Source organism: Xenopus laevis, chromosome 7L, assembly GCF_017654675.1.
Source record: "Xenopus laevis strain J_2021 chromosome 7L, Xenopus_laevis_v10.1, whole genome shotgun sequence".
Taxonomy (NCBI): Eukaryota; Metazoa; Chordata; class Amphibia; order Anura; family Pipidae; genus Xenopus; species Xenopus laevis.
The window spans coordinates 24,491,388-24,609,800 of NC_054383.1; the positions used below are offsets into that span (position 1 = coordinate 24,491,388).

General features: G+C 40.0%; 2 protein-coding genes, 2 long non-coding RNA genes and 1 pseudogene across 10 annotated transcripts; 1 reads left to right on the top strand and 4 right to left on the bottom strand.

Annotated features, from left to right (window-relative positions):
* Positions 1-1,105: 1,105 nt before the first annotated feature.
* Positions 1,106-97,328, bottom strand: wbp1l.L (WW domain binding protein 1 like L homeolog). 6 transcript variants are annotated; one of them, XM_018241691.2, is made up of 5 exons: positions 47,707-47,847; positions 45,813-46,687; positions 19,776-19,878; positions 2,947-3,108; positions 1,106-2,209 (listed from the first exon to the last, which is right to left on the bottom strand). In XM_018241691.2, exons 2-5 carry the CDS (start codon positions 45,870-45,872, stop codon positions 1,488-1,490), a joined length of 1,047 nt encoding a protein of 348 aa, XP_018097180.1. In that variant the 5' UTR covers positions 45,873-46,687; positions 47,707-47,847; the 3' UTR covers positions 1,106-1,487. The 6 variants fall into 6 exon arrangements, with proteins under 6 accessions (XP_018097180.1, XP_041424616.1, XP_041424614.1 ...); XM_041568682.1 differs by lacking the exon at positions 47,707-47,847 and adding an exon at positions 47,040-47,322; XM_041568680.1 differs by lacking the exon at positions 47,707-47,847 and adding an exon at positions 46,799-47,013.
* On the top strand, positions 48,255-58,718 carry LOC121395352. 2 transcript variants are annotated; one of them, XR_005962418.1, is made up of 3 exons: positions 48,255-48,629; positions 57,954-58,017; positions 58,457-58,718. It is a non-coding gene; the product is annotated as an uncharacterized LOC121395352 (long non-coding RNA). The 2 variants fall into 2 exon arrangements; XR_005962419.1 differs by lacking the exon at positions 48,255-48,629 and adding an exon at positions 54,622-57,189 and having other exon boundaries at positions 57,948-58,017.
* LOC121395349 (sideroflexin-1-3-like) lies at positions 81,666-90,148 on the bottom strand. The gene is made up of 5 exons (XM_041568691.1): positions 89,658-90,148; positions 87,130-87,190; positions 85,446-85,512; positions 84,246-84,295; positions 81,666-83,534 (listed from the first exon to the last, which is right to left on the bottom strand). The coding sequence occupies exons 1-5, from the start codon at positions 89,669-89,671 to the stop codon at positions 83,319-83,321; spliced, it is 408 nt and encodes a 135-aa protein (XP_041424625.1). The 5' UTR covers positions 89,672-90,148; the 3' UTR covers positions 81,666-83,318.
* On the bottom strand, positions 90,495-95,098 carry LOC121395348 (annotated as a pseudogene).
* A 9,212-nt stretch (positions 97,329-106,540) lies between the features above and the next one.
* LOC121395351 lies at positions 106,541-108,977 on the bottom strand. The gene is made up of 3 exons (XR_005962417.1): positions 108,574-108,977; positions 108,306-108,362; positions 106,541-108,202 (listed from the first exon to the last, which is right to left on the bottom strand). It is a non-coding gene; the product is annotated as an uncharacterized LOC121395351 (long non-coding RNA).
* Positions 108,978-118,413: the final 9,436 nt, after the last annotated feature.

A 118,413-nucleotide genomic window follows, 5' to 3' on the forward strand; every position in this document is an offset into this window, starting at 1 on the left:
TATACCTTATTTAGGGGTTATCATAAAGATGAATACAATGTCAAAACACATCTAGGCAGGGATCTACAACTTCTTCTCATCAGCCAGAACAGTCAATATTATGTAAAAAAAACCCAATGACTGTAGAGGGGAGAGGCTGGGAACTGAAGTAAAACGAGAGTCGGTAGATGTAGAATCTACAGTATAATTTGTACTTGTCTGTCTACATACACTTGTCTTCATTGAATGTAAGAATCCCATGATTAAAATGCTTGTGCGTCTCCATTTGTTTAGGCACATTTCACATAGGGTCTTCTCATTTATTGTTACTTACAGCCCCCCCCACATTAACACAATAAAAAAAAAGAGCTCAAAGGAGAACTAAACCCGTAGATTTAAACCCCCCCAGCCTACTATCCCCCCAGGTAAATGCCCCTAATTTTTTTTACTTACCCCTCCGTGCAGATTCTGGCCTCCGAGTTAATGGCAGCCATCTTCTTCTTCTCCGGTAATCTTTGTGTATTGACGGCATTTTCGGCACATGCACAGTTGGAGTAAATTTCCGGTCCCGAACAACTGCGCTTGCGCTGAAAGTCACAGGAATTTCCGAAAAATTTTAGTGACTTCCTGTGCATGCGCAGTGGTTCAGGACTGGAAATTTACTCCAACTGCGCATGCGCTGAAACTTCCGAAAAAGACAGAAGAATGAAGATGGCTGCCATGAACTCCGAGGCCAGAATCTGCATGGAGGGGTGAGTAAAAAATTAGGGGCATTTGCCCGGGGGGGCAGGTAGGCTGGCCGGGAGGAGAGAGGGTGGTCTACCCAGGTTAGGGTTTTTTTTATTACAGGTTGAATTCTCCTTTAATCACATAAAGGAGGTGACAGATACGAGGCCAATGAGCCATTAGCTTGGAGGACTGTGAAGCTCAGTGCGTAAACGCAACTGGTTTCGGATTTGTTCATGGCCGTCCACCGGAACAGGTGGATAATGCTTATGTGTCCTTCGCTATCTACTTTTAACAAGCATATAACAAAGCTTCTTTTTATCGTAATGCTTCTCCTAGCATTCAGGTGCCACGTGAACACCAACTAGTCACGTCATAACAACAAGTTTTGTCAAAATGTCTTTAGCACAGTATAGGTTTATTAAGGGATTTAAGAGCACCAGGAGAGAATCTGTTGCTGACCTAAACCCAATATCAAGGCTCATTAGAGCCTTCTTCAACTAAGACGTCCTTTCGCGCCTGCCTAAAGCTCAGGACTTTGTTTATTCTCTTAATAAACCATCACCAAAATCATCAGTACCAAAGACCTGTTAAAAAAAAAAGGCATTTGTTGAAGCACTGGGCACCTGACTCTGGACAGGTCATTATCTTCTCCTTCAGGCTTTGGTAAAGCGATTCCAAGTTTTTGTATTCTTAAATGTACAGAACAAAAGGAAAAAAAAATAATGTAGACAGGCTAAACACAGTCACTCAGGTTTTTCATTCTGTGACGTAGTAGTCAGTTAGCCACGGGAACTGCCGCTATTATGAGAATTTGGAGAGTCTTGTTCATTGATTGTGTTGAGTAAGGTTACAGGCTGACTGGGCATAGGGTTATGATCCAGATCTCTAGATCCTAAGGAATGCGCAAATATCCCTTCTTCCTCTTCATGGGGCTGCGCATCACAGGAAGTGCAGCTGTCACAGAAACCATCCACTTCATCATCCATAAAGCCATCAAGTTCTTTGAAGTCATCATGGTGACCCCTGCTGCACACACAAACTTCAATACCCGAATCTCCGGTGAACCTTCGATGTCGTCCAGGAGTTTTGTCCTTGCCATCATAGAAGCTACTATGGTCTAGGCTTTCAGAACTATACTGCTTCAAAAGTTTTTTGGAGTCCTTGTCTAGAAAAGAGACTTGATCCGCCATCTCCTCCAACTCTGCTCCACCAGCTGGATCACTGGAGTCCACACTACTGTTCTTTGGTGCTGCTCGTTGTAGGCAGGTGGTGGAAGGCTCACAGTCGGCAATGCTCGGAGGCCTCGTTCCACTTCCGCTAGCTGAGGCTGCTGGGGAGTTTGTTTGGCTATGAGGAGCAAGATTATGTACAGAATCTGGTGCTGGTGTCCAATCGCAGGCTGAGATACATTGCTGATGCAAGACTGCATATGGTGGAGGAGGAGTTGGTGGGCGATTCACCACTTCCTCATAAGGAGGTAGCAGATAGTTTGGCAAAAATCCTAACAACAAAGGAAGAAAGCAGGATGTTTATATGGAGGAAAAATGTAACTTTTCTATTGTGATCAGTGCAGTAATGGTGCCCATATATGTTAGCAATAGTCCCTTAGAGTAGGGGTCCCCTACCTTTTTTTTTTTCATTGAGCTACATTCAAATGTAAAAAAAAAAACAAGTTAGAGAGCAACATAATTATGCAAAAATTCCTGGGTGGTGCCAAATAAGGGCCACGATTGGCTACTGGTAGCCCCTATATGGACTGGCAATCTAAAGTAGGTCCGTTTGGCAGTACACCTGGTTTTTATGCAACTAAAACTAAGCACTTGCTTTGAGGCCACCCCATCTAAGGGGTCGGAGAGCAATCTGTTGCTTACAAACCACTGGTTGGGGATCACTGCCTTAGCGGGACAGGGTTATCTGTCCTACCTTTGGGAAAGCACAGACAGCTGACTGCCATATAAACTATTCTGCCACTAGGGCCCAAGTCACACAAGTATTTTTTATGGGCTCAGCCATCTCATGGAGAACTGCAGCAGTCAAAACACCCTTTGCTACCATAATGGCTGCTTCCTATTCACTACAATGTGAAATGCGTTGCTTACAGAAGACATTAACCCTGTCATTGGTTATAGGAAGCGGGTGAACAAAAACACCCAAGCCTCAAGGTGATGTATCTAGAAAACATGGGCAGAAAAAGGGGAAGTAAAACAGTGAGCATGATTATTATTGAGGAATACATACTGAAATAGAATGGCACAGATGAATAACTGTGTGCTTCACGGTAAGCTATCAGGTTAATCTCATGCTGCCTCTGTTGTGCTTGGAGACGGTGCTTGGCTCTTCGGTGATGACATACGCAGCAGCAGCTAAGGATTATGATAATTGTCCACACAAGCCAGAACCCTGTGAAAACAGCAGAGAGCAATGCCCATTAGACTATAACAAGAAAATCACTTCAAACCCATAGGGCACACAACAGAAGGCATGGTAACAAGTAATGCAATCAGCAGGATGTTTATAAGTAGCTCCTACATGCTGTTATAACAGATTAAAAGGAACACTGTCAAATTAAACTTAAGTTGTATGTCCTTTATCCTAATGTTGATTGCAATGTAATATCATGATGATAAAAATGGCAGAATCATTTCTGTATTGAAGCTGGCCATAAATTTAATGATTCGCTGGTCTGGAGGAGTTGCCAAATGAGCGGATTGTTCCCGGATATGCCCACCAAGTGTCCAACGATCGGATCACAACGATGGGAGTGCAGGTAGTCTTAGCGAGGACTGCATCAACGGATTGATGCAACCCTTGCTTTGACGGGATTTTTAAATATGTCCAATCTATATCTAGCTGAATCAATCAAGAAAGCTCTTCAAAGGGCCCTACACACTGGGAAAATATCGGTGTATGGCCACCTTAAGGGCAGAGACACACATGGAGATTCGGGAAGGTCAGTCGCCTGGTGACAAATTAGCTCTCCTTCGGTCGACTAATCTCCCCGAACTGCCTTCCCGCTGACTAGATTCTAAATCGGCGGCGGGATGGCACTCGGAGCGCTTTGTTTTCCGAAGTCACCCAAAGTTTCCTCGTGAGGCAACTTCGGGCTATTTCAGAAAACGAAGCACTCGGAGTGCCATCCCAGCGGCCATTTACATTCTAGCTGGCAGGAGGCAGTTCGGGGAGATTAGTCACTCGTAGAAGAGGCAATTTGTCGCCGGGGGACTAAATTTCCCCAAATCTCCACGTATTTCTCTCCCCTGTATGAGTCAACTATTAGTATGATGTAGAATGTGATATTCTGAGACAATTTGCAATTGCTTTTCCTTTTTTACTATTTATGGTTTTTGAGTTATTAAGCATTTTATTCAGCAGCTCTCTTGTTTGTAATTTCATCAATCTGGTTGCTAGGGTCTAATTTTTTCCCAGCAACCATGCACTGATTTGAATAAGAGACTGGAATATGAATAGGAGAGGCCTGAATAGAAAGATGATTAATAAAAAGTGGCAACAAAAATAAATGTGTAGCCTTACAGAGCATTTGCTTTTTTTAAATGGGGTCAGTGGCCTCCATTTGAAAGCTAGAATGAGTCAGAAGAAAAAGGCAAATCATTCAAAAACTATATAATAAAAAATAAATAAATAAATAATAAAAACCAACTGAAAAGTTGCTTGAAATTGTTCATTCTATAACATACTAAAATTTTACTTTAAGGTCAACAACCCTTTAAGGTAATAGTTTGATGCCTGACACAATATTGTTCCCTAAACTTTGGGTCTCCCGTCTTTTTTTACTGGAGTCTCCTGGTAGAAAGCAATACTTGCACAAATAGAGAAAACAAATGCAATTGGCAGAGAAGGATGCATTTGATTTGAAAGCAGAAACATGAATGAAATAAAGCCGGCCTGCAAGTACAAGTGGATAGAGGGGTTATTCTTGATACCCCATTAACTTCTCAAGTGCTGCCGTCATTCAGTTGCCGTGTAGATTTTGTTTGGTATTCGGGAAAATCTTTTCTAGAGGATCCTGACAAATTCAATATGGATTTAGTGCCTCCCTCCCCATGGCAAAAAACTTCCAATCTGAATTTCATTTTCCATACTACAAAAACAACCAGACAAGAATTTGGCCAATGAAAGGACTTGTAACAGTGGCCACACCTTGTTTGTGGCTCACATCTCCACCCTGGAAACCGTGTGTTTATCTCACTATCCCCCCCCTGGTTACATGACTATTTCCCCAAGTTAATCTTTTTTACATCATTGACACACAGCAGGCATTAATACTCCTATAATCCTTTAGATCTTAGTGACCAAAGGCAAAAACAAATATTTTTAGATTTTGTTGCTAATGAACCGAACAGCCAAGGCTTCTGTGTTCCTTAACCAAACATACTTTATTTGTACAAACAGCCAGGGGATTGTACTTGCTTCTTAAGCTTATTGAACTATCTGCCTAACAAGACTCAATCAATAGATCTGAAAATAGGCTTGGAATGGAGCAATACACGGTTTCCTCGGCAGACTGACCAGCCTGTTCCAATTATCACAGGATTACAACAAATAAGTAAAAGAAAATATTCAGGAAAAAAAAAAAAAAACAACTTACTGTCGTGGGTTATCATCCTCTTATTGTGCTTATCTGTGTATGGGGGGACTGCCATAATGAATACTAGGAAATAGTGACGTACAGGACAGCCCAAAGCCCAACAGTTTTCCTGCAAATAAGGCGGGTTCAGGCCGACTCCGCATGATTTCCTCTAGCCGTGGGCTGAACTTTAGCCTCTGTCCCTCCCGAGACCGTCTAGTACCCCACTTCCACGTCCGTGCGCTAGTGATGTGCGCACCTAACCCACCCTCCCTCCGTCAGCCTGCCCGCGCCCAACTTCTGGGTTCCTTTTATAGACCCGTGCCCGCCCGCCAATGATGTCACAAAAGGGGCGGGGCAAGCAGGTGCAGCATCTATAAAAGAAGAACCCAGAAGTTGGAACTGCAACTTAGCGGGCTGGGTGAGCGGGTCAGTGCGAGGTCAGCCCGAACCCGCACGACCTGCGAGTATCGGGCCGGCCCACACATAACTACCATGCGCACCTTTTTATATACTTGTGCCAGCGTGCCCAACTCCTTCCATAATGTAACAGTGGAGAGGACGCGGTTATATAAAGAAGGAAGGAATGCCCCAATGCTTGCTCAGATGCAATAGTCTTAGGCTAGCGTCAAACAATGGCAGATCTTGGCCTGTGGAGAAACTCCCGCTGCTCTTCTGCAGCCAGAAGCACTGTTTCCACTTGGGTGCAGGCAGACACGGCGGATTTCTACCGCCGAAAAGCAACATTTGGGTTTAGATGCTGCCACTTGCCCCACACTGCTTTCCAGTCAGTTGAATGAGAAGCACAGGGGTCTTCCATCACCCACTTCTAGTACTTGTAAACAAGACTTCCTGCCTGGTTTTCCAAATAAGTCTGATGAGTCTGATGTCACGGCCTGCTGATGTCACAGCCCTGCCCCTCTGCCTGGTCTCCACCGGTTGAAAAGGTGGCAACCCTATGTTATCCCCTCTTAAAAGCATACTGCATCTCCCTCTAAATCCCTCCCACTCACAGAATTGTGCTCACCCACAGCTTTTGTTTCTACCAGTGTGGCTGTGGAAGCAAGCTGACCGTTAATTTGTGCAGCCCTAGGCCCAGGTCTTTATGACCTTGCAGCAAATCTGGGCCTGATTAATAGAGTCAGCCTTCACAACTTCACCCGGCAGGGCATTCCAGAACCTCACTGTCCTCATTGTTAAGAACCACCCACACTGCTTTAAATAAAAGTGTGTTTAACCTTTTTGTGAGAAAAAAAAATATCCCCCGCTATCTGTCTATAATACACAAAAGCCATGAATATCCTGTAAATTATATCCTTATAAATGGTGACTAGTGATGTCATCAGTTATAAACGGTGAGTAGCGATGTCATTTTTGTCACATGACACACTAAAACTTGTGTATTATAATAAATAAAGTACCCCTTGTTGGAAAATATGAGGATATTAGAAGTAACCTCGGAGTTCCATGACCTGTATGGTCATGGAACTCCTCTGTGACTTATAAAATCCTTATTTTTTCCAATAAGGGGTACTTTATTCACTATAAATTGCCTTCTATTGTACTTGTAAAGAGTAATTATATCCCCTCACAAATGCCTTTACTCCACAGAAAACAACCCCCAGTCTAGCCTCTTCGTATACTAATTCCTTTTATCAGTTTAGTTGCACGTCTGCATTCTCTCCAGCTCATTTATATCCCTCTTAAGGACTGGGCCTAAAACTGCACTGCATACTCACAGTAAGGCCTTACCAGGGACCTATAAAGAGACAAAATTTTGTTGTATATTTGTGTGTATGCCCTTTTATATGCCAGACAGTAGAATGCGTGGGCTGACCCGAAACCTGCAGTGCCAGTGACCTGCGGGTTGACCACCGGTTGGGTTTGGGTGCGGGTCAGACTTGGGAAGTATACTCCTAAACTGCTCCCTAAGATTCTGTATCACGGAACCAGAGGTATGCAAAGTAGCAGCGTACAAAGAGGGAAGATACAGGTCCTACAATGGAAAGATTTTGTGGGTTAGGGTCAGATTTGGGTTAAGTTCAGGTGCTGTTGAGTTTTTCCTGACCCACACATCACTACCTGATAGTAATTGAATTGCTTTAATAGCCACTAACTGACATTGCCTATAGTTAGTTATACAGCTTGTTAACCACAAAAATCCCCCAAATCCTTTTCAATTGAGGATGCCCAAGGAACACCCATCATTATACACCATTTGTGTATAACTCAAATTGATGTAAATTTTACTGAAATGCACAACCTTACACTTATCAACACTGAACCCGATTTGTCAAATTATTGTCCACTTCTCCAATTTAGTCCAATCTCTCTGCAGAGTGGCAGAAATCTGTATTGTACTTATTGGCACAAAACACAGACAGTACTTACAATGCCCACCTCCAGGTCATTGATAAACAAGTTAAATATGTTAAAATATGCTCCAGTGTGACTTTCTGATAAAGTGTAACTGAACCTGCCTTATGCCTTGGCAGTCACTCACCTTTAAAAGCTAATGGTGGGGGTGGATTAAGCCCTGTGAGTCCAGTCCCTTGGTCAGGGGACACTTATCCCAAGACATGCTATCATGCAGGGAGGTGCCAGCCTATGGAAAGTGACCAGAGGTAAATAATTCGACCACCTTATGGGGTTTACCTTGATGTAGTATGGTGGCTTGTCAATTTTATAATCTAAAAACCCAATTTTGATAGTATACGCACTTGCATAGATACTAAATTATTAGTGAAAAAGAGGACCAGGGAATGTGCATTGATCCATCACCACTATTTTGTTTGTTTGAACCTTGTGTTTTGAGTGCTATTTGCAGTGATCTCAAAAGCATAATCTGTGCAATAAAGCAAGACAACACTGCTAGCTTTTATGTTTACCGGACTGTAGACATATGGACCAAAATATTAATTTCCTCAGGCAAGCACAAATACAATTCCTTTAACGAAAGCCCCAGATCAAACTATGTTTATTCAGATAATAAAACAAGACAGAGCATGAACAGTCTGATCTTTTCCAGCTTGTTAGGCACTGGGCTGAGCAGCTGGGCCCAACAGGTTTTCTGCAGTCAAATGGCGGTGTGAGATTTTAATCATTGTTTCCAGTGCAAGAAAGAGAGAAGTCCCTGCAGGGCTGTAATGAGAGCTTTGGGAGCCAGGCTTAATGGGCTGATCAGCATTCCTTATTCCCTAAAGTTTCCCATTCCATACATCCTTACCCAGGGCATGGCGGCACATCATCATTCCCGCCACTTCCTATCTAATGCAGGTTAAGGGAAGATTTATAGGTGCTGAGTATGTACATTGCCTTCTATGGAACATATAATCCAGGCATTTTCCAGTTGATTTCTACCAACTGAAGCCAGTCAATAACTAGTATATTAACTATAATCTGTTAGAGTTCCTTTTAATGGGGGCATTGGTGGGGCAGTTACTCCGTTAGCCCCATTCTTTTGCTTTGGAGGGAGAAAAGTAAAGCAACTCTTCTGCCAACACAAATTTGGGTCTTTTAAAGGGGACCCAAAAAAATTATTCCAAATCCTATTTTATCACTCAAGCAAAAATTATTTGAATCTTGTTTCCATCAGTCTGGGAACTATATATAATTATAACAAGCAGGCAGGAGCCATTTTGTGCACACTGTTATTAAGGCCTTGCATCATCTCAGAATCTTGTTTGTGCACCAGAATGTGGGACCTGATGTCCATCCCCATGCCCTGGCTGCACAATTAAATTGTTAAGAGAACTGGGGTAATGTGGGGAGAGCAGTGACATCTAGGAAGTGCTAAATGGTAAGTGAAAGTAATTGCTTGCCCCGCTTCTATGCCTATGGCCAGGGCCGCCATCAGAAATCGCAGGGCCCCATACGACAAAATTTCCTGGGCCCACCGCAAGCCTCACCTACAGGTCCACTCCCCACCACACAGTAAAAAAAAAAACCAAAACATTGGTGGCTAGGGTTCCCACATGTTTGTGGTCAGGGCCCCCCATTAAAAAATATATTTGTGGACAGGGCCCCCCATTAAAAAATTATTTGTGATCAGGGCCCCCCATAGAAAAGCATTTGTGGTCAGGGCCCCCCATAGAAAAACATTTGTGGTCAGGGCCCCCAACAGGGACCACAAAAGGTTACCTTTAAGGGGGCCCGGCCATGTTGCACTTCATTAGTGTAGCCCACCTGCTGTAAGTGAGCTGCCAACTACAGAAGGGAGGAGGGGAGCACAGGTGGCTGCATCTTCTTCCATTATTGGTCACAAAATTTCAAGTCCGGGTAAAGCTGCATGGTGATTGGATGAGCTCAGCTATCCAATCCCTGAGCAGCTCAACCGGGACTTAAACTCTGTGACCAATCTCAGAAAGCGGGGGGGGGCGGTTAATCAAGTGTGGCATGGCGGGGCCTCCCCTTACCCTCGGGGCCCCCTACAACTCTCCCCCCTGTACCCCCCTGATGGCTGCCCTGCCTATGGCATAGAGGAGGGTCAGGCAATATTTGATTGACAGCTGAGATTTTTTAAATGAGTTTACAACAGCTACGAATGCTTTAATGAAAAAATTATTTGGATTTCATGTTTAATTTTAAAAGGACTTTTATTATACAGCTGTTTATGTCTGTGTGACAGGTCCACTTTAAGTGGAGGGGATGCAGCTTTGGAATACTGTATGCTGTAAGGCAGGGATGAAGAGTGGAAATATCAAGCTGGAAAGCAGGTGATACTATCAATTTATGACAAAGGCACAAGATATATAAACCAGGCCTTGTTGGCATAGGCTTGGTGGGACAATACATTGCAGACTTCTTCACCTTATACCTAAACTGGCATCTTTTTCATGCTAATCTATACCATGCTTATCTATCATACTCACCTGTATCACGCTTATCTATCAGGTTTATCGTCACATAGGGTATTTGTTCATATAAGCCACATGACATTTCACCTAAATCAGTAACATTCCTCCTGGGTATCATGTCCTTAGGACTTTGTATTCCAGCTGGGGGGTAGGACACATTTCTTCCACATTAAGCACTGCTTCTACTTATACACCCAAGGCTGCCCCACCTGCTGGCATATCATATTCTTTAATCCCCAGCAGCATGAATGCAATCTGGATAGTAACCGATCACATTGAAGAGGAATAATATAAACAACGTGTTTATTGGTGCCTGGGATAGTTTGCTGATCAGGGAGGCTTCCTAAACTGTCAAGCCTTGTTTACCATAACTGAGCATCCAAATAGATTCTCCACCCAGTTAGTATTAGGAATGCACCGAATCCAGGATTCTGCCTTTTTCAGCAGGATTCGGATTCCTGCCCGGCCAAACCGAATCCAATTTTGCATATGCAAATTAGGGGAGGGGAGGGAAATCGCATGACTCTTTGTCACAAAACAAGGAAGTAAAAAAATGTTAAAATTTGTATATGCAAATTAGGATTCTGTTCGGTATTCGGCCAAATCTTTCATGAAGGATTCGGGGGTTCGGCCAAATCCAAAATAGTGGATTTGGTGCATCCCTAGTCAGTATAAAGGAAGGGGAATACACTGAAGGCATGTCCTACCCATCCTGGGCCACCTCCACCCTCCTTGACCATTCCAACGAGCAGCAAAAAAAACCCCAGACCCCCCTTACCCTCAAATGTTAATGCTGTAAATTATTCAGTACAATAATTATGATTAAAGGGCTGAAAGCAACTATTTAAATTGTTGCCTTGCAATAAAGGGGACCTGTCACCTTTAAAAATAATTCAAATTCAAACTGGAACAAAGAAGAAAAGGCAACACAGCACAAAACAGATAAGCCCTGTCCAATACAATGGTGTTTTATCTGTTATGTGCTATGTAACCTGTGCCTTTTCTTTTTTGCCACCATGGTTACACAGCAGCTTGTTTATATAAACTATAGTAGTATTTCTGAAGCAAACACACAGCTTTTATCAGTGCAAGGCAACACTAAATTATACTTTTTTTTATTACTTTGAGTTGGTGGAGTCAGAGACAAAGGGTTTGGGTACCGACTACACAATTAGATGGTGACAGGGTCGAACTGGGGGGACCGGGGCCCACCGGGACTGCTGTCCAGGGCCCCCCTAATGTGACGCGTGGCTCAGCGCGCATGCATGATGGGGTGCTCGGTGCGCATGTGTGAACGGAGCATGCTCGGCGAGCGTGCCCAGATGGCGCTGTAGAATTGGAATAGCGGAAGAGGGGGCCCGGCCCGGTGGTGCCCTGTGAGGGTCGGGGCCCACCAGGTTTTTTCCCGGTGTCCTGCCGGGCCAGTCCGACCCTGGATGGTGAGGAGGGAGGGGAACATAGGGAGTGCAGTGAAATCTAGAAGTTCAGAATAGAAAGTGAAAGTAATTGCCTGCCCTGCCTCTATGCCCTTGGTACTGAGGAGGGGCAGTCAATACATGATTGACAAGTGAGACTTTTAAACAAGTTATGGATGTTTGCATAGATGTATGTTTGTTTGTTTGTTTGTTTTTTTGAAAAAGGCAATTTCAGAATTTTACTATACAGCTTTTTATGTCTGGATGACAGGTCCCCATTAACAGTGTTCTTATGCCTGTAAAAATTACTGTTGGTCTGGACACTATCTCCTCTTTAAAATCCACAAGCAGAATTCCTAATCTTCTGGCTCTTTCAGTTGAAATTTCCTAGTTTGGACCTAAAGACACAGAAGGGATAAGGCATTCTGGGCAACATTTAACTAAAGGAGATGAAACGCATTACCAATAACAATCAGTTAATGGGTTTTTGCCCACAAGCCACGTTTAAAATAATTAAGACATGGCAAAAAAAAAATTAAACATAATCGGCCTAATTCGACCCATGATTGGTCAGTATTTCAAGTTGATTGGTTAATAATTCAAGAATAAAAAGGCACCAAGTTTGCCCAGGTCCAGTAACCCATAGCAACCCAGGAGATGGTTGTTGTAAACAGGTGACCAGGAAATGCCACCTTGCTGATTGGTTGCCATAGGTGACTAGGCCCGTAGAAACTCTCAACTGTAAGTGTCCTGTATAATGCAGCATCAAATGGCCATTCATATAGAATATTCTTTATTGTAATTATATAAATACCTAACAATCAGTGACAATTCAAATAAGCACACTGCTAGTCATGAGTAGGATAGGAACGGGCTTTACATCAGATGGGCTCAGCACAGGGCACATGGACGGCTGGTGGTCCTACGATAACTAGAGCTCTACTGTATCAGGGTCACGTTATCTCTATTGAACAGTTATTTCACTGCCATAAGCACACTCAGACGGTCAGTAATGGACCAAGTGTTGCCCTATAACAGCACAGCCTATTATAGAACGGTCACCTCCTTCTCTCTTGCCCCTTGGCACTCTCTCTCGTTCGCTCTCTCTTGCTCGCTCTCAACAATAAGCACATGATTAGCCTACTTTTATATAACTGTAGCCTCCTTCTCTCTCGTTCTTTAGCTCTGTCTCTATCTCGCTCTGTCTCTCTCTCTGTCTCTATCTCGCTCGTTCTGTCTTTCTCGCTCGTTTTGTCTGTCTCTCTCTGTCTCTATCTCGCTCGTTCTGTCTGTCTCGCTCGTTCTGTGTGTCTCTCTCTGTCTCTCTCTCTCTCTGTCTCTCTCTCGCTCTCTCTGTCTCTCTCTCGCTCTCTCTGTCTCTCTCTCTTGCTCTGTCTGTCTCGCTCTGTCTCTCGCTCTGTCTGTCTCGCTCTGTCTCTGTCTCGCTCTGTTGCTCTCTCTCTCTCGCTCTGTCTCTCTCTCTGTCTCTCTCTCTCTCTGTCTCTCTCTCTCTCTGTCTCTCTCTCGCTCTGTCTCTCTCTCGCTCTGTCTCTCTCTCGCTCTGTCTCTCTCTCGCTCTGTCTCTCTCTCGCTCTGTCTCTCTCTCGCTCTGTCTCTCTCTCGCTCTGTCTCTCTCTCGCTCTGTCTCTCTCTTGCTCTGTCTCGCTCTCTTGCTCTGTCTCGCTCTCTTGCTCTGTCTCGCTCACTTGCTCTCTCTTGCTCTCTCTCGCTCTCTTGCTCTGTCTCTCTCGCTCTGTCTCTCTCGCTCTCTTGCTCTGTCTCTCTCGCTCTCTTGCTCTGTCTCTCTCGCTCTCTTGCTCTGTCTCTCTCGCTCTCTTGCTCTGTCTCTCTCCCTCTGTCTCTCTCTCTTGCTCTGTCTCTCTCGCTCTGTCTCTCTTGCTCTCTCGCTCTCTTGCTCTCTCTCTCGCTCTCTTGCTCTGTCTCTCTCGCTCTCTTGCTCTGTCTCTCTCGCTCTGTCTCTCTCGCTCTCTTGCTCTGTCTCTCTCGCTCAATAATAAGCACATGATTTAGCCTACGGAAAGGAGTTGGCTGCAAAAACAACAGTACTAGAACACTATAATTAACTATAGCAGGGAGCAGTCAAAACTCCCATATGATGTCACAAATCACCCGGTGTTACACAGAGGTCAGACACTGCATAATATAATGTAATTTATAAGGGATGGATTCTGGCAAGAATGGTCACCTGATGGGGCCCCAAGAGCCAATAAATGTGAATCTGACCATACCATGGGCTACAAGTTTTATAATCAGTTACACTTTACCTACAGGCTGTTAACTTAAGAAGGGGTCGGCTAGTCTTTAACTAAAATATAATACAAAATGCACATTGTGTAAAAATCATTTGATGTTTTCAGAATATGCAACAAGTATATCAACCTACTGCCTTCAGTCTGCAGTTTAACTTTAACTCCCAGCATCCACTGGCAACCGGGGGGGTTTCTGGGATCTGTAGTTCAGCAACAGGCTCCTTTTCTTAGATTGAGCCCCATAATTGCTGCTAGTGATTGATCAAAACACACAATGATGAAACAGATTTACAGAAATAATAAGCTTCAGATTTATCTACCATAGGACATCACTGTGCTGCATATCTGCTGTAGGGGAGCTGCCTTGTTGCTTTCCTTGGCAACAAATCCATCGTGCCATCGAGTCTATATAAACTTTATCTAGGGCATCTGAACCCCAAAATGTAATTGATATATATGTACTCAGAGTGCTTCTTCTCTGAGCACTTTGGTATTTACATACTTATTCTATTTTTAGTTAGGGATGCACCGAATCCACTATTTTGGTGTCAGCCGAATCCCCGAATCCTTTGTGAAAGATTTGGCTGAATACCGAACCCTAATTTGCATATGCAAATTAGAGGCTGTAAAGGAAAAAGTGGGGAAACATTTTTTTACTTCCTTATTTTCTGGCGAAAAGTCACATGAGTTCCCTTCCCGCCCCTAATTTACAAATTAGGATTTGTTTTGGCCACGCACAAGGATTCGGCCGAATCCGAATCCTGCTGAAAACGGCGATTCCTGAACCGAATTCTGGATTCGGTGCATCTTTTTTTTTTAGTGGTTTGAGAAATTAGCAGTTTTAGACGGCTAATGTCAGGCTAAACTGCCATCTCTAAACGTCAAAATCAGCAACCATAGAATAACGGACTATATAGGAACTGCACGAACCAGTGTTGCCCTGCATAGTACCAGTTTAACAACAGAGAAAAACAGAATAAATCGTTTTTCTAACGATCAATTGTATTTTATAAATCTATCTCATTGGCTGAAAGTGATTTTCTCTCTGCCCAACTGCTGGGTGCAACTTTCCAGGCTACATATATGTCACTGCCTTGTGGTTACTGGAATTCCCCAGAGAGGCCCAGTGGCCCCATGGAATGTCGGCTGGAACTAATCAGCAAATGTGTTTTTATTCCACATTTCTAATTGTGGCTTGACATCCTATCACATGATGACCCACAGGTGTAAAGTAAGACCATAGGAAATATTTCTAAAGCACCAAATACTTCAATTGTGCAATGTATATAAAGACACATGGAACTTGTAAACAACAACAATAAAGGGTTCTATTCATAAGACAAAATTACAAATGCCTATAAGTGTCTGTAAAGGAGAACTAAGTCAGACAAATCTGGAAATGCTAGACAAGCTGTACCTCTTATTGCAGAACTACTACAGGTATGGGATCTATTATCCGAAAACCCTTTGTCCAGAAAGTGCTGAATTATGGGATGGCCATCTACCCAATTTAATACAACTAATACAAATTTTTAAAATTGATTTCCTTTTTCTCTGTAATAAAACTGTATCTTCTACTTGATCCAAACTAAGATATAATTAATCCTTATTGGAGACAAAACCAGCCTATTGGGTTTACTTAATGATTACATGATGTTAAGTTTTTCAGGGGGACAAGAAAAAATTGTGTAAAATCCAGGAAATACAAAAAGCATTTATATATATATATATATATATATATATATATATATATATATAGCCACAATAAATGGTGTTAAAGGGGAACTCCACAAACACATAAGCTTTTTGAAAAGTAAACATAATTTCAAGCAACTTTGCAATATATATGTATATATATACAAATATGCAGACTTTTCCTGTTTTTTTATGGTTTCTGACATTTCCCTAAGCCTAGCCCCCTGCTCTCCTGCTGATCTGTCTGACTACTTTGCTGAGCTGGCTGACTACTGTTACTTTGTATCAACAGCCAACTGTCCTCAGCCTGCATCCTCCAAACTCCACAATTCCCTGCAAACGTGATTTCAATAAGGAACAGAACATCACAGTGCAATGCATTGTGGGTTATGTAGTTCCTGCATGCTGTCTGTAAACTGTGGAGAAGTTGTTACAATTTGTAACATCAGTGTTTAGTCCCTCCTTCCCTGCCAGGATTTCAAATGATGCAGAAAGAGAAGAACTGTTAAACAGCTGGATTTCAGCATAGAAAATGGCAATTATTAATACTTTTTGAAGAAACAGGTAACTGTGATGGGTATATTAGGGGTTTCTGTGCTATGTGGGTCTCTTTATCAAATTTTGGTTTGGAAGTCGGAGTTTCCTTTTAAATGTGGGAAAACTTAAAATCAGAGTATGTAAAATTGTAATTCAGGGAAACTTACCCAGGCGATTAGGCTTTCTACTTTACTCCTTCAACACTGGAGACTTATTAAAACTGCACACTGTATAGCTGTTTAGTAAGCAATTTAGATGCATTCTGCAGACTGCACTGTTCCCTGTGCAGCCAAGCAGAATGCATTAAATGTTTAATTAGCCATTCAGTATCTAGATTTTATAGGAGTCAGTAAAATATTAACTGAAAGATATTAACTTACAGGCAATTAGCTCAGATGCATGCTGTATGGCTACTTAAAAGGTAGTTCTGTCTGCAGCATGCATCCATGCGGATTACTAATTAACTATGAAGTGGCATGCAACATGCAGTCTGTGGGTTTTATTACAGGGTCTGTTTTTGTGCAGCTCCTGTGCATTTTTGTGTGGAACGCAAGTGGCAGCACAGAGGAAAGAAAAAACGCCTGGGTTTAAAATAGGGATGCGCCAAATCTGCTATTTTAGGATTCGGCTGAATCACGAATCCTTTGTGAAAGATACAGCTGAACAACTAACCAAATCGGAACCCTAATTTGCATATGTAAATTAGGGAAATGAGGGTGAAACAGAGTAAAAAAAAAATGTTTTTAAATTCCTTGATATGATATCTTGGCTTCGGTTTGCCCAGGTACTTGGATTCGTCAGAATCCGAATCCTGCTGTAAAAAGCTGAATCCCAAACCAAATCGTGGATTATGTGCATCCTTAGTTTATAAGGACTTATTCTGAATGCAGGGTATTGAACTCCACAACGATTTTTGTACACGTCATTCTGAATTGAGAAAGCCAGTCAGATGACTAGTGAAACGTCTTCAAGAGCAAATATATATTATATATATATATATATATATATATATATATATATATATATATATATATATATATAATAAATAAATAAAAAGTCCAGCCAATTTGACGGAGTAATATAGATAATGCAAAAATGCACCAAAAATTTTCGCAGGGCTGCACAATAGACCGGTATGCATCAGCCATACTAATACTAATTGAGGTAAAGAGAGCCCTGCTCAATAGAGCTTACAATCTAAAAATGCTCATGCTATTCATCTTCCTTACTCCATTTTAGTTGGTTCCACCTCTATTTATAATCCCCAAGTGCTATAATATTTTTTTTTAAAAAACTTTAAGGAATTTTCTTTAGGGTTAGCAGCATATATGATTACATATTAATAAAGTGACAACATATTCTGCACCTCTGAACAATAAATAGGGTATATAAACGGAACATATAGATTTACATACAAAGCAACCAACAACCGATGCAAGAGATCAAGAGGGCCCTGCTCAGTAGAGTTTACAATCTAAAAATACTAATTTCTCTTCCCTGCTCCATTGTTAGTTGCTTCACCTCGGTGAAAACCCCAAGTGCTAAAACAATTGAATTAAACCACGTAGGACATAAAAGGAACAATAAATGGGTTTATGCATTGAACTAGGGATCCAGGATTCGGTTCGGGATTTGGATTCGATCAAATCCTCATGCCTGTCTGAACAGAATCTGAATCCAAATTTGCAAAGCAAATTAGGGGCAGGAAGAGAAATCACGTGACTTTTTGTCACAAAACAAGGAAGTAAAAAAAAAAATCCTACTTTTTCCCTTCCTGCCCCTAATTTGCATATGCAAATTGGGATTTGGTTCGTTATTCAGCCAAATCTTTCATGAGGGATTCTGGGATTTGGCCTAATCTCAAATAGTGGATTCAGTGCATGCCTACATTGAACATAAAAAGGTCAGTTTCACTATATAGTGTCAATTTTAAAGAAAACCCATGAGGCTGAACTTGGGCACACCTGACTTTTTCACAATTATTAATGCCTCTTGTAGGGCAGCAGTGATTCAGGAATGCAGGCAGTGCCAACTTTTAGAGGCCCATTTTTCAAAGGTTGAACTTCGAATTCATGTGAATTTTTTTTTTGTAAATTCAAATGTACTCCCAATTCCACTGGGAGGTTATTTAATAAAAAATTTGTCTAATATTCGATGGAATGATTCCGACCCGAAAATTAGAATCGTATTTGATTCATATTCGATTTGTATGCGATTCGTACTAGGGATGCACCAAACCCACTATTTTGGATTCGGCCAAACCCCCGAATCCTTTGCGAAAGATTCGCTCGAATACCGAACTAAATCCGAATTTGCATAAAGCAAATTAGGGGTGGGAAGGGGAAAACATTTTTACTTCCTTGTTTTGTGAAAAAAAGTCACACAATTTCCCTCCCGCCCCTCATTTGTATATGCAAATTAGAATTCGGATTTGGTTCAGCCGGGCAGAAGGATTCGGCCGAATCCTGCTGAAAAAGGCAGAATCCTGGCCAAATCCCAAACCGAATCCTGGATTAGGTGCATCCCTAATTCATTCGAATCGTGTTTTTTTTTTTACCTTGAATGTCAGGAAGGCTATTAACATCTCCAAATGGCTCAACGGACCTCTTCCACTGACTTGTACATGAACTCGGCAGGTTTTAGGTGGCGAATATTTAAATTAGGATGGTTTCCATGGTCGAGGTGTGATAAATCATTTCGAATAGGAGGATTAAAATTCGAATGTATGAGTTTTTAAACTGCCCCTTACTGTTTCATCAGTTTAGGTTTAACAGGATTTAAACCCGAACTGGTTTATTTTGTTGTCTGAAAGTGTTCCAACTTGGGCACCAGAGGCATTGTGTCATTTGTGCTAAATTGCCAGTGACAAAACAAATGGAAATTGCCTTGTGGAACAAAGCATCAGAATTGGCAGAAAAATCTCAGTAAAAGGAGCAATTGCCGCTGCCTGGTCCTGTGATTACACACTTTTACCGCACCTTTTCCAATGCCCTGCTACAGAAAGGTAGCCCCTGTGTGCAACTGCCCTCAAAGGGATACTCAGGTCAGCTTATTTTAATGGAGTGAAATCGTACAGGTATGGGATACATTATCCAGAAACCTATTATCCAGAAAGCTCAGAATTACAGAAAGGCAGTCTGCCATAGACTCCATTTTATCCAAATAATCCGAATTGTTAAAAAGGATTTCCTTTTTCTTTGTAATAATAAAACTGTACCTTGTACCTTATCGGAGGCAGAACCAGCCTATTGGGTTTAGCTAATGTTTATATTAGGGACGCACTTAATCCACTATTTTGGATTCGGCCGAACCCCTGAATCCTTTGCAAAAGATTCAGGCGAATCTGAATTTGCATATGCAAATTAGGGGTGGGAAGGGGAAAACAGTTTTTACTTCCTTTTTTGTGACCAAAAAGTCACACGATTTCCCTCCTGCCCCTAATTTTCATATGAAAATTCAGATTTGGTTCGGCCAGGCAGAAGGATTCGGCCAAATCTGAATCCAGCTGAAAAAGGCCGAATACTGGCTGAATTCTGGATCCTGGATTCGGTGCATCCCTAGTTTATATGATTTTCTAGTAGACTTAAGGTATTAGCATTCTGGATAACAGGTCCCATACCTGTACTAAGATATTGTGATTGATAGAAGTAAAGATCAGATTGAGCATGCGCCATGCCTCAGCAGAAAAGAAAGATGAGGCGCTACTTACACCACAGTTCATAGTAGTAATTACAGCACTGGGATTGTCCACAGCAATGACCGGTTTCACATATGTAACTTTGATTGTTGATCCCGATGCAGGTTTCCTTATCCTAAAATGGAATTGAATGAAAAACATATACGTATTAATACAAATCTGAAACCAGCCATTTTCAGCTAAACACAACTCACAGCTTTTCTAGTCATATAATAATGCTACAAGTTTTATGCAGTGTGCGTGGCTTGGTACTCTAGTAATCTAATCTAGTGCCAGGTCCCTACTTGCAGAAAGATAAAATGACCTGGCTAAGGAGCTGACACGAACCAAACAGCCTCCCTGCTAAGTTACATTTCAGACTCGCAGACCGGGAATCATATTTGGGTTTGGCACAAAGGGTTTTCGGCCAGGTCCTCCAGCATGAAGGAAAATATAGGAAAATAGACGCATCCCACCTTCCTATAATAAACAAATGTATCTTCCATATCACTTTTTTTTTTTGCTTTGAACCAAACATCAGTGGAGTGATGATCAAGCATGAGGTCTTCTGCTCTAAAAAAAAAAAAAAGCTAAAAATCAAAGGGATATATGGAATTGTGTAGGTTTAATTAGATATTGTGCTAATGCGAGCTTTAAATACCACATTTTTTAAATATACTCAAGATTTTCAGTAGGATTCTCATTTATACTACTACACGTACTGTTATTATTTCCTGTTGTGTTTGTGTATAAAGCTGAAAAGTCACCACCCTTGCACACCCTTGGCTCTCCGATTTACAACTCCCTGGTGCTCAGTGAAGGAGGCCTCGGCAAGTGGAAAAAATCCTTCTTTTGTGACAAAAATCACCTCATTTCCCTACCCGCCCCTAATTTACATATGCAAGTTAGGATTCGGTTCAGCCAGGAACAAGGATTTGGCCGAATCCGAATCCTGCTGAAAAAGGCCGACTCCTGGTCGAATCCCGAACCGAATCCTGGATTCGTTGCATCCCTAGTTATTAGTCATATGACCATTCCAATTAATTGTCCCTTACCTATATAGATCATGTACATACATACAGTATATGTATAAACTGTTTATTTCAGGGGGATGCTGGGACTTCAAGACGGAAAGCAGCAGAATGGAAATCCCTGATTTATGCATTTTTTCCCACTTTTAAAGTGGCCACAGACATTACAATTACGATCTTTCCTGGAAAAGATGTTTCCAAGAAAGATTAATAATACACACGTGTAGAGATGAATTGTCAGATATACAGGTAGAAACAATAGAATTCTACTTGTATCTGACGATTCAACACTAACAATGGCCGATGTTTGGGTGCCTTCAAAGTCGCCCGATCAAAAATTTCTGGCCGGCCCAATCAATAAACCGACCGATATCCACATTTATGCTGATAAGCTTATCTCCTGCCATAAACACACCAAATATCTTACTAAAATTTGTTTTGTACGTTAATATTGGAGCGTCTATGGCCACCTTAAAATGCACCCGCCACTCATCTTAACTCAAACCCAACAAGACATTACCCTTCTGCACCCAATTCACCAAGGCTGAGGCAAATGCAGATCCATCTTTAGCAAGTGGTTGGACACTGCATACAGATAGGACTAAATCTAAATAAATTATCAAGGCTCCCCCTAATAAATCCCAAAAGTCAGCTACAAGATGTTTGGAGTATGGTCTTAGAACAGCTGGATAGTCACAGTTTGAACACCCCAAGACAGTCTCTTATCTGCTGCACTTAAGAAAATATATGCTATAGATAATATGTATTTACCCAGCACATTTTTAAAAGCAGACGCATGTCCCGCAGCACTGCAGATAAGGCTAGTGAATGACAAGTAGCATACCAAGTCAATAGCCTCTGCACGCAAGAGAATGCAAATACAGACCCATTAACACTGGGAAAAAGGAGACACATTCGAATGCCTGCAATCAGCAACAGCGCAGAGTAATGTTTTCAGAGCAGGAAATGGGAGTTGTAGCCATTGCTGATGTGCAGCTTCCATCATCGACCTGCTCTGCTGTCTGCCAGATACCAGCGCTCAAGACAAAAGCCGTCATCACATAGAACCTTTCATCACATGGAATCATAGAAAGGGGGGTCTTAAAGGAGAATTTGCTTCTGCACAATGAAATGAAGCAACATGATTTGAAGCAACTTTCCAATATAGAATAATCACAGATGGTCAATGATTTTAGAGTTAATATAAGTATTATTGAAAGCAGCATCTGCCCCTTTCTGCTCTCTGCGCTACTAGTCTGGACTACTGAAACTATTTTAGTGCCTAATTTTCTTTTTTTAAAATAGAAATTTACCTCAGCTGCACTCTAGGAACTAGCAATGCGGCCCACTCCCCTTTAAGAACAAGGAAACCCCAACATTTTAGGCACCCGCCAGTGAACAGAATTACTAAGCTTGCTTCCCAGGCTGGTAAGGGGGAAAAAAAGTTAAGCGGCCCAGGGGAAAAAAATTACGCCACACTGCTTATAAGGGCCTAGGACAACACATGCAGAATATTGTAAAATGTTACAAACCTCCCAACTGTGCCGTTTTCCACTGTAATAACACATGAAATCTGACCCTAAAACCCCCAGAAATGTGTTCAAACTTTCCATAACCTGCCAAATTTTGTAAAATGGAAATCATAATTAGAGGGGTGTGGCCATAAAACAGGAATGGTAAAAAATTTTTGCCCTCTTTTGGTTTTCAAAATGTTGGACGGTATAGTGCAGTGGTCCCCAACCATGTTGCTCTCCAACCCCTTGGATGTTGCTCCCAGTGGCCTCAAAGCAGGAGATTATTTTTGAATTCCCGGCTTAGAGGCAAGTTTTGGTTATATAAATACCAGGTGTACTGTCAAACTGAGCCTCAAAGTAGGTTGACAATCAACATAGGGCTACCAAATGGCCAATCACAGCACTTTGGCACCCCAAGAACATTTTTCATGCTTGTGTTGCTCCCCAACTCCTTTTACTTCTGAATGTTGCTCACAGGTCCAAAAGGTTGGGGATCCATGGTATAGTGCATGCACAAATGGCAATCTAAGCTAGGGATGCTGGGAAAAGTTAAGTTAAGTGCTGGTGCCATACTCTATACACAATTTTTTTTTTTTATAAGAAGCCCTGCAAAAACCTGCGGTACCCTGCGAGTTGCGGGTAGAAGTTCCGGGTGCAGGTATAGACGCGGGTTGACGCTTCTGCGGGTTGAACTGCGGGTCTTCTCAATAGAGTTTTTTTCTACTTGTTTTCTGATCACACCTACTTCCAATGATGTCACTTCCGGTTTACAATAACAGCACTTCCTGATTCTTGATGGTCAGCGGGTCCAAGCGGGTAAGAATGCGGGTTGCGGATTTCAGGTCGGGTACGGGTTCCAAAAAATGGACCCGTGCAGGACTCTACCCTGTGTTGTTCACCATGGTCATCATGGATAAACATCCAACAATAGGGCTACTTTTTCCCCCTGCAATTTATTCTTAGGATTGACATTCACTTTAAAAATGAACTTTTACAATCAGGTGTTCTATTACAGACTGCAGAGGGTCATATGGGTAACAACAGAGGTAGCAATCTATGGTGCAGCAAGCAGCAATGGATGCTCGGCAAGCCAGACAGCATTAAGATTCTTTGGTACTTATCTTTATTTAATCCATTGGCACAGAATAGCACAACTCACACACAGTAAGCAGGCTTTCTTGGCCTTTTATCAAACTTGACAATGGGACTTGAAATATTGCCATGTGTCATGGTCTAGACGAGTGGTATAAATAAAAGTGATTTTAAGTGCTTTCTATTTTGCTAAGGGTTAAACAACTGGCCTGCTACTGGGGTGCAGTGACACATATGGCCCCAGTGCTAGGCAATTTGTGGTTCATATAGAGAGATACCGACACCAGAAATTAAATCTTTTTTTTTTTTTTTAACAAAGAAGGCTGCCATATTTGAGCTGCATTAATCTGTTAAAGGGGCCATACAAAGGCCAATAAAAGTTGCTGTCAGACCAAGTCGGCAGCTTATTGGCCTGTGTATGGGGTGCTCCGACCGGCTTCCCCAATGGATATCTGGCTAAAAAATGTAATTTAATTAAAAGTAGGGATGGGTGTATGTATGGATGCTGGGGTTTCATTTGGAGGGGTTGAACTTGATGGACTTTGTCTTTTTTCAACCCAATTTAACTATGTAACTATGTAAAAAAGGTTTAAAAGTACCGCATCGGTTCATTGATGGTTGGGCCCCACTCAAGGTGGGCATATTGGGGTAAGATCGGCTCGTTTGGCCACCTCTCCAAAAAAGAGTGGATCTGCCCATGTATGGTCACCTTTAGTGTTAAGGGACAGTCAGGTTGGCAAAATAGTCAATTTAAAAGACATTGACATCCAAAAAATGATCAACATATCCTATAGGTAATTTTTAAAGGGCAAGTCATCTGAATTCAGGTGACGTAATTGGAGACTTTAATAAATTCCTGTAATCCCTCCAAACAGACAAATGGATATGCAGAGAGCCAAGGCCAGCTTTACACAGCGGGCACCCCTAGAATCACTGCAGCTGGTTGCTTCTGTCCCCTCCCTTTCATTCATGCGCATACGGTGCACATCTTCATCACTGGTTCAGAGCACTGGGGTTTGATGCACGGGAAATGGAAAAAAAATATTGTATCATTTATGCGTCCCTATTGCTTCTGAACCAATGTGGATGCGGCCAGGAGGCATGCTGCCCCTAAAATCCTCCTACCTTAGGCCCAGGCCTTTGTGGCCTTCCCACAAATCCGGGCTTGCTTGGGGCTTTAGTTTAGTTTAATCAGTTAATAGTGCTGCTCCAGCAGAATTCTGCACTGAAATCCATTTTGCAAACGAGCAAAGAGATTTTTTTTCAATTTTGAAATCTGACATGGGGCTATTGTCAGTTTCCCAGCTGCCCCAGTCATGTGACTTGTGCTCTGATAAACTTCAGTCACTCTTTACTGCTGTACTGCAAGTTGGAGTGATATCACCCTCCCCCCCCCCAGCTGCCCATCAACAGAACAATGGGAAGGTAACCAGATAGCAGCTCCCTGACACAAGATAACAGCTCCCTGGTTAGGGTTGCCACCTGGTCGGTATTTTACCGGCCTGGTCGGTAAAAATGATGGTTGATCCCAATGTTATTCATAGGGAAAAAAGAAATATATAGGAAGGCTGGTATTTTTTTCCAGAAAAGGTGGCAACCCTAACCCTGGTAGATCAGCACTCAATAGTAAAATCCAAGTCCCACATTCAGTTACATTGAGTAGGAGAAACAACAGCTTGCCAGAAAGCAGTTCCATCCTAAAGTGCTGTCTCTTTCTGAAAGCACATGACCAGGCAAAATGACCTGAGCTGGAGCCTACAAACCAATATTAAAACAAACAAAACACACACTTGCTGGTTCAGAAATGAAATTTTATTTGGTAGAGTGAATTATTTGCAGTGTAAACAGTGTAATTTAGAAATAAAAATTACATAATAAAAATCAGCCAGACACTTTAAGTGAACTTTACATTTATCCCAGGCAGCTGCAGGGTGAGGGGAACACTAGCCCAGTAAGAGAGACGACGGGAAGCAGCAGCAGATCAGAAAGGGAGGTTTCAAGCCATTCCCCTGATACCCGGTCAGTTGAGAGAAGGTTCAGAACAAATACTTGGCAGTGCTTCTACTCCAAACTGGGAGACAGCGAGCTTGTTTGCTACTGCTGAGGTCTTGCTCAGGCTACTGCTGATGCTTCAGCTGCTCAGTTATTGACTTATTCTCTGTGACGCTGTCGATGTGATTGAATTCACACAGGGCAAGGTCTTTTAGGGTGAGGGAAGAAGTGCCATTTGCTCATATGGTGCATTAACCTATTTACAACCAAAGGCATTCGAAAAGTGTTATATTTTTCAGGAACTCAGTTACAGTACTGTACAGGTATTAAAAAAAATGCAATGAATTGTATTTCTGATACTAAGCACAGACAGACATACATACATACATATACATATATATACACACACACACACACACACAAAAGCCATGAATATCTTGTAAACTATATCCTTATAAACGGTGAGTTCTGATGTCATCAGTTATAAACGGTGCGTTCTGATGTCATTTCGGTCACATGACTCACTGTAATTTGTGTATTATAATAAATAAAGTACCCCCAGTTGTAAGATATGAGGATATTAGAAGTTACCTCGGAGTTCCATGACCTGTATAAAAACACTCGGCCTTCGGCCTCGTGTTTTTATATGGTCATAAAACTACTCAGTAACCTATAAATTACCTTATAATTTACAAGAGGGGGTGCTTTATTCACTTTATAAACGGTGAGTACTGATGTCATCAGTTATAATCGGCGAGTAGTGATGTCATATCTGTCACATGACTCACTGAATCCTCAAAATATGAGGCTATTATAAGTTACCTCGGAGTTCCATGACCTGTATAAAAATACTCGGCCTTCGGGCCTCGTGTTTTTATGGTCATGAAACTCCTCTGTAACCTATAAATATCCTTATAATTTACAAGAGGGGGTACTTTATTCACTATATATTAGAAGTTACAGAGGAGTTCCATGACCATACATACTGTTTTTATACAGGCCATGGAACTCCAAGGTAAATTCTAATATTTGCAGCAGGTGGTAATTTATTTATTATAATACACAAGTTTCAGTGAGTGTGACAGAAATGACATCACTAAGCTCCGATTATAACCAATGACATCACTAAGCACGGTTTATATAGTGAATAAAGTACCCCCTCTGGTAAAATATAAGGATATTATAAGTAACCGAGGAGTTTCATGACCATATAAAAACACGAGGCCGAAGGCCGAGTGTTTTTATACAGGTCATGGAACTCCGAGGTAACTTATAATATCCTCATATTTTACCAGAGGGGGTACTTTATTAATTATAATACACAAATTTCAATGAGTCATGTGACAGAAATGACATCAGAACTCACCGTTTATAACTGATGACATCAGAACTCACCGTTTATAAGGATATAATTTACAGGATATTCATGGCTTTTGTGTATTATAAGGATATCATTTACAGGATATTAATGGTTCTTGTGTATTTTATATTTGCTTATCTTCTCGATCTTCTCTATCGAATGATATATAAATAAAACCACAGAACTTCTGAGGCTGCAACAGCCACTGTAAACTGCAACACTTACACAAGTTACCTACTTTACAGGACAGGCATCTCTTAGCACTTTATACTTGACTCCTGTTTGTTTAATGAATTGTTCTACTGTACAGCACTGTATGTACATATATAACATTTTAAAAAGAACCCTGTTCAAGGGTAAAGTTTACTTATGGATACACCATATCTGCTGAATAAAGGCAACAGGTCCACATACATACATTGACCAATCGAATTTTGTTGTTTTGGACAAAACCTGGACCCAGGCATGCTATGGTTTTGTTTTGGGATTGCTCTCCTCCATGTTCAGACATGCCAATATTGAAAATAAAGGTGATGTAAAAACTAAAAATACAATTCTGCCTTTAAAACTTTTTAGTCTAAGCTACTTTCAAATGTACATTAAATATGATCAGCACTTTTTAAGTTGTTTAAAAATGTAATTGCAAATGAAACCACTGTTTTGGTTTAATGATGAATACTGCAAAGTTGCTTAGAATGACATTTTCTTTCATTAGGCAAAATGCTATTTTTGGGGTTGACATCCCTTTAAACGGTCACTCTTCACAGTTCAGTTTCGATTGCAAACCACAGGCCTCCTGTGTGAAACTTATATAACAAAACAATGTACAATCCTTTGTTTCCTCCATACAAAGTTATTATGAACAAAGGAGGAGAAATTCACCAACAGATAAACAAAGCAGAATTGAAAGCACAACTATATCCTGATGGCCTTAGAATACACAGGAATAGAACATTTAGAGAAAAGCTGAACAAGGTTATTGCGCAAATTTATTTTACTTCAATGGCAGTTTAATTTCTATTAACATCAATAGGTATCAAAGTATAAACTCATATATTTTACGAAATACTATGGATACTGAAAGGCAAGGGCAGAACTGAAAATACCCAAGTCCAACTGAATTTAAAGGGGTTGTTTTAGTATGACATATAGAGGGATATTCTGAGACAATTTGCAATTTGTTTTAATTTTTTATTATTTGTGGTTTTTGAGTTATTTAGCTATTTATTCAGCAGCTCTTCAATTTGCATCTTGGTCACTAGGGTCCAAATTACCCTTGCAACCATGAATTGATTTGAATAAGAAACTGGAATATGAAAGGGCCTGAATAGAAGGATCAGTAATAAAAAGTAACAATAACAATATATTTGTAGCTTTACAGAGCATTTGTTTTTTTAGAAGGGAGTCAGCAACGTCCAATTAAAAGCTGCAAAGAGTAAGATAAAAAATAACTATAAAAAATAAATAATGAAAGCCAATTGAAAAGTCGCTTAGAATTGGCCGTTCTGTAACATAATAAAAGTAACCTTAAAGGTGAACCACCCTTTAATTCTAATTTCAAACTAATATAATTTCAGCATGCGAGTTTCCCTGCAGAAATCAAAGCATACATCAGAAATATAAAATTCGCCACTGATAGTGTAAAGGATGATCTTGGAGGAGGAATACCCCGGTCCCCTTAATGATCTGCCCTAGACAGGAGCTTTGGGTTGAACCGTAGCTCCCAGCAAGTTAATGGCTTCCCAACCAGAACTGTTATACAGTATCTAAGCGGAAGTAACATGCAAGCCATGCTGCACGTAGAGTTTGAGGGAATATTTCTAAGCCTTGAGTGCTTCCAGATAAGAAACGGGTAGATTCTTTGCGTTGGAAAATAAATCTCCATAGAGATGTTACCTGTCTCAGCCCTAGGAGAAAAGGCATTGTGCAGTATCATTCTCCCCACCAGCCTTTCATCTGACAAAGAGCGTCGGCTGGTGCTGCTTTCCTCGTCTGCACTGGGAAGTCCCGATGTAGTCCTATTTAAACCAGGCCTTTATTGGCAGGCATATTAAGTAAACAGGGTCCTGGGACACAGCATGCTCTGGCTGCACTCCTTCCTTCTCAGCAACGTCTCCCTCCCTAACATGACAAATCCGAGATGCCTGCCAAGCTGGAGATGACATCACGTCAGACTTAGCAAAAACTCCTAAACAGCTGTTCTTTAACTGCTACTGGGTCAGAGCAATGCAACGCCACCGCCATCTAACGCTACCCTTGTGCTATATGTGCATGCTTCCCTTGCGCTCTAACAATAGCACCTGCTGCCATTATAGGAATATGTGTATGAGCTTAATAACAACCCTAGGTGTTATTACGTTCTACAGACAAAGAAAAACTATACCACCCGAACAATGTAGGTCTCTATAAAAAGATATTACAAAAAACAGCTCTTATGTAAAACCCTGCTTCATGTAAAGAAACCATTTTTATAATAATGCACTTTTTAGCAGTATGTGGGTAATACGAAATAGAAAATTGCCATTTTAAAAAATGAGGGCCTCCCCCTGGGATCGTAGGATTCACGGTGCACACAAACAAACCAAGCATGTTAGGTCACATGAGCCAATTAACAGACATTCAGAGTTCTGTCTTTTGCTTCCATACTGGAGTATTTCTGATCAGATGAGGCAGCACACAGATCACAGACCATCACAAAATGGTGGTTCAAGGCAAGAGATGTAAAAGGGCAATATTTACTTAAATATATATTCCAGTTTGGCAAGATTCTTTAATATGTCACTTAATATGATATAAACTGTCCTTTAAGCACATCAAGTGGTTTAAAGGAATAGTTCAGTGTGAAAATAAAAACTGTGTAGATAGGCTGTGCAAAATATAAAATGTTTCTAATATAGTTAGTTAGCCAAAAATGTAATGTATAAAGGCTGGAGTGAACAGATGTCTAATAAAACAGCCAGAATCCAACTTCCTGCTTTTCAGCTCTATAACTCTGAGTTAGTCAGCGACTTGAAGGGGGGCCACATGGTACATTTCTGTTCAGTGAGTTTGTAATTGATCCTCCGCATTCAGCTCAGATTCAAAAGCAACAGATATGACCCATGTGCCCCCCCCTCAAGTCTCCGATTGGTCACTGCCTGGTAACCAGGGTAACCAGTCAGTGTAAACCAAGAGAGCTGAAAAGCAGGAAGTAGTGTTCTGACTGACATGTTATACATCAAATCACTCTAGCCTTTATACATTACATTTTTGACTAAAACTAACTATATTAGAAACATTTTTTATTTTGCACAGCCTATCTATTTACCCAGTTTTTATTTTTACACTGAACAATTCCTTTAATTGCTGCTGGGCTCAGTTGGAAGATTTCAGCCATCGCAACATCCATATTGTCCTGTCACACACCACCTCCTCAAGCCACAGAGAAAGGCCCGGGTCATATCTTTAATGCAAGAATATGTTCCATAATTGTGAGATTCTTCTGTGTGTCAGGCACCACCAAGACAACACAAGCCATACACGGGCAGATAAAAGCTGGAGACAGATTGAGTTGGCAGCTTATTAGTCCGTGTATGGGGCCCTCTGATGGGTTGCCAAATATTGTGCAGATATCGGACATGCTTAAAAATTCCCGACAGCATTGGCTTATTGATGTGGCCCTCACTCCTACTGCCTGGATCTCCTTTGTTTTAACCCGATGCTGTGCTTTACACACAGACCTTTTTTAAGCTCAAAAAAAATGCAATTCATGCATTTTTACAAGCTTAACATGTGTTTTTTTAATCACAGCTAAGTGAGTGCAACCACTTTGTCAGAAAAACTGACTTTGAAACAGGGTGGGTAAGCAGGAGAAGATGGTGCGAGCCTCCATTCTGAAAATGATCCAGAGCCAGTGTTTTTTTCCAGAAAAAAAAGAGCAATTGCCCAGTGTAAAAGCAAGGATGTAACTAAAGAGGACCCCACGGGTGCTGGGGGGGGGGCAGAAGGTACAGGGTCCCCGATGAGGCCCCAATTAATGAGCAATTTCAACATACATTAGTAAACCTCTGGATATGCTGGGAGGCCTAAAATTAATTTGCGGTGGGGCCCAGTAACATCTAGTTATGGCACTGGTACAAGCTCTAGTTTTCCTTGTCCTTTAAACTTGTTTATTATATCTAAATCCTAGTCTGTCTTGACACAAGCTACAATAGTGCAAAATGTATTTAACTTCACTTTTACGTAATAATTACAATGGCTTTTAGATCCCGAGCAGATGTTAGCCATCATTTATTTTTCCATTCGCTTTCTGTACAGTTTAAAGAAGCAAATGGCAGATGTCACATCTTTAAATGAATGTTGGCAAACGCTACAGTTTCACATCATCTTTTCCAATACAGCCCCTTTATTGCACGGGGGGCTCATTTGTTGTAGTGCTCTCCGAGATCAAGCAACTGCATTTGACCGCCCCAGTTAAATACCACAGGAAATTAACAAAGAAAATTCCCAAATTAAGTTTATGGTTATGATGCGAGTTGCAAAAAAGATCTAAAGAATGTAAATGTAACGCTATCTTTGGCTCACTGTTTCCTAGATGAGGCTTGTTGTAATACAACAGCATCCCCACACCATGTTAAAAAACTTGACATATTGTGTTGTTGAGGAACAAAGTAAAACAAAAAAAATACTCGAAAACCCCCCAGGATTATTAAACTAAAGGAAAACATTTAGATGGCAGACGTTCGGCTGGTATCCTGCTATTTATAAGCTGCATCAAGTTTTAAGGCATAAATTGACATATTTTACATGGCAAAAATTTAAGTGAGAGGGAAAAATCCCCACAAATTAGGAGAATGATTGCAGTAGTGATGTGTAGTAGTGAGTAGTCAAGACGCCTAATCAGTCAATTCCCTACCTCAAGAGAGCCCATACTTTACTAATGTGAGATCTACTTTTAGTGATGTTGTCCCATTATGATCTACATCTATAAAAGCATTGTTACTATTCTGTTCCATTGAAAATATTACTTAAATACAGATTTATGAGAAAATATATAGTTATATTTAAACATCTATTTCTCATGTAACCTTAACAAAATAAATATCGGAATAAAAAGCATGAAACAGGAAGGTGATTTAGACAAGCTCTTTGTTGACAGTCTCTTGAGATCTATTGATCACCCGATCTACCTTTTGGACACCCCTGCCCTAACTGAATCAAATCCGACCCACCATGATTAATAAACCTGCTCTCAACTTGCCTATCGTTTATATCTCTATGCAAGTTCCATGTGAGTTGGACAGTCACCAGAGGAGGTTGGGACAGATGGAGGAACTGCTAGTGAAGGCTGGGCCTGGCGAGAGTCAACTACTAGCTGATGAACCAATGAAAATGTAATATGTCAACCTGCGGCTTTTGGAACAGACTGTCTACACAACATAAGGGTCTACCACAGTATCTCCAAGTGGGCCCCAGTGAGTCCCACTGTAGGAGAATTATCATAATCCCATACTATACCATCTGCCACTATCAATACCTAATTGACGTGGAAGTGGGCCCTACAAGTCCAAGTCTGATGGAAAAGTTCCTTGTCTTTACTGTTCCTATAGCTATTCATCAAAAAAAGAAAGTAATTGGTCTTCAGATTACGCATGTGATGCAGAAGATGCCTGGTTAAGGCATGGATACCCAAGTTTGTCATTAATGGCGGTAAAAAACATGTCTGATCATCAGTTTTAAGCATTTTGATTGGATGGCAGCTCATTTATAGGCAACCACACAAATGCCGCCCAGTATGGAGAAACCTTGCTAATGTTATCTAGTCATTTGTACCCACCATAAGACTGGCATTAGGGGGACAGTATGAAACATACTAATTAAACACACAAACTTTACACAGTCTACTTCTAATTTATGGTGATAAAAAACTTTGAGCAAAAAAAGTGTCTACAAAACAATATAGCTAACCGAAGTCTAGAGAGAAAAACAGCTATTTTCCCCTAATCACCCTTTATAAGAGATAATTTGTTCAGACAGCATTCACTCCCTAGTCATTTTCCTTAAGTTCTGTAGTCACAATAAAGATGTCTAGAATAACTCCTCCAAGTCTCTTACAGAGAAACTATTTCCAGAATCTGTGAGATTTGGTATACATTATTTAAAAAAAAAAAAAAGCAGTTCCCAACAAAACAGAATGTAGCAAGAACCTTTAACAAAAAAGAATCTTGTAATTTCTCATGGGAAGGGTTTATGTATTTATATCTATTTATACAGCCCTATTTGTATACACAGCACTATTCAATGTAGCAATACATTTATAATAAGTATGGGAAGTGCAATAGGAGGAAGTGCTCAGGCCTGTGGAGCTTACAATCGAATAGAGCTACAGGTAAGCAAGACACAGAAAAAGCATTTACAAACAAGGAACCCTCCACACTGTAAAATAGAAAGAAATATCTAGAAGTAACAGAAGTGTCATGACCATACAAAGCAGAAGTTTATGATCTTTTTCAGGTCTAAGGGGGTCAAAGACAAATTAATATGGATTTAAATTTCCTGGGTGGGAAAGGCAGGCTCTGCATGCAGAATAGCAACAGGCAGAAACCACAGGAGACAGAAAAAGGCACAAAAGCGTAGGGGGTATACATTTAGATCTGTCAAGTCCAATTTTGTTGAACCACACTGAATACTTGTTTATATCTCTCTCTCTAAAATGGGATCGTACAATAACCTCTCTAATGCTTTATTTACCAGCTGACAAGAGGGCACCCATTCTGATTAGGAGAAAAGAAGTTCCGCCTAAATATTCTGAAAGGGTTTTTACAGTGACAGCTGTGAAATTCTCTCCCTGAATCAGTTGTACAGGCTGATACATTGGATAGCTTTAAGAAGGGATTGGGTGGCTTTTTAGTAAGTGAGGGAATACAGGGTTATGGAAGCTCATAGTACACATTGATCCATTGGAGAGGCTTCAAATTGCGTTTTTGCCTTTGTCTGGATCAACTAGCAGTTAGGCAGGTTATATATAGACATAAAAGGTTGAACTTAATGGATGTGTCTTTTTTCAACCTAACTTACTATGTTACTATGTATATACGCACAATTCAAAAAGTTAATTTTGTATTAATATTTAAAGGAGAAGGAAAGGTTAAAACTAAGTAAGCCTTATAAGAAAGGTCCATCTAAGTATACCAGTAAACCCACAAAGTAGTGCTGCTCTGAGTCCCCTGTCAAAAGAAACACTGCATTTCTTTCCTTCTGTTGTGTTCATATGGGCTCCTGTATCAGACTTCCTGCCTTCAGCTTAAACCTCACTGCCCTGGGCAAGAGCATGCTCAGTTTGCTCCTCTCCCCCCCCCCCCCTTCTCTGCTGTAATCTGAGCCCAGAGCAGAGAGAGACTCAGGCAGGAAGTGATGTCATACCATGTTAATACTGCAGCTTCTATCCTAGACAAAGAGTTTCTAGAGCTTTTTAGGTATGGTAAAACATTCTACAGAATAAATATAGCATTCTAGCTTGCACTATTGCAGCTAATCTATTGGCAATAAAAATGCCTCCGTAGCTTTCCTTCTCCTTTAAAAGGGGTTCTCTACCCAAAAACGATTTCTTGCTTAAAGGGAAAATATTCCCAGAATATATTCTGTGATTCTTAGATCAGTTGTCAGGACTTTCAACCATCCTATTAGTGAATGTGTTGATATTGCTGCAGTATTGCCTCATTCACAGAGAGGGAGGAGAACACACTAGCATGGAGCACAAGGCAGCTGACAGCCAAGCCAAACTGCCATATGGTGATGTACAAGCTTATCACTAAAGAACATTACACAACACAGTGCATGCTCACAGGGAAAGTCACCAATGTGATAACATACTGTTCCCAAATGCCTAAACAATGATGAAAGAATTGAAAAGAATTGTGTAAAACTGGCAAAGGCACATTGATGACTGATTGTCTGCCAATGCTGTGAGCAGCTAAACACATTCCCAACCAGTATTGCTGCCCACACACAGGCAAATTGGTGTGTATGGGGATGGACGACTGATTGGATTAGCCTGATTTGTGCCAAAACAGATTTGTGTGTATATGGCCAGCTTCAGATCAACGTCCAATCACACACACAAGTGACCTAGCCAGGCTACTGCCCATGTTGCAATAGATGACCTTCACCCAAGAATATGCTGAGGGGAGCTCTACCTGTTCCGATATGGGGCTTCCTACTGAATAACCATTGAATCCAAGGGGGAGCAATTCGGCCTTATTCAGTACATTAATTAGTAGTATTTGCAGACACTGAGCCTCATTATCCAGCGCAGGATTCTCCATTATCAGGGCAGTTACTTGGAATGCATTGGGGCACAATATTCTATGGCTAGATACTTATGAGCAAGCTCACGTCACAGGTCATTATAAGTGAAGAGCTGCAGTGTTATTATACAATGGATTATATTTGTTCCAATTTGCAGACCCAGTAAACCACACAAAGACCAATGGTCTCTAAAAAAATATACAGACACACGCAGATCCAAACATGCTGTCCTTGCACGATGACATGTAGATCTGAACACACATTCACTCTTAAACATATACAGACACCTGCAGGCCTCACCAGCTACGAGGAAGGAAAAAATATACTGGACTGAGAAAAAAGGGACCTAAAGGCTTTCAATTAATTTGTATTTTTTTTCAGTATTTCATTTTGATTAATTTTATTTAAAGCAGGCATGTCCAAGGTGCGGCCCAGGGGCCAATTGCGGGCCTTTTTCAAATTTACACCGGCCCTCAGCCTCCGTCATGAAATTAATAATAATGAGGCCCCCCAGCACAGTGAGATCAGGAATCCCATAGCAGTAATATTAAGGCACATTAGTGAAATGATCTGCCACTTGTCTATACTGCTGCCTGTGTGCTGAAGGTGTTAGCAATAGACACACACTGGCACACGCTGTTTTCGTATACTTCTTTAGGGCTGAAGTTGTCAATAGACATACTGACGTGCCAGTACAGTGAACTAAAGAAGTATGGCGTCACTATGTTCCAGTACATGTCTATTGCTAACACCTTCAGCACACAGGCAGCAGTATAGACAAGTGGCAGATAATTTCACTAATGTGCCCAAATATTACTGCTACGATTACTCTATTCCTGTAATTTAATGTTAATGGTTCATAGAATGTCGGGCTGAATGGTCCGCCCCCACACATTTTCACCTCACCAAATCTGGCCCTTGTTGCAAAAAGTTTGGGCACCCCTGATTTAAAGAAATGCTTCTGCAGTCAAATATCTCATTTGTTACAAATTGTATCTGAATACAGATGTATGAATGAAAAGCTTGTTACCAACGGGCAACATACACAAGAGCCAGATATGCGGCTGAAAATTAAATGCACACTATCAGAACAACAAAGAAGTGATTCTTTATGAGGAATCCAACACTGCGATTCATGAATGAATGAATCTGGGCGATTTTTGTCCATACCAATCCCCTTGCTCTTCCCCTCCCAGGGGTATAAATAAATGCCCTCCCCTTTAAACCGGGATGGATTGTCCATATTTTGTAATATATTCAACCTGGTTAAAGGAGAACTAAACTCTAAAAATGAATATGGCTAAAAATGCCATATATTATTTACTGCACTGCCTGGACTGGACCAGCCTAAAGTTTCAGCTTGTCAATAGCAGCAATGATCCAGGACTTCAAACTTGTCACAGGGGGTCACCATCTTGGAAAGTGTCTGTGACACTCACATGTTCAGTGGGCTCTGAGCAACTGTTGAGAAGCTAAGTTTAGGGGTCGTCACTAATTATCAAGCAGAAAATGAGGTTGGCCTGTAATATAAGCTGATGCTAAAGGACTGATTATTAAACTTCGATGCTAGTTGCACTGGTGTATGTGCTGCCATGTAGTAATTATCCATACTAATTACTAATCAGCCTTATATTGTGACATTTAAATTGTACTGTATATTGTGAGTTGGTCCCTAAGCTCAGTAAGTGACAGCAGCACAGAGCATGTGCAGTGAATCAGTAGAAAACAAGATGGGGAGCTACTGGGGCATCTTTGGAGACACAGATCATTACTGCTAAAACCTGTGGTTGCCTTGGGCTTGTACAGAAACCCAAAACATAATGTATAGCATTTCTAGCTACTTCTTTACACACTGTATTGCACATATACACAGACATATTGTATCTGCAACTATCATGCTATTATTTGCCATTGGAAGATATCCCATGACAATCTAGATTTAAAGCAGATCTAGTATCTGGCATTACTCAACATTACATATACAAGGTCATTCTTGCATAACAGATTCCCATCTTTCTCTCCCAGGCCACAGAAGACTGATTGCTCATTAAGTGCAGGCAGAGCACATTAGGCACCTCACTTCTAAAATTTCCCAACATTAATTTAAGAGGAGTGTGTATAACATCTACAACTATATAAATGGCACCTGGAAAACTAAAATCCGGTAACAAGTCCTGTAGCTGTAGTGGTGATTTTAATAAAAATCATGTATAAATACATGATATATAGATCTATCTATAATATATTGCAACCCATCCTACAGTAAAGTCCATTCTAGCATTAAAAAGCTAATTGGAATGGAAATACATAGTATAAAAACTGCTCTAATTTCCCTTTTTCGACTCCAACCCTTTTGGCCAAGCCATGCATGGGACAGGCTTATCACAATGTAAATAAAAAGGTCAGGGAAAAGCAATCTTCATCATTCCTGCTGCCACAATCCTGCCCTCCACTGGGTTAAAATTTTCTTCCATGTACAACTCTGCCATAACACTTGCACTTTCTCTACATACAATATCCAATAATTAAAAGCTGATGGTAAAAAGTAAATATAGAACACAGGATACTGCAACAAAGTAGAGGAGAATGATGTTTGCGTGCAAGGACTCAAAATGATATTTGGCAGGTTTCAAATATTCCACTTAATCAATTCCAGGAGTGGCTTGTCAGCACTCCCTTACAAACACTGTGCAAAGGGGCACTGGAAGGAAACTTTTTCTGATTTATCATACTCTGGCCCTTTAAAAACTCGAATTCCACTATTCGCCACCTAAAACCTGGCAAATTGCTGTTTAAGTCCCTGGGATAGGTCCAGGGATCAATTCTGAGTCGTTTGCAGGCTTCCTGAGATTCAAGTCCTTTACGTAGAAAAAAAACTTGATTCGAGTTTTCAAGTCGATCCTATTCACCTAGAGTTTAAAACATTTGCTTTTAATAATAAATTTCAATTGGTCGAATTTTGGTTTCATAGGCGTTTATGGGAGTTTTAAAAAAAAACCTCACACGAATTCGAAATTCGACCCTTGATATATCTGCCCCTTAAAGAACATGTTTCTTGCAAGAGAAGGAACATACATAAGAAGCACAAGAGTAGAACAAGATACATCTTCTTGTACTTAAAGGGATGGTTCACCTTTAACATAACTTTTAGGGTAGGAATACATGGACGTTTTCGGCGCGATCCGAAGTGCTGCAACAAAAATAAGGTAAGTGAATGCATTGTCGCATGGTGACACATCGTTGATCCGATGCAGACACTGCACGCTGACAGCCGTGCCGCGTCGGATCAACTCTTCACTTACCTTATTTTTGTCGCATGCGACTTGTCACAGGCGTTTTGTCGGATAAATATGCCCCTTAATATGTTTTAGAATGGCCAATTCTAAGCAACTTTTCACTTGGTCTTCATTATTTATTTTGTATAGTTATTTGCCGTCTTCTGAAGCTTTCCAGCTTTCAAATAGGGGTCACTGAACCCACCTAAAAAACAAATGCTCTGTAAGGCTACACATTTATTATTATCGCTGCTTTTTTATTACTCATGTTTCTATTCAGGCCTCTGCTATTCATATTCCAGTATCTTTTTCAAATCACCACATGGTTGCTAGGGCAGTTTGCAAACTGGTGAGCTGCTGAATAAAAAGCTAAATAACTCAAAAACCACAAATAATAAAAACCAATAGAAAATTGTCTCAGAATATCACTGTCTACATCATACTAAACATTAACTCAAAGGTGACCAACCCCTTTAAAATTTAGTGTTTTGATCCTATGGGTGCTGAATGTAAAAAAGTCATGTCCCACCACACTGTGGCACAACTGGACCTAGTATACTTGACTATGCATGCCCTACAATTAGTCGTTAGTAATGCACAACCACAATCCCATTCCCTTCCAGACTTCAAGAAATGCAAAAGTTGAAGCATTTTGCAACTCAGACTACACTTGAGTTGTTTTAGCAGCCATATATATGCATGTTACTTAAAGGAAAACTATACCCCCCAAACAATGTAGGTCTATATAAAAAGATATCGCATTACAGATTATATGTAAAACCCTGCTTCATGTAAATAAACCATTTTCCTAATAATATACTTTTCTAGTAGTATGTGCCATTGGGTAATCATAAATAGAAATTTGGCATTTTAAAAAATAAGGGCCGCCCCCTGGGATCGTACGATTCACTTCTTCCTGTTACAGTTAGAGTTGTAGTATTTCTGGTCAGTTGATCTCTGAGGCAGCACACAGACCATCACAAAATGGTGGTCCAAGGCAAGAGATGTAAAAGGGCAAGATTTACTTAAATATATATTCCAGTTTGGTAAGATTCTTTAATATGCCACTTAAAGGAATAGTTCAGTGTGAAAATAAAAACTTTATAAATAGATAGGCTGTGCAAAATAAAAAATGTTTCTAATATAGTTAAGTCAGCCAAAAATGTAATATATAAAGGCTGAAGTGAACAGATGTCTAATAAAACAGCCAGAATCCAACTTCCTGCTTTTCAGCTCTATAACTCTGAGTTGCATTTCTGTTCAGTGAGTTTGTAATTGACCCTCAGCATTCAGCTCAGATTCAAAAGCAACAGATATGACCCATGTGGCCCTCCCTCAAGTCTCTGATTGGTTACTGCCTGGTAACCAGGGTAACCAGTCGGTGTAAACCAAGAGAGCTGAAAAAGCAGGAAGTAGTGTTCAGACTGACATGTTATACATCAAATCACTCCAGCCTTTATACATTACATTTTTGGCTAACTAACTATATTAGAAACATTTTTTATTTTGCACAGCCTATCTATTTACACAGTTTTTATTTTTACACTGAACAATTCCTTTAATATGATGTAAACTTTCTGTTGCTTAAGTGTTCATTTTGGGGGTATAGTTTTCCTTTAAAGGGAACAGAAATCTGTAACGGGTACATATGCCTTCAGCCCAAAGATTCACTGGGACTCACCAGCTGCTGTCTATGGCTATGTCACATATAGTGTTTTCTCACAGCCCCAACACTCTCTGGCATGGAAATGGACATAAGTGTGTTTGGGCTGAAATGCACCCTGAGAGCACAGTGACAGTTAGCAAAAATACGGTTGATTCCAGCTCTGTTGCCGTTTTGTCTGCTGACGGAACACAACATAAAAGGAAAATTGTGTCGCCTGGAGAAAGAAAAACAACAAGCAGTTCATTGATAGGGATGCTTTTGCTTTCACTTTGAGTTCTTGTTGTTATGAATCAATGAACAACACTGTAGTTTATGTCTCAAGGATCCAAGAATGGCTTACAGGCTGGTCTCTTCTTCAATGAGACACAAGATATTCCCATTGCTGACTGCTATAGGTATGGGACCCGTTATACAGAATGCTTGGGAACTGGGGTTTTCCAGATAACGCATCACTCTGTAATTTGGATCTTCATACCTTAAGTCTACTAGAAAATCATGTAAACATTAAAGGGGTTGTTGACCTTTGAGTTAACGTTTAGTATGTTGTAGGGAGCGATATTCTGAGACAATTTGCAATTGGTTTTCATTTTTTATTATTTGTGGTATTTGAGTTATTTAGCTTTTTATTCAGCAGCTCTCCCGTTTGGAGTGTCAGCATTCTGTTTGCTAGGGCCCAAATTACCCTAGAACCCATGCACTGAATGAGAATATGGATTAATAGGGGAGGGTCAGATCAGAAAGATGAGTAATAAAAAGTACTGTAGCAATAACAATAAACGCGTAGCTTTGCAAAGGATTTGTTTTTAGAGGGGGTCAGTGACCCCCTTTTGAAAACTAGAAAGAGTCAGGAGGAGAAGAAGACAAATAATTCATAAACTATAAATAATGAAGACCAATTGGAAAGTTGCTTAGACTTGACCATCCTATAACATACCAGAAGGTGAACCACCCCTTTAAATAAACCCAATAGGCTAGGTTTGCTTAATTATATCATAGTTGGGATCGAGTACAAGTTCCTGTTTTATCATACCTCGCAACTGTCACGTTTTTCTTGGGACAATCATGATTTTCTCTGATCTGCTGCACTGAACAGCCAAAAAAAGATACAAGGTTTCTGAAATGTAATTGAATAAGAGGATCTTGGCAGAGAGTCCAGAACACTCAGTGCCTGCACATTGATACATTTGTAACAATTTAAGATAAGCAAAGATACAACTGTAACTATTTCAGATAAGCAGGTCTCTTGGGGAGATTCCTTTAAGCAGCAATTCACAGTCATTAGCAAAACTGTATAACACATAAAACCTCACCTTAAAACCCCCAGAAATGTGTTTGAACTTTTCTTTAACCTGCCAAATTTTGTAACTTGGACATGGTATGTGGGGCATGGTCAAAAAACGTGCCTCTCTGTGCATGCCAGGTCTTTTTGTCCCTCTTCTTGTTTTTGAAATGTTGGGAGGTATGCTGTTATTACTACAGACAAACATGAAATCATTTTTAAAAATTTGGCTAAAATGCAGTCTACGGGAGATGGCCTCTCTGTAATTCGGAGCATTCTGGATAATGTATTCCATACCTGTATAACCAACAACAGTGAAAAGTCAATGCTTGCACCAATAGGTTACAAACTCACCCTTAGCATAATGGCTTGGGCAGTTTCAGTTTGAAGTAGAGTCATACCTCATCAACGAGAGATGAGATGTAGTTAGGTGCAGAGGAATGAAGGGCTTTGAAGGAGATGAAGAGGAGTTTATAAGTTATTCTTTGTTTTATACGAAGCCATGATAAGGACTTCAGCAGCGGAGGGGCCTGTACCCTTTTGGATGAGGATAATTCTGGCAGCAGTGTTTAATACAGACTGTAGAGGGGAGAGATGGGAGTTAAGGAGGCCAGGTAGTAGAAGGTTACAGTAATCTAGTCTGGATAGGATGAGAGCATGCATGCCCTTCATCCTAGCATGAAGGGCAGAAGAAAACAAACCATTTAATAACTAAGTATCTCTCAAATACCTAAGTAGTACTAAATATGTACATACTAATGCATGACTCTTGCAAACTGCTTATTAAAGAAGGCTCACCATTCTAAAGCAGCTTCCCACCCAAATATCTATTCACCCAGTGATGTTTTTGTTTTTACAAAAATCCCATATGTTATTGTCTTGGGAAAGTCATTTTCTTTAGGATTGTTCACTCCCAGGTCAGGAGGTGGGATTTGTCTAAGAGATAAACAAGGCGGGGGGGGGGGATACTGCAGTACAAACAGAAAAAAATGTGATTGTTATATAGCCATAGGAAAGTGTAAGATCTTTTATTTTAGTGCAGACAATTCAGAAATCCTGGGGTGCAAGAGGATGCTCTGTGCAAATTTCCTGCAATTTATCATCAGCGATTTCTGTGTTGCTGTTTACTCCATTCTCAGGCCCACAAAGTAACATGAACCATTCATAACAAAACAGAGGATGAGATAGAAAATGCAGGCATCTGGAGACCAGGCTCCCAAATCCATGGCTGGGAGACACATTCACCAGATGCGAATATCTTTTGTTTCCTATATTCCTTGAATACTTGTTTCTCAGATTAACATGCGAACCACAATGTAAACCAAATATTTTAGTGTTGGGAAGAAGTGGATAAAGACATCTATGAGGACATTGAACCTCGCTAATGACTTCCTTCATGTCGTGATAAAAGCTCAGTGATAAAAAAACAGGACAAGTACAGTCACCCAGAATAAAACACTTTATCCATCTTTAAGGGGCACATTTACTATGGGTCCAATATTGAGGGTTAATTAACCCTCGATATTCGACCATCGAAGTAAAATCCTTCGACTATTGAAGTCAAAGTATTTACCGCACTTCGTTCGATTGATCGAAGGAAAAATCTTAGATCCAACGATTAAGTCTTTCGAATCGAACGATTCAAAGGATTTTATTCCATCGATCGAACGATCTTCCTTCGATCAGAAATTACTTAGAAAGCCTATGGGGAAGGTCCCCATAGGCTAACATTGGAGCTCGGTAGGTTTTAGGTGGCAAAGTAGGTGGTCGAAGTTTTTTTTTTAAAGAGACAGTACTTCGACTATCGAATGGTCAAATAGTCGAACGATTTTTAGTTTGAATCATTCGATTCCAAGTCGTAGTCAAAGATCGAAGTAGCCAAAAAAAACTTTGAAATTCGAATTTTTTTCATTCTAACCCTTCACTCGAGCTAAGTAAATGTGCCCCTAAATGTTCAGTAAAACATTATTTGTGGGTTTTGAGTTATTCAGCAGCTCTCCAGTTTACAATTTCAGCAATCTGGTTGCTAGGGTCCAAATTACTCCAACAACCATATTTTGATATGAATAGGAGACTGGAATATGAAAAGGAGAGGCCTGAATATAAAGAGGAGTTATAAATCTTTCAGGAGTTATAAATCTTTCAACAACAATACATTTGTAGCCTTGCAGAGCATTTGTTTTTTTAGATACGCTGCTACCTTTAAACAAAGCACTGTATATTGTTACAATACAGTAAAAGTACAAAACACAAAAGACAAATATTGAAATAAACAAATAAATATAAAATGACATTGCTTGTGTGCTACAAGACAGAAAAGGAACAGCATTGTATATTGTGATCATACATATTCAGGTATGGGATTCATTATCCAGAAAGCTCAGAATTACGGGAAGGACATCTCCTATAGACACTTTTTAATATTCCCTTTGTCTCTATAATAAACAAAGAACCTTGTGCTTTATCTCAACTAAGATATAACTAATCCTTATCGGAGGCAAAAAAATCCTATTGGTGTTACTTAGGGGCAGATGTATGAAGGGTCGAATATCGAGGGTTAATTAACCCTCGATATTCGACTAGGAACTAAAATCGTTCGACTTCGAATATCGAAGTCGAACGATTTAGCGCAAATCCTGCGATCGAACGATCGAAGGATTATTCGTTCGATCGAACGATTAAATCCTTCGAATCGAACGATTCGAAGGATTTTAATACAACGATCGAAGGAATATCCTTCGATCAAAAAATCTCAGGCAAGCCTATGGGGACCTTCCCCATAGGCTAACATTGACTTCGGTAGCTTTTAGCTGCCGAAGTAGGGGGTCGAAGTTTTTCTTAAAGAGACAGTACTTCGACTATCGAATGGTCGAATAGTCGAACGATTTTTAGTTCGAATCGTTCGATTCGAAGTCGAAGTAGTAGTCGAAGGTCGAAGTAGCCCAAAAAACACTTCGAAATTCGAAGTTTTTTTAATTCGAATCCTTCACTCGAGCTTCATGAATCGGCCCCTTAATGTTTCAATATTTTTTTTAGCAGCCTAAGTTATGAAGATCCAAATTACAGAAAGACCCCTTATCCAGAAAACACCAGGTCCTGAACATTCTAGATAGCATGTCACATACTTGTATAATACCCAAGAGCCATGAATATTCTTATAAACTGTGTCTAGTGAGGTCTTCATTTTTCAGTGACTAGACGCTCACTGAAACTTGTGTATAATAACAAATAATATGGCCTCTGTTGTAAAATGGGAGGGTATTAAAAGGGTGGTTCACTTTTAAGGTAACTTTTATTATGCTATTGAACGGCCAATTCTAAGCAACTTTTCAATTGGTATTCATTTTTTTAGTATTATAGTTATTTGCCTTTTTCATATGACTCTTTGCAGCTTTGAAATGGGCGTTGCTGACTCCCTTCTAAAAAACAAATGCTCTGTAAGGCTACAAATGTATTGTTATTGTTACTGGTTATTACTGATCCTTCTATTAAGGCTTCTCCTATTCATATTCCAGTCTCTTATTCAAATCAATGCATGGTTGCTAGGGTAAGTTGGACACTAGTTACCAGATTGCTTGAGATGCAAATTGAAGGGCTGCCGGATAAAATGCTAAATAACTCAAAATCCACAAATAATAAAAAATGAAAACAAATTGCAAATTGTCTCCCTTAATTTGCATATGCAAATAAGGATTCGGTCCGGCCGGGCAGAAGGTTTCGGCCGAATCCTGCTGAAAAAGGCTGAATCTTGAACTGGTGCATCCCTAATTAATATTCAAATAATGTGCAACATAAGATAGCAACTATAATCATTCAAAACATTAGATGCATGCAAGAGATTCTGTAAAAATGAATGCAGTAGCAAAAATAATTATAAAAGTAAAAACGTATTTATTAGCACATGGTAGCCTGATGCATTTCATGCCAAGCGGGCACTTGCTCATACTTACAATTCATGCTAAAGAGAAAAAGCATTATAATAAAATTTCTTAAAACAGTAAAATAACCCTCAGGGCACAGATGCCAAGCGCTGCACTTGTTTTGCCCCTTTTTGAATAACAAGTTTTACATGTAAATATGAAGATTGTAACTTACAGAAAGTGCTTAGTAGAAAGAGTTAAAGGGAGGCACATTGTAAAACAAGTGAAATGCATCGGGCTGAACAATAATGATCAGCACAGCAATAAAACGCAAATATATATTTGTATTTCAATAATAATACATATTTAGAAGTCAGTCAGCTAGCAAGTAACCAGCACCATCGTATTTGCTCAAGTCACATGGCCACACAAAGGTAAGTGCCCCCTTGCCCTCTATACTGGTAACTGTCACTTCATGACAACTTTAATAAAAAACAGAAAAAAAAGCAAAAGGAAAACTGGATGAAGTGACTGCAGAGGAAGACAGACTTGTCTTTGGAAAAACTACAACTTCCTACATCCCCTATTGGGAAAGGGCACTCAGAGTTGCAGCTGTAGCACAACAAGCTTCACAAGGGGTTGCCCACTGCTACTGTACAGGAATGTGACAGCCACCTGCCCACCATATCTCACTCTTATTGTTTCCTTTACTCACCGGGGACTCTACGCTGCCAGAGGCGCTGCTGGGAACGACCTGTGACAGCAAAAGAGTCATCTTGCCGCTGTGTTCCCTTCCTCCTCTCAGCACCCAGTCCCTTCCCTTGTGCCTCTCCGACAGGAACACGGCTCCTGTACCAGGCACACAGGCAAGCTCCAACAAGCCCACCTATCTTGAAGGGAGAACGACCAGACCACGCCTACCGGGAGCAGTCATTGGCCTTTTCTTTTAAAAGTTCACAAAGAGCCTATAGCTGATAGGCTGCTGCCGGCATTGGAAGTCGCCGATGATTGGGTATAAGTGCGTCGGAATCTGACAGCCATGTTGGGAGAGGCTGTTTGCTGCGTAAACTGTGGCCTCTTTTCATAAACAAGTTGGGTTTCAACGGCGCGGGGTTGGTTTCTGATTACAATTCGCTTGCGACAGGGGACACCAAGTGAGACAAGGCCTTTGTATTATAAACATAACTTTCTGTTGTTCTTCAGTCAAGGAGACAATGGACTGTAATAAAACAATGTCCCCAGTAGTATGAGGCCTTTGCACGGATACAGTTAGTGCGAGGGTTTTCTTTTGGGCCTGCTGGGGATCTGTAGTTCAGAAGCGGCTGGAGAGCCGCAGGTTAAAGTTTCTGTCCTACAGCAGCAGCAGCAGCCAGTGCATTGACTGTCAGTCAGTGTGTGTGAAGCCAAAGCAGCAGGTTAGGCTGCACCAGGTCCCTGGGCGTAGACGGCTTGTTTTCTTGTAGAAATCAGCTGACTTGGTTTAAAGGGACAGGATGTGGGAAGTCTTGTGCTCTCAGGAGTTTGTGTTGCTTTATGTAAGATTTCTTTTGATAAACTCTGTTGTCTCCACTTCCAGCTTTGGTTTCAAGGCTTGGAGAATATAGAGAGAATATAAAGATTATAATAAAATATTGTATTAGATACTATCTTCATGCCATACATCATGGATGTTCAATCAGGTGCCCTCCAGCTCTTGTTTACCTGACACTCAAGGATCAAACATTCTGGGAGTTGAGGTTATTTAATGATCAGCAGGTTTCATGTTCAACGTCCCTGAATTGTTTAACCCCCCCCCCAACCCTTAGATATGGGTCCCAGATACTTTAATTCCAGCCTTGACTTCTGATATCAGCAGTAAGGCTATCAGACCAGAATATACAGTTACTTTCTCAATCTGTCCAGTTATTAAAGGAGACATTTAGTTTAAAAAATAAGAACGTACCAGTGCATTATTGTCACGGTTGGCGCCCTAAATTCAGAACCGATGCTAAGCACCCTGTTCTTGGCTCTTGCTTCCGCCTTTCACCTCGGGAGGAGCCCTCGGTTTATTGGATGCCGCCAGGTCTTATAAAGAGAGGTGCAAAGCGAGGGGTTCTGAACAAGCTAAGGGGCACAACCAGAGCCGGACCGGGTGCAAAAAACAGCCCGGGCAAAAAACAAACAAAGCAGCCCACATATAAACACACACAAACACACACAAAGAGACACACAACCACAGAGAGACACAAATACACAGAGACACACACACACACAGAGACACACACACACAAAAAGACACAAACACAGAGAGACACACAGACACACACAGAGACACACAAACACAGAGAGACACGCAAACAGAGACACATACACACACACACAAACACACAAAAAGACACACAAACAGAGAAACACACAGACACACGCAGAGACACACACACAGAGACACAAACACAGAGGCAGAGACACACAAACACAGAGAGACACAAATACACACACAGACAGAGACACAAACACACACAGAGACACACAAACACAGAGACACAAACACACAAAAAGACACAAACACAGAGAGACACACAAACACAGAGAGACACAAACACACACAGACACCCCTACCTCCCCCCTACCTCTCCTAGGAGCTTCGTGAAACAGCACGGGAACTCTGACACCTCCCAGCCCGTCTGCTGGCCAATCACCTTTGCCTTTCCCTGACTGATCTTAGGAGGAGGGAGGAGGAACACGCAGCGTGTGTGTGTGTGAGAAGGAGAAGCACAGCCTGCATGCTGTAAGTCTCTCCCCCCTGCCCAGACGCTGCAAATTAGAAGCAGCCCATTTCTAAGGTAAATGGAGTGGGCCTTCGGGAAATTGCCCAAACTGACAGATTGTCAGTCCGGGTCTGGGCACAACTGTAAAGCAGAGTCTTTTGGGCAGACGGTCACCAGGGCTGGTCCTATCAAATGTGGGGCCCAATTGGGACCATGTTGGCGGGGCCCCTAGACAAAGTGTTGCTGGCTACTGACACAGCAAGTATTTAGAAAAATAAGGGCATACAGGCACAAAATAGAAAGGAAAGGGGCAGTGCGGGGCCCCCAGAGGTGCGGGGCCCAATTGGGCCCAATTGGTCCAATTGGCCTAAGGCCGGCCCTGACGGTCACAGTACAAGGCGTAGGCAGAATCGTAGTCAGATCAGGCCAGGTCGGGGCAGGCAGAATACAAAACAGAGTCAGGCAGGCAAGGGTCAAACCAGGAGGTCAATCAGTAGGGATATAGAGTAAGCAAAGTCAGGCAGGGGTCAGGATACAGATGTCAGAATCGTCAAAAAGCCAGGCAGGGTTGACACCAGGAATCAGAATACAGAAAGCACAAAGCTAGGAAGCACCAGGAACAAACTCCTATAACGGGCAAAGTCCTGTAGCCCTAATGAGCTTTTTATACTTTTCAATCTTTAAATCTCGAAGAGGCGCTCCCTAAGAGACCGGCGCCTGCGGCAAGGAAGCTTGGCGCGGCGTCCCTGCAGGCGTCCCTGCCGTTCCCCCACTAGACCACCATGGTGAGTTTTTGTTACAATTATACTCATTTAGATATAGAAGAATTGTGCTTTAAAAAGTAGTGTTTCAGGCTGATCTATTGAATATTAATGCAAAAACCTTAATAATCCCTCCCTTCTCTTCCACTTCCTGCTCCCTGAATTCCCACGCTGTGCCGGAGAGCAGGCGGCACTCCGCACACTGCACTGTAGGACAGGAACCAATCAGCAGCTAGCAGGACCTGATAGGAAACTGAAGCCTGTCTGTGCTTGTGTGACAAGTCAAGAGGACATCATTTGCATAGAAAAAGCTCTACCTTTACTGTTACAGAATGAAACACTTTAAGGTTTTTATAACTGCATGAATTGAACAAATTATACTTTGTAATATTATAAATACTAATGAATGAGTTTATGTTGAAGATGGAAAGTGCAATACAAATCCTCACTGCTCAGCTCCACCAGCTGACTTCATTTGTACAATATAATTCAGTGTACAAGGCTCTCTGGAAATAAAAAATTTAATTTAACAGACCAAGTCATTTAAAAAAAAACAAAAAAAAAAAACAGGTTTAATAATAATAGGCAATGAAAAACAGTATAAAATTCCTGAGACAGTTTCAGCGACATCAGTTGTAGATAATATACAAACATACACAGATAGTTGTATATAGTAGTCTCTGGCATATTTTAGTTGAATGCCATTCAAAGGGATCCTGTGCATATTTTGATCAAAACATAACTTGTTTGATTGGTAATTATAATGTAATATATGTATTTTCTTCCTTATAGCAAATGTGAATCAGATACTGTGTGGTATCATTCAACATTTTTTGTTAAATAGCATTGAGAAAAGGTCTCCATTTTTAAATATACAGGCATAGGACCTGTTATCCACAATGCTCGGATCCTGGGGATTTCCGGATAATGGACCTCTCCGTAATTTGGATCTTCATACTTTAAGTCTACTAAAAACCCAATAGGCTGATTATGCTTCCAATAAGGATTAATTATATCTTAGTTTTGATCAAATACAAGGTGCTGTTTTAGTATTACAGAGATTACTATTAGTATTGTGGCTGGGATACACAAAGTAGAGTCCAGATTTTGAAACCTGGACCTGACCCAAAACCTGAAGTGACATCATCGGAAGTGGGAAGGAATTTTAAAAAAAAGGGGGTAAAATGGAATTTTAAGGTGTAAAAGGTGCCCATATTGAGACCCTCAAACCCCACCATGAGACCCACAGATAAACCTACCACCCACACCTGCACCGTAGGCCACCTGGCTAGTCACCTCACTATTCCCGACCCCTGACACATGCATACCTTTCAACATTTAGTTGTTTCCATCCCCTCAGGCAGGATGCTACATTTTACAATACTGGTGTGGAACTTCTTTCCCTGGTGCGGACAAAGCTTTTTTTTTTTTTTTTTTTTCTTAGTAAGCTCTGCCGGGTTACTAGCAGGGTTCTGTGACAAACTACGCGAACCAATGGCTGAATGGTCAGAATGAAGCGGCGCGTGCTTACCCCATTCCAACCGCTGCCTCCACCATTGTGAGACTGCAAGTGAACCGGGCGGAGCTCCTGTGGCCGGCCACCAATAGAGTATATCGCTGCAGGAAGGAAGAAAGACGAAACGCCGATCACAAGGGATGTTTGTTCAGCCGTCCAATAAGAAGGAAGAGTAAGAAAACTCTGCCCGAGTGGGGAAGGGGTGGGGCTTTGAGGTGGCTATCGCATGACCTCTTGCACTCTGTGGACAGGGCTGCACCTTCCTTCCTGCAGCTCTGTACGCTATTTTTGCCCGGGCCCGGTAGCTCCGCTTGGTTCACTCGCAGTTTCTCACAACAGTGGTGGCGGCGGTTGGAGTGAGGTAGGCACCCTTCATTCTTACCCTTCAGCCATTGGTTCCCGTAGTTTTCCACAGAGCCCTGCTATAGTATTTATTAGATGGTTTTATTAATGCCATGTGATCATCTCCTCTCGATATATTGTGTATATGCTCATTTACTAACAGCAGCCATATTTCAAGCTAGGCAGTGACTAATCAGTGATTAAACCTGTTCGGTAACTTTTTTATTGCAAGCTATAATAAAAGCAAAGAATTCTTGAACGGTTTTCTTAAGTTGAGCCTATCCATCAATGCAAGAAGGAAAGTAGATTTACTAAACTGTCCCTATCTATACCTGCAATCTGAACTACAACTCACCCCCAACCCCAGTCAGGCCACTAATGCGGACATTGCAGTTCCCAGAGAGCTGTGAGGCTGATATTCCTGCTGTATGCTCTTTGAAGAAAAGTAATACATATGCTTAGGGTGACTTTTCGGCCTTTTGACTATCTGCAATAACATTTTAGTTGTGTTTACCAGTGAAAATGATAAACCCAAAGAGTTCATTCTGCATGGCAAAACATTTACAAGACTTACAGTGAATGTGTGCTTCCAGGTTTCATTACCATCAATAATATGCAAGAAGTGACTAGCCATTCAGAGTTTAAAAGTTTAAAAGCCCTGTCAAAAAAAACTGATGAATAATAATAAGATGATTAATAAAAATATACACAACTCTAAAGGTGCCCATACATGGAGAGATCTGCTCGTTTGGCGATGTCGCCAAACGAGCGGATCTCCCTCCGATATGCCTTGAGGTGGGCAATATTGGGCTGATCCGATCGTGGGCCCTAGGATTTTTAATCCCATCTGATCGAGATCTGGCCGACTTTCGGCCAGATGTCGATCGGGGAAGCCCGTCGGGGGCCCCCATACATGGGCCAATAAGCTGCCGACTCGGTCTGTCTGCAGCTTTTATCGGCCCGTGTATGGCCACCTTAAGAAAGAGCTTTGTGGGGAGTGAGTGAAGAAAGGGCTTTGTGGGCACTGGTAGAGGCCATTTGGACAGATCTATAAGGTAGGGTTGGTTTTCATGTCCGGGCACAGAGACACAAGCTAGGAAAGGAAAGGTGCCTCTATATGGGTTCTGGGGGTATTTATATATGAAATCCTGATTTACCTGATTTAATTCCTAAATTTAGTGGGGCATGGTCACAAAAGGGGGTGTGGCCTCCTGAAAAAACCTGTTTTTGCCGCATGACTCCCGTAGGCGTGCATTTCTTTTGTGGGCGGGGCTTCACATGCCACACACACCATCCCTTTACCTTTTTGTTCCCAATTCAAGCACTGCCCAACCCTAAGATGTTTATATCTCCTATTTCAATGAAATAACGATCTACTGACATTCACACTAAAGTTCCCACTACCTCTGCAGTCACACTCCCGTCTCTTACACCTACAGCCACTACTCAACTAAAAAGAACAGTTTCAATAAACTGAAAAACATTTTATTAATGTGTTCTTAAAATGGACGAAAATGTCTTCTACTCTTAGGCCGGCTCCATTTTTGGTGGTAACATCTTTCAGGCTCTGCAACATTTTATTAATGCGTTCTTAATATGGACGAAATCATGTTCTGCTCTTAGGCCGGCTCCATTTTTGCTGGTTAGATCTTTCAGGCCCTGCAACATTTTATCAATGTGTTCTTAATATGGACGAAATCGTGTTCTGCTCCTAGGCCGGCTCCATTTTTTCTGGTAAGATTTTTCAGGCCCTGCAACATTTTATCAATGCATTCTTAATATGGACAAAATCGTGTTCTGCTCTTAGGCCGGCTCCATTTTTGCTGGTAAGATCTTTCAGGCCCTGCAACATTTTATCAATGCGTTCTTAATATGAACGAAATCGTCTTCTACTCTTAGGCCGGCTCCATTTTTGCTGGTATGATCTTTCAGGCCCTGCAACATTTTATCAATGCGTTCTTAATATGGACGAAATCGTCTTCTACTCTTAAGCCGGCTCCATTTTTGCAGGTAAGATCTATCAGGCCCTGAAACTTTTTATGAATGTGTTCTTAATATGGACGAAATCGTGTTCTGCCCTTAGGCTGGCTCCATTTTTGCTGGTAACATCTTTCAGGCCCTACAACATAAAGTACATTGCTTATAGTAAATACAGACAACTTCAGGCATAATATTTATTAACTACATGGTTTCTTCCCATCTCCCCATACTTCTTGTCTTCTTTTCACCCTCCCTTTATACCTCCACATAACAGTTCACAAACCCATATGTATTATAAGGAATAATGTTCCTCTTCTCCAAAAATATGATATAATATGGTAATATGATATATTGACATAAATATACTATATATTATTACAGAACCCTTTGGTGCCTTTGAATATCATAGAGCACACTTACTCATTTCTATTCTGACTTGAATAGTTGGCTTGTTCCAAGTAAAGAATCCTAAAATGAAAAATAACAGTTAGGGCATAATGCAATAACTAGTCTGTTTTATTTTCATATAATTCAGAAGAGGCATAAATATGTTGTAAATTATTTCCTCATAAATGATGCCGATCATCAGCTATAATCAGCGCTTAATGATAAAATTTGTGTCATGTGACTTACTAAAATTTGCGTACAGGTATGAGACCTATTATCCAGAATGCTTGGGACCTGGGGTGTTCCAGATAATGGATCTTTCTATAATTTAGACCTTCATACCTTAAGTCTACTAGAAAATCATTTATTACATTAACATTAATTAAACCCAATCGGCTGGGTTTGCCTCCAATAAGGATTAATTATATCTTAGTTTGGATCAAGTACAAGTTACTGTTTTATTATTACAGAGAAAAAGGAAATCATTTTAAAAAATTTGTATAAAATGGTGTCTATGGGAGATGGATTTCCTGTAATTTGGAGCTTTCTAGGTAAAAGGTTTTCAGATAACGGATCTGTATTATAAAAAATAATGAGGATCTTAATAGTCATTTTGGGGTTCTATTCCTTTAAAATAGATATAGACAAAAACATTGTACCATTGTTTAGGCATTGCTTCTCTTTCTTCCATCTGCCAGTGTGATTTCGAGGGGCTGAGAAAGAAAGAAATTATAGTTTCAGTAAAAATCCTAAAATAATGATAAAATGGGAATAAAGTTTATAACCATTCCATTGATCTAAACAAGGGTGTTGCCCTACTGTGTTAGATATAATCTGGTATTGTGTAAAGTAGATGCAATCATTAACATGGGGCTACGTTTTTTGCCCTCTAGATTGCCCTAAATATCTGCTATCCACATATAAAATTCAAGATATCAGGGGTTCCTAATATCATACTAATTTAAGTTTCACAGACCAACATATAGAACATTCATGGTAACTACTTCCTCTGCTTCACATTAACCCTTAAAACACAAAAAACTTAAAATATCTCACCATGGTTCCAAGAATGTTGCCTCTCTCTCTTCCACTTTGGGGGGAAATCTTCAAAGGCTAAAAATCACAAGATAGTAATGTATTGTGAATAAATGTTATTTCTGCATATAGCTTGATTTATGCACGTTGTGTCCAAGAACATTATAGTATCAACTGGTACAGGCATGGGAATTCTTGGGACCTGAGGTTTTGTGGATATATTATTATATAGCATGTTTTTCCATTCACCCTGCAGAGCTTACATTCCCATTTATCAATTAATAGTATATGCTCTCTAGGGCTTTATCAAGTTTATCTACCCCCTGTATTATTGGCTTGAACCTCATGCAAACACAGGGACAGCATATAATCCCTGTACAGAGAGTAGTAGTCAGTAGCCAAGGATTACAGCGCTGCAAATCAACAATTCCAATCCCAATACCACCAGTTCCAACAGTTATGTGTATAGGACGGGGTCATAGAGCATTAACGTCCATAATATTGAAACGTCAAGCATTCAAATGTTTTTAGATTCTTGAAAGAAAGTGAACTGTGAATTATTAACAGCCAACAACTTACTTATTTTTCTCCTTTTAGCCATCTCGCCTCTTTCATCCATATTTTTAGGCATTTTGCCTCTTTCGTCCTTTGTTTTAGGCATGCCGTCTCTTTCTTCTATATTGATGTTGTCTAGAACACAAAGAAGATAAATATATATATATATATATATATATATATATATATATATATATATATATGTATATTTAGAGAAATACAATGACCTATCTAAGCTGAGCAATAGAGTAAAGCTTGAACTGCCACACACTCTAGGGTCACTATTATAAAAAGCTAATTAACATGAGTGTAATCATGCTTGGGCGCAAAACCCCAAAAAACAAATGATAACATACAGACTACCTGCAGAAGATTTTAGGGATCAAATACAGAACCCTCAAATTTAGTAATAGCAATCAATGTGGTGCTATGTAGTAGTCAGTCAATATCTTCTATAATATGATGTATTTTACAACTATGGGGTCATTTACTATGCAGAATGCAGTGTGCAAACAAAAATGCCACAATCGGCCACTTTTTTGCGCTTTGCACACTGTGTTCTGCCTTAACGGAATGGCCACAGGCCTCAACACTCTGGTAAATATGGGGAGGGCACTTCTTTACAGGACTGGATATACTTGTAACTACAGAATGATACTTGTATAAATCTATTAATCCCCAACTTTGTTTCGTGGCAAGAGAAGGCCCTGACCTTAAAGTCAAGCTTAAAACAATCTAAATAGTAAAAAATGTAAAGACTAACGAAAAGCCTACCCATTTTTCTTTTTCTGTTGACAGGCCCATAGTCTGCTTTGGTGGTATCTAGTAGGAAAATATAGATAGAATTAATTTAAAGAGCTCAGTACACTTGGCATACAATATAAATATCAATATGTACATGGCAGGGTATAATAATGGTATAACTTACTAGCAGTTGGGCGACGTGACTCATCTTTTTTCCACCTTGGGGTGACATTGACAGGCCCATTGTCTGCTTTGGTGGTATCTAGTAGGAAAATATAGATATAATTAATTTAAAGAGCTCAGTACACTTGGCATACAATATAAATATCATTATGTACATGGAAGGGTATAATAATAGTATAACTTACCAGCAGTTGGGCGATGTAACTGATCTTTTTTCCACCTTGGCGACACATTGACAGGCCCATTGTCTGCTTTGGTGGTATCTAGTAGGAAAATATAGATATAATTAATTTTATGAGCTCAATATACTTGGCATATAATATAAATATCATTATGTACATGGAAGGGTATAATAATGGTATAACTTACCAGCAGTTGGGCGCTCTAACTCCACTTCTTTCAAACTTGGCATGACATTTTGTTTGACTGGATAAAAAGAAATATTTTTCATAAAAATCATAGGATAATGATAAAATTGGAATTATAGTTGTAAAGATAAGCATCTAACAGGGTATAATGTCAATGGTATAGGCACATGGGCAGTGAATTTGAATGCAATTCCCATTAAAGCTCACTGGGGTACCACAAGCCTACACTGACATTGTCCCTATAGACAGATCAATGAAATTCCACTTACCAAAAACAAAAGTTGGGCGCCGCAACTTGGGCTTCCACAGTCGAGTGGTGTTCTGCAAAACTGGGGAAACATATTTATTATAAAGACCATATTATAATGACGAGAGAAATATTATTTTATATAAACACAACGTAATTCAGATTTTCTGGCCAGGATCCCAGGACAACCAATTACCGGTAGATCACTAGCAGCCAGTTGAAAAAGGATTGGTTGCTATGGGTTACTGCCAGGGTGCAAATTTGCCCAATATTAATTAATGACAAACATAGGTCCAAAAGCACTTGATGGAAGGGCAGACTGGGGGCACTTCGTAGGGATGGGCGAATTTGACCCGTTGACTTTAAGGTGATATTTAGGGTGTCTATCTGCTGTTTTTTTAATTGGTAAAAGTGCAGCTTATGGGATAATTAGGACTAATTGGACACTTCTGGATATTCTTGATATTCTTGTTATGGGTGAAAGGGGATGTGAAACTAAAAAGTTCAAAACCCACTTCCTCAAACAATAAACACATTTTTACATTTGAAAAAAAAATAATCTTACTGATGGTTTTCTTTTCAACAGCCCCTTTGTCTTCTGATTTAGCGGAATCTAGAATGGAGAAATGTACAGAGATACTTTAACCTTTATAAGCTCAGCACATAAAATACAAAGAGGGTTATGAGATATTAGAAGCAAATATTACTCTAGTTCTTATCACCTATAGCAACCAACAAACAGGTTGAATTTACTTGTCACACGTTAACCAGAAAACATCTCCTTGGATGCTGTTGTTTACTGCACTTGTGCAAGCTTTGTGCCTTTTATTACATATGGGGGGGGGGGGAATATAGACACATTTATATGAATATAAGGCCAATGATTTGAGAGGAAACTTCTTCCTGACCTTTCTCCACCTAATGTCCCAGACCCACTAGAGTCAGTTTAATTGTTGGCTTGAAGGGATGATTTTAAGGGACAAAGTTGAAAACAAGGAACAGGTTATATGAAAATGATGAGATAATGATCAAAAGGGAATAAATGTTATTTATGTATTCAAATTCACTAAGCACTATAATCTCATTCCATTCGAGTTTTCCAGTGTCCCACATTGGCTGGGGCAAGCGCATAAGCAGTACAGAACTCTTCATGGGAAGAAGAAGAAGATGGTGGCCTAGCACTTAGTGAACATTAACTAAAGCTGATGTGCCAGCCAGGGGTAATAGGTAGGTGACTAAATTCACAGAAATATTTAACAACTTGGCACCTTCCAGTAATAGTAATTATGAAAGTATTAATAGCCAAAGCTTACCAGTGTTGCCTATTGTTGGAAGGACATCTGCTTTCTCCTTATTGATGTTATCTAGAAGATAGAAATGTATAAAAAGTCAATGCTGTTTAGAAGCTGAACACACATGACAAAAACTACCATCATACAATAAATACATACAGCATCAATGGTATATATATAGAGAACCATGGGCAAGGGGGAAAAATGTAAACCCTATACTACAGACAGGGAGGTGCAAAACTTAGGGGTATATTTATCAAAGAGTGAAGTTAATAGTGAAGTTCCGCCACTAGAGTGAAATTCCGCCACTTCCCATTCATTTCTATGGGGTTTTTAAAGGCGTATTTATCAAAGGGTGAAATTTTACTTTCACCCATTGATAAATACGCCTTTTAAAATCAAAAATGAATGGAGAGTTGCAGAATTTCTCTCTAGTGGCGGAACTTCACTCTTTGATAAATTTACCCCTTTGACACAACCCCATATGCATAGGCCCCAATACATGTAACTATTTCAATAAATGGCATTTGAATAGTCCAAAAGTACAAATGAACCCACAGAACTCTTTCCTCATCAACTGGATCGTATGCTAAAGGATTAGACGAGCAAAGCACAATACATTAAATTATGTTTGGCTTTTTCTTATTTTTAATAAAGATTCATACCTGTCTCAACTTCCTGCTCTTTTTCTAGAATCAGATCTTTAACAGATCCCGAGCTCCTAACTGAGGCTGGGTCTAAAAAAGAAAAAGTGAAAGAAAGGGTAAGTTCTCCTTATGTCTAACTATACCTTTGTATAAAACATTTATATATACTTGTACAGGTATGGGACCTTATCCAGAACGCTCCGGACCTGGGGTGTTCCAGATAATGGATCTTTCTGTAATTTGGAACTTCATATATAAAGTCTACTAGAAAATCATGTAAACATTAAATAAACCCAATAGGCTGGTTTTGCTTCCAATAAGGATTAATTATATCTTAGTTTGTATTAAGTGCAAGCTACAGATTTATTGTTACAGAGTAAAATGAAATCATTGTTAAAAATATGGATTATTTGGAAAAAATGGAGTCTGGGGAGATGGACTTTCAATAATTTGTATCTTTCTGGATAACGGATCCTACACCTGTATATGTATAAATGTAGATATAATTATACCTGTTTTCTCATCATTCTCCTCCTCTTTCACTTTTAAATCTAGGAGATCCATTTCTGGTCTCTTGTCCTTTGCTGATAAAAAAAGAGAGAACGAAGGGTTGGTTTTCCTTTGATCTGACACCAGATCAGCCACAGAGCCAAAAATAGTATTGAAACTGAAGCCATACAAATCTATACAAAGCTCTTTTCAGCAAATAATATTATGATTTCTACCTGATGATTCTCTTTCTGCCTTCTCTCCATCTCGAGACCTCCAAGACAATGGGGCTTGATCTGTCAAGGAAAAGTTGAATAAAAGATTTTTAGTTGAATGAAAGTATGTTTATCTAAATTATTGGGGAAAAACTCTGGATAAGAGATCCCATAATTGTATATAGAAATATAGATATAATTATACCTGATTTTATATAATTCACCTCTTCTTCCACCTTCGAATTTGGGAGATCCAGTTTTGGTCTCCAGTCCTTTGCTGATAAAAAAAGGAGAAAGAAGTGTTAGCTCTCATTAGGTCTAACAGCAAAAAAGAAAAAGGAAAAAATCTTGAATATGAAGCAATGCAAATCAATACAAAGCACTTTTCAGCAGATAATATTATGATGTCTACCTGATGGTTCTATTCCTTTTGCCTCCTCTCCATTCTGAAGGTCCATCAGAGACCCCCAAGACCTCATCACTGGGGCTTGATCTGTCAAGGAAAAGTTGAATAAAATCATTTTAGTTGAATGAAAGTATGTTTATCTAAATTATGGGGGATAAGAGGTCCTATACTTGTAAATATAAATATAGATATAGTTATACCTAATGTATCATTGTCCTTCTCTTCCACCTCTGATGGTTCTTCTACCTCCTCTACGTCTCTAAGGTCCATCAGAGACCCCCAAGATCTCATCACTGGGGCCTGGTCTGTCAAGGAGAAGTAAAGATACGGTTAGTCTTATCTGCCTTATAGTTAAAAAGAAGAGTCCTCAAACTGTACTTAAAGATACTTCTCTGTATAAAGAGCATACTAATACACAGGTTAGCCAAATGTTGCAAAGTAGGGTTGAACCCTAAACTGGATGCTGGGTTTGGTGCATCCCTACTTCGAGAAGCCAATTTTTCTAAGACATTTTAAAATTATGTCATTGTATTATTCCAAAAATACCTTAAGTAAATTATAAAGTCCATTACCTAAATCTTTAAAATCAACAGTCTCCTCCTCAAGATTATACTCCATTCTCTTTCTAACATAGAAAAATAAAAGAAAGAATTTTTATTTGACAGTTGTTAAATTCATACTTGTACTACACCATTATCTTATTTATGTACAGGTATGGCACCTGTTATCCAGAATGCACGGGACCTTCCCCATAAGGGTAAACATTAAATAAACCCAGTAGGTTTGTTTTGCCTCCAATAATGATTCATTATATGTTCGTTGGGATTAAATACAAGGCACTGTTTTATTATTAAAGGTATGAGACCTGTTATCTAGAATGCTTGGGACCTGAGGTTTTTTGGATAACAGATCTTTCTGTAATTTGGATCTTCACACCTTAAGTCTATTAGAAAATCATGCAAACATTAAATAAACCCAATAGTCTGGTTTTGCTTCCAATAAGGATTAATTATATCTCAGTTGGGATCAAGTACAAGCTACATTTTTATTACTACAGAGAAAAAGGAAATCATTTTTAAATATTTTGATTAGTTGATTCTAATGAAGTCTATGGGAAATAGTAAGGTATCCAGAAACTCATTATCGAGAAAGTTCCAAATTACGGAAAGGCTGAGAAAAAGGAAATCATTTTTTAAAATGGGAATTATTTGATTAAAATGTAGTCTATGGGAGGTGGGCTTCCTATAATTTGAATCTTTCTGGATAACAGGTTTCAGAATAATAGATCCTATACCTGTACAATAAATAGGTTTATATATTGAACATACATTGAATTACATACATAGCAACCAATAACTGATACAAGAGGTGGGGGCCCTGTCCAAAAGATCTTACAATCTAGAAGGTGAAGGTGTTAAGACACAAGGTGTGGGAATGGGTAAGATCAAAAGTAAGTGAGATGTACCATGGGGTATTGCATATTTTAGATGAATGCCCAGCCATGTCTTTGGGGCCCTTTTGTCTTCAGACCCCATGTCTTAGGCTTGCATGGCCTGTCGTGCAACATCTTGAGCTCCACAAGTTGCCAGACTTTTGCATAGAGGATCAAGTGGTTCTCCGTTTTAACATTGGGATTGGCTGTTCAGCACCTCCCAACTAAACAGGGGCGTAACCAGGTCCGGACTGAGAATTAAAATAGGCCCTAGCATTTCTGGTACACAGAGGCCCAATCAGCCCACACAGAGGCCCAAACAGCCCCCACCAGCCCACTAAATACTGACTTACTATGGCACTTTATACCAGCCCCTCTGGCATTTGCCAGAACCCACAGATTGCCAGTCCGGGCCTGGGCGTAACTACAGAGGAAGCAGACTCCACGGCTGCAGGGAACCCAGGAGGTAAATGGTCCCATGAGTCCCTAATTCATATATAATTTCAATAAAAACTAGTAAAACAGGTCAACCTCTAGACAGTTTGGGGACCTGAAAAATAATTTATGTGGGGCCCAGTGATATCTAGATTAACCTCTGCAACTAAAGATCTTTTACTAAACTCGATCTCAATGTGACACCGTTGTGCTAAGGCAGAAAATAGCTCAAATGCCTCATTCCCTGTCATTGCCTCCCCCAGAGTTTTATGGCAAACATATTGCCTCAGGAAGCTCAGTTAGTGATGGTGAAAATCTTGAGCCATACCTTAAATGGGTTGTTCAGCTTTTAGTATGACGTAGAGCTTGCTATTCTGAGTTCATTTGTAATTGGTTTTAATTTTTTATTAGTTATTGGAAAGAGTTAGAAGAAGACGGCAAATAATGCAAAAAGTATAGGGAAAAAAATGAAGACCAGCTGAAAAGTTGGTTAGAATTAAAATTTCTATGACATACTAAAGGTTATGGTAAAGGTGAACTTCCCCTTTAAAAACATACTGGTATTTGCTACTTTAATGGGGCAGAAAAGCAATGATTACATACATTACTAATGTACAATAATTCTATAGGCTGAGCAGCCAAAATGAACATAATCATGGGTAGGAAGCTGGAGGTTAATTGTATGTTTTATGTTTGGTGCAGCTAAATACATGCCCACCCCTAAACCTCATTGGTTATGTTCCCACCCGGGTATAAATGTACATGTTTATTGACTTGTTTGTTTTGTGTTTTGTGTGTGAGTGTCTATATCCATGCTGCTATCAACTGACACTCTCACTCAGGCCCATTGCTAAAGGCAGTTGGTTTAGCCGGTAACAACTGTAAGAAGGGCAGCACATCTCTATACAGACTGTAATCTAGGGATCTGTTCTAATAAGAAGCACATCTATATTAAAGGTTTGTCTAGAACTCAGGCTGAATAACTCCCTTTCCCTCCAGTAAAGCCTGATGTCCTTATAAAAAGCCTGCTTGGCATACAGAGCAATAGGACAGGGCATTGCCTTTTTTCTTTCATAGTTCACAATTGTAACACATGAAAGTCCTTATTTCTCATGAAATCCACTGCTGAAGTGCAATAATAATGATATATCTAGCAGGGAGCACTAAGTGATAGTGATAGCGTGCCATGGCTACTTACAAATTGAAACAAAATTCTGATACTAATACTCAGACACTGAACCATGGAATAAGGGCTAAATATAGCGGTACCTTGTCATACTATAGGATATAATATTGTACATAAACTTACCTGAAATCTCTCCGAAAAACAAATATCTCTCTCTCTCTCCAAAAACAAATCTCTCTCCAAAAAAAAAATATATATCTCTTTCCAAAAAACAAATCTCTCTCTCTCTCTCCAAAAAACAAAAACAAATCTCTCTCTCTCCAAAAAACAAAAACAAATCTCTCTCTCTCCAAAAAACAAAAACAAATCTCTCTCTCTCCAAAAAACAAACCTCTCACTCTCTCCAAAAAAACAAATCTCTCTCTCTCCACACAACAAATCTCTCTCTCTCCACACAACAAATCTCTCTCTCTCTCCAAACAACAAATCTCTCTCTCTCCAAACAACAAATCTCTCTCTCTCCAAAACAGCTCTTAATGGAAATGAGCCTTACACAGCACAAGATGTTATTCTTATTATGATGTCATCGGTCTTCAGCCAATAGCAACAGAGCAGATGACTCACAAAGGTGTTATCCTTATTGTGATGTCATCTGTCTTCAGAGAATAGCAACGGAACATTTTTATTTAAAATTTTAAGAAATGGTGGAATCCTATACATAGGCCCACAGTGCTGTGTTATTGGAAGGGTTGTATTTTATATATACTTTTGGCTAAATAGGAGGTAAAGTAAATTTGGAATTTATATACAAGTATGGGACCTTTAGTCCAGAATACTCAGGACCTGAGGTTTTCTGGATAATAGATCTTTCCATAATTAGGATCTTAATACCTTGTCTACTAAAAAATAATTTACACATTAAATAAACCCAATGGGCTGGTTTTGCTTCCAATAAGGATTCATTTTCCAAATAATAGATCTCTCTGTATTTTGGATCTTCATACCTTAAGGGGCAGATTTATCAAAGGTCGAGGTGAATTTTCGAATTAAAAAAATGTGAATTTCGAGCTATTTTTTGTGTACTTCGACTAGGGAATAGACCAAATTCGATTCAAATTTTAAAGAAATTAAAAAAATCCGAATATCTAAATTTATCATGTACTGTCTTTTTAAAGATTCTACGTCGACCATTCTCCATCTAAAATGTTATTATGCCAGGTTCATCCTCATTAAAGAGGTGGTTCACCTTTGAGTTACCTTTTAGTATTATCTAGAGCAGTGGTCCCCAACCAGTAGCTCGGGAGCAACATGTTGCTCCCCAACCCCTTGGATGTTGCTCCTTGTGGCCTCAAAGTAGGTGATTATTTTTGAATTCCTGACTTTAGGCAAGTTTTGGTTGCATAAAAAACAGATGCACTGCCAAATGCCTCCTATAGGCTGCCAGTCCATTTAGGGGCTACCATTAGCCAATCACAGCACTTATTTGGCACCTCCCAGGAACATTTTACATGCTTGTGTTGCTCCCCAACTCTTTTTTTTTTACATCTGAATGTTGCTCACTGTTGAAAAAGGTTGGGGACCCCTGATCTAGAATATGTAAATCTAAGTAACTTTTCGATTGGCCTTGATTTTTTCTTTTTTATAGCTTTTTAATTATTTGCCTTCTTCTTCAGATTCTTTCCAGCTTTCAACAGGGTCACTGACCCCATCTAAAAACAAATGCTCTGTAAGGCTACACATTTGTTGTTATTGCTACATTTTGTTATTCATAGTTTTATTCAGGCCCTCTCCTATACTGTACATATTCCAGTCTCTTATTCAAATCAATTCATCGTTGCTAGGGCAAACTAGGCCCTAGCAACCAGACTGCTGAAATTGCAAGTTAGAAAGCTGCTGAAGAAAAAGGTAAATAACCACAAATAAAAAAACAATGCAAACTGTCTCAGAATATCACTCTCTACATCATACTAAACATTAATTTAATGGTGAACAGAACAACCCCTTTCAAGTTATTTGGGGGAAGAGAGTAAATGATGCTGTTTGGCAGGCGAGGCCTCAGTGCTTATATACATATATATATATATATATATATATATATATATATATATATATATATATATATATATATATATATATAGGTGAGGCCACTATGGGTGTCAGGCAAGGTGAAATATACTTGCTAGGTTTGACATATTCAGTGTAAGAGACAAATGTCCATTACAGTCCAGAAAAGACAGAAAGGCAGTTTCAGATTAAAGCAGATGGGATGGATACATATTAACATATTCCTTCATGTAAATAAACTAGACACACCCAGCAGCTCAGATTTCTGGTAGAGCGTGAAGCCCACCCTAATATCTTGTGTACTCCAAGGTAGGCCCTGATCTCCTCCCAAAATAATGAGGCAGATATAGCTGCTAATAAACTAAACAGGAGAGATCAGGGAGTACATTTTTACTATAGGGATTTCACTTCACCAAGTCACTAAAATTGAATATACAGGTATGGAATACTTCTCTGGAAACCCATTATCCAGAAAGCTCCAAATTACTAAAAGGCTCCCATAGACTCCATTTTATCCAAATAATCCACTTTTCCTTTTTCTCTGTAATAATAATAATAACCTGGTGTATTCCGCAAAACAGATCTTTCCGTAATTTGGCTCTTCATACCTTAAGTCTACTAGAAAATCATGAAAACATTTAATAAACCCAATGGGCTGGTTTTGCTTCCAATAAGGATTAATTATATCTTAGTTTGGATCACGTACAAGGTACTGTTTTATTATTACAGAGAAAGAGGAAATCATTTTAAAAAAATTGGATCAATTTGATAACATGGAGTCTATGTGGGACATTTACTAAGATGTGTAATTGCGCCAGCGTCCACTTCGCCGCACTTCGCCGCACTTCGCCGCACTTCGCCAGCGCTACGCAAATTCACTAAAATCCGAAGTTGCGCTCAGGGGTAGCGTAAGGTTGCAAAGTTGCGCTAGCGTTAATTCGCCAAGCAAAGCAAAGTTACGCTAGCGATGGTTAATTTGCATACGGTGCCAAATTGAAGTTACAATGGAGGTATATGTAGCAGCACTACACAAGCCTGGGAAACCTTCAAAACAGCAAATAAAATGTTTATTTTGCCCTACACATGTGCCCACTGTATAGTTAAGTTGCCATGAGTTAGGAAATGTAGGGGGAAGGAGGGTAGCCCCAAAAAAAATTTTGATCTCTTTCAGCCTATCACCCATAAAAAATGATAAAACGCTAGCGTTTTTTGGGACTTAGAAAAATTTTTAACTTTTTTTGAAGCAATCCCTATCTACTGGCGAATTCACGCTAGCGTTAGGCGCTTTGGCGTTTAGTGAATTTGCCCTTATGGGAGACAGCCTTTCCGTATTTTAAAGCTTTCTGGATAACTGGTTTCCGGAAAATGGATCGCATAACTGTATGGCTGATTGAAACTTTCCAATTGGTCTTCATTATTTATTTTAATTATTTACCTTCATCTTCTGATTCTTTCCAGCTTTCAAATGGGGGGGGTCACTGACCCCATCTAAAAACAAATGCTCTGTAAGGCTACAAATGTATTGTTATTGCTACTTTTTATTACTCATCTTTCTATTCAGACCCTCTCCTATTCATATTCCAATCTCTCACCGGATCCTGCATGGAAGACCGTCTCCTCCGGTTCCAGCTCTGCCTCCTGGACAATTTGCAGTTGCCCCCCCAGGTTAGTGCCACCCCCACACACTTATTATACTAATTTACACTTACATTCACACTTACACACAGACAATTTTGGGGGATCAGGGGGGTCACATACATTTACAGCACTCACGCCTGCAAACGCACACAACAGGCAATTTGGCTATTGTACACACATACTATTGTGTCTCTTTTTTTTTTCGCATTGTCTTGTTTGGAGCAGAAAGGCATGGGTACCCATTTTAGATTCATTAGAATGGGGGGGTAAAAATATATTTCTGTGTTTTTACCCCACAATAAATGCAATCAATGTGTTGGGAGGTGTGGGGTGCAGGAGGTCTCAACACAGAGAAGTTTGCAGTTGGGGGCCCAGGTGATGTTGTTGGGAGCCCCGGAGGCTGCAGGCCAACCCACCCCCATCCAACACTGGTGCCCAACCTTTACTAAGGAATAAAAATGAGTGTATGGATTGTGTCACATAGAAAATTGGGCTTACCACAAATTTTTAAACCATTAGATGGGGGTGCCCCACACAGAGTGTCCAACTACCTTACCTCTGGTACAGGTCTCTTATCCTAGCCTTTGGTGCTCTATATTAACCACCCTAGGATGAAGGGTACTTCATGTGCATGTACCTGCTAAAGCCTTGGAGGAGGAGGAGGTACTTAAAGGAGAAGTCAACCCCTTCGGCGCTAAAACCCTCCCCCCTCCCCTGTGTTGTCCCCCCTCCCTCCTCCCCCCTGGCCTACCTCCCCCCCGGGCAAATGCCCCTAAGTTGCTACTTACCCCTCGGAGCAGGTCCTGTCCATGGAGTTCACAGGCGCCATCTTCTCCCGTGCGTTCTTCTTTCTGGATTGCCCAGCGTTTGGCAGCGCATGCGCAGTAGGAGTATTTAGCTCTACTGCGCATGCGCCGAAAGTCACAAAGGTTTCCGATTTCTTTTTTCGGAAACTTCGTGACTTTCGGCACATGCGCAGTAGAGCTGAACCGGCAAATGCTCCTACTGCGCATGCGCCGCCAAACGCTGGGCAATCCAGAAAGAAGACCGCACGGGACGGGAGAAGATGGCGCCTGTGAACTCCATGGACAAGACCTGCGCCGAGGAGTTTAGTTCAAAAGACCTTGAAACACAGCGGGGCATATTTAGCAACGGTGTTACCACAATTTGCCATTAGGGAATACTCAACTCTGATCTCTATCCACTTGTATAGATTTTAGGACCATATCAATACAAAAAAATTTTGCCATATTTTCACCCTTTGATAAATATTCCCCTAAATATCATATATTAGTTTTATGTCAAAGAAGGGAAAATGGGCAACTTTGTTTTGGAATGAGACATTTGCATTTCTGCTGAAGTTACAGGTTTAATGAAGTTGGGAGAAATCAACAAAATGAACAGTTTTACTACAAGTACTAGTAGTTCAGAAAACTAAACCATATACAGGTATGGGATCAGTTATCTGGAAGCCTGTCATCGAGAAAGCTCTGAATTACAGGAAGGTTGTCTCCCATAGACTCCATTTTATCCAAATAATTCAAAAATATTTTCCCTTTTTCTCTGTAATAATAAAACAGTACCTTATACTTGATCCCAAAAGAGATATAAGGAATTCTTATTGTTAGTAAAACCATCCTATTAGATTTATTTAACACTTAAATGATTTTCTAGTAGACTTAAGGTATGAAGATCCAAATTATGGAAAGATCCAGTATCGGGAAAACCCCAGGTCCCGAACATTCTGGATAACAGGTAAGGTTGCCACCTTTTTTCCGGGTGGAATCCGGCCCGGATTTCCTAATTTGGAAAACCGGGCAGACAGCTTTAACCCGGGCAGCCCTTCAAAAAACCCGGGCTGTCTGAGTCAAAACCGGGCAGGTGGCAACCCAGATTACAGGTCCCATGCCTGTATCCCACAGTCACTTGTCAGGTCTGTATAAATGAAGGAAAGCAAACTGTGTGCTCCTTCTTGGTATCTTACTACCGTAGTCAACAGACACTATTTCAAACTTGCCCCCCAGCGAGCTTACATCTCCAGTGCTTAGAACTGTGTAGGGGCTAGACTGGCTCCTGTAGATTGGGCAGTCGAGATCTTTTACAATAAAAGAGCCACATTTCTGACCCCATTAGTTCATCATAGGCAAGACCTGGGCCCAAAATAACATTATCTATTAGGGTCAGGCCACACTGGATGTTTTGGGGAGATTTGGTGGCCTGGCGACTAATCACCTCTTTTTCACTTCGGGCAACTTCGGAAAACGAATCGCGGCATGTGATTAGCGCCGGCGTTTTTTCATTTTAGCCGGCGCAGAGTCAGGGAAGGCATTTGGGGAGATTGGTCGCCGCAAAGACGAGGCGATTAGTCGCAAGGTGACCAAATCTCCCCAAAATGCCCAGTGTGGCCTGACCTTAATAATTAATGTTAATTTGGGCCCAGGTCTTGCCTATGATGAACTAGTGGGGTCAGAAATGTGGCTCTTTTATTGTAAAAGATCTCGACTGCCCAATCTTATGTTGCCTCTATAGATAAGGTTATAAAGCACAGTTAGTAGCAATAAGGCACTTTGTGGGCTTAGAAACACTAATTGAGATGCCCGGTCATGTTCAATATGATTTAAAAAATCTGATGAGGACTGGCAATATTAACCCTGCAGGTGTGGTAGGGGAGATTTATACGTAGGTATGAATTTGGATACCATGGGGCAAATTTACTTACCTCCAAAATTGCGCCAGTGACGGCTTCGCTAACATCGCAACACTTCACCAGGCGTAGATCCGCCAGAACAACGCTAATTCACGAAAATCTGAAGTTGCGTCCAGGGTGCCGAATGCTTGCGAAGTTGCGCTAGCGTTAGTACGGCAAGCAAAGCGAAGTTACTCTAGCATTGGCTAATTTGCATACGGTGGGTAGTTAAAGTTAAATGGACGTATATGTTGCAGCATATACATTACACTACACAAGCTCAGGGAACTTTAATAAAATAAACTAGAGTTGTTATATTGCCCTACACATGAGCCCAGTGTATAGTTTATGTGCCATATGTTAGGAAATGTAGGGGGAAGCCGGGTACCCCAAAAGAAATTATGATCTTTTGCAGCCTATCACCCTGTAAAAAGTAAAAGATGCCAGTGTTTTTTTTGGAATTTTCAACTATTTTTTGACCAAGTCCTTTCTACTCTATTGCACTTCGCTTGGTCTGAGCTGGCGAAGGCAAGTCTGGCGCAAGAGGTAACGTTCAGTCAAATCTCAATCTTAGTGAATTAGAGTAGTTACGTTCGTTCGCCAGAGCACAACGTCGCTTGGCATTAGGGTGCGAAGTACCGCTAGAGTCTATCCTCTTCGCTAACAAAGTTACGCCAGTGCCCGTTAGTAAATCGGCCAGCGTTAGTCACTTTGCCCTTTAGTAAATTTCCCCCTATGTCTGTGGATATTCTTAGTTACTGATCCCAGCACTTTCCCATAATGCTGCCTTGTTTGCTTACTCACTTGTTTTTATAGCTGATTGGTCAGTTGTTTTCTGAAGACAGATATTGCTAACCTGGTCCAAACCACAACTGGCATAACACAGTGTCCAACATTTGATGCCGCACGCAAAGGTCAGCTTCACACCCTGATGCTGGAGAAGAGGTTTTCTATTTGGAAACACTTACGAAATACCCAGACAGTTACTGTTAAATTGCAGAAATAGACTGAATTTCAGGAGTGGGTTCTTTGGGATCAAGCTTATGCCCAGTTCTGGAGGTATGAGGGAGACATGTGGGTGGCCTGGTGGTGCAGTAGTTATGCAGTAGGGGACTATGTGCCCATTGTCTAAATCAATGATCCCCAACCAGTGGCTCATCAGCAACATGTTGCTCACCACCCCCGTGGATGTTGCTCCCAGTGGCTTCAAAACAGGTTCTTATTTCTCAATTCCTGGTTTGGAGACAAGTTTTAGTTGCATAGAAACCAGATGTGCTGCCAAACAGAGTCTCCTATAGGCTGCAAGTCCACATAGGGGCTACCAAATAGCCAATCACAGCCTTTATTTGGCACCCCCAGGAATTTTTCATGCTTGTGTTGCTCCCCAACTCTTTTTACATTTGGATATTGCTCACAGGTAAAAAAAAAAAATAGATGCCTGAACAATGATAAGTCTGAAGGTGTAGGTTTTGATTCCCACCATGGAATACTACCTGTGTGGAGATTGTGTTATTCTTCACCAGGTCCTGTTGTCTTTAAACATGTTTATAGGTTCATTTTCCCTAGCTTGTATGTGTGATAGAGAAGTAGATTAGTGTTGTGGAATGTGCGGGAACCAAACATACTACAAACATTTTGTTTTTATTAAAAAAAACATTATAGTCAGCATTGCCTTGTTATGCTGTTTGGTTTTGGACCAGGGTGTTACCAAATTTGTATGTTCACCCTGGATTTGTGTGGGATTCATCTGGGTGCTGTGGTTTCCCCCAAAATCATTCTGGTAGGTTTACTGATCCAGATAACACCAGCCCTAGTGTATGTGTATAGGGGTACAGAAAAAAAGAATACACAGTGAGCTCCTCTGGAGCAGGGACTAATGTGAGAGACTGAGCAATGTCTGTATAATATACAGGCTTTATATCATTTACATGTATGTATTCAAAAGCCATGTTCTAAAGTCTTGCACTGATGAGATCTGAAGAGATTGAAATAGTCTGTCTTCAAGTATGGGACCTGTTATCCAGAATGCTCTGGGACTTGGGATTTTCTGGATAAAGGATCTTTCAAAATGTAGTCCTTCATACATGAAGTCTACTAAAGAATCATGTAAACATTACAAACTATTATATCTTAGTTTGAATCATGTACAAACTGCTGTTTTATTACTGCAGGGGAAAAGGAAATCGGTTTTTTTAAAAAATTTGGATTATTTGGATAAAATTGAGTCTATGGGACATGGCATTTTCTGGTTTCAGGATGATGGATCCCACCTGTATTCAGGGCTGTATTTAGGTCCAATGCTGCCCTTGGAATTAGACCTAAACTCGCCCCTATGTTGTGCTCGCTGACGTCATACTCCTGGAACACTGACGGCATACGTTCGCGCTGACGTCACGCATTGTGCACGCAGACGTGACGTATTCAGCAGAAGTGACATCAGCATGCTGTGCACGTGACGTCACTTCAACATTCTTCCTCGGCCCCCCCTACCCCTCAACCCTTAAGTTTCGTCACTGGATTTCCTATGGAAATCCGTGGCAGAGGATGGGGAGGGTTTAAAATAAAAAAAATAGGCACCTCGAGGGCCACCCCAAAACCGTGCCACCCTAGGCACAGGCCCTCTGGGGCCTATATATATATATATATATATATATATATATATATATATATATATATATATATATATATGTGTTGTTTTCATAACATAATGCATCTGAAACCCTTGTCACTAGGGATGAACCAAATGCATCATCTTATGATTCAGCCAAATCCCGAATCCTGAGCGGTTTCCAGTATATGCGTCCCTCTGGCTGTGAGGATAGAAACTTGCACCCCGATTAGGTTTGCCACCTTTTCTTGAAAAAAATACCGGCCTTCCTATATTTTTATGGATTAATATCATTGGGATTAAGCTTAATTTTTACTGGCCAACCCTAACCCTGATTGGAAGCAGATAATGGTATTTTAACCCAATGTAAAGATAAGCCTATTTTATTGATTAGGGAGGCTGATATTATGGGCCAATATGGGTTCAATAAGCTGATGATATTGTGTACAAATGTCCTTGTAAAATCCCAACCCCAACAGAAATGTTTTTTAAGAGAGGAAACTGTCAGATTTCATCCTCTGGAAGGATGTGACAGAGAAAAGATGTTGGCAGCCAGCAGTGTTTACTTTCTGACCCATTCACTAGAAGCTGTATCTGAACTGCTATGATACTCCTGCTTTCTTTAGCTTGGAGTAATGAGCTCCATCAGCAGAATACAGAACTCTCTCACTTGCACCGATGGGTTTAAAGCTGGCATGCAGCAAAGGGGTGTGTTTGGGAAACTGGATTATTTTTGTGGTTCTGTGGGGGTGGAATGCAGTAATACCCTCCCCAACACAGGAATTCCAGCTTTAGCATCAGAAGCCACCAACGTGGTTTTAATTAGTTCAGAGATAAAAGCAGGGCCTGGGTTTTCTTTGCTGTGATCTCTTTTCTACAAACTAAGAGCTAAGTAAACACAGGTTTTTTTTTTGTTTGCTTAATAATGCCGACACTATATAAATACAAGATAATAATAAGCATTGTTAGAAGAAGAGCCTGTTCCACCCCCTTCTACAGCCGCCAGTTTTGTCCTAACTTATCCCCCATTTGTAATAAAAGGCACAAGCTTTGCCCAGGTACAGGCACCCACAGTAACCATTAAGAGGTTGATGTTAAACAGATAAGGTGCTACAGCGGCTTCAGTTTTGTTATATCTAATCAATTCTGAGCTGGTTTGGGTTATTACTGGTAGAAAAAACAACAAACACTCCACCCTTTCTGTGTATATGCAAACAGTGTCCTATTGCACTTGTTACCATTAAGTACAGGTATGGAACCTGTTATCCGGAAACCCGTTATCCATCTCAGAATGATGGGACAGCCATCTTTCATAGGGGCAGATTTACCAAAGGGCAAAGTGGCTAACGCTAGCGTCAATTCACTTGCGTTACCGCCCACAGGGACATCTCCAATTGACTTACAGGCGCAGGCACCAATGTCGCCAGGTGACAATTTGCTTTGGCGAATGGGCGTTACTCCGCAAATTCACTAAAGTGTGGATTTTACTGAACGTTACCTCTTTTGACAAAGTTGCCTTCACTACATCAGACCAGGCGAAGTGAATCTTCCTCAATATTTTGTCACTTACATTATATTCTGTGAGCCGAAAATGCATCAAAGTCCAAAAAACGCTGGCGACTTTTCTTTTTTCAGCCTGGTTGCCTGCAAAAGTCCTAACTTTAGTTTTTTTGGGGTAATCGATTTTCCCCATACGTTTGCAAACATATGGAACATTAATTTTACAGTGGGCTCATGCGTAGGGCATTAGAATAACTCTATTGTCTTTATTAAGGTTCCCTGGACATGTGTTTTAAAAAGTGTAATTTGTAAGTACAGGCACCAACATTTAACATAAAGACGTCCATACAAGTTTAAATTTTCCGTCCTATTCAAATTGACCTGAGCGCAAGATCCCTAGAGAAGTTTCGCTAGGCAGAAATGAACGCTATCGCATCTTCACTATCAAATGCTCTCATTGCCAAAGTAACGCTAGTATAAAGTCGCCAGCGTTCGGCACCCACGACGAAACTCCGCATTTTAGTGAATTAGCGTAGTCTGAGTGAATTTTCAACCTGGCGAAGTGTTGTGCTGGGTGCGAAGTAGACAATGGAGAATTTTTGCCGGTTAATAAATCTGCCCCCTAGACTCTATTTTAAACCAATAATAACAGATTTTAAAAAAATATTTTCTTTTTCTCTGTAATAATAAAACAGTGCCTCGTACCTGATCCCAACTAAGATATAATTAATCCTTATTGGAAGCAGAACAATCCTATTTGGTTTATTTATTGGCAGATTTATTAAGGATCAAGTTGTGTTTTCCACAACTCAATCAAAAAAACAATTTTTCGGGTTTAAAAAATAATGAAATTTTTCAAGATTTATTGTACCCAGACCCTGGAAAAACACCATCTAAAACCTGTCGAGGTCATGTAGGAGTCAATGGCAGAGGTCCTTGAACCATTAGAAGATGTTAATAGTCTTTATGATGTTCGAGATTTTTTCGGAGGGTTTTGCCCGAAAACTCAATCAATTTAAGCAATTTGAGTGTTTTTCCGCCAAAAAAAGATAAATTCAAGTGTTCGGGTTTCGCAACTCGAACTTGCTGAATCAAGTTTTTTCCATTCGAGGCTTTTTTTAAATAAGAAACCATTTGAGTTGTGAATTCATTTGAAATATAAAAAAACTCGACCTTTGATAACCCCCTAATGTTTAAATGATTTTTTAAAGTACATTTAAGGTATTTGTATTATGTAAAACCCCAGCTCCGGAGCATTCTGGATAAAAGGTCTTATACCTGTATAGTGAATTTACTTGTGATTTTTATCATATCCAAGCATATCTAAAATATGTTTACAAGTTTTATTTATGAAATAAGATCTCAATACAAGAATATTTAACCTAAGGCTGTAGTTGAATTAATGTTCCCAGCTTGCCCTAATAGCCACCATGCTAAATATTGTACATCAACAGCTGGACAGCTACAAGACTCCCTGTGACCTACTGTTATTTGCAAATACCCTTGATATTGGATAGGTCAGGCTTTAGCCAGAAAGAAGAACAAGGCTGAGTAATCATAAGGACTCATATACTAATGGTGGGGCAGGAGGACCTGCCTCATTATCAGCACGTGTGTGCTTCCCCCATGAATACATTGCTGCACCACTGTATTCACGAGGGGCTAGTGGAGGAATGTAGATGTCGCCTGCCCCATCCCCTAACTTGTGTGCCATTAATGGAGAATTCAACCCTAAAGTTAAAAAAACCCTACCCCCCCCTACCCTACACAGACCCCCTCCCCCCCAGCCTAAGTGTTACCCCGGGCAAATGCCCCTAACGTTTTACTTACCCCTCGGTGCAGATTCAGGCATCGGAGTTCACGGGCGCCATCTTCTTCTCTTCGGAATGAGACAGGCATGTCGGTGCATGCGCAGTTGGAGCAATTTTGTCTCGTGACAACTGCGCATGCACCAAAACTCCGAAAATTGCAGAAGCGCCGGTCTGCACCAATCTGCACCGAGGGGTAAGTAAAACGTTAGGGGCATTTGCCCAGAGTAACACTGGGGAGAGGAGGGAGGGGGTCTATGTAGGGTAGGGGTTTTTAACTTTAGGGTTGAATTCTCCTTTAAGGGTAGGACTGCACGGGCTTTTCCGGTTGTGATCCAACATGCTGCACAAAAATGCAGGTGTCAAGTCGGATGCAACGGAAGTAAGGTAAGATATACAAATGCCGGAGGTGCAGCAGCTTTGATCCAACGCGACTGTCGGATGCAGATGCTACGCGCTGTGTCTGTATCCGACAGTCATGTTGCGTCAGATCAACGCTGCGGCACCATCCGACATTTGTATATCTTACCTTACTTCCGTTGCATCCGACTTGACGCCTGCGTTTTTGTGCAGCATGTCGGATCGCACAGAAAACGCCAGTGTAGTCCTACCCTAAGTGCAATTGTGGGTACAGGGTGCAATGAAACCTTGTTAACCCCACATCTCTCTGGAGCCCTGTAACCCAAACCAGCCAGTATGATATTTGCTTTTATTATTCGTTCTTCGTTTTCCATGTGGGAGAATAGGGACAAGCCCTTATGAATGACCTAATATTTTGCCTAATTACCAATTACCTTCCACAGTGGAACCAATGATTGATGTGCAAGATGTGCACTTTCCAGCCCACCTTCACCTAGCACCCCCCCAAGAAATAAACTATTTACAACCCTATAAAGGTTCTGCTCAAATTTTTTTTATACACTCGAGTGTCCAGTTTTGTCGAAAAGCTTCAAAATGTGGAAATGTTACAATACAAAGGTTACATCTGTGTCTCAACTCCAGGCCTTGGTGGCTGCTCAAAGGTCACATTGCAGGGATTTTCCTTAACTCGAACACAGGTCAGTTAATCAGCAGTGTCTGCTCACTATGACTGTATATAATCAGGCCCGGATTTGCGGCAAGGCCGCATAGGCCCGGGCCTAGGGCGGCAAAAAAATAGGGGCAGTATGCCGCCCAGCCGCATTATGGGGACGTTCGCGTCCCCGTTCAACTACACCAGCTGCGCCGGCGGCCTAGGGGCGCCCAGAAATGAAATCTGGCGCTGTATATAATATATATATATACTTATATATAATGGTATGAGAATGGTATACAAAGCATCATTCCCAGCTGAATAACTAGTGAACTTAGTATCCTGCCTTGTTCCAATTTGGCTCCTGGTTTTAGTTTTCATTTTTTATAGGCTTTTCAATTATTTAGCTTTTTGTGCAGCAGTTCCCTAGTTTGGAATTTCAGCAGCTATCTGGTTGCTAGGGTCTTGTTTACCTGGCAGTGGTTTGAGCAAGAGACTGGAATATGAATAGGAGAGGGTCTGAATAGAAAGATAAGGAATAAAAATAAGAATAACAAAAACACAAAAAAAAAGCTCACAGAGCAATAGTTTTTTTTTGCTGATTGGGTCATTTGAAAGCTGGAAAGGTGTTGTAAAGGAAGACAAATAATTAATGAACTATTAAAAAAATTAAGACAAAGTTGCTAGAAATGGGGCATTCTAAGGGCAGGACTACACGGCCGAATCCTGCTGCGATCCGCCGCGCTGTACAAAATCACAGGCGTCACGTCGGATGCAACGGAAATAAGGTAAGTAATTCAATTGTCGCTGCATCGATGCAACGCGACACGACTGTCGAATGCAGACGCTGCACCTGCACCCAACAGTCGCGCCGCATTAACAATGCGATCCGACACTGCCATTTCTTACCTTGTTTCTGTTGCATGAGACGTGACGCCTGCGATTTTGCACAGCGCATCGTGGCGGAATCGGTCATGTAGTCCTGCCCTATAACACACAGGTATGGGAGCTGTTATCCATAATGCTCGGGACCTGGTGTTTTCTGGATAATGGATTGTTCCGTAATTTGGATCTTCATATCTTAATTCTACTAGAAAGCCATTTAGAGAGGAACTCCACAGGTGATTTAGGTGCGATCCAACGCGCAGCGCAAAAACACAGACGTCAAGTCGGATGCGACGGAAATAAGGTAAGAGATGGAAAAGCGTGCGTCTGCATCTGACAGTTGCGTCTGCCGAATGCTGTGACCATCTGACGTTCCTGTTGCTTACCTTATTTCTGTTGCATCCGACTTGACGCCTGCGTTTTTGTGCAGCGCGTCTGATCGTGCCGAAACCGCCCGTGGAGTTCCTCCCTTAAACATTAAATAAACCCAATAGGCTGGTTTTGCCTCCAATAAGAATTAATTATATCTTAGTTGGGATCAAGTACAAGGTACTGTTTTATTATTACAGGGAAAAAGAAAATCAGTTTTTAAAATTTGGATTATTCGGATAAAAAAAATCGGGCTGGGGGAGGTCAGGTAGGGCACAGATTCATAATTCATAACAGATGCTATAATTGCTTTTTCTTCTGACTTCCAGCTTTCACATGGGGGTCACTGACCCCATCTAAAAACAAATGCTCTGTAAGGCTACAAATGTGGTGCACCTTTAAGTTAACTTTCAGTATGTTATAGAATGGCCAATTCTAAGTAACTTTTCACTTGATTTTTTTTTTTTTTTGCTATAGTTTATGAATTATTTGCTTTTTCTTCTGACTTCCAGCTTTCACATGGGGGTCACTGACCCCATCTAAAAACAAATGCTCTGTAAGGCTACAAATGTATTGTTATTGCTACTTTTTATTAGGGATGCACCGAATCCAGGCTTTGGTTCAGGATTCGGCCTTTTTCAGCAGGTTTCGGCCGAATCCTTCTGCCAGGCCAAATCGAATCTGAACCCTAATTTGCATATGCAAATTAGGGGCGGGGAGGGAAATCACGTGACTTTTTGTCAGAAAACAAGAAAGTAAAACATTTTTCCCCTTCCCACCCCTAATTTGCATATGCAAATTAGGGTTCGGATTCGGTTCGGTCGAATCTTTCACGAAGGATTCGGGGGTTTGGCCGAATCCAAAATAGTGGATTCGGTGCATCCCTACTTTTTATATTTTTCACTTTTCTATTCAGGCCTCTCTGCTTTTCATATTCCAGTCTCTTATTTAAATCAGTGCACGGTTGCTAGGGTAATTTGGACTATATATAATGTATATATATTTATACGTTACATGTATGTGTATACAGAGAAAAATATCAATCAGACATTGTTGCTCAAGAAACAACAGCCAAAAAATGGAATAATGATGTACATGCATGTGATATGTTTCAATCATTTTTGTAAACATCGATAAATAGATCTTAGATTTCCCCAATAAAATTAGTAATTTACCTATTTCTAATCTTCCATTTACTGTCTTCAGTAGATAGCAGACCGTTTATTATGGATTGCAGCAGAATCTTCAGCTGAAGATAAGAATACAAGATATTTTATAATTTAGGAGATTTTGGATTTGAAAACTAAAAGGGAAGTGCCATCTAGTGGTCAAATAGAATTTTCGCTGCTCTGTCATTATCAATGCAAGACATGTGACTTCTACTCATATGTGGGCACATTTGTTGAAAAAAAAACAAAAAACTTTTTTTTACATTTTATTCTTTAGTAAAGGATAAATAATTGGAAGAAAGCAAGTATATTGTCCCTTTGAAATAACTAAGTAGGAACTATATAGGGCACTTCAACTAGTAGTAGTGATGTGCGGGCCGGCCCGATACCTGCAGTTTTACTGCCGGGTGCATCCCTAAAAAGCTTCCACTTATTTAACTGTATGGCAGAATTCTTTTATTATGATCTGCTTCTAAAACATGTGGTATAGTTGCTAACGGGCCTGCTGCATAGTAACTATTGGACAGCACTGCCCCGTATGGCTTATCTGCACAGTCTGGGTCTGTATAAAGGTATAAAGGTTCAATGGCATATTTAGGATCACAAAAATGCAAACAAGACTGAGCCATTTAGAAAAGTGCCTGCTCCTGTCTATCCCTGTGCCAATATGCTGATTTGTTCCTGTTTTACAATATGATGCAGGGTGCAGTGTAAGGGAGCCCTGTGTCTGTAGCTGCTCCAACATAAACCAGTTATACTTGTCACAAATTGTGTTTTTGACCTCACTTGCTAATGCCCATATCAGTGCCACGACAACTTGCATATAACATACTGCACATATTTTAAACCTGTATTGCTAAAAGTAAACTGATTTGCAGGGTTATTACACTGGAATGCTGGGAAAGAACTACACCTAGATTTTGCACTTACAGAGCCAGATTAACAAATGAACCCATTTGTGCTTAGCTTTAGCTCACTGAAATCCATTGAATGTCGGATACATAGTGAATAAAGTACCCCCTCTTGTAAAATATAAGGATATTATAAGTTACCGAGGAGTTTCATGACCACACATACCGTATGTTTTTATACAGGTCATGGAACTCTGAAGTGACTTCTAATATCCTCATATTTTGCAACAGTGTGTACTTTATTTGTTACAGGTATGGGATCAGTTATCCGGATGACGGAAATGCTGTCTCCCATAGACTCCATTTTATCCACATAATCTAAATTTTAAAATATGATTTCCTTTTTCTCTGTAATAATAAAACAGTACCTCGTACTTGATTTCAACCAAGATATAATTAATCCTTATTGGAAGCAAAACCAGCCTATTGCGTTTATTTAAAGGAAAAGGAAAGTCTAAAATAGAATAAGGCTAGAAATGCTGTATTTTGTATACTAAACATAAGCATGAACTTACTGCACCACAAGCCTAATCAAACAAATAATTTATGCTTTCAAAGTTGGCCACAGGGGGCTGTCATCTTGTAACTTTGTTAAATATCTTTGCCTGACCCAGACCCTGCACATGCTCAGTGTGGTCTGGGCTGCTTAGGGATCGTCATAAACAAAGCTGCTTGAGTTCTGCATGGCTGGGAAGTAAGGCGGGGGCCTTGTTTCCCTGCTCAGCAGTTAGGGACCGTCTGACAATTCCAATCCACAGCAGTAAATGAAGGGAGAATTTTACTACTTTATTAGAAGTCATGAGGCGTTATGTGACCATATAAAAACACGAGGCTGCAGGCCGAGTGCTTTTATACAGGTCACATATAATGTAACACCGCGGTGACGTCTGATATCTTTATAAATTTAAGTAGGGGGTACATTATGCATTATAATCTACAGTTTGTGTGCAATGTCTCCCTTCCTGACTTTCCTGTATGTTGTACAAAATGCTACACTTTGTTTTGCGTTTACTTTTGTGTCTGCTAAACTTGTGTTTGTTCCTCCTGTGTGTTCTACGTTGTTGGCCATCTTAAATATATTGCAATATATGGACAGGCAATCCCTGTTTTGTTTCAAGGGTAAGGCGTTTTATAGTAGCTCAAGGCTAATGGTGGGTTGAGTGCAGAGGACTCTTGTATTTGTCAGTATGTATTTGTGGTCACAGTCTCATTGCACCCCCGCCTAATGGTTTTAATAATTAGTGGTGAGCACAACTTTCGATTGAGATATATATATATATATATATATACATACATACATACATACATACATACACACACAAACACCTTATATATGGTAGTTGCTGTTTACTCAACTAGCATTGCAGTTTCGGATTTCTATAACAGATGACCATGGAATCGAGAAGTCACAGAGGAATTGCATTGCAGATATAGTGCTGTGTACCCTTAGTAACATTAATTAATATTCATACATTTATTGTAAAATATAAGCGTAAATGTAACAAAAGGCACAGCAAACATTTCCTTGCATTAAAAATGTATTTGTAATGGTTTCAGTTCATTTGCAGAAAGGTAACAGGGCTGTGTGGGGTTCCTACCCCAAGAAAATACTGTTCCTGAGAGCACTGTTTAAAAGGCATTTATCTATTCGCAGGTTAAAATATACCAGTTTCCCAGACAGACAATGGGGCAAATCCACTAAAGGGCGAATTTTCGCATGCGAAGGCTCCTCCACACTTCGCCAGGTGCAAATTCGTTACCACTACACAAATTCTCTAAAATGCGAAGTTGCGTCTCTGTATCCGAATTCTGGCGAAGTTTCACTAGCGTAAATTCATCAGTGTGAGCATTTCATAGCTGTCTTTCGCTAGCGTTCATTTCTGCCTAGAGAAACTTCGTTAGTATTCTTACACTTGGGCCAATAAAATTATGGTGGGTAGATATCTGTCATATATATATTATTTATTAGAGATGTTGGTGCAAATGCTTGAAGTGGCCACTTATTATTACAAATGTCAAAGGAAGCAAAATAAAGACATAAAAGATCCTCTAATGCCCTAGACATGAGCCCACCCTATAACAAATGTGTCATGCCCCTCAAATGGTTGGGAAAGAAATGTTAACACAAAAATGTTTAATAGCTAGGACTTTTGAAGGCAATCCTGCTTTAAAATGTGAAAAAGAACGCTATTTAACAATCCCTTGTTAAAGTAAACATAGCGGATTTTGTCTCCATATTGGCTCACTATAGAGTCTTGAAGTTCTGGTTCAAGGCTGCTTACAGACATGGAGCTGAAAGGAAACAGAGAGGTGCATGTTACATGAAATTATTGGCTACCAGGGAAATAATCTAATTATACAATATTCATTAGAATGACAGATATATGCTGCTTCATATTTCGGTTCACAAGGACATAGCTTCTAATGAATAGAGAATGTGCCATATTGTTTCTTTGGCTCTGGAATTCTTGAGGCGCTGGCACAGGACGGTGTCATCTATTGATGAAACGGGGGTTTGCTTTATTAAACATTCAACATTTTCAGCAGTTTTAAAAGTTATTTGTAAATGTATTTGCTACTGAAAGCAGTATCTGTCTGGCAGTTTATGTTTTCTGCTTGTTGATTCTGACTCCTAAAACAATGTAGTGGAATAACTAGGCCTAGAGAAGAACCAACACCTGTAACATTGTTTGAAGAATCAGACGCAGCGCTGAAAGGCATTGACAAACACTGCTCCCCGCATTTCACCTTTAGGTTAATTTTAGGTTTACATACTTTTCTAGTAGACTTAAGGTATGAAGTTCCAAATGACAGAAAGATCTGTTTTCGGAGACCCCCAGGTCCTGGATAACAGATCTTATACATGTATAGGTAAAATTCACGGTAGTTTAGCAGTGTATAGAAAGAGAAAGTCCGTACCATCTCTGTGGAAACAACGAGCAGGCAACAGGAACCATAAAGAGCAAGCTGCAAGAGAAGAGATCAGCCATTGCATGTGATGCACAACAAATAAAATAAATAGAAGGAGAGACTAGTCACCCTATGTCATGGTAGAGTTCAGAATGGAGTAGGGATGCACCAAATCCAGGATTTGGTTCGGGATTCACCCAGGATTCAGCCATTCTCCGCAGGATTCCGAATCGGCCGAATCCTTGTGCATGGCTGAACCGAATCTGATTCCTAATTTGCATATGGAAATTAGGTGTGGGGAGGGAAAGCATGTGATTTTTTGTCACAAAACAAGGAAGTTTAAATCATTTCCCCCACATTTTCCTTTTGTGCCTCTAATTTGCATATGCAAATTAGGATTTGGATCTGTATTCTGCCAAATCTTAAACAAAGTGGATTCAGTGCATGCCTAGAATGGAGTTCCGCAACGTCGATTTATTGTTAAAAAACCCAGTTACTTTTATTAATCCACATTAAAACAGCACGCAGATTGTGTCACCTAATCAGAAACGCCCGAAACGCATCAGGTGACACATTGCACGCTGTTTTAATGTGGTTTGATAAAAGTAATTGATTTGAAACAATAAATAGATGTTGCTGGAACTCCATTCTGAACTCTTCTATTTGATGTGACATGAGACCCCAAGGGATTCCAGCACTCGATATCTGTGACCACGGACCGTGCCATTGGAACTCCACAACTGAGCGGTGATTATTTATGTTTACCCTATGACATGGTACTACTTTCCTATCATTTCACCCCCAACAGTGAGCAACTGTGTCAGGGTCCCCAAAAGCTCATCAACAGCAATTGGAAGTGATAGGGGATATTTCAGGCATTTTACTATGGGTGGGTGAAACACCCAAAACATCTGTGTATGCGCCATAGGCCTTCAAACCCCTGAAACACTTTCCTTGCTTTCCCCTTTGAATTAGTCTATCCCAATGGTAGCCTCATCCTGCACCCTAAACGAACAGTCACTTTTATATCCACCACTGCTGTTTAATGCACAGTCTTCAAGGCTTTAACGCAGACTTTAGACCCCCAACAACCAAAAGGTGGCAACTAATAAATAATACTTTATATATATATCACCAGTGTATCATATGTGTATCTCCAATGTGCTATAATCCATGTTATGTTGAGAAGAATTTTTATACATTTTCATATGTTTCAGGCTGGGTGCCAGCGTGAGTCTATACGGGCTTCTTCTCAACATAACATGGATTTTGGCACATTGGAGATACACACATGATACACTGGTGAAGGTAGAGTACACTGTGGTTTCTCTGCTCAGGTGGAGGGTTCACCAGTTGCACAATTCATGTGGACACATCAGGGTAAGTACCGGTACTTACCTATTTTTTGTAAGGAATATATCCTGGGTGATAACGTTCACAGAGTCATTCAAGACACAGTATATATTAATGAAGATATTGATATGTTAACTACACTTTTACTTATCTATATTGTTTGTAAGAAATATGTCCAGGCTGAGAACTTCTACACAAGTCACTTATTCATATATGAATGAAGACACTGATCTTTTTTCACACATTTATTTTGCACTATTTAAAGACACAGAGTGGTGGCTGGTTTAATATGGACATATGCACATCAGAATAAGCGGTTCTACTTTTTTATATATATATGTTATTACACACACAATTACACATATCATTGCACAACCGCACAGAAGTCGGACAATAGTTTATTAACACAAACTCCGGCAACACTTGAAACAAACAGAAGTTCCGGTAAGCACGCTGGGACCATTACCATGGTTACAGGACGCTCTGGCTGCGGAGAAGTAGTGGTGCGCTATGTCTGATGTGCGGTCACAAATGGATACTTTGTACGGGTAAGAAGATACACGGGGTAGCCTCATAGTTGCAGTGCCACTTCTAGACTGGGATCGCGGCATAGAGCGCTGTAAAGACAAGGGTGAGAGTAACTGTGAGGGTAGTTACAGTTCTGCAAGATCTACATTTGAACTTGTGACGGCGAGGTGAAAGGGCCGGTGGGCCTTGACATTGGCTAGTTTGTAAGAGGACATTGAGCTAAATAAAGTGTCTGATTTTTGACATTAAATAAAATTTCTACACAACAACGAAAAAGTGAATATATGTAAATTAAGGATGATGCATGGGCCAATGCAAGCGGGTTACGTCACTAAGCGACGGGGATTTGTAATTTCGCGCCTTTTTACTGTGCATATAGAGATGGTTTGTATTTGTGACTTTGACAAAGGCTGGGATACAGCCGAAACGTTAGTGTTCTACAATAAAATATTTCATATTTTCGTAAGCCCTGGATACTCGCACCCAGGCCAACAAGACATTTGTAAACGTGAGTGCTGCGATTGTGGGGAAAATATATATGTATATATATAGCGATGAATTCCACTTCTTATGCACAGTGGAATAAATAATTATTAATTGGAAATATCGGAGTGCATATCTTCTTCATCACATTTTGATATAGCACCCATTTGTTCGAGTCAGAGTGGAGAGAGAGAGAGAGAGTGGAGAAAGAGAGTGAGTGAGTGAGTGAGTGTGTGTGTGTGTGTGTGTGTGTAGGCTTGTATACTGCATATTGTCAAATTGAACAGCTCCATTCAAAATGCAACTGCTTCACTTACTTTCATAAAGGGAAAAGACTCCAGCCTTTCCATCAAGATCGGTAAGAGAACTAGACAGAAAGGAACCACGGTTAAGGCAATGTTCAAGGATAATTAATACGTGTAAGGTGCCATTCCGGCTGCATGCAAAAGTGCCCTCCAGTGGTGAAACTGCCAGAATCTATTCTTAGTTTTACCAACCAAAACATGTCTGAAACATGAAAATACCTGTTTTTTTTAATAATATTTAGCATTCCTAAATCTATATTTGAATAGTAAAATAGCCAGTTAAAGACAAAGAGGAAACATAAGAAAGGAACAGTGGAGTGAATAAACTGGAAAATAGAAAGGAATGAAAAACAAAGACAATAACATCTAACAAACATGCCTGATTGGTCTAAAAAGGCATTCTCTGTTACTAGGGATGCACCAAATCCTGGATTCAGTTTGGGATTCGCCCAAATCCAAGGAATTTTTTTATCAGTATTCAACCAAGAGCCTAGGCGAACCAAATCTTAACCCTACAGAACTGAAATTATCCAGGATTCGGTTGGGGATTTGGCCTTTTTCAGCAGGATTCGGATTACTTGAACCCGGTCAAACCTAATCCTAATTTGCAGATGTAAATTAGGGGTGGGAAGGGAAATCACGTGACTTTTTCTCACAAAATAAGGAAGTAAAAAAAGAATGTTTTCCACTTTTTCCTTTCCTGCACTAATTTGCTTTTGCTTTTGCAGGTCGAATCTTTCACAAAGGATTTGGGGATTCAGCCAAATAGTGAATTAGTTGCATCCCAAGTATCAGGTACTTCCACCTAAGTGCCGGCTATTCAGACACAGAAGGCGGCTTCTGTATTTTCCAGTACCCCTGGATTCGGCACCGAACCCTAAAAAGCACCCCTATCTGTAACCACACTATTACACCCATATACTGTTTCATCATCCCCCAAACCCCCTAAAGAGTTCCCCCCATATATCTCTACCCTTAGGTCTTTATCTTAACACTATCCTAACCCACCTCACTACCATCCTTCATCTCACCTCACAGTTGGGTTCACATAAGGCCCATGATAATCAACATAAAGCATTTAAAAAGTTCCATCTTTAATAAGCAAAGCAGCCAGCCTGGAACAATGTGATGGATACGTGAGAAGAAGAATTGAGAAAGGGGAGTGTGACAAAGAGGTGCCAGGTGGAAACAGACCCATGTACAGATACTTACTCATCCCAGGGGCGGCCATGGCTATTCTGGAAATTACAACTTGGCTGATGCCCTTGATAGCAGCTTTCTAGATTTACAATGCAAAAGTAGATATTGTATTAATGAACAATGGATAGAGGAAAGGGGAAGAATGATTTACAGTTCATAATGAGAGCTATTTATGGGCAGAAAAGGACACATGACTGTGAAATATGAAAAAAGCAAGGCTGATCCTATGCATCAAATTGTGCTCTCAATTCATAGGGGCAAATTTACTAACCTCAGAAAATTCGCCAGCGACGGCTTCGCTCACAGCGCAACACTTCGACAGGCCTAGATTTGCCAGGACAATGCTAATTCACTAAAATCTGAAGTTGCTTCCAGGGCGCCGAACGCAGGGGAAGTTGCGCTAGCGTTAATTCGGCAAGCAGAGCGAAGTTGCACTAGCGTTGGCTAATTTGCATCTACTCTATTGCACTTCACCTGGTCTGAGGTTTCAAAGGCAAGTCTAGCGCAAGAGTTAACGTTCAGTAAAATGTGCATCTTAGTGAATTTGCGAAGTAACGCTCTTTTGCCAGAGGGAAAATTCGCCTGGCGTTTGAGTGCGAAGTACCGCTAGAGTCCATCTCCTTCGCTAGCGAAGTTACGCCTGAGCCCGTTAGTAAATCGGCAAAGTACCGGAATGACGTCACGCTGGCATTTTCACCAGCATTAGTCGCTTTGCCCTTTAGTAAATTCGCCCCATAGAGAGGCTGCCCTGGCATGTGTCTGGAACACTGTACATGCTCAGTATGAGCTGCTGTTGGGAATCTTCGGGGTTATCAGAATTCATCCAAACATCAGCAGAAACTGAGGATACATTTGACACAGAAGCCGACAGAGTTGATTATTAAAGGGGTGGTTCTACAGCAAATTGTCATATACAGGTATGGGATCTCTAACTTGGTAACCGGATATGCAAAAAGCTCAGAATTCTGGGAAGGACAAATCCCATAGGGTCCAGGCTAAGCAAATCATTTTTAAAAGTATTTCCTTTTTCTCTGTAACAGTAAAATAGAACCTTGTACAGGTTTGGCATCCCAAGAATGCTTAGGACCTGGGGTTTCTGGATTACAGATCTTTCCATAATTTGGATTCGGATACCTTAAGGGTACCAGAAAATTATTTTAACATTAAATAAACCCAATAGGCAGGTTTTGCTTCCAATAGGATTAATTATAATTTGGTTCAAGTACAAGAATGTAGTAGGACAGAGAAAAAGGAAATCTTGTTTAAAAATGTGGATTCTTTGGATAAAATGGAGTCTATGTGATATGGCCTTTCTGTAATTCAGAGATTTCTGGATAACGGATCCCATACCTGTACTTGATGGTAATCAAGCTGACTGAATCCGTATTGGTGGCAAAAATGCTTTTTTTTGTAGACTTGAGTTAAGGTGGCCATACACAGGGAGATGCAGCCGCGATTTAATGGGATTTTTAACCCTGCCCGACTTTCTGACTGATATCGATTGGGGACGCCCGTCGGATGGCCCCACACACGGGCCAATAAGCTGCTGACTCGGTCTGTCAGCAGCTTTTATCGGCCCGTGTATGTGGGCCTTTATAGTGAACCAAAATAATAGATCTCCTAACTGTAATTAACTAGTCATTTATACTTATAGAAAGTTCTTTTAGTTGTACAATTAAACATTTTTCAGCCTTACCCTTGAGTGTCCCAATGTATTATCGTTTTCGTCAGTAAGTGCAATGCTGTTAAGAATCTCCCTAATCAAAGCACAAAAATAACCTGCATAAACCTCAACATTTTCATGGGCAACAAACGATTCCAAAGAGATAAATAAGAATGTATGGGTTGTGTTACAGTTATAACAATGTATGTAATGTTGGCTAGAATTTGCACTTTAACTGCAGTATAATCTTTCAACTCAGTTCTTTTAACAAACATCCCTCTCGTTGTTGTTGGCTGTGTGCAGAAATGTACTGAATTATGTGCAGGAAACAACATTTTCTGTGCAAAATGGAAGAGCAGTGGCTTTGTTGCAAGAACTTTTACAGTGGAAATGCACATTAGTGTTATCTTTGGGGGGCAAAGTGTCCAACTATATCCCCCCTTCTTCTCAGTTCAGCTGCCATATGTGTGCATGGTACACCCCCTTGTTCAACAGGAGTGCAATGAACAGGGCTTGTGCTCAACATACTTTTTGCCTATTGTTTTAATTAAAGGGGTGGTTCGCCTTAAAGTTAACATTGACTGTGATGTAGAGAGTGTTATTCTAAGACCATGTGCAATTGGTTTTCATTTTTTATTATTTGTGGTTTTTGAGTTATTTTGCTTTTTATTCAGCAGCTCTCCAGTTTGCAGTTTCAGCAATGTAATTTCTAGGGTCCAAATTACCCTAGCAACCATGCACTGATTTGAATGAGAGACCGGAATATGAATAGTAGAGGCCCTGACTAGAAAGAGGAGTAATAAAAAGTAGTAATAACAATAAATGTGTAGCCTTACAGAAAATGTGAAAGCTGGAAAGAGTCAGAAGAAGGCAAATAATTGGAAAGCTATAAGAAATAAATAATGAAGACCAATTGAACATTTTCTTATAATTGGATATTCTAGGACATACTATAAGTGAACCACCCCTTTAAGAAAATATGTATTTTTTCAGTGGTTTTTTTTCCCCCCCATTTCTTGAGCTAAACAAAGCAAATAGGGGAACCAAAGCTACTCCATGTTTGGTCCATGTAAGGTAGATAATTAAATTACCAGTATAAAACTCCTTTCCTTTGATTTCTGCTGCAACTGTTTTGGCAGGAGTCCATTATTCAGGGGGATTATCTGTGCACTGGGAATCTAAACATGGAGTAGTTTTAGTTTCCCTGTTTAGCTAGAGAAATAACAAAAAACATAGATTTTTTATTACACAATTGGTATACAATATGGTCAGCACCAGCCATATTCATTGCACTTGTGTTGAACAAGGGAGTATACTGCCCCTTTAACACACCCAGACATGCTCTACATCTGCCCCCAACAGGGTTGGACTGGGCCAATGGGAGAAAACCTTGTGGGCTCTGGCCATTGTGGGCCCTGCCAACTCAGGACCACTGCCTGGCTGGGATCTGCAAGCCCACCTTCCCTACTGGCTGATATCTGCGGATCCACCCTTCCTGCCGACCACCCCAGCGGGTCAGAATTCACAGAAACCCCCCCACACACACAATTGCTGGGATCCACAAAAAAAGGGGGTTAATTCACATGCGGGTATCCCTATTAGCTTAATATGGTTTCCTTTAAAGGACAAGTAAACCTTAAAAACAAGTGAATGTAAAATAGATGAGAGTGCTATTCTAAGCACTTTTGCAATGTACAGTCATTATTTATATGTTTTTAATTCCAAGATATTAAAGGATACATGTACTGTTAACATGAATGGATTTTTGTACAACTGCTCCACTTGCTGGTCATTTTCCGAACATCTGACCTTGAAGTATTCAAGGAAGTTGAGAAAGAAAGAGGCTGCTCTGATGTTCTTTTGCTTAGGGAAGATTTGAGAAAGTTTTCTAATTTTTTTTCCTAAGCAGAAGAACATCACCTCTTTCTTTCTTCTTACAACTTCCTTCACTGCTTAGTGGTCAGACAGGTCAGAACATGACCAGCAGGTGGCAGAATTGTAACAAAATTCATTCATATTAAGAGTACATGTATTCTTTAATATCATGGAATTAAAAATATATAAATTATGAATGTACATCGCAAAAATGCTTAGAATAGCACCATCAATTTCACTTATTTTTAAAGGAGAAACAAACCCTTAATAAGGGTTTAAACCTAGCTTCCCACCCGGGCAAATGCCCCATATGCTTTACTTACCCCTCCGTGCAGATTCTGTCCAGCGGAGTTCACGGGCGCCATCTTAAGCAATCTTCGGAATGAGACCGTCGGAGCTGCGCATGCGCCGAAACTCACATTTGCAGTATCGCCGGTCTCATTCTGAAGATTACCAAAGCGGCTGAAGATGTCGCCCGTGAACTTTGCTGGACAGAATCTGCACGGAGGGGTTAAGTAAAGAGTTAGGGGCATTTGCCCGGGGGGAGCTAGGCTGGGGGGGATGGGGGTCTATGCAGGGTAGGGTTTTTTTTAATTAAGGGTTTGTTTCTCCTTTAAGGTCTACTTATACTTTAAACTGTGGTTTATTTGGTTAATCCAGTGAGCCCACTGTGGCAACCCACTTACTGCTGTCTCATCATAGGAATGTTGACACAATTGGCAGCCGCCACGGCAGCGAAGGGAACCCATCGTGCTATCAAAGGAGGAGCTTTCTAAATGGAAACAATGGAAAAAATATGAGAAATGGAGAAAATCCAAGGGACGCAGAAACACTTGAACTTACAGACACGATGATCTGTTGATGTGATTTGAAGTTACAAGGGAATTCAGCAGACCATCAAAAGGACAGCGATACAGTATATGTTTGCCCATATTCAACTATTTGTAAAGTGCTTTCCTCATGATAAAAAGCAAAATATGTTAGTTTAAAAACAAACCCTCCATTTAATTATTCCCCACACACGGCAACAATCTGTACTCACTCAGTTAATGCATCACTGAGTATAACCTTACTGGATAAGCTTTTACTTATTACTTGGCACATTCTATTAATGCCTTTAAAGGTGTGGGTCACCTTTATGTTAACTTTTAGTATGTTATAGAATGGCTAATTCTAACCAACTTTTCACTTGGCTTTCATTTTTTCATTTACATCGTTTTTTTTAATTATTTGCCTTCTGCCTTGTCTTTCCAGCTTTCAAATGAGAGTCACTGACCCCATCTAAAAAACAAATGCTCTGTAAGGCTACAAATTGTATTGTTATTCATCTTTGTATTCAGGCCTCTCCTATTTATATTCCAGTCTCTTATTCAAATCCGTGCATGGTTGCTAGTTCTAATTACCCTAGCAACCATGCACTGTTTTGAACAAAAGATTGATGAAATTGCAGACTGGAGAGGTGCCGAATAAAAAGCTACATAACTCATAAAAAATGAAAACCAATTGCAAACTCTCTCACAATATATTTCCCTTTAAGAGTACCTTGGATGACTTCTTGAAAAAGAAAGTATGGGTATATATGTGCACTGGTGAATACATTGGTCAATATTTCTATACATTTCTAAAAAAAAAAAAAACCCAAAAGCTCAATTTTACATACTTAGTGTACAAGTTTAGTCCTACAGCTGTAGCCAACGCTGTACTTGTGGCAGTCACGTAAAACACACCAATCTGACTACAGGGGAATAAGAGACATAGCTGTAAAGCACAATTCTAATCTAAAAATCCATTAGACATAAAACAGAATCAATGCCTTTGGGTCATTATACCTGCACGAGGTGCCACATGGGTGCCATACTGTACATTTTTATTTTACTATAGTGCTTACACATCAAAATATTGGCAGTATGTAGTCAAAAAGAAAGTATTATGCCTTATAAAGGTTATACTGGGATTTTCTAATTGCTGAAGACACTGCAATATTCTGAGCATTTACCATTAGCCTGAAGGCCACACCTGTTTAGCCTGTATGTTCCATAGAACTACTATAAAGCCTGGAGGACCATCAGCTCTGTGACCTTCTGATGTGTATATATATATATATATATATATATATATATATATATATATATATATATATATATATATATATATATATATATATATATAGTCACTATAAAAGCACAAGGCCGAAAGCTTTTCAACAGGTCATGAAACTCCGAGGTTACTTCTAATATCCTCATATTTTCCAACAAGGGGTACTTTATTTATTATAATACACAAGTGTTAGTGAGTCATGTGACAAAAATAACAAATATGTGTATTATATCAAAATAATTAAAAATAATTTCCTTTTTCTCTGTAATAAAAAAAAAAAAAAAAAAAGTACAAGAGTACCTTGTACTTGATCCAAACTAAGATATAATTAATCCTTATTGGAGGCAAAACCAGCCTATTGGGTTTATTTTATTTCTAGTTGACTTATAATATGAAGATCCAAATTACGGAATGATCCATTATCTGGAAACCCCCAGGTACTGAGCAATCTGGATAACAGGTCCCATACCTGTACTCTCAGAATCATTGTGTTGCTTTGTTGTTTCTACGCACAGCAGTAACACTTACGTGAGAGTGATTGGAGACGCTGCGTTTCTGTTTGTATAGTTCACCAAAGCATTGAACGACTGGTTGACCCACTGCCAAAACACCACCGCCGGCACAGTTCTGACAAATGTAATCCAAAGAACAAAGTTATAATGGCAATAGACAAGCTAATTGAAAGCACAAGGTAGAAAGGTTCTACTAACTTTAAGTATTACACCTGAGCAGGGTGCAGATTAAATAGATGACTACATTAAATATGACATTGCTATTTCACGGAAAAACCATTTCCATTACTAGAAATGTATTTTGCCCTTATTAAAAGTATAGTCAACCCCATACCCTGCCCTTGTGCAAACAAAAGTATATGTGCGCTGTATAATATCACTATTACTTATGGATCTTTATTATAGGCAGGATCACTGTAGTGCCAACAGCTAAAGGATAAACCAGACGGGCCACATTCTAGCATATCAAGAACCACACTAACCCAGATGTGATTTAAGATTCCTACCCATTACTCATACCAGTCGGCTCCACGCTTCCTACCCATTCCATATTCCAGTCTAATCCAAGCTTCCTAACCATTCCTCATTCCAGTCTAATCCAAGCTTCCTACCCATTCCTCATTCCAGTCTAATCCAAGATTCCTATCCATTCCTCATCTCAGTATAATCCAAGCTTCATACCCATTCCTCATTCCAGTCTAATCCAAGCTTCCTATCCATTCCTCATCTCAGTATAATCCAAGCTTCATACCCATTCCTCATACCAGTCTAATTCAAGCTTCCTACCCATCCCTCATACAAATCTAATACAAGCTTCCTACCCATTCCTCATTCCAGTATAATCCAAGATTCCTACCCATTCCAAATACCAGTCTGCTCCACGCTTCCTACCTATTCCTCATACCAGTCGAATTCAAGCTTCCTATCCATTCCTCATTCCAGTCTGCTCCAAGATTCCTACCCATTCCCCTCCAACTGCAAGCTAAACTCTAAAACTATAAGCTAAAGACAGACTGTGCAATCAAACTGCAATCCACAATAATACTATTAAAATATAAATATATTAAATGACTTTAAGGTTCCATAAATTATATTTGTTTCAGCTACCTTATGGTATTGTGTGCACTATTTTTTTTAAATAAATATTTAGAAACCTCACTACTTCCTGCACTGAGTTAAATGTCAAAATATAACAAGACTGTTGCCTTTCTGCTAAAACAAGCCACGAGATTACCAGGATGTTCACTTCTCAAGACAAACAAAACAATGATATTATTTCATTTCTTTTCAGGGTAATGTCACCTCCCAGTGAACGCAAGGAACACATCCCACTGCACAAATACCCATGTGTATCAGCTTTACACTTGAAAATTAGCCCACCCAGAGCAAGCAAGAAATTTAAGAGCTTATATTGCACTGTTTACAGGCAGACACCACTGCACAACAAAAATAGCCCTACACAACCACCCCCATATGAACACAAGATGTCCAGAGGAACCAGGTGCAGATCTGTATTATGGGCAGGTCTAGTTCAGCAACATGAAGCATGCCAACAACAGTCATCTCTGAATAGAATTAAAGCACTTAGGCCAGAGAGGTATAATTATGGTAAAAGAGTTTACTGAAAACAAATTACCTTGCTGTCACCCTTGGGTTATTCTCACTAGGGTGTAGCACCTGATTAATGGGGTTGTTCACCTTTAAATTAAATTTTAGTTTGAGAGCGACATTGTGAGACAATTTGCAATTGGTTTTCATTTTTTATTATTTATTGCTTTTTGAGTTATTTAGCTTTTTACTCATCAGATCTCCAGTTTACAATTTCAGTAATCTGGTTACTAGGTTCTGATTTACCTTAGCAACCATGCATTGATTTGAATAACAGACTGGAATATGAATAGGAGAGGGTCTGAATAGAAAGATGAGTAATATAAAGTAGCAATAACAATACATTTGTAGCCTTACAGAGCATTCGATTTTAGATGGGGTCAGTGACTCCTATTTGAAAACTGTAAAGAGTCAGAAGAAAGGCAAATAATTAAAAACTTGTAAAAAAGAAAAAAGGTGGCCAATTGAAATATTGCTTAGATTTAACCATTCAATAACATACTAAAAGTAAACATAAAGGTGAACCACCCCTTTAACATGCTCATCTGTTTTCTACCAGTAGGTTAAAAGCAACCTGTAGCAAAAACATTGGGTGTCCTAATTTGTGGCCTGTACCTGTAGAACTGAAGCATGCACCCTGTAATGGCCATTCCGCCAGGGAATTGGAAAGACATTCTTCCAATCAGATTCATTTTGTCCCCGGTGTCCGGATGAAAAGCAGAATCATAAAGCTTCTTGGCATAATGCAGTTGTTCCTGGTGGCACAGAACCTGCTCTGAGAAAAAGAGATGTATGATTATCCCCAGCATACTACACACAGAGACTGCACCTAATTAGCACCTATGATACATTACAGGATGCTACGAAAAGCGCAAGGTGGGTCATGCGGGGTCAGTATGTACTATTCTTAATATGTTATTCAAATATAATTTGGACTTTTTAATTGATTATGAGTCAATGGACATATATCTTAGATAAATGGCTATTACATACAGAGACTGGATCTCAAAGGACAAAAAAAGTGTAAATCACTGAGGAGGGGGGGCTAGGCAAATGTACGGCACCCCCCAGTGATTGTAATCACTTACCCGATTCCCCATGCTGGTGCTCCTTTTAGCAGAAAACTACACCGGTCTTAAGGTGGCCATACATTATAAGATATTTCCCTAATATGCCCACCAAAGGCGATATCAGGCTAATACGACTGTTCGGCCCTAGGGCCAAACAATCAGATTACAATGAAGGGAATAGGTGCCGAGAGAACAAGGTCCGCATCAACTAGCCGTCTAAAGGACCTGAATCGGCAGCTTAAATCAACCTGGTTACAGCCACCTTTTACAAGCACCACAAAAACGGGGGGATGTCAAACATTTGTGCCCCCCATTGATTTACACTTTCTCCTTTAAAGGGGTTGTTTACCATCCATCACTTTTTTCAGTTTAGTTGGTTTCAGATAATTTCCAGAAATAAAGACTTTTTCCAATTACTTTATTTTCTATGTGTGACTGTCGCCGACCCTGTAAACTGTTCTCAGTTGATACAGTTTTTACCACTTACCTGCAGCAATCCACAAGCTGTTTTGCTCTATCCAATTCCTGTTCTGGCACAAGAGCTGTCCTGGGATCTGTAATGTTAAAGAAGTGCTTCAACCTCCCCACAAATGTACTTTGGTCCCATCGGGGAGCATCAATGTCGAATTTAGCGATCTCCGTTGCCATAGTGGTCCTTTCCTTTACCTGAAATACAAACATTCTGCAATCTTATCCAATTCTAAAACAATATTAATGAAGTGTTTGTTTCCGGCTGAAAAAGTAACTGTAGAAGAAGCAGACCCTGCTTAGTGTAGAGTCCTGCGCGGAACCAATTTCTAAGACCCGGACCCAACACCACAACCCAAACCCGTTTTAAAAGTGGGCGGGACAGAAACAAGTTTTGTAAAACTTTCAAAGGAGTAAATTATAGACAATATTACATAAGATAATTAAGATAAAAATTTTTTAGATGAGACCTGCAACTCTGCAGACCCGCGGGTATCCCCGCACCTGAAAATCCTCCCCTCATACACAACACAGTGCATGCTCACAGGGAAAGTCACCAATGTGATAACATACTGTTCCCAAATGCCTAAACAATGATAAAAGAATTGAAAAGAATTGTGTAAAACTGGCAAAGGCACATTGATGACTGATTGTCTGCCAATGCTGTGAGCAGCTAAACACATTCCCAATTAGTATTGCTGCCCACACACAGGCAAATTGGTGTGTATGGGGATGGACGACTGATTGGATTAGCCTGATTTGTGCCAAAACAGATCTGTGTGTATATGGCCAGCTTCAGATCAACGTCCAATCACACACAACTGACCTAGCCAGGCTACTACCCATGTTGCAATAGATGACCTTCACCCAAAAATATGCTGAGGGGAGCTCTACCTGTTCCGATATGGGGCTTCCTACTGAATAACCATTGAATCCAAGGGGGAGCAATTCGCCTTATTCAGTACATTAATTAATGGTATTTGCAGACTCTGAGCCTCATTATCCAGCGCAGGATTCTCCATTATCAGGGCAGTTCCTTGGAAACAGCAGAATAAGGCATTGGGGCACAATATTCTATGACTAGATACTTATGAGCAAGCTCACGTCACAGGTCATTATAAGTGAAGAGCTGCAGTGCTATTATACAAAGGATTCTTTTTGTTCCAACTTGCAGACCCAGTAAACCACACAAAGACCAATGGTCTCTAAAACAATATACAGACACGCAGATCCAAACATGCTGTCCTTGCACGATGACATGTAGATCTGAACACACATTCACTCTTAAACATATACAGACACCTACAGGCCTCACCAGCTACGAGGAAGGAAAAAATATACTGGACTGAGAAAAAGGGGACCTAAAGGCTTTCAATTAATTTGTATTTTTTTCAGTTATTTTATTTAAAGCAGGCATGTACAAAGTGTGGGCCGTTTTCAAATTTACACCGGCCCTCAGCCTCCGTCATGAAATTAATAATAATGAGGCCCCCCAGCACAGTGAGATCAGGAATCCCATAGCAGTAATATTAAGGCACATTAGTGAAATGATCTGCCACTTGTCTATACTGCTGCCCGTGTGCTGAAGGTGTTAGCAATAGACACACACTGGCACATAGAGACGCGCCGTTTTCCACATGTCTTTAGGGCTGAAAGTGTCAATAGACGTACTGACATGACAGTTTATGCGTATTTACGCCTGGCTGTTCTTTTTTAAAAACGCCACGTCTGGCCTTGCCCTACAAATGCTAAAGAGATAAAGCATTATGAAAAATAAAATTTCTTAAAAAAGGAAAATAAACCTCAGGGCACAGATGCCAATCACTGCACTTGTTTTCCCCTTTTTGACTAACAAGTTATACATGTAAATATGAAGATTGTAACTTACAGAAAGTGCTTAATAGAAAGAGTTAAAGGGAGGCACATTGTAAAACAAGTGGAAAGCATCGGGCTGAACAATAATGATCAGCACAGCAATAAAACGCAAATATATATTTGTATTTCAATAATAATAGATATTTAGAAGTCAGTCAGCAAGTAACCAGCACCATCGTATTTGCTCAAGTCACATGGCCACACAAAGGTAAGTGCCCCCTTGCCCTCTATACTGGTAACTGTCACTTCATGACAACTTTAATAAAAAACAGAAAAAAAGGCAAAAGGAAAACAGGATGAAGTGACTGCAGAGGAAGACAGACTTGTCTTTGGAAAAACTACAACTTCCTACATCCCCTATTGGGAAAGGGCACTCAGAGTTGCAGCTGTAGCACAACAAGCTTCACAAGGGGTTGCCCACTGCTACTGTACAGGAATGTGACAGACACCTGGCCACCATATCTCACTCTTATTGTTTCCTTTACTCACCGGGGACTCTACGCTGCCAGAGGTGCTGCTGGGAACGACCTGTGACAGCAAAAGAGTCATCTTGCCGCTGTGTTCCCTTCCTCCTCTCAGCACCCAGTCCCTTCCCTTGTGCCTCTCCGACAGGAACACGGCTCCTGTACCAGGCACACAGGCAAGCTCCAACAAGCCCACCTATCTTGAAGGGAGAACGACCAGACCACGCCTACCGGGAGCAGTCATTGGCCTTTTTTTTAAAAAGTTCACAAAGACCCTGTAGCTGATAGGCTGCTGCCGGCATTGGAAGTCGCCGATGATTGGTTACAAGTGCATCGGAATCTGACAGCCATGTTGAGAGAGGCTGCTTGCTGCGCAAACTGTGACCTCTTTTCATAAACAAGTTGAGTTTCGACGGGGCGGGATTGGTTTCTGATTACAATTTGCCTGCGACAGGGGACACAGTGAAACAAGGCCTTTGTATTATAAACATAACTTTCTGTTGTTCTTCTCCAGTCAAGGAGACAATGGACTGTAATAAAACAATGCCCCCAGTAGAATGAGGCCTTTGCACGGATACAGTTAGTGCGAGGGTTTTCTTTTGGGCCTTCTGGGGATCTGTAGTTCAGAAGCGGCTGGAGAGCCGCAGGTTAAAGTTTCTGTCCTACAGCTGCAGCCAATGCAATGACTGTCAGTCAGCGTGAGTGAGGCCAAAACAGCAGGTTAGGCTGCACCAGGTCCCTGGGCGTAGACGGCTTGTTTTCTTGTAGAAATCAGCTGACTTGGTTTAAAGGGACAGGATGTGGGAAGTCTTGTGCTCTCCGGAGTTTGTGTTGCTTTATGTAAGATTTCTCTTGATAAACTCTGTTGTCTCCGCTTCCAGCTTTGGTTTCAAGGCTTGGAGAATATATAGATTATAATAAAATATTTTATTAGATACTATCTTCATGCCATACATCATGGATGTTCAATCAGGTGCCCTCCAGCTCTTGTTTACCTGACACTCAAGGATCAAGCATTCTGGGAGTTGAGGTTATTTAATGATCAGCAGGTTTCATGTTCAATGTCCCTGAATTATTTAACCCCCCCCCCAAACCTTAGATATGGGTCCCAGATAATTTAATTCCGACCTTGACTTCTGATAGCAGTAAGGCTATCAGACCAGAATATACAGTTACTTTCTCAATCTGTCCAGTTATTAAAGGAGACATTTAGTTTAAAAAATAAGAACGTATCAGTGTATTATTGTCACGGTTGGCACCCTAAATTCAGAACCGATGCTAAGCACCCTGTTCTCGGCTCTTGCTTGCGCCTTTCACCTCGGGAGGAGCCCTCGGCTAATTGGATGCCGCCAGGTCTTATAAAGAGAGGTGCAAAGTGAGGGGTTCTGAACAGTGGCGTAACTAGATGTTGCTTACTGGGCCCCCCTGCAGCCGCAGGGTCTGCTTCCTCTGTAGTTACGCCCCTGGTTCTGAACAAGCTAAGGGGCACAACTGTAAAGCAGAGTCTTTTGGGCAGACGGTCACGTTACAAGGCGTAGGCAGAATCGTAGTCAGATCAGGCCGGGTCGGGGCAGGCAGAATACAAAACAGAGTCAGGCAGGCAAGGGTCAAACCAGGAGATCAATCAGTAGGGATATAGAGTAAGCAAAGTCGGATATCAGGCAGGGGTCAGGATACAGATGTCAGAATCATCAAAAAGCCAGGCAGGGGTCACAACAGGAATCAGAATACAGAAAGCACAAAGCTCAGAAGCACCAGGAACAAACTCCTATAACGGGCAAAGTCCTGTAGCCCTAATTAGCTTTTTATACTTTTCAAATTTCACCCTCTTCAGGATTTGCAGGCGTGCCGACGTGATTACGCCTGCGCCTTTAAATCTCGAAGAGGCGCGTCCTAAGAGACCGGCACCTGCAGCAAGGAAGCTTGGCGTGGCAGGCGTCCCCGCCGTTCCCCCACTAGACCACCATGGTGAGTTTTTGTTACAATTATACTCATTTAGATATAGAAGAATTGTGCTTTAAAAAGTAGTGTTTGAGGCTGATTTATTGAATATTAATGCAAAAACTTTAATAATCCCTCCCTTCTCTTCCACTTCCTGCTCCCTGAATTCCCACGCTGTGCAGGGGAGACGGCGGCGCTCCGCACACTGCACTGTAGGACAGGAACCAATCAGCAGCTAGCAGGACCTGATAGGAAACTGAAGCCTGTCTGTGCTTGTGCGACAAGTCAAGAGGACATAATTTGCATAGAAAAAGCTCTACCTTTCCTGTTTCAGAATGAAACACTTTAAGGTTTTTATAACTGCATCTTGAATTGAACAAATTATACTTTGTAATATTATAAATACTAATGAATGAGTTTATGTTGAAGATCGCAAGTGCAATACGAATCCTCACTGCTCAGCTCCACCAGCTGACTTCATTTGTACAATATAATTCAGTGTACAAGGCTCTCTGGAATTTAACAGATCAAGTAATTTAAAAAAAAAAAAACAGGTTTAATAATAATAGGCAATGAAAAACTGTATAAAATTCCTGAGATATTTTCAGCGACATCAGTTGTAGATAATATACAAACATACACAGATAGTTGTATATAGTAGTCTCTGGCATATTTTAGTTGAATGCCATTCAAAGGGATCCTGTGCATATTCTGATGAAAACATAACTTGTTTGATGGGTAATTATAATGTAACATATGTATTTTCTTCCTTATAGCAAAAATGATTCAGATACTGTGTGGTATCATTCAACATTTTTTGTTAAATAGTATTAAGAATAGGTCTCCATTTTTAAATATACAGGTATAGGACCTGTTATCCACAATGCTCGGGACCTGGGGTTTTCCGGATATTGGACCTCTCCGTAATTTGGATCTTCATACTTTAAGTCTACTAAAAACCCAATAGGCTGGTTATGCTTCCAATAAGGATTAAGTATATCTTAGTTTTGATCAAATACAAGGTGCTGTTTTAGTATTGCAGAGATTACTATAAGTAGTGTGGCTGGGATACACAAAGTAGAGTCCAGATTTTGAAACCTGGGACCTGATGCAAAACCTGCATTTTTACCCAGATGAGACCAACCCACTGACCACCACAAACCAGAAGTGTTGCTGCTGAAAACCAGAAGTGACATCATCTGAAGCTAGCGCTTAGTCTCTCTCTGTCTCACTCTGCTTTCTCCAATTTTTCCATCGGTCTCTCTGTCTCCCTCCCCCAATTTTTTCATCAGTGTCTCTCTCTGCTTTCTCTGATATTTCCATTTTCATCTGTCTCTCTCTCTCCCTCCCCCAATTTCTCCATCTGTGTCTCTTTCTGCTTTCTCCAATTTTTGTCCATCTCCATCTCGATCTCTCTCTCCATCCGCAATTTTTCTATCAGTCTCTCTGTCTCCCTCCCCCGATTTTTTCATCAGTGTCTCTCTCTGCTTCCTCCGATTTCTTTCATCTGTCTCTCCCTCCCCCAATTTTTCCATCTGTGTTTCTCTCTGCTTTCGCCAACTTTTTACATCTCCATCTGTCTCTGTCTCCCTTCCTCAATTTTTCATATCTGATCCCTATTGTAAGCAGCAGTCCTGTCCTGCTTTATGGCAGCTGAGATTATGGCAGGTGCTCGCCTTGCCTTATGGCAGCAACGGCCCTGCCTGTATATAGAGTTGCCCTGTGGTTTTCCTCCTAAAGCTGGCACCCTAGACCCTCAATCCCGCCTTGTCACATAACATAAGACTATTGGAGAGATCCCCAGATGTAGAATTTGGTGTGTAGAATGCTTTGGCCTTGTATCTGGCAGGGTTTCTAAAACATTGGGCATAAAGCAATGGCCTTACTTGCCTTCAGGCCTGGATTTGTGGTGCGGCCACAAAGACATGGGCCTACGGCAGCAAGATTTAAGGGGCAGCATGCAGCCCAGTGGGAATCTAAGAAGCACTAGGGATGCACAGGGTCAGACTGGGGGGCCCGGGGCCCAACGGGACTGCTGTCCAGGGGCCCCCCTCCGGCCCCCCTAGTGTGACGCACAGGCTTGCTCAAATCTAATTATCTAGAGAGGGGTTCTGGCCCTGATGGGGGCCCATGAGGGTCGGGACCCCCCAGGTTCCGACACTGGGGATGCATATTCCTGTACACATAATCCCCAGTACTCTGGCGCATGTGCACAGTCACATGCAAATTATTGAAAAATATTTTGACATGCATCAATTTTGACGTGCGTCAAATTGTTTTTTGTCGCAGCAGATTTTTCACTGGCAAATTTTTGCCGCAGTTTCACAAATTAGTTTGCAGTTGGTGAAACTTGGAAATTTGCCTTGAATCCATGCCTGACATATTTATTCACCCATCACTAGTCAGCAGTAGTCCGTCTACAAACAATCCTTCCTTCTTTTGGCCGTACCTTAATCACCTTAAATGTGTATTCCTGGGATGAGTTAATAGGGCAAAGTAAAAACAAATTGCACCACTGGCATGTAAACAACTAAGCAATGCTCATTGTTACTGCTTAAATATAAAATATACAGATATCCTAAACTCAAATCCCAGTAATGACTTTATTTTGCCCCAGTAATTCATCCCAGGAATAACACAACAGTTAATAGTGCTGCTCCAGCAGAATTCTGCACTGGAATCCCTTTTTCAAAAGAGCAAATGGATTTTTTTATATTTAATTTTGAAATCTCACATAGGGCTAGACATGTCTCCCAGGTGTCCCCAGTCATGTGACTTGTGCTCTGATAAACTTCAGTCACTCTTTACTGCTGTACTGCATGTTGGAGTGATATCACCCCCCCAGCAGCCAAACAACAGAACAATGGGAAGGTAACGAGATAGCAGCTCCCTAAGATAACAGCTGCCTGGTAGATATAAGAACAGCAGTGGGGGATGTGTGCTGTAGTTTACCATGTGCTAAATTGGGAAAGTGCCTCACGAGGAAACTTCGGGCCCCCAGGCTTTTTTCATTCTAGCAGGTGGAAGGCAGCAGAAGGCAGTTCAGGGAGATTAGTCACCACCAAAGAAGAGGAGATTTGTCGCCGGACGACTAACCCCCCCCCGAATCTGCCTGTGTGTCCTGACCCAAAATCCATTTGCCTCTTCTCTCTGCGGTACTGTGGTATGAAGAGGTGAACAATGTAGAGTCTGAGTCTCAGTGTGATCAAAGCTGTGATTTATAGGTGTGAACAAAACAGGGATTTATAGCCTGAATGTGAGGTGGAACAATGCAGGGGCCAGTTAATCTCAGTACCAGCACAATGTAAATTCTACACAACGTACAGACACAGCAGCCAGACTTTAATGGGGGCCATACCAGGGGTCAGTTGGATAGCATTGTTCTAAGTGCATCTGACCTTGGTTGCCAAAGACAGCTCATTTGCATTTGAAACAACAAGGGTTTAATGGCAGAGACACACTCTCAGAATCGGGGGGAGATTTAGTCGCACAGCACTTGGATCGCTTCGTTTTTCGAAGTCGCCAAAAGCTTCCACGGAAAACAAAGTGCTCCGAGTGCTATCCCACTGGCAATTTACATAGCCGACGGGAAGGCAGGGGAAAGCAGTTCGGGGAGATTAGTTGACCAAAGAAGAAGAGATTTGACGCTTGGCGATTAATCTCCCCAAATCTGAGCGTGTGTCTCTGCCCTAATAAAGTAAAAAGGTTCACACCTAGGACATTTGTTGTAGGAAAGGGTAGAGAATAGTGATGGGCGAATCTGTCTTGATTCGCTTTGCCGCAAAATTCACAAAGCGGTGTAAAAAATGCAAAACAGTGAAAAATTCGCGAAAAGCATTTGATGTAAATGGGCGTCAAAATAATTTTGATGCAGAACAATTTTGACCCGAGCTAAAATTTTTATACGCATGACTATTTTGTCCAAATGCATTAAAGGGGTTGTTCACCTTTGAGATAACTGTTAGTATGATGTAGAGAGTGATATTCTGAGACAATTTGCAACTGGTTTTCATTTTTTATTATTTGCAGTTTTAGAGTTATTTAGCTTTTTATTCAGAAGCTCTCCAGTTTGCAGTTTCAGCAATCTGGTTGCTATGGTCCTTATTCCCCTAGCAACCATGCACTGATTTGAATATGAGACTGTTGTATGAATAGGAGAGACCTGAATAGAAAGACGAGTAATAAAAAGTAGCAACAACAATACACTTGTAGCCTTACAGAACATTTGTTTTTAGATGGAGTCAGTGATCCCTATTTGAAAGCTGGAAAGAGTCAGACTAAGAAAGCAAATAATTAAAAAAAATATAAACAAAATAATGAAGACCAATTGAAAAGTTGCCTAGAATTGGCCATTCTATAACATTCTTATGGTTATGGAGTGCTAATTCCTGCATTCTTTACCATTGGGCTCTGTAGCCTAATGGGTTAGGTATTGGTTTTTGAAACAGAGGGTCATGACTTCAAGACCTATAGCTAATTTCATGCAAAATGATTTACATACCCTAAAATTTCATATTCAATATTATATGTCATTAAACATAAATATTAAACACTAAAAACTGTTTTATAGCATATAATATTGAATTTGACATTTTAGGGAATGTAAATAATTTTGCATAAAGTCAGCTAAAGGTCTTGAACTCATGACCCTCTGTTTCAAAATCCAATACCTAAACCATTAGGCTACAAAACCCAATGTTAAATAGTGTAGGAATTAGCACTCCATAACCATGTCAGAGTTGAACACAACCTAAGTGACAAAACGATTTTGCAAATCATCCAGACTGTGGCACACAATAGTAACAGAAGTTGGAGGAATATTTTGCCAAGTTTCCCAGACCGAAATCAATACATTTATGTGATTTACTTTTCTGCATACGAAGCAGTTTGCCGATGTCAAGTTCTTCCTATTAAGGGCTAAGTGTACCATGCGCCACCTGGTGTTCATTTTCAGTAATGCAGTTGAATGACATTTTTTTTGTTCGTCAAGGCAACGTGAGGAACTGCATATAGCGCACATAGCGCGTCAGGTCCGGACTGAGAATTAAAATAGGCCCTGGCATTTCAGGTACACAGAGGCCCAATGAGCTCACATAGAGGCCCAAATCGCCCCCACCAGCCCACTAAATAGTGACTTTCTATGGTACCTTATAGCAGCCCCTCTGGCATTTGCCAGAACCCACAGATTGCCAGTCCGGGCCTGTAGCGCGTGTATCCCATTTAGTTACAGCGCGCCAGACACACAAACCAGGCTGGCTCTATCTGTATAGTACAGCTTCTTCTCTATGGTCAGTGAGCCCTAATGAACATTGTCTGTCACTTCAAACCTATTGTCCTTCATGACTTGTCTCATATTTTAGGAATTTTCTTCCCGACCCTAAGATGTTTATATCTCCTATATCAATGAAATAACGATCTACTGACATTCACACTAAAGTTCCCACTACCTCTGCAGTCACACTCCCGTCTCTTACACCTACAGCCACTACTCAACTAAAAAGAACAGTTTCAATAAACCGAAAAACATTTTATTAATGCATTCTTAATATGGACAAAATCGTCTTCTGCTCTTAGGCCAGCTCCATTTTTGATGATAAGATTTTTCAGGCCTGCAACATTTTATTAATGCGTTTTTAAGTGGATGAAATCGTCTTCTGCTCTTAGGCCGGCAACATTTTTGCTGTTCAGATCTTTCAGGCCCTGCAACATTTTAATGCGTTCTTAATATGGACGAAATGGTCTTTTGCTCTTAGGCCGGCTCCATTTTTGCTTGTAAGATCTTTCAGGCCCTGCAACATTTTATCAATGCGTTCTTAATATGGATGAAATCGTCTTTTGCTCTTAGGCCGGCAACATTTTTGTTGTAAAGATCTTTCAGGCCCTGCAACATTTTATTAATGCGTTCTTAATATGGACGAAATCGTCTTTTGCTCTTAGGCCGGCTCCATTTTTGCTGTTAAGATCTTTCAGGCCCTGTAACATTTTATCAATGCGTTCTTAATATGGACGAAATCGTCTTTTTCTCTTAGGCCGGCTCCATTTTTGCAGGTAACATCCTTCAGGCCCTGTAACATTTTATCAATGCGTTCTTAATATGGACGAAAACTTCTTCTGCTCTTATGCCGGCTCCATTTTTGCAGGTAAGATCTTTTAGGCCCTGAAACTTTTTATGAATGTGTTCTTAATATGGACGAAATCGTGTTCTGCCCTTAGGCTGGCTCCATTTTCGCTGGTAACATCTTTCAGGCCCTGCAACATAAAATACATTGCTTATAGTAAATACAAACAACTTCAGGCATAATATTTATTTACTACATGGTTGCTTCACATCTCCCCATACTTCTTGTCTTCTTTTCACCCTCCCTTTATACCTCCACATAACAGATCACAAACCCATATGTATTATAAGGAATAATGTTCCTCTTCTCCAAAAATATGATATAATATGGTAATATGATATATTGACATAAATATACTTTATATTATTACAGAACCCTTTGGTGCCTTTGAATATCATAGAGGACACTTACTCATTTCTATTCTGACTTGAATAGTTGGCTTGTTCCAAGTAAAGAATCCTAAAAGGAAAAATAACAGTTAGGGCATAATACACATTCTAATAACTAGTCTGTTTTATTTTCATATAATTCAGAAGAGGCATGAATATGTTGTTAATGATATCCTCATAAATGGTGCTGAGTTATATCATCAGCTATAATCAGCACTTAATGATAAAAAAATTTGTCATGTGACTTACTAAAATTTGCGTACAGGTATGAGACCTATTATCCAGAATGCTTGGGACCCAGGGTGTTCCAGATAATGGATCTTTCTATAATTTAGACCTTCATACCTTAAGTCTACTAGAAAATCATGTATTGATATTGATATTGATTTTAAATATTGATTTTAATTAACATTTATTAAACCCAATAGGCTGGGTTTGCCTCCATTAAGGATTAATTATATCTTAGTTTTGATCAAGTACAAGCTACTGTTTTATTATTACAGAGAAAAAGGAAATCATTTTAAAAAATTTGTATAAAAAGGTGTCTATGTGAGATGGATTTCCTGTAATTTGGAGCTTCCTAGGTAACAGGTTTTCAGATAACGGATCTGTATTATAAAAAATAATGAGGATATTAATTGTCATTTTGGGGTTCTATTCCTTTAAAATAGATATAGACAAAAACATTGTACCATTGTTTACGCATGCTTGCTTGTCTTTCTTCCATCTGCAAGTGTGATTTCGAGGGGCTGAGAAAGAAAGAAATGATAGTTTCAGTAAAAATCCCAAAATAATGATAAAATGGGAATAAAGTTTATAACCATTCCATTGATCTAAACAAGGGTGTTGCCCTACTGTGTTAGATATAATCTGGTATTGTGTAAAGTAGATGCAATCATTAACATGGGGCTACATTTTTTGCCCTCTAGATTGCCCTAAATATCTGCTATCCACATATAAAATTCAAGATATCAGGGCTTCCTAATATCATACTAATTTAAGTTTCACAGACCAACATATAGAACATTCATGGTAACTATTTCTTCTGCTTCACATTAACCCTTAAAACACAAAAAACGTAAAATATCTCACCATGGTTCCAAGAATGTTGCCTCTCTCTCTTCCACTTTGGGGGGAAATCTTCAAAGGCTAAAAATCACAAGATAGTAATGTATTGTGAATAAATGTTATTTCTGCATATAGCTTGATTTATGCACGTTGTGTCCAAGAACATTATAGTATCAACTGGTACAGGCATGGGAATTCTTGGGACCTGGGGTTTTGTGGATATATTATTATATAGCATGTTTTTCCTTCACCCTGCAGAGCTTACATTCCCATTTCTCAATTAATAGTATATGCTCTCTAGGGCTTTATCAAGTTTATCTACCCCTGTATTATTGGCTTGAACCTCATGGAAACACAGGGACAGCATATAATCCCTGTACAGAGAGTAGTAGTCAGTAGTTACATAGTCAGAGTCAAGACAAGGATTATAGTGCTGCAAGTCAACAATTCCAATCCCAATACCACCAGTTCCAACAGTTATGTGTATAGGACGGGGTCATAGAGCATTAACGTCCATAATATTGAAACGTCAAGCTTTCAAATGTTTTTAGATTCTTGAAAGAAAGTGAACTGTGAATTATTAACAGCCAACAACTTACTTATTTTTCTCCTTTTAGCCATCTCGCCTCTTTCATCCATATTCTTAGCCATCTCGCCTCTTTCATCCATTTTCTTTTTCATGCCGCCTCTTTCATTCATATTTTTAGGCATTTTGCCTCTTTCGTCCTTTGTTTTAGGCATGCCGCCTCTTTCTTCTATATTGATATTGTCTAGAAGACAAAGAAGATAAATATATATATATATGTATATTTATAGAAATACAATGACCTATCTAAGCTGAGCAATAGAGTAAAGCTTGAACTGCCACACACTCTAGGGTCACTATTATAAAAAGCTAATTAACATGAGTGTAATCATGCTTGGGCGCAAAACCCCAAAAAACAAATGATAACATACAGACTACCTACAGAAGATTTTAGGGATCAAACGCATAACCCTCAAATCTAGTAATAGCAATCAATGTGGTGCTATGTAGCAGTCAGTGTCATTGTTAACAGAATATCTTCTATAATATGATGTATTTTACAACTATGGGGTCATTTACTATGCAGAATGCAGTGTGCAAACAAAAATGCCACAATCGGCCACTTTTTTGCGCTTTGCACACTGTGTTCTGCCTTAACGGAATGGCCACAGGCCTCAACACTCTGGTTAATATGGGGAGGGCACTTCTTTGCAGGACTGGATATACTTGTAACTACAGAATGATACTTGTATAAATCTATTAATCCCTAACTTTGTTATGTGGCAAGAGAAGGCCCTGACCTTAAAGTCAAGCTTAAAACAATCTAAATAGTAAAAAATGTAAAGACTAACTAAAAGCTTACCCATTTTTCTTTTTCTGTTGACAGGCCCATAGTCTGCTTTGGTGGTATCTAGTAGGAAAATATAGATATAATTAATTTTATGAGCTCAGTACACTTGGCATATAATATAAATATCATTATGTACATGGAAGGGTATAATAATGGTATAACTTACCAGCAGTTGGGCGACGTGACTCATCTTTTTTCCACCTTGGGGTGACATTGACAGGCCCATTGTCTGCTTTGGTGGTATCTAGTAGGAAAATATAGATATTAATTTTATGAGCTCAATGTACTTGGCATATAATATAAATATCATTATGTACATGGAAGGGTATAATAATGGTATAACTTACCAGCAGTTGGGCGCTCTAACTCTCCTTCTTTCAAAGTTGGCATGACATTTTGTTTGACTGAATAAAAAGAAATATTTTTCATAAAAATCATAGGATAATGATAAAATTGGAATTATAGTTGTAAAGCTAAACATCTAACAGGGTATAGTGTCAATGTTATAGGCACATGGGCAGTGAATTTGAATGCAATTCCCATTACAGCTCACTGGGGTACCACAAGCCTACACTGACATTGTCCCTATAGACAGATCAATGAAATTCCACTTACCAAAAACAAAAGTTGGGCGCCGCAACTTGGGCTTCCACAGTCGAGTGGTGTTCTGCAAGACTGGGAAAACATATTTATTATAAAGATCATATTATAATGATAAACGAGAGAAATATTATTTTATATAAACACAACGTAATTTGTATTTCTTTCACCCTCATTCAGATTATCTGGCCAGGATCCCAGGACAACCAATCAGATCACTAGCAGCCAGTTGAAAAAGGATTGGTTGCTATGGGTTAATGCCAGGGTGCAAATTTGCCCAATATTAATTAATGATAAACATAGGGCCAAAAGCACTTGATGGAAGGGCAGCCTGGTGGCGCTTTAAGATGATATTTAGGGTGTCTATCTGCTGTTTTTTTAATTGGTCAAAGTGCAGCTTATGGGATAATTAGGACTAATTTGACACTTCTGGATATTCTTGATATTCTTGTTATAAGGGAAAGGGGATGTGAAACTAAAAATTTCAAAACCCACATTTACATTTGAAAAAAAAAAATCTTACTGATGGTTTTCTTTTCAACAGCCCCTTTGTCTTCTGATTTAGCGGAATCTAGAATGGAGAAATGTACAGAGATACTTTAACCTTTATAAACTCAGCACATAAAATACAAAGAGGGTTATGAGATATTAGAAGCAAATATTACTCTAGTTCTTATCACCTATAGCAACCAACAAACAGGTTGAATTTACTTGTCACACGTTTACCAGAAAACATCTCCTTGGATGCTGTTGTTTACTGCACTTGTGCAAGCTTTGTGCCTTTTATTACATATGGGGGGGGGGAATATAGACACATTTATATGAATATAAGGCCAATGATTTGAGAGGAAACTTCTTCCTGACCTTTCTCCACCTAATGTCCCAGACCCACTAGAGTCAGTTTAATTGTTGGCTTGAAGGGATGATTTTAAGGGACAAAGTTGAAAACAAGGAACAGGTTATATGAAAATGATGAGATAATGATCAAAAGGGAATAAATGTTATTTATGTATTCGAATTCACTAAGCACTGTAATCTCAATCCATTCGAGTTTTCCAGTGTCCCACATTGGCTGGGGCAAGCGCATAAACAGTACAGAACTCTAAAATCACTAAAGTGCACATGTGTCCCTACTAGAAGTCACACCAGGGACACCTGGGAAGAAGAAGAAGATGGTGGCCTAGCACTTAGTGAACATTAACTAAAGCTTATGTGCCAGCCAGGGGTAATAGGTAGGTGACTAAATTCACAGAAGTACTTAACAACTTGGCACCTCTCAGTAATAGTAATTATGAAAGTATTAATAGCCAAAGCTTACCATTGTTGCCTTTTGTTGGAAGGACATCTGCTTTCTCCATATCGATGTTATCTAGAAGATAGAAATGTATAAAAAGTCAATGCTGTTTAGAAGCTGAACACACATGACAAAAACTACCATCATACAATAAATACATACAGCATCAATGGTATATATAGAGAACCATGGGCAAGGGGGAAAATGTAAACCCTATACATACTACAGACAGGGAGGTGCAAAACTTAGGGGTATATTTATCAAAGAGTGAAGTTAATAGTGAAGTTCCGCCACTAGAGTGAAATTCCGCCACTTCCCATTCATTTCTATCGGGTTTTTTAAAGGCGTATTAATCAAAGGGTGAAATTTCACTTTCACCCATTGATAAATACGCCTTTCAATATCCCATAGAAATGAATGGAGAGCTGCGGAATTTCACTCTAGTGGCGGAACTTCACTCTTTGATAAATTTACCCCTTTGACACAACCCCATATGCATAGGCCCCAATACATGTAACTATTTCAATAAATGGCATTTGAATAGTCCAAAACTACAAATGAACCCACAGAACTCTTTCCTCATCAACTGGATCGTATGCTAAAGGATTAGACGAGCAAAGCACAATACATTAAATTATGTTTGGCTTTTTCTTATTTTTAATAAAGATTCATACCTGTCTCAACTTCCTGCTCTTTTTCTAGAATCAGATCTTTAACAGATCCCGAGCTCCTAACTGAGGCTGGGTCTAAAAAAGAAAAAGTGAAAGAAAGGGTAAGTTCTCCTTATGTCTAACTATGCCTTTGTATAAAACATTTATATATACTTGTACAGGTATGGGACCTTATCCAGAACGCTCCGGACCTGGGGTGTTCCAGATAATGGATCTTTCTGTAATTTGGAACTTCATATATAAAGTCTACTAGAAAATCATGTGAACATTACATAAACCCAATAGGCTGGTTTTGCTTCCAATAAGGATTAATTATATCTTAGTTTGTATTAAGTGCAAGCTACAGATTTATTGTTACAGAGTAAAATAAAATCATTGTTAAAAATATGGATTATTTGGAAAAAATGGAGTCTGTGGGAGATGGACTTTCAATAATTTGTATCTTTCTGGATAACGGATCCTATACCTATATATGTATAAATGTAGATATAATTATACCTGATTTCTCATCATTCTCCTCCTCTTTCACTTTTGAATCTAGGAGATCCATTTCTGGTCTCTTGTCCTTTGCTGATAAAAAAAGAGAGAAGGAAGGGTTGGTTTTCCTTTGATCTGACACCATATCAGCCACAGAGCCAATCATAGTATTGAAACTGAAGCCATACAAATCTATATAAAGCTCTTTTCAGCAAATAATATTATGATTTCTACCTGATGATTCTCTTTCTGCCTTATCTCCATCCCGAGACCTCCAAGACATTATCAATGGGGCTTGATCTGTCAAGGAAAAGTTGAATAAAAGATTTTTAGTTGAATAAAAGTATGTTTATCTAAATTATTGGGGAAAAACTCCGGATAAGAGATCCCATAATTGTATCTATAAATATAGATATAATTATACCTGAGTTTTTATCATTCTCCTCTTCTTCCACCTTCGAATTTGGGACATCAAGTTTAGGTCTCCAGTCCTTTGCTGATAAAAAAAGGAGAAGGAAGGGTTAGCTCTCATTAGGTCTAACAGCATATCAGCCACAAAAGAAATAGGAAAAAATCTTGAATATGAAGCCATACAAGTCTATACAAAGCAATTTTCATCAAATAATATTATGATTTCTACCTGATGGTTTTATTCCTTCTGCCTCCTCTCCATTCTGAAGGTCCATCAGAGACCCCCAAGACCTCATCACTGGGGCTTGATCTGTTAAGGAAAAGTTGAATAAAAATTTTTTTTAGTTGAATGAAAGTATGTTTATCTAAATTATGGGGGATAAGAGATCCCATACTTGTATATATAAATATAGATATAGTTATACCTAATGTATCATTGTCCTTCTCTTCCACCTCTGATGGTTCTTCTACCTCCTCTATGTCCCTAAGGTCCATCAGAGACCCCCAAGATCTCATCACTGGGGCCTGGTCTGTCAAGGAGAAGTAAAGATACGGTTAGTCTTATCTGCCTTATAGTTAAAAAGAAGAGTCCTCAAACTGTACTTAAAGATACTTCTCTGTATAAAGAGCATACTAATACACAGGTTAGCCAAATGTTGCAAATTAGGGTTGAACCCTAAACTGGATGCTGGGTTTGGTGCATCCCTACTTCGAGAAGCCAATTTTTCTAAGACATTTTAATGATGTCATTGTATTATTCCAAAAATACCTTAAGTAACTAATAAAGTCCATTACCTAAATCTTTAAAATCAACAGTCTCCTCCTCAAGATTATACTCCATTCTCTTTCTAACATAGAAAAATAAAAGAAAGAATTTTTATTTGACAGTTATTAAATTCATACTTGTACTACACCATTATCTTATTTATGTACAGGTATAGCACCTGTTATCCAGAATGCACGGGACCTTCCCCATAAGGGTAAACATTAAATAAACCCAGTAGGTTTGTTTTGCCTCCAATAATGATTCATTATATGTTCGTTGGGATTAAATACAAGGCACTGTTTTATTATTAAAGGTATGGGACCTGTTATCTAGAATGCTTGGGACCTGGGTTTTTTGGATAACAGATCTTTCTGTAATTTGGATCTTCACAACTTAAGTCTATTAGAAAATCACGTACACATTAAATAAACCCAATAGTCTGGTTTTGCTTCCAATAAGGATTAATTATATCTCAGTTGGGATCAAGTACAAGCTACATTTTTATTACAGAGAAAATGGAAATCATTTTAAATATTTCAATTAGTTGATTCTAATGGAGTCTATGGGAAATAGCCTTTCCGTAATTTGGAACTTTCTGGATAATGAGTTTCTGGATACTGTACTGAGAAAAAGGAAATCATTTTTTAAAATGGGAATTATTTGATTAAAATGTAGTCTATGGGAGGTGAGCTTCCTATAATTTGAATCTTTCTGGATAACAGGTTTCAGGATAATGGATCCTATACCTGTACAATAAAATGGTTTATATATTGAACATACATTGAATTACATACATAGCAACCAATATCAGATACAAGAGGTGGGGGCCCTGCCAAAAGAGTTTACAATCTAGAAGGTGAAGGTGTTAAGACACAAGGTGTGGGAATGGGTAAGATCAAAAGTAAGTGAGATGTAGCATGGGGTATTGCATATTTTAGATGAATGCCCAGCCATGTCTTTGGGGCCTTTTGTCTTCAGACCCCATGTCTTAGGCTTGCATGGCCTGTCGTGCAACATCTTGAGCTTCACAAGTTGCCAGACTTTTGGATAGAGGATCAAGTGGTTCTCCGTTTTAACATTGGGATTGGCTGTTCAGCACCTCCCAACTAAACAGGGGCGTAACTACAGAGGAAGCAGACTCCATGGCTGCAGGGAACCCAGGAGGTAAATGGTCCCATGAGTCCCTAATTCATATATAATTTCAATAAAAACTAGTAAAACAGGTCAACCTCTAGACAGTTTGGGGACCTGAAAAATAATTTATGTGGGGCCCAGTAATATCTAGTTTAACCTCTGCAACTAAAGATCTTTTACTAAACTCGATCTCAATGTGACACCGTTGTGCTCAGGCAGAAAATAGCTCAAATCCCTCATTCCCTGTCATTGCCTCCCCCAGAGTTTTATGGCAAACATATTGCCTCAGGAAGCTCAGTTAGTGATGGTGAAAATCTTGAGCCATAGGCCTTAAATGGGTTGTTCAGCTTTTAGTATGACGTAGAGCTTGCTATTCTGAGTTCATTTGTAATTGGTTTTAATTTTTTATTAGTTATTGGTGTTTGGGTTATTTTGCTTTTTATTCAGTAGCTCTCCTGTAATTTCAGCAATCTGGTTGCTAGGGTCCAAATTACCCTAGCAACTATGCATTGATTTGAATAAGAGACCAAAATTTGAATAGGAGATGCCCTGAATAGAAAGATGAGCAATAAAAAGGAGGAATAACAATACATTTGTAGCCTTATAGAGCATTTGTTTTAGATGAGGTCCATGACCCCCACTAAAGGTTATGGTAAAGGTGAACTTCCCCTTTAAAAACATACTGGTATTTGCTACTTTAATGGGGCAGAAAAGCAATGATTACATACATTACTAATGTAAAATAATTCTATAGGCTGAGCAGCCAAAATGAACATAATCATGGGTAGGAAGCTGGAGGTTAATTGTATGTTTTATGTTTGGTGCAGCTAAATACATGCCCACCCCTAAACCTCATTGGTTATGTTCCCACCCGGGTATAAATGTACATGTTTATTGACTTGTTTGTTTTGTGTTTTGTGTGTGAGTGTCTATATCCATGCTGCTATCAACTGACACTCTCACTCAGGCCCATTGCTAAAGGCAGTTGGTTTAGCCGGTAACAACTGTAAGAAGGGCAGCACATCTCTATACAGACTGTAATCTAGGGATCTGTTCTAATAAGAAGCACATCTATATTAAAGGTTTGTCTAGAACTCAGGCTGAATACCTCCCTTTCCCTCCAGTAAAGCCTGATGTCCTTATAAAAAGCCTGCTTGGCATACAGAGCAATAGGACAGGGCATTGCCTTTTTTCTTTCATAGTTCACAATTGTAACACATGAAAGTCCTTATTTCTCATGAAATCCACTGCTGAAGTGCAATAATAATGATATATCTAGCAGGGAGCACTAAGTGATAGTGATAGCGTGCCATGGCTACTTACAAATTGAAACAAAATTCTGATACTAATACTCAGACACTGAACCATGGAATAAGGGCTAAATATAGCGGTACCTTGTCATACTATAGGACATAATATTGTAAATAAACTTACCTGAAATCTCTCCGAAAAACAAATCTCTCTCTCTCTCTCCAAAAACAAATCTCTCTCCAAAAAAAAAATATATATCTCTTTCCAAAAAACAAATCTCTCTCTCTCCAAAAAACAAAAACAAATCTCTCTCTCTCCAAAAAACAAAAACAAATCTCTCTCTCTCCACACAACAAATCTCTCTCTCTCCAAACAACAAATCTCTCTCTCTCTCCAAACAACAAATCTCTCTCTCTCTCTCCAAACAACAAATCTCTCTCTCTCCAAAACAGCTCTTAATGGAAATGAGCCTTACACAGCACAAGATGTTATTCTTATTATGATGTCATCGGTCTTCAGCCAATAGCAACAGAGCAGATGACTCACAAAGGTGTTATCCTTATTGTGATGTCATCTGTCTTCAGTGAATAGCAAAGGAACATTTTTATTTAAAATTTTAAGAAATGGTGGAATCCTATACATAGGCCCACAGTGCTGTGTTATTGGAAGGGTTGTATTTTATATATACTTTTGGCTAAATAGGAGGTAAAGTAAATTTGGAATTTATATACAAGTATGGGACCTTTAGTCCAGAATACTCAGGACCTGAGGTTTTCTGGATAATAGATCTTTCCATAATTAGGATCTTAATACCTTGTCTACTAAAAAATAATTTACACATTAAATAAACCCAATGGGCTGGTTTTGCTTTCAATAAGGATTCATTTTCCAAATAATAGATCTCTCTGTATTTTGGATCTTCATACCTTAAGGGGCAGATTTATCAAAGGTCGAGGTGAATTTTCGAATGAAAAAAATGTGAATTTCGAGCTATTTTTTGTGTACTTCGACTAGGGAGTAGACCAAATTCGATTCAAATTTGAAAAAAATTAAAAAATCCGAATATCGAAATTTATCATGTACTGTCATGTACTGTCTTTTTAAAGATTCTACGTCGACCATTTGCCATCTAAAATGTTATTATGCCAGGTTCATCCTCATTAAAGAGGTGGTTCACCTTTGAGTTACCTTTTAGTATTCTCTAGAATATGTAAATCTAAGTAACTTTTCAATTGGCCTTGATTTTTTCTTTTTTATAGCTTTTAAATTATTTGCCTTCTTCTTCAGATTCTTTCCAGCTTTCAACGGGGGTCACTGACCCCATCTAAAAACAAATGCTCTGTAAGGCTACACATTTATTGTTATTGCTACTTTTTGTTATTCGTAGTTTTATTCAGGCCCTCTCCTATACTGTACATATTCCAGTCTCTTATTCAAATCAATTCATCGTTGCTAGGGCAAACTAGGCCCTAGCAACCAGACTGCTGAAATTGCAAGTTAGAAAGCTGCTGAAGAAAAAGGTAAATAACCACAAATAAAAAAAATTCAAACTGTCTCAGAATATCACTCTCTACGTCATACTAAACATTAATTTAATGGTGAACAGAACAACCCCTTTCAAGTTATTTGGGGGAAGAGAGTAAATGATGCTGGTTGGCAGGCGAGGCCTCAGTGCTTATATACATATATATATATATATAGGTGAGGCCACTATGGGTGTCAGGCAAGGTGAAATATACTTGCTAGGTTTGACATATTCAGTGTAAGAGACAAATGTCCATTACAGTCCAGAAAAGACAGAAAGGCAGTTTCAGACTAAAGCAGATGGGATGGATACATATTAACATATTCCTTCATGTAAATAAACTAGACACACCCAGCAGCTCAGATTTCTGGTAGAGCGTGAAGCCCACCCTAATATCTTGTGTACACCAAGGTAGGCCCTGATCTCCTCCCAAAATAATGAGCCAGATATAGCTGCTAATAAACTAAACAGGAGAGATCAGGGAGTACATTTTTACTATAGGGATTTCACTTCACCAAGTCACTAAAATTGAATATACAGGTATGGAATACTTCTCTGGAAACCCATTATCCAGAAAGCTCCAAATTACGAAAAGGCTCCCATAGACTCCATTTTATCCAAATAATCCACTTTTCCTTTTTCTCTGTAATAATAATAGTAACCTGGTGTATTCCGCAAAACAGATCTTTCCGTAATTTGGCTCTTCATACCTTAAGTCTACTAGAAAGATTTATTATATTATAGATATATAGATATATATATATTATAGATTAATTATATCTTAGTTTGGATCACGTACAAGGTACTGTTTTATTATTACAGAGAAAGAGGAAATCATTTTAAAAAAATTGGATCAATTTGATAACATGGAGTCTATGTGGGACATTCACTAAGATGTGTAATTGCGCCAGCGTCCGCTTCGCCGCACTTTGCCAGGTGTATTTTCGCCAGCGTTACGCAAATTCACTAAAATCCGAAGTCGCGCCTGCAAACGCACACAACAGGCAATTTGGCTATTGTACACACATACTATTGTGTCTCTTTTTTGCCTGAAAAAATAGTTTTATTGCCATTGCGAATAGTGTGTTCACTAATTGCACCGTACAATACCTTTTGTTTGTTATTTCGGTGATTATATTGCAATTTCGGTGACTTTGGTGCATTTTTAGCCATTTTAATTGCATTTTTCAGCTTGCGCAGGTATTGTTCACTTATTTCTGTCCGTAAAACCTATTTGGCCATGCTAAAATATTCAAACTGTGATTCTGACTGCTGATTACACTTGGGGGCAGATTTACTAAGGGTCGAATTTCGAAGTTAAAAAAACTTCGAAATTCGACCCTCAAATTGAATTCCCTCGACTTCGAATATTGTAGAGGGATATTTACCGTATTCAATCGATCGAATGATCGAATAGAAACGATTAAATCATTCGAATCGAACGATTCGAACGATTTTTAGCGATCGATCAAAGGATTTTTATTCGATCAAAAAAAACTTAGAAAAGTGCTCTGGAAGGTCCCCATAGGCTAACATTGCACTTCGGTAGCTTTAATTTAGCGAATTATGAAGTTGTAGTTTTTTTTAAAGAGACAGTACTTCGATTATAGAATGGTCGAATAGTCAAACTATTTTTACTTTGAATCATTCGAATCAAAGTCGAATGGTCGAATATAGCCTATTCGATGGTCGAAGTACCCAAAAATTTACTTTCGAAATTCGAACTTTTTGAAATTCGAACCATCACTCGAGCTTAGTAAATTTGCCCCTAGGTGTGAAAAAAAAGCATTGTTTTTTGTGGTTTTGTTGGATTTTAGTGATTTTATTACATTTCGCTTTGTTCTTTGTTACTTCATTTTGCCAATGGAATTTTGTCTGCTATATATCCATTTGGTGGTTTCTGTGTGCGACATAATTTGGTTTATCTGTGCATATCAGGCATCAAGTTGCTCAGTAGACCCCTGGCGTTCATATTTAGGATTTCTTTTGCTTGCATGGTACGAAATGTGGGGTATATAATTGGCTATAATTTGGGGAAAATCTTCCGACTCAGTAGTTTGGAGCAGAAAGGCATGGGTACCCATTTTAGATTCAGTAGAATGGGGGGGGGGGTAAACATATATTTCTGTGTTTTTACCCCACAATAAATGCAATCAATGTGTTGGGATGTGTGGGGTGCAGGAGGTCTCAACACAGAGGAGTTTGCGGTTGGGGGTCCCAGGTGATGTTGTTGGGAGCCCCTGAGGCTGCAGGCCAACCCACCCCCATCCAACACTGGTGCCCAACCTTTACTAAGGAATAAAAATTAGTGTATGGATTGTGTCAC

Coding starts and splice junctions, on each gene's coding strand:
- LOC121395349 (XM_041568691.1), bottom strand. Junction 85,513..87,129: donor ATACATTGGGACACTCAAGG/GTAAGGCTGAAA, acceptor TTGTAAATCTAG/AAAGCTGCTATCAAGGGCAT. Junction 84,296..85,445: donor CATGGCCGCCCCTGGGATGA/GTAAGTATCTGT, acceptor CTTTCTGTCTAG/TTCTCTTACCGATCTTGATG.
- wbp1l.L (XM_041568683.1), bottom strand. CDS start 97,150: ATGACTCTTTTGCTGTCACAGGTCGTTCCCAGCAGCACCTCTGGCAGC. Junction 19,879..97,090: donor CTGGCAGCGTAGAGTCCCCG/GTGAGTAAAGGA, acceptor ATTCCATTTTAG/GATAAGGAAACCTGCATCGG. Junction 3,109..19,775: donor TTACTACTATGAACTGTGGT/GTAAGTAGCGCC, acceptor CTGTTTTCACAG/GGTTCTGGCTTGTGTGGACA.